Raw genomic sequence first — 144179 nt, forward strand, 5'->3', positions numbered from 1 at the left:
ATTTACAAAATATACAGGCGATTAAAAAATTATTAAAATCATTGACAAAAATTAACTTAACTTGCAAAAATAAAACCACCTCAAACACAGGGCAAAACTTCCATAAACGCACACATCTGAGTAGAGCTATAGTAACAACAAGTATCTCTCCCTGAATGACGAGAACGAGGATCCTAAAAAGGACCTGCTGGCCCTAACCTGGCATAGAACATTCACACCTTTAAACAGGTATTATAAATATTATTATAAAATAAAAATGATTTCCAAAATAAACTGACATTCACAAAACAAAACAACACAAAAACAAAAACATCCACCACACAACACAAACAACAACATGCCCACACTCGCCCACAATCACACACAAAAATATAAGACAGAGCCTCCGAGAACAGCCGTGAACTCCCCTCAAGCACCACACTCCCTGAGATGGTCTACATACGGCCTCCAAACTTTGTCAAAAAGTCAGATATTTGTTTGAATTCATAGTATATAGAATCTAGTGGGATGTAACTAGTTCAGTCCTCCAGATTGTTATTGAGGGTGAATACGACGCATTCCAATTGATGGCTATACTTTTGTTTTGCAGCAATTACACCTGTATTACAAAACTTGATGTTGATCACTAATATTTACCCATCCCAGAAGACATAGTCATGGAGATGCATGGATATCAATTCCTAGACACAATGAAATGTTATCACGTACATTATCACAAAAATGGTGTTAGTTTGTCACAGGACAACAGCATATGTAATATGGGTTCCTTTGTGCTTTTTGCATCTTAAACAGAGATGTGAAATGTCTGGGTACATGACTTTCATTCTGGCAGTAATGTAGTAAGTCCTATGAATTATCTTCAATTGCAGTAGTTTATGTCTTAGGCTGCAGGAGCAGGTGTGAACAATGGTTCTCCTCAATTGCTTCCCATTTATTCTCATCAGGTAATGTTTCAATCAACCTTTGATATAACTTGGCAATCAACTTCTTTGCCTTGGGTTTTTTGTTGGAGAGATTTAATACGTTTTCTGACTTTCTGATCTTAAAGAAATCATCCTTGGATAGTCCAAATCTTTTTCAATGACAGTATAGATCCATCATAGTACACGTTAACAATGCATGATGCCACTTTGGAACTTGTACTTAAAGATGTTGTCAGTGAACACTGGAGGTAAGGTGGGGGTATTTCAAATAGGGGTTCTTGGCGATATTTGTTCTTTCCGCTTCATGAATTGATAACCATTGGATCGCCTTGGACCCAAAGTAGTGAATATATTTGAGATAATATGGTATTACCAATATGCCTTCGATACTCTGCTGTCCATTGTTTAAGTGAACGCAGTTGTGCATTAATATATCTTCATATGAGGTAGTCCAAGACCTCCTTGAGGTCTTTCCATTCCAAATAAAGTTGGAGAGCAGGCAAGGCCTGGAAAAACCTTGGTCATATATTAATTTGGATTATGTTGACCCTACCTAAAGTAACACATCTTTGACAGACCATTGTAGCTGATACACACAGATGATCAGCGATCTGTTTCCTTGGTTAAATCAACGCGTTGGTTTCCTCTCCATTAACCCTTCCTGGCTTAAACAGCTGTCAACAGGGACACTTGTTCAGTCTAGACTGATGGAATTAGACAGTAGAAAGGTGTGTTTGTGTCTCTGTGTTTGTTACAGGATACAAGCTTTACTTTATTATGTCCTATCTGGACCCCTATTAGCCTATATTAATACCAACTAGATACATGCACACACACGTCTTCCTCTGTCTGTCCTCCTTAGGAATGTAAATGTATTCTATTCACACAATACATTTGATGGGCACTAATCTGCACAGCCAAAGATAATTAAAAGTAGATACATGTTGTCCACGATGTGTGTGTGTGTGCGTGTGCCTGCCCGACCGCTCGTGTGCCTGTGAGTGTGTGAGAGAGAAAGGCTGGTAGGATAAAGGCCTACACAGCCAGTCTAGCCAGGCCCTAAGCCTCTTCTGATTAAGAGCTTCTGGCATTATCAACCTTATCATCAGGACAATTACTGCTACTTCCTACTAACCCTCCGCATGGCATTTAGATTCAATACTTAGATTGAAAGTCACTCTCAGCCAGAGAGAGGGAGTGAGACAGAGAGAGAATGAGAGTGGGGACAGAGTGAAAGAGATGAATGGTGTTTAAATTGAAGAGTGTTTTAATGTGCTGGAGTACAATGCTCCATTATTCTCTGTGTTGCTTTAATCTGCATTAATAAAGGAAATGGATGGATTGATTAGTGAGGGGCAAACCTGTGTGTGTGTGTGTGTGTGTGTGTGTGTGTGTGTGCGTGTGTGTGTGTGTGTGTGTGTGTGTGTGTGTGTGTGTGTGAAGGTACTGCAAGTTTAAATAAATATATACACAATTACCCGATTTAGTCATTTTATATATTACTATAATACATTTTATACATACAAATTATACCCATCCACAAAAAAAACATTTTGTGTTGGAGGAAACACCATACACCTGGTGACCGTGTCAGCGTGCATGCGCCTGTAGTCGCTACAGTGTGATGGGACAAGGACATCCCGGCCTGCCTAACTCGGATGACACTGGGCCAATTGTGCATCGCCTCATGAGGCTCCCAGTCTAGGCCGGCACGGGTCTCGAACCAGCCTCTGTAGCAACTCAGTTTGCTCTGCTGCGATGCAGTTTGTTCTGCTGCGGTGCAGTTTGCTCTGCTGCGGTGCAGTTTGCTCTGCTGCGGTGCAGTTTGCTCTGCTGCGGTGCAGTTTGCTCTGCTGCGGTGCAGTTTGCTCTGCTGCGGTGCAGTTTGTTCTGCTGCGGTGCAGTTTGCTCTGCTGCGATGCAGTTTGCTCTGCTGCGGTGCAGTTTGTTCTGCTGCGGTGCAGTTTGCTCTGCTGCGATGCAGTTTGCTCTGCTGCGGTGCAGTTTGTTCTGCTGCGGTGCAGTTTGCTCTGCTGCGGTGCAGTTTGCTCTGCTGCGATGCAGTTTGCTCTGCTGCGGTGCAGTTTGTTCTGCTGCGGTGCAGTTTGCTCTGCTGCGGTGCAGTTTGCTCTGCTGCGATGCAGTTTGCTCTGCTGCGGTGCAGTTTGTTCTGCTGCGGTGCAGTTTGCTCTGATGCGGTGCAGTTTGCTCTGCTGCGGTGCAATTTGCTCTGCTGCGATGCAGTTTGTGCTGCGCCACTCGGGAGGCTCCATCCACAAGGTTTTTAATCAATTGACTTGCACAAAGTATCAAAATACTAAAATACTACGCAGGACTCTTAAAGTATTTCATTTAAATGTTAATTGTATCTTTTGATCACAGAAACAATGAAAAATTACGTCGGCCGAGTCTGACTCTCAACCGAGTGCCCCGACTCTCAGCCGGAATCGGCCCAGATCCACTGTGCTAGCTGGTTAAAGTGCTGCTATTTGATGTTTAAAAGGCTGTACATCTTTACTGGGGCCTCAGTAAAATCACCATCTGGCTGTGTGGCTGCTGCTCAGTGCTCAGAGAGCTGCCAAATACTGAACCACAGAGGACTGGCACAAACAGACAACTGCCCACTCAGAATTAGAATCACCTTTATTAAGTAAATTTACACATACTCAGAATTGTACTTGATTTTATGGTGCTGCTAGTGATGGACAACATTTAGATACAGAATACAGACATAGGAGTCTACAAAAAGATTACAATCATTGTATACAACTAGGTAGACTTAACATAGAGCTAGCTATAAGAGTGAGAAGTGGATATACAAATATACTGTGGATATTTAAGTGATAATGCCCGTGTTTGTTCTATATATTGAAGTAGTGTTGTTATTGCCGTGCCAATATATCCAACAAACACTGACTTCAAGGGCATTATCACTTTTATACAATGGGTTACCAAAATATTAAAATAATAAACAACATATTTTCAATAAAAACTTTATTTGGATGAATTTATTTTTACTGTTTCATCCTTCCACAAGACAAAGTTGAAGTAACAAGTTTACATACACTTAGGTTGGAGTCATTAAAACTCATTTTTCAACCACCCCACAAATTTCTTCTTAATTAACAAACCATAGTTTTGTCAAGTCGGTAAGGACATCTACCTGACGTCACCGATTGAAACGCTATTTAGCGCGCACCACCGCTAACTAGCTAGCTATTTCACATCTGTTACCTGTGCATGACACAAGTAATTTTTCCAACAATTGTTTACAGACCGATTATTTCACTTATAATTCACTGTGTCAGAATTCCAGTGGGTCAAAAGTTTACATACAATAAGTTGACTGTGTCTTTAAACAGCTTAGAAAATTCCAGAAAATGATGTCATGGCTTTAGAAGCTTCTAATAGGCTAATTTACATTATGTGGATATATTTAAGCAACATCTCAAGACATCAGTCAGGAAGTTTAAAGCTTGGTCGCAAATGGGTCTTCCAAATGGACAATGACCCCAAGCATACTTCCAAAGTTGTGACAAAATGGCTTAAAGACAACAAAGTCAAGGTATTGGAGTGGCCATCACAAAGCCCTGACCTCAAGCCTATATAAAATTTGTGGGCAGAACTGAAAATGCCTGACTCAGTTACACCAGCTCTGTCAGGAGGAATGGGACAAAACTTATTGTGGGAAGGTTGTGGAAGGCTACCCAAAACATTTGACCCAAGTTAAACAATTTAAAGGCAATACTACCAAATACTAATTGAGTGTATGTAAACGTCTGACCCGCTGGGAATGTGTTGAAAGAAATAAAACCTGAAATGAATCATTGTCTCTACTATTATTCTGACATTTCACATTCTAAAATATAGTGGTGATCCTAACTGACCTAAGACAAGGAATTTTTACTTGGATTAAATGTCAGGAATTGTGAAAAACTGAGTTTAAATGTATTTGGCTAAGGTAAACTTCCGACTTCAACTGTGTAGTCCCCACTCAAATCTAGGGTTGCCCAGTTGTTCGTTATTTTTGTTCTGTATCTATGGATGCGACCCAGTCCTTTGTTCTAAATGTTCCATTGCTATACTGTGTGGCTGCTGCTCAGTGCTCACAGAGCTGCCATTCTGCTCCGTTTTTATCCCTTGCTTGCTAACTAGCCAACTACGGCTAATTTACAGTCACGTCAAAAAGTGCAGCCAGAATAACAAAGTAGCTACATTTGCATTTGTTTAAGGGGTTTTATAAGATTTATTTTGATACATCCATAACAATGAGCTTATGATGCGCGGCTGTGCCTGGCAGAACAGGACACTGTTCAGACAAAAGAAAGACAATTCATGACATTCATTTGAGCTGATTTTAATAAATTACACCATTCATTCTCTTTGTTATCCACCGCAGCTGACTTAAGTGATATTGCCTGAGAAGCCGGTGTTTGTTGAATATATTGGCAGGGGTGTCTCCCTTGGGTCCAGATGATTCTTTGTGGCCTCGTTATATGCGAGAGTGGCGTATCTGAGAGAGAGAATGCATTGTCATAATATTGTTTCCCAGTCGCCCAACTTAGAAATAACACAACCAGGCTATGAACAACATACCTTAGACTGTTCTAGTCAGTTTTTCTAGGAATGAGTTGGGCTTTAGTTGTCTGTTCCCCTCTTTTCCTCTTCAACTCAGATGTAACTGGAGGTCGAACAACACGTTCTGGACCAGGCCCCTTGGTGTAGGCTGGGAATTTTGGAACTGGGAGGGTGGCTGTTTGTGATATCTTGTGATATCTTTTCCTTGCCTTTGCTGTTTAATGTTGCCCAGAAATACATGATTCGAGGTGGTAAATTCAGTGTCTTTCATAAGGCGCCAGCTGCGACCGATTGGTGGGTCATTTAGAAACCGTTTGAGCCCACCCTGAGTGCCAGGTAGCTACTTATGCGTTACGGCTCCCCCTTCCCGTGTCATTCATTCCCATAAGACTGTCGGAGTAGGATGTTAAACTCTTCCTTAGTGACAGTGTTGAAGTCAACTTTTTCTTCTCTGCTACCCAGCCCTCAAAGCAACGCACAGCCCAGTTTGTATTCTTATCTGTGTGTTTTTCGTTGCTTCTTTTCTCTAGGTCATTCAATGCAGTATCCTCCAAATCTGCATGCCTGGGCATTATTGCCATCTCTTTTTTCCCATTCATCTAAAGCAATGCAGCCAAAACAAATCTAAAGAAATGTTCCACTCATCCGTTTTAGTTTTCGCAACAAAAAATATGTATGTTGCTATGACAACCAGCTCAATATGCTGTCAGTGTCGTTCGGACACATTCACTTTATATGGGAGGGTGGAGATTGCAATTCAATATTGAAACAATATTGAAAAGGTCGGAGAGACCGACAGCAAGGTTTAAACAAATCTCTGCTGTTGAAAACCAAATGCTAGTCTAAAATAAATGGGAGATAATGTTTAGATGTTTTTTATAGTGGAGATCAATTTAATACATTTCCTGGCAGGGCTGATGAGACATTGGATTGCGCAGTGAGATGGAACAGAGTAAATAGGCATTTCAACATCATAGATTTAGCCAGACTAGACACCGGCTGGAACGCGGTTTTAACCAATCAGCATTCAGGATTAGAACCACCCGTTGTAAACAGTTGATGCACAGTGGATGTACAAATGTACAGTTTAAGTATAAATATCTACATGCAGTGAGATGAACAGAGTGCATATGCAGTATAGTGCAGTTATTTTGTGTATAGTCCGGAAATGGCTTGACGCATGTAGAGCATAGAGTGCATAGTCCTTTAAACTCTATGTGCCAGATGGCTGGTTGGTGAGGCCCACAGCATGGGAAAAGAAACTGCTCAGCTGGCAGGAAGTTTTGGTCATGATTGCACTGAACCGCCTGCCAGAGGAGAGTTTTTGGAAAAGGGGGTGACCAGGGTGGGAGGTGTCGGCGATGATCTTGCCCTGGAGTCGTGCAGTACCTCACGGATGGAGGGCAGGTGGCAGCTGATGACCCTCACAGCAGACCGTACAGTTTGCCCTTGGAGCAGGCAGGCGCAGACCCAAGCCAGACGGTTATAGAAGAGGTCAGTATGGACTCTGTGATTGGTGTGTAAACCGGATCCGGTTTGTCTGGGAGATTTAGATATTTTTCAGCTGCCGCAAGTAGTACATGCGTGCCTTCTTAGTGACTGCTGTGTTGTTTTCCTCCCACTTGAGGTTGTGGGAGATGAGGGTCCCCAGGAATTTGAATGGTTCAGCTGCGCTAACAGCTAAGCCATCAATCTCGAGGGGAAGACGTGTTGAGTTCCAGGTTATTACTTATTGCCCTGGCTCCACACGCACGCACACACACACAGTTGGAAATCTTAATATCAACCAGGAGCTTTGGCGTCTCAGTATGCTAATTGTTAAACCTCAGAGGAAGGGATTAGCATTAGCAAAGTAGCATAATGCAGAAAACACGCTCCAACTCCACTGCTAATTGACACACATGGATCTCTTACCTCTCTTTGCTTCTCTTTCTTTCTCTCCCATTCTCTCCAGCTGTGTCATTCTTTACCTCTGTCCCCCCATCCTTACTGTGCACTGCATATGCATGATTTCTCTCTCTCACTACATCCATCTCTCTTTCTCACACACTACATCCCCCTCTCTCTCCCACTACATCCCTCTCTCTCACACACTACATCCCTCTCTCTCACACACACTACATCCCCCTCTCTCTCTCTCTCACTAAATCCATCTCTCTCTCACTAAATCCCTCTCTTTCTCTCTCTCTCTCACACTAAATCTCTCTCACACTACATCCCCCCCTCTCTCTCTCTCCCTCTCGCTCTCTCTCTCTCTCTCATTACATCCCTCTCTCTCTCACTACATCCCCCTCTCTCTCACTAAATCCCTCTCTCTCTCTACATCTCTCTCTCTCTACATCTCTCTCTCTCTCTACATCCCTCTCTCTCTCACACTACATCCCTCTCTCTCTCACACACACTACATCCCTCTCTCTCACTACATCCCCATCTCTCTCTCACTACATCCCTCTCTCCCTCTCACTACATCACTCTCACTACATCCCATTTCCCCCCCCCCTCTCTCTCTCACTACATCCCAATCCCCCCACCCACCCACCCACCCCCCCCCCTCTCTCTCTCTCTCTTCCTTTCTCATTACACCCCTCTCTCTCTCTTTCTCATTACACCCCTCTCTCTCTCTTTCTCATTACACCCCTCTCTCTCTCTTTCTCATTACACCCCTCTCTCTCTCTTTCTCATTACACCCCTCTCTCTCTCTTCTGCTGTTGCTTTGCCAGCCCTCCTCTGGGTTGAATAAATGAGAGTAGAGTTAAAGATTGTTTACATGTTTAACAAAATGCCTCAACACTCATCTCTATGAATGCCAGTGGGAGGGGGGGAGGGGGGTGTAGTACTGTACAAAATCATCTCTCAGAAGATAATTGTGTGATATTTTTGTGATTTGCTAAATGTTGCAAGGGGCTGTTGTGTCTCTCTCCAAGCTGGTTGTAAGGACTCAGCCAAGAGTTGATTTGCCAACCACAGTGTTAGGAATAATAACATGAGTATCAAGACCGAACTGAACAGACCCATGCTATTACATTAGCCAGATTTAGAGTTGTTGTCCTACGTTCAATGATGAAGCCTATACGTCTTGAATAGTGTGACTTCTTCAGGTCAGCAGTCATGTAATAGTCATTGCAATGCAGATCTTTATTTCCACTTAGATATCCTTCTTAACTACATCATACTGCGTAGCTACTTAATCAGAGAGAGATAGGAGAGAGAGATCATGCCGACTTTCTGCACTTAGTCCTCAATGGGGTTCATTTCCAATTTCAACAAGAGAGAGGGGGAGAGGGAGAGAGATGGGGAGGGGCGGTGTGTGAGTTAGGGAAATAGAGCTTGACCCCCCCCCCCCACTTGTTGGAAATGAACCCCTTTGAGGACTAAGTACAGCAACTATCCGTCTTCTTCAGACTAGATGACAGTCCTGTGTTAGCGTTAGCTGCATCACTGCTTTCTGTGTTTAGCCTTCAGAACAGCAGGCCCCCTGCAGGCAAACAGCAGCCAGCTGCTCACAGCAACAGACGACATTACTTTATGTTGTATATATCAGATATTACTACAGCCTCCTTCAGCTTCGTATGATAACCAGTTTAAACCTTCTACACAGTGAAAAGTGATGTAAAGTGCTGACATAAAATGCTTCCTTGATCACTCTAGCTTGGATTCGGACCACTTTTCCACATCATTCCACATGGTGTGTTCAGTGGAGCAGTTCAGAGTCAGAGACTGGACCTGAAGTGGTTCTCAGTGGGAGAGGCTGTGGTTTAGGACTGATGGAAGAACAGAGAGCTGAGGCAGTCCCTGGGCCATAGTGGAAGAGAGGGCCTGTTTTGTGTGTGTGTGTGGGGTGTGTGACGTGTGTGTGTGTGTTGCTCTGTACAGTACCAACGGGAAAAGGTAGTGCAGCTGTTCCTCTGGTAAAAAAGGCACCTTGAAATCCTGTAGAGAGGTAGAGCTGTAGACACGCTCCAGAGCTCACTGTTAAATCAATTAAACAACATTATTCTGCATATTAAAGGCATATTTTTGTGCTCTCTCTCTGTGTGTGTGTTTGTCCCTGGTGTTTGTATAGAGAGGTGAGTGTGATAAGACCTGAGTAATTAAGTAGTACAGGGAATAGACACGTCTGCATGACTGTATCAAAGGTCTGCTCTCCCCCCTAACAACTCTCTTCATTACACTCCACACTCTGATACACCTGGAGCAAGGATTAAGTCTCTCTCAAGTCTCTCTCTCTCTTTGTTGTTCTTTCTCTCTCTCTTACCTCTCTCCCTCATACACACACCTTTTGCACTGTCTAATCTGGGTTTCCATAACAACTCCGCCACCAGTGTGCATGTCTGTATTGAACCACATTATATAAGAGGTGGCAGAGGGGATACAAGTGTGTGGGTGTGTACGTGCATGTGTAAGAGGGTGTGTACTTGTGTGTGTGTGTGTACATGCATGCGTGTCTGGTGTGTGCGCATGGGTGTACGCGCGTGCATGTGTGATGTGTACGTGCGTTTGCGTGCGTTTGTGATTGTGAGGCAGTGGAGATGAGAAGGTCTCAACGTCGGTGTGTTGTACTGCTTCTCCCACTCTCATATCTTACTGACTGACTGGAGCCTTTGAAGATGATCAGAACTCTTGGCATAATGGCTTTTGTATTGGCCTATCATACTGTAAGCCCCCCAAATTTAACTATGGACCTCAAATTGTTTTTTTTTCATTGTTCCCCTCTAATCAGAGACCGATCTAGACCTGGAACACCAGGTGGGTACAATTTATTGTCAGGGACAACAGAAAACCAGCAGGTTCACTGTTCACAGTAATGTGAAATATGTAGTGATCTCTGCCACCATTACTCCTTGCTTCTCTATCCAGATCCCCCTTGTTGATCTCATCCTCTTCCTTGTTTTCGATCTCTCCATGGTTTTTATCTTCTTCCCTCTACATCGTGTTTATGAACAGAAGCAGAGAGAAACGGCCATGCTATTTATTTTTCACACACGCGTGCCGTGCACGTGCCAGGAGCGAGGTACCTCAGCTGCAGCTCGGCCAATCAATAGCCTCTGGAGAAAGTTGGAGGTGAAGTGTTCATTTCTCTAAAGCTGCTATAATGGCCTAATACCTCTGCCTTACGGCCCACTGTGAAATGTGTGTATCTGTCTGTCTGTCTGCCTGTCTGTATCTCCATGAGTGTGAGGATGTAATACTTTCGCCTCATAGCCCTGAGAGAAATGTGTGTGAGTTTATGCTTGCTCGTGTGTTAGTCTTTGTTTTTTGTGTTTGAGTAGTAGTGGCGTCTGGGGAAATGTCATAAATGAATTGAAAGCAGGGAGGAACAGGAAATGAGCAACATGTTTCTGATGGACTACTTACTGTGACAACTTAACTGGGGATTTAGGCTTATGCCTATTTCCACTTGTAGATCTGTGTATGGAGCTGTTCTCTCTCCCACTTCGACACCAGATTATGTTTTGGTCCCTAGTGTGGATTTATATTAGTGTTACATTTCTCTCTCTCTCTCTCTCCATTTTTTTAATATTGGAAGAGATCAGCTTTTAAATGCTTATCCCGTTCCAACCTATTTGTCAAGTAATTTAATAATTGACAAAAAATCTCATATAACCCATTTTTTGATTTAACTCTTGATTTAAAATGGTTCTAGAGGTCTTCTGTATAGATGTTGAGAGTGAGTGGCTTCCAAGGTAAAAGTGAGTGGTCTGAGCTCCCAGTCCAGTTCAATCCACTTCTGAACCATCCTCTCATAGCTGTGAGATTAGGGCATTCTTTACTGCAGGTGCACTTGGATTGACAAATATGTCCTCCCTCTCAGTCTGTCTTGTTGTAATACTGTTGTAATACTGCTATATTCCTCACTATCTCTCCCCTTCTTTCTGTCTCTCTACTCTTTCTCCATTCTCTCCTTATGTCTTCTCCTTCCATCCTCTCACCTCTGTCTGTCTGAGTGTGTATTTGACAAGAAAGTTATTTTTAACTGGTCCTATTGTACCCACCATCATAAACTACACTCTGCTCTAGGCCCAGTGCCAACCCTGTCACTGCAACATAAAAGGCAATACATCAAAGTGTGTGTATGTATTTGCATGTGTGTGTGTCTGCATGTGAGTGTGTGTATGTGAATTGTGATGTTATGTTGTGGATGATGCGAATAGCGGGCAATGTACATAGTGATGACTGGAACAATATAGCCACACAGTCTATGTAGCATAACTTCTCAAATTCCTTTGATATCCATTCATAAAATCTGTCAGGCATTTTTCAATGGAACCTACTTATGAACCTTCAACAGTTGTTCTGGCAAGTTAGTTACGAAAAGCATGACGACCTCCAATGGTGATATATGTGCAGTGTCATAGTATGTTTATGTGTGTGTGTGTGTTTGTGTGTCTTGCAGCCCCACAAAGGCATGACTGATCTGCTGCTCTTCTCTCCCAGGGCTTTAATTTGATGCACATGGCAGACAGTTACGACCTAGCCTGAAGATGGGGGGAGTTAAGAGGGAGAGAGGGGGGGGGCTCTTGGCCCATTGAGCCCTGACACAGATCATGGGACGGATCAGAGATAATCTATGACATCATGGGATATGGGTACTATAGATGTGATCCATCTGAGCCAAAGTCTGGAGGTACTGATACTGATAGACGCCAGCTATAAGGCAAGAGTCAGAGATGCATGCTGACACATTTCTGAAATGTAATGAAATGTATCTGACCCAGATCTGCCGCTGGTAGAGATCAATAGACAAGAAGGCTGTCTGTCAATGAGTATTACTGGACTGTGATTTTATGTACAGTTGAAGTCGTAAGTTTACATACACTTAGGTTGGAGTCATTAAAACTCGTTTTTCAACCACTCCACACATTTCTTGTTAACAAACTATAGTTTTGTCCAGTCGGTCAGGTCATCTACTTTGTTCATGACACAAGTAATTTTTCCAACAATTGTTTACAGACAGATTATTTCACTTATAATTGACTGTATCACAATTCCAGTGTGTCAGAAGTTTGCAAACACTAAGTTGACTGTGCCTTTAATCAGCTTGGAAAATTCCAGAAAATTATGTCATGGCTTTAGAAGCTTCTGTTAGGCTAATTGACATCATTTGAGTCAATTGGAGGTGTACCTGTGGATGTATTTCAAGGCATACCTTCAAACTCAGTGCCTCTTTGCTTGACATCATGGGAAAATCAAAAGAAATCAGCCAATACCTCAGAAAATAATTGTCCTATATCGACATAACCTGAAAGGCCGCTCAGCAAGGAAGAAGCCACTGCTCAAAAACTGCCATAAAAAAAGCCAGACTACGGTTTGCAACTGCACATGGGGACAAAGATCGTACTTTTTGGAGAAATTTCCTCTGGTCTGATGAAACAACAATAGAACTGTTTGGCCATAATGACCATCGTTATGTTAGGAGGAAAAAGGTGGAGGCTTGCAAGCCAAAGAACACCATCCCAACTGTGAAGCACAGGGGTGGCAGCATCATGTTGTGGGGGTGATTTGCTGCAGGAGGGACTGGTGCACTTCACAAAATCTTGATCCCATTGAGGGAGAGGTTGCTGTCCTTGCAAGACACGGTAAAGTCTCTGACCTCCTCCCTATAGGCTGTCTCATCGTTGTCAGTGATCAGGCAGACCTACCACTTTTGTCTCATCAGCAAACTTAATGATGGTGTTGGAGTCGTGCCTGGCTGTGCAGTCATGAGTGCTAAGCCATTACAATTATAACTGGCTATACTTATTTCACCAATTCCCATAATGAGATACAAGTTTCAAATCTATTTATTGTAATATATGTATTTAAATGTACCATTAAAAAGGACCATAGTGATTGAGTGTCCATATACCCGTAGCTGTACCATGATATTTGCATTGCTACTAAGTAACTCTCCAATTGTTCTCCACTATTCCACCTCCTAAAGCCCCTCACCCATCACAAGTTGAGTTGTCATTCCAGTGACCGGCAGGCCACCCCCGTCCCCCCTGATCCCTAAGCCCCCCGAGAGGCCAGGACCCATCCTTCGAAAAGAGCTCACAGTGCCACCCACAGAACAGAAGCAGATCAACCGCTAAAAGCATTTCCAATTCTCTCACCTCAATTTGCTTTATATATAGCTATTAAAAAACTATATATATATATATATATATATACAGAAATCTTGCATATCTTAATTTCCATCATTAATATGCGTAGTAATGTCAACGGTTCATGCAAAGGAGTATTACCTATAACGGGGATTACCATTGCATTACATTTTTGTCCAGCAATTACTATTTTAGCAAACAATTATTGTGATAATTCATCCTATCCTATTCTAACATCATTACCCCCCTACACACACGCACACACACACACACACACACACACACACACACGCACACACTTTTACACACTCAACCACTTTCTCCCACATCAACCATAAGCTCAGATGCTCAAAGTTTGTTATATCCCAGAGCCCAACTCAAAAAATAACTTGATTTTACGAATGCATATACAGTACAGTTACAGCTTGAGAAAGCATGCATGATTGAGAAAAAAATTGCAAAAATGGGGAGATTTTTAACCAAAGTCAAGTCCTAGGTGTTGGAGATCAGATACTCCCCCTTCCCCTGAAACACACACACACTGGTCCCCCATTGTGACCATTTTCCCAAGCATCTCTGTGCAGTCAGACCTTCGATTATTTTGTGCCACCAGGGTCACAATAATATGCCCCCTCTCTGATTGTCCTGGGTGGGGATACCCCACCTGAATCCCCACTGGTGAGGTACAAGGTCGTCAAGGTTCTCATTAGCAGCTCCTTGTATATTATGCTCTCCCATCAAGGGGCTCTGGCTTTGTAGGACCAACACTGCCAAGCAGGCTCAGAATCTTGAGTGGGCTGTGCTGCTCTAGTAGGTCTCTGTGCACATTCCTATTTCTGTTTTGGCTGCATATAGGCAACTTACAGTAAGCCCATAAAACAGAAGGACTTCTCTTTAGTGTATGGGTCGCTCAGGTGGGTGTATAGGGTTGGGGACCGTTAAATAAATAAAATAGATAATATAATATAGTTTATTTTAAAATCTAAACTCAGCAAAAAAAGAAAGGTCCTCTCACTGTCAACTGTGTATATTTTCAGCAAACTTTACATGTGTAAATACTTGTATGAACATAACAAGATTCAACTGAGACATGAACTGAACAAGTTCCACAGACATGTGACTAACAGAAATGGAATAATGTGTCACTGAACAAAGGGGGGGTCAAAATCAAAAGTAACATCTGGTGTGGCCACTAGCTACATTAAGTACTGCAGTGCATCTCCTCCTCATGGACTGCACCAGATTTGCCAGTTCTTGCTGTGAAATGTTACCCCACTCTTTCACCAAAGCACCTGCAAGTTCCCGGACATTTCTGAGGGTAATGGCTGTAGCCCTCACCCGCCGATCCAACAGGTCCCAGACATGCTCAATGGGATTGAGATCCCGGCTCTTCGCTGGCCATGGCAGAACACTGACATTCCTGTCTTGCAGGAAATCACGCACAGAACGAGCAGTATGGCTGGTGGCATTGTCATGCTGGAGGGTCATGTCAGGATGAGCCTGCAGGAAGGGTACCACATGAGGGAGGAGGATGCCTTCCCTGTAACACACAGCGTTGAGATTGCCTGCAATGACAACAAGCTCAGTCCGATGATGCTATGACACACCGCCCCAGACCATGACGGACCCTCTACCTCCAAATCGATCCCGCTCCAGAGTACAAGCCTTGGTGTAACGCTCATTCCTTCGATGATAAAAGTGAATCTGACCATCACCCCTTGTGAGACAAAACCGTGACTCGTCAGTGAAGAACACTTTTTGCCAGTCATGTCTGGTCCTGCAATGGTGGGTTTGTGCCCATAGGCGACGGTGTTGCCGGTGATGTCTGGTGAGGACCTACCTTAAAAACAGGCCTACAAGCCATCAGTCCAGCATCTCTCAGCCTATTGCGGACAGGCTGAGCACTGATGGAGGGATTGTGCATTCCTGGTGTAACTCGGGCAGTTATTGTTGTCATCCTGTACCTGTCCCGCAGGTAGGATGTTCGGATGCACCAATCCTGTGCAGGTATTGTTACACGTCCACTGCGAGGACGATCAGTCCATCCTGTCTCCCTGTTCATGCAGATTAGCAGGGACCTGGGCATCTTTTGGGGTTTTTCAGAGTCAGTAGAAAGGCCTCTTTAGTGTCCTGAGTTTTCATAACTGTGACCTTAATTGACAACCGTCTGTAAGCTGTTAGTGTCTTAACAACCGTTCCACAGGTGCATGTTCATTAATTGTTTATGGTTCATTGAACAAGCATCGGAAACAGTGTTTAAACCCTGTACAATGAAGATCTGTGAAGTTATTTGGATTTTTACAAATTATCTTTGGAAGACAGGGTCCTGAAAAAGGGACGTTTTTTGTTGTTGCTGAGTTTATATCCCTCATCCTCACAAAATTGAAAGCTCTCACTCGCAACCCCTTCTCACAGACACACATTGGTTCTGGGATATGCAACCATTTCCTTTCTCACTCACTTTACGCCACACTTTTCCAAACACAAAAACACACTTCCATCACAATACATCCACACCTACCCACTAACTGTACCTTTTGCGCCTTCTGTTTGCCATGTTTTTATCATCTCCATGTTGAATACCTTTGTGTTCCAATTCGTTATATTTGGAGATGTATTATCCTTTCTTCTAATACCATCTTCTCCATTTATAAAATACTATAAATATTAAGTTAAATAATACTTTTACATCATTCCCTATCGTAAATGGTATAGTGTAGTTGTAGTTATTTAACAATTGTTTCATTTGATTGCTTTTCTGTCCATGTTTTATTATTATTATTACAATCTTTACCATGGCTAGCATTGGGTGTTCCATGATTCGACTCCTGTAGGAGAACTTTGTAATTTTCAGAATAGTTATGGAGTAGTCTTTGTGTCTCAGAACATTTGGTTGTCAATGTATAGTTTATCGACTACGAGAGCCACACACTTCCCTTTAATATATTCTCCTTGAGGATTGGGTACAGAACTTTGTGCCGTTCTGCAATTTCCTTCAGGAACTGATCATTCATGTCTCAGTGAGGCATTCATCCCAGTGAGTCTTTTTCCCAGGCTTTTAACCATTACTTTATACTTAAAGAAAACACATTTGGCAACGATTGGGCGCTCATATCTCTATCCTCTTTGTCCGAAATGGTGTACAGTACACGATGGAGTTGGATTTGATTGACAGCATCGAGTGGGATTTGAAGCGGAGTAAGAAATAATTCCTTCACGACTCTTTCAGGAACTTCTGCTTCTCTTTCTTGAATACCAGTAAGTAACGCTTATCTCAGAAAGATGTTCTCCTTTTTATGTTCATTAATGTCCGTTTCTGTCATATTGACTGTCCCCTTTAGCTTGTTTGTGTCTTTCTCCATTCTCGCAGCTTTTTCATCACTCGTTTCGAGGCTCGCCTTCAACTCCTTTAAATCTTTACTGACTAATTCAAGTATGCCCAGTTTGTCATTTATTGACTTTAACAAGTCACTTTCCACCCTTACCAGTCCCGGTGGTGAAAAGCATAAATCATATGTATCTGTGATTTCTTTTGGAGATTGATTCTCCTTGTTTGCTCTCCGTCATGTTTAAGTGTTGCTTGTTTTCCTAATATTTGTCAATACATTTCTCAAGTCTTATGTTTGTTTTGTGTTGTTATCCAGGTTGAATGTTATTACCCATGAGTATATGCTAATATATAGTCTAACTTACAGATATTGAATATTACGTTTTTATCTTGAGGCAATCTGCACCGCTGTGTTCAGTCCGCCATCTTGGAAGAGGCTTTGTCCTCTGCTGGACTGTGTTAGCCTAGCTCGTATTTCCTTGGTTGACGAAGAGAAAGTGGGTCAATACACTGCTTGTCTGCATACATACACAAACACACACACACATGAATATGTGCGTGCACACATTTTGTGTCTTTCTATTATTTTACAACACACCCTCTTTCCCTCTTATTTTCAGTCCATTTTCTGGCACTTTCTCTCTCCTCTCTTTTTCTCCCCTCTTTCTCCCTCCCTCTCTAGCGTTCCCTCTCTCTCTCTCTTTCTCTCTTGCGCTCTTTCTCTTCATCTTCCTCTCCCTATCCCTCTCTCCCTCTGCTGTGTTGTACTCAGTGATCCAGCTCTAAGGGCTTTGAGGCCAGTGTTGGTGTAAACAAAGTGCAATATTAGTGTGTGTGTGTGTGTGTGTGTGTCTAGCTCTGTCTATGGAGACTTAGTTTTCACTTTGTTTAGGTGGGAAATGTTTGTGGTGCAGAAAGCATGAAATGACCCTGTCTGGGCTGCACACCCTTTACACACACTACACACTACACACTACACAGGCCATGTACTGTACACAAAAACATAAATAGGCCTATAACCAAATTGTGCATTTTTGTGGAACAACTGTAGAAGTTTCTTGCTTGTTCCACACAATGGCATTTGACTTATTTCTCTCTTTATCACACAACACTCTCTCTCGCTCTCTCCCTCTCATAGGGCGAAACACACCTGTATCCTCCAAGGACCAGCTGCTCCTTGGCTTAGAACTAATTGAAACAAGCCTAGTTTTTGTTTGTGATTTTCTGTCCCCCTGCCATTTGTGTGTGTGTGTCCTATTGCAGAAGAAGACTCGTTGCTTGGCATGTCGAAGATAGAGGCATGCCTGTCGTGTGTGTGTGTGTCTCTCTTAGAGCCCTGCAGAGGTATGGCTCATCTGCTGCTCGTCTCTCCCAACGTTTTACTTTTCTGCACTTGGCAGACATTCACGACACATCCTGGTGAAGGGGGAGTTAAGAGGGGAGAAGGGAGGCAGAAAGGTATGTGTGTGTCAGATGACTTAGTCAACTTGGGTAGTTTGTTATTTTAAATGAGTATGTTGCATTAACATATTGTAGCTGACTCTACTTTTCTGTGTGGCCTAAACCTTATCCCTCTGTCCCAGATCTAGCCAGTGGATGTGACTGTTCTGTGCTGCGCATTAGTACAGACCATATCCTGTCAAGTTTAAGTATTGTGGTGGATGGATGGATGGATGGATGGATGGACGGATGGATGGATGGAGGGTAAGAGAGACGGAGAGATGTGGTGTGAAGCAGGGTATTAATTGGCTGGCTGGCTTTGTGAAGGACCCCTCCTGAGAGAGCCATTGATTATTAATAGGCAGCGGGCTTCATCAAAGATGCTGGTACACCAGAAACAGCTACTGCTGCAGCTCCCTACAGCCACACAAAGCAACTGGATACAATGGATCACTAGATCCTCCTGCTCTCTGTGGTCTAGAGAGACAGTCTTCATAGACAACTGCTCTGTGTGGATATATTAGTGTCTTCCTCCTATGCACATTTTAACACTACTCCCTAACAGTAGGACCTGATACACTTGTTACTGTGAGACTTCAGTCTGGGATCAGGGTTAATCACTAATAACTAATGTTTATTTGTAGGAGAACTGTGCACCAAGCTGTCCAACACTAATCTGGACTATGTAAACCTAAATGGTACTGAGCATCTGACTAAATTATGCAAGATTTTAGTTCCGTGTTATCCGAGATTAGTCCAGACCAAGCTGTGTTCCACAGAAACACACTATTCCCTTATCAACTGTGTTTGTTTGCCTGCAGTGTGTGTGTGCACGTGCGCGCGTACGCGTGCATGTGTGTGTGTATCGACTGTGTATTTGCCTGCAGGACAATATGGAGTCAGAACTCTATGGAGTCAGAACAGTCACAATGTGTCATGTCAGCTGTTCTGTACTGGGGATGCGATCGTTAGTTTATCTCACAGTAGCGATACCAGTGTGAAATCTATCTGACAGCGCAGCTAAATCAGCCCATCTTTCTCCCAACTAAAAGGCACTCCCCTCAACACAACTTAAGGACTTGATACATATCATGGGATGCCATTGGTTTCTGACATCAGACAGTATTTGTGTGTGAAGGTGTGTACTTGTTTTCTGTTGTGTGGTGTTTTTTCTGTGTGGGTGTGCATCTATGCGTCTGTCTGTCCATTTTTGAATCCTATCTATCACAGTGTTACTGAATGAGAGGAGATGAGGTGAGGATGCTTGCTAAGCAGACCTACTCTCCTAGCTACGTTAGACCACTATTGATATTCGAATCTCTAACACAGCATGACATTATTATTATTTGTGCAGTCTCCGTGTCTCTCTCTCTCTCTCTCTCTCTCTCTCTCTCTCTCTGTGTTTGTGTGTATGTGCATTTGGCTTAAGAAAGTATTTACTAAATAAAATGAAATAAAAATAAAGTAAAAAAATGTATACATATTTTTTTTTTCTTCTAATATAGAACAATAACAAATACTCTTGCCCTCTTCACGACTCTCTTGGTGTGTTTGGACCATGATAGTTTGTTGGTGATGTGGACACCAAGGAACTTGAAGCTCTCAACCTGCTCCACTACAGCCCAGTCGATGAGAATGGGGACGTGCACTGCCCTTCTTTTCCTGTAGTCCACGATCAGCTCCTTTGTCTTGATCACATAGAAGAAGAGGTTGTTATCCTGGCACCACACTGCCAGGCCTCTGACCTCCTCCCTATAGGCTGTCTCATCGTTTTCGGTGATCGTCGGTAAACTTAATGATGGTGTTGGAGAAGTGCTTGGCCATGCAGTCATGGGTGAACAGGGACTGAAGGAGGGGACTGAGCACACACCCCTGAGGGTCCGCTGTGTTGAGGATCAGTGTGGCATATGTGTTGTTACCTACGCTTACCACCTGGGGGCAGTTCGTCAGGAAGTCTAGGATCCAGCTGCAGAGGGAAGTGTTTAGTCCCAGGTTCCTTAGCTTAGTGAGGAGTTTGAGGGCACTATGGTGTTGAATGGTGAGCTGTAGTCAATGAATAGCATTCTTATGTAGGTTTTCCTTTTGTCCAGGTGGGAAAGGGCAGTGTGGCATGCAAAAGAGATTGCATCCTCTGTGGATCTGTTGGAGCCGTATGCAAATTGGAGTTGTTCTAGGGTTTCTTGGAAAATGGTGTTGATGTGAGCCATGATGAGCCTTTGAAAGCACTTCTTGGCTACAGATGTGAGTGCTACAGGTTTTTTGTCATTTAGGTAGGTTACCTTGGTGTTCTTGGGCACAGATACTATGGTGGTCTGCTTGAAACATGTTGGTAGTACAGACTCGGTCAGGGACAGGTTGAAAATGTCAGCGAAGACACTTTCCAGTTGGTTAGCGCATGCTCGGAGTACACGTCCTGTTGATCCCTCTGGCCCTGTGGCCTTGTGAATGTTGACCTGTTAATTTAAAGGTCTTACTCACATAGGCTACAAAGAACATCATCACACAGTCATCTGGAACAGCTAGTGCTCTCATGCATGCTTCAGTGTTGCTTGCCTCAAGCACGCATAAAAGTAATTTAGACATTGTGAAATGTTTTTGTGTTATTACATACAGCCAGGAATAATTTTTGGATATCAGAGTGACAGTAACTCACCAGAATGAGTCTATTTGGAAATAACAGCTGGTGCATGAAATCTAATATTGACGAAGTCTCAAGGTTTTGCTCGCCTGAGGTAGAGTATCTCGTGATAAGCTGTAGACCACACTATTTACCAACAGAGTTTTCATCTATATTTTAGCTGTTTATTTACCACCACAAACTGATGCTGGCACTAAGACGGCACTCAACGAGCTGTATAAAGCCATACACAAACAAACAAAAATGCTCATCCAGAGGCAGAGCTCGTAGTGGCAGGGGACTTTAATGCAGGGAAACTTAAATCCGTTTGACGTAATTTCTACCAGCATGTCACATGTGCAACCAGAGGGAAAAATACTCTAGACCACCTTTACTCCACAAACAGAGATGTGTACGTCTCCCTCGCCCTCCATTTACCACTGACTCACTTACTATTAGTGGTCAGATGACCTAGATGCTAAGCTATAGGACTGTTTTGCTAGAGCAGACTGGAATATGTTCTGAGATTCTTCCGATGGCATTGAGGAATACACCACATCAGTCACTGACTTCATCAATAAGTGAATCAATGACGTCGTCCCCACAATGACTGTACTTACATACCCCAACCAGAAGCCAGGGATTACAGGCAACATCCGCACTGCTACTGCACAGCGAGCCGTACCGGAGCACCAAGTCTAGGTCCAAAAGGCTTCTTAACAGCTTCTACCGCCAAGCCATGAGACTCCTGGACAGCTAATCAAATGGCTACCCGGACTATTAGTGTTTTTATTTTTTAGTTTGCTGTCATTTAACTAGGCATGTCAATTAAGATTTTTATTTTTTTTACAATGACGGCCTATACCGGCCAAATCCAGACGACGCTGGGACAATTGTGGGACTCCCAATCATATCCGGTTGTGATACAGTCTTCACACAATACCCCATAATGACAAAGCAAAAACAGGTTTTTAGAAATGTTTGCTAATTTATAAAGAAGTGAAAATGTAAATATCACATTTACATAAGTATTCAGACCCTTTACTCAGTAATTTGTTGAAGCACCTTTGGCAGTGATTACAGCATCAAGTCTTCTTTGGTAAGATGCTACAAGCTTGACACACATGTATGTGGAGAGTTTCTCCCATTCTTCTCTGCAGATCCGTCAAGCTCTGTCAGGTTGGTTTGGGTGCATTGCTGCACAGCTATTTTCAGGTCCCTCCAGAGATGTTTGATCGAGTTCAAGTCTGGGCTCTGGCTGGGCTACTGAAGGACATTCAGAGACTTGTCTCAAAGCCACTTCTGTGTTGTCTTGACTGTGTGCTTAGGGTCACTGTCCTGTTGTAAGGTGAACCTTCACCACAGTTTGAAGTCATGAATGCTCTGGAGGAGGTTTTCATCAAGGATCTCTCTCTACTTTTCTCCACTCATCTTTGCCTCGATCCTGACTAGTCTCCCAGTCACTGCCACTGAAAAACATCACCACAGCATAATCCTGCCACGACAATGCTTCACCTTAGGGATGGTGCCAGGTTTACTCCAGACGTGACGCTTGGCATTCCGGACAAATATTACAATCTTGGTTTCATCAGAAAAGAGAATCTAGTTTCTCATGGTCTGATAGTCTTTAGGTGCCTTTTGGCAAACTCCAAGCGGGCTGTCATGTGCCTTTTGCTGAGGAGTAGCTTCTGTCTGGCCACTCTACCATAAAGGCCTGATTGGTGGAGTGCTGCAGAGATGGTTGTCATTCTGGAACGTTCTTCCATCTCCACAGCGGAACTCTAGAGCTCTGTCAGAGTGACCATCGACCCTGACCAAGGCACTTCTCCCCAAATTGCTTAGTTTGGGAGGGCGGCCAGCTCTAGAAAGAGTCTTGGTGGTTCCAAACTTCTGTACCTCGAGACAATTCCTTCGATTTTGTGTTTTGGTTTTTGCTCTGACATGCACTGTCAACTGTGGGACCTTATGTAGACAGGTGTGTGCCTTTCCAAATCATTTCCAAACAATTTAATTTACCACAGTTGGACTTCAATCAAGTTGTAGAAACATCTCAAGGATGATCAATTGAAACAGGATGCACCTGAGCTCAATTTTGATTCTCATAGCAAAGGGTCTGAATAGTTATGTAAATGAGATACTTCTGTGAATTTTTTTTCTCATACATTTGCAAAAATTTCTACAAACCTATTTTCAGTTCGTCATTATGGGGTATTGTGTGTAGATTGATGTAACGGTTGTCTTGGGAAGAAGGTGAGGACCAAAGTGCAGCGTGGTAAGTGTTCATCGCATTTAATGAAAAAACTGAACACTGAATAAGAAACAACCGAAACAGTTCTGTCTGGTGCAGACACACAAAGACTGAAAATAACCACCCATAAAACACAATCTGATTGAGAACCATACCAGGCCAAACACAGAAATAGAAAATCATAGGAAAACTAACATAGACAACCCCACCCAACTCACGCCCTGACCATACTAAAACAAAAAGACAAAACAAAGGAACTAAGGTCAGAACGTGACAATTGATGAAGAAAAAAAACTGTAATCCATTTAGAATAAGGCTGTAACGTAACAAAATGTGGAAAAAGTAAAGGGGTCTGAATACTTTCCAATATGTGTGTGTGTGTGTGTGTCCGAGTTTGCTTAGCTTTCACCATTGACACGGATTACAGAGAGATTGTTTAGTCAATTGGCTGGTCTTACCATCAGACAAGGGTCCCCTCCACAGGCTAACCATGCTCTACAAGACCCAGAATATGTGATATGTGAGTGTGTATGTGCGTGCATTCTATGGGAGTTCTATCTCTCTGTAATCTACTCCGGGTCAAGGGGATAGTGTGATATCCACATACATGGTTTTCAGCATCATCTGTTCTTTCAGTACCATTCCTCTGCCCTGCGGAATAACTAGGGCCGTGATGGTACAAAGTATCGTAATATTTTTTTTCCATGGCAGTTATTTAAACATGGAGCAGACCAAACTCTTTGGACCTTTAAAAACCTGCTGTGTGTAAAATGTTGTGTGCTATAGCATGGACATTACTGTAAATAAATGTGACTCTGGATGACAGCATAATGATGTTTGTTTCCAACATTAGGGCTGGTTTCGTAAAGAAGTTAAGTCTGCTTCGTGTTTTCTTTCCTTTCTACGATACTAACAAGTAACGTGTTACTGGTATCGTCCCGGCCCTAGGAATAACCCTACTTTATTTACTCTTATGTTATGGTAGTATCCACCTTACCTAGAAGGCATTGAAGGAACAGGGATATAGGTCTTACTTTACCCTCACTGTCTTGCGTTTGAATCCAATAATTTTAATGTAATACTCTATCGTTAATACTCTTTCTCCCATCTCTCTCTCTCTCGCTGTCCTGAAGGATCAGTTGAAGTGGAGAATTCAAACCATTTAAGTACTATGTATTAGTTGATCCATATCTCACTGCACTGCAGCACACAGCTTAAAGCACTCGACACGTCATCACTCTGCGCTTGACGCTTTCCAACCATTTACAGCCTTCCCCATAAAAATATCTTGGCTTAAATGAGAATAAAACACAGAGACAAGCATCTTCTTTCAGATTATCTCTGGGGCTCCATGCTTGGTGTTTAGTGTTTAGGCTGGGATGAGGCATGGCCTAAATCACCATGCAGTGCATGGATCCCAGTTTATTGGAACACACTGGTGCAGGATATGGAGGGGGCTGCTATGTCCTTGACATCACTTGACACACTAGATGTTTAACACTGAGAATAAAAATAAGAATGATTTCCTGCAATTTACAATAAATCACCTTATCATTTTATTTATTTTATTTTTTATTTCACCTTTATTTAACCAGGTAGGCTAGTTGAGACCAAGTTATCATTTGCAACTGCAACCTGGCCAAGATAACGCATAGCAGTTCGACACATACAACAACACAGAGTTACACATGGACTAAACAAACACAATCAATAATACAGTAGAAAAAAAAGGAAAACAAAATAAATGTCTATATACAGTGAATGCAAATGCGGTAGGATAAGGGAGTTAAGGCAATAAATAGGCTATGGTGGCGAAGTAATTAAAATATAGCAATTAAACACTGGAATGGTAGATGTGCAGAAGATGAATGTGCAAGTTGAGATACTGGGGTGCAAAGGAGCAAGATAAATAAATAATTACAGTGTGGGGATGAGGTAGTTGGATGGGCTGTTTACAGATTGGCTATGTACAGGTGCAGTGATCTGTGAGCTGCTCTGACAGCTGGTGCTTAAAGCTAGTGATGGAGATATGAGTCTCCAGCTTCAGTGATTTTTGCAGTTCGTTCCAGTCATTGGCAGCAGAGAACTGGAAGGAAAGGCGGCCAAAGGATGATTTGGCTTTGGGGGTGACCAGTGAGATATACCTGCTGGAGCACGTGCTATGGGTGGGTGCTGCTATGGTGACCAGTGAGCTGAGATAAGGCGGGGCCTGAACTAGGAGAGACTTGTAGATGACCTGGAGCCAGTGGGTTTGGCGACGAGAGTGAAGCGAGGGCCAGCCAACGAGAGCGTACAGTTCGCAGTGGTGGGTAGTATATCCGGCTTTGGTGACAAAACGGATGGCACTGTGTAAGACAGCATCCAATTTGTTGAGTAGAGTGTTGAAGGCTATTTTATAAATGACATCGCCGAAGACGAGGATCGGTAGGATGGTCAGTTTTACGAGGGTATGTTTGGCAGCATGAGTGAAGGATGCTTTGTTGCGAAATAGGAAGCTGATTCTAGATTTAATTTTAGACCGTACTGCTACAGGTCAACTAGGGATTATGCATACCAGAATACATACCCCTCTGTAAAATGTCATTGTAATAAAGGCTGTTCTGCTCCTCTTCTTTGTACCTAACTTCCCCTCACATTACCTTTAGTTTCCCTTAAGTCACTTTAGTTTAGCGGCTCAGCCTACCTAAATTATCCCTCACCCATCATAGCCCTGCCATTCCTAACAAATCAGAGTGCTTTGAAATGTGCATCTGGACACTGCATCCACCCATTCCGGTCAGAGTGTTATCTTTGTCCGAAGGGAGAAGACACGTGTGTGTGTGTGTGTGTGTGTGTGTGTGTGTGTGTGTGTGTGTGTGTGTGTGTGTGTGTGTGAGACTATCAAGAGTACAGTTATTGGCCTGAACATCATGTTCTAACCAGACAGCATTATAGTGGGTAGAACCAAACCAATCAGTTATAAGTATATAGTGAGGGCATTCACAAACGACTGCTCAGACGGGTGAGGGCATCCTAGCTAACTGTTTTTACATGGACATTGTAGCCGGATTTAGTAACCAACAGTTTTTTTTACTTGATCCACAATTTCTCCGGATTTACAAACCAATAGTTTTTACATGGTCCTTCGAGCCGGATTCTGATCTGCTATAGTGGAGTTGTTGACATACCTAGAAAAGGAGTTGTTTCCACACCCCAGGATGCAGACTAGTTGTCCTGCATCCCTAAGAGGTTTGAGACACCTGTCACTACCCACCTCAGCCCCCACCACCACATGAATCTCTCATGTACCTGAGGAAGATGAGTAGTGAGGCCCTACACACCTCTCTCATCTAAGAGACTACCAGCCATGCTCCAGGCCAGATGGAGACACAGCCTACAGCTACTGCAGACGTCAAGTACAGCCCAGACATTGGGGTTTCTCTAGTCACGGCCTTGAGTCCCTGAGTCCCTGCTAGCACCATGATAGTTCAGGCCCCGAAGGTCCTCAGGGTACCTGCCAGATATCACCCTGGGTGATACACCAGAAGTCACCCCTGATGTCTCCCCTGACTTAGTTGTCCAGTTCCCTTCCTTTCTGGTAGGGTCAGAGTTCCCTTCATTTCCGGTAGGGTCAGAGTTACAGTTTCTGGCCTACCTGGCAGGTGTAAAGTAACCAGGCTTTGAATGTCCTGCCCCTCAAGTAAGTATAGTGTATCCTGCCTTCATGGTAAGTTTAGCATTCCCTTCCTTCCTGGTAGGGTTACAGTTTCCTTCTTTCCAGGTACAGTCAGAGTTCCCCTTCTTCCCGGTACAGTCAGAGTTCCCCTTCTTCCCAGTAAAGTCAGACTTCCCTTCCTGCCCGGTAGGGTCAGGTTTAGAGTTCCCTGCCTTCCCAGTAGGCCAAGTATGTCCTAACCTTTAAGTATATCTAGGACATCCTGCTCTTCATGGACCGGAGACCCCCTCCTTATTGGGTATGCAATGTCCTAGCCCACCAGGCTTAGAGCCCCGTGCCAAGCTAAGCCATACGTAGACTGCCCTGTCTGCAGGTCTTCCGTCTCCAGCCCTGCTCAGATAGAAGCCCCCTGCCTTATTTGTTAGCCAGTTGCCCATCCTACCAGTTGCCTATCACGCCTCCTGCCTTACTAGGCCCCAAGTTCGCTGTACTAAGCTTGCAGTCTCCAGACATAGCCAGCCCACAGCTCCTTAGCCCACCAGGCTTAGAGGCTCCTACCCTGCTATGCCACAAATGACCTGTGCTAGGTTCTCAGTCCTCAGCCCTTGTCTGCACTCAGTCCCTAGCACTAGGTCATTGGTCTCAAGCTGCAATAGTTCTGTTGTCACCAGAATTTGTCGGCCCTCAGTCCCTAGCCCAGGTGGTTCATCAGGCTCCTGCCCTGCTAGGCTCAAAGGTACCAGTTTCTCTAGTAGGTCCAGAGCTCTACTATTCCCCAAGTCAAGCATCAGTTTCCCTGACAGGTCCAGAGTCAGTTTCCCTGTCAAGTTCAGAGTCATTTTCCTTGTCAGGTTCAGCGTCGTTCTCCCTGTCAGGTTCAGATTCGTTCTCCCTGTCAGGTTCAGAGACAGTTTCCCTGTCAGGTCCAGAGTTGTTGTCCCTGTCAGGTCCAGAGTCGTTATCCCTGTCAGGTCCAGAGTCAGTTTCCCTGTCAGGTCCAGAGATGCTCCCCCTGTCAAGCCTAAAATGATCAGCACTAGGCTCCCAGCCTTCAGCCGTTCTAGTTTCACTGTCTCCAGCTTTAGTCAGCCCCACTAGGTCTGCAGAATCTGCCCTGAATTGATTGTCAGCCCCCAGCCTCAGTTGGCAAGCAGTCAGCTCCCTCAGTGCTACATGGCAAACCACCAGCCCTAGTTCTATGTACTGGGTCTCCCGTCCCGCTAGACTCAGAGTTATTTGCTCTAGGTGTGCAGTTAGGCAGTCCTCAGCCTACACCCATTTGCCTATACTAGCGCAAGACTATATTTTCCCTGTTCAGCTAGGTTTGCAGCCCCCCACCATACCTGGCTTGCGGTCTTCAGATTTAGTAAGGGGTTCCAAGTCCCCTACCCTACTAGGCCCTCAGCTCCCTGCACCCACCCATTCAGGTCAAAGTGCAATCTTTGTCCGAAGGGATAAGACTGATATTTCTGAGGAATTTTTATTGTCGACAGTAAGATGAATGTCTGAATGTTGTGCATGCATCAAAATAACAATAAGATTCCAAGTCATTCAGATTACCAGAGTCTTTTAAATATCTTCAAATGGAAACAGCTGTGTCTGAGGGTGACTATCCAGAGTACAGTGATGGACCTGAACATCATGTTCTTCTAACCGGACAGCTGACCGCTCAGTGAGGGTTTACCAGCCAACTATTTTATCATTGTGCTTCTTTTTTACCCCAACTGGTAGTCACAGTCTTGTCCCATCCCTGCAACTCCCGTACGGACTCAAGAGAGGCGAAGGTCGAGAGCCGTGAGTCCTCCGAAACATGACCCGCCAAGACGCACTGCTTCTTGCCACATTGTTCATTTAACCAGGAAGCCAGCCGTACCAATGTGTCGGTGGAAACACTGTACACCTGGCTACCGTGTCAGCGTGCATGCTCCCGCCCGCCGGAGTCGCTGGGCCAATTGTGAACTGCCTCATGGGTCTCCTGGTCGTGGTCGTCTGCGACACAGCCCGGTATTGAACCAGAATCTGTAGTAACACTGCTAGCACTGCGACGCAACGCCTTAGACCCCTGCGCCACTCGGGAGACCTTAGATGGTCCTTTTAGCAGGATTTTGTGACCAACTTGTTTTACATGGCCCCTCATTTCTCCGGATTTAGCGATCAATGGTTTTTACAGTCATGGTGTACATACAGTACAGTACATACAATAACACAGGACTAGGGATGTAGCTACAAACAACACAATATAATTTCACAGTAAATAGCCTGAAGTGTGTTCAGATTATACTTGTGCTGTGCTCATCCACAGTTAATCTCATTGTGGACATCTTCAGATAGCACTGTATGGTGATAGCATTGCATTAAAACTGCTCTGACATGCATATCATGGTATCCGGGCCTATTAGCCTAGGGATAAGCTAAAGGTGGTCCAGTGGGTTAATGTGACCCTAGGTGACCTGTATGTGTGCCTGAAGTATGTAACTTCTGTTGGAGACCAGCGGAGAGCAGTGTGAAGCAGGCTCTTAGGGGAGGCGTAAACACATTCACTAGTCAGCCCACATGCTAATTGACTGCAAGGGCTGTCAAAAAACAGTCACTGTCACAACTCTTTCTGTCTCTCTCTCTCCCATCTTTCCCTTCCTCACTCATTCCTCCTCTTTATCTCATCTATTCCATCCAACACCCCACCCTCCATACCAAATATAATATCTCCTTGCAAGGCAGGGATAACATAGGACCATGTCAGGGTTGTGTTTGTCTTGGGGCTGTGTTTGGGTTTGTGTTAGGGCTGTGTTATGGTTGTGTTGGGGTTGTGTTCGGTCTGTGTTAGGGCTGTGTTGGTGTTAGGGCTGTATTAGGGTTGTATTGGGGTTGTGTTGGGTCTGTGTTAGGGCTGTGTTGGTGTTGGGGTTGTGTTGGGTCCGTATTGGGGCTGTGTTGGTGTTAGGGCTGCGTCAGGGCTGAGTTGGGGCTGTGTTAGGGTGTGTTGGGGTTGTGTTGGGTCTGTGTTAGGGCTGTGTTTGTGTTGGGTCTGTGTTAGGGCTATGTTGGTGTTGTGGCTGTGTTAGGGTTGTGTTGGGCATGTGTTAGGTCTGTGTAGGGCTGTGTTGTTATTAGGGCTATGTTGAGTCTATGTGAGAGCTATGATGGGGCTGTGTTATGGTGTTTGTGTTAGGGCTGTGTTAGGGTTGTGTTAAGGTTGTGTTATGGCTGTGTTGGGGCTGTGATAAGAATGTGTTGGGGCTCTGTTGGGTGTTAGGGATGTATTGAGGTTGTGTTGGGGCTGTGTTAAGGCTGTGTTAGGGCTGAGTTAAGGGCTATGTTAGGGATATGTTAGGGCTATGTTAAGGATGTGTTAGGGCTGTGTTAGGCACAGGAGGTTGGTGGAACCTTAATTGGTGAGAACGAGCTCGTGGTAATGGCTGGAATGACTCTGCTCCAGACATTATTATGAGTCATCCTCCCTCAGCCAGCCTCCACTGGTGTTAAGGCTTTGTTAAGGGGTGTGTTAGGGCTGTGTTAGGGGTGAGTTAAGGCTGTGCTATTGGTTGTGTTAAGGATGTGTTAAGCCGGGCTGTCTTAAGGCTGTCTTAAGGCTGTGTTGGGGCTGTCGGCAGAGAAGGGCCAGTTGTCATGCTGTGAGTCTCCTCCTATAATCCTTCAGTAGGAAGGCCCTCTGGGGCCAAGGAGACATCTTAGAGTGCATACATTGCGCTGCTTCCTCACCCCACTCCACTCGGCACCGCCATAAATAATTAACTTTGTTTTCACAGGGCTGGAGAGAGAGGGAAGGAGGGAGAGGGGGTGAGAGAGATATAGATAGGGGATGAGAGAAAGAGAGGGGGCAGGAGGTAGGGCTATAGTTCTGGGGGTTGAGGCAGGGTGTGTTTGGTATGTTTAGAATTCCTCATGATGTTGTGGAACATTGGGCTGGGGAGAATGTTGACTGCAGTCAAATGACTCTTACACTTCCAAAAGTCCTTAGCGTAGCCTTAATGTATTTCCGCTACAGCTAACATGTACAGTAGGCTAGTCAATGTACCGTTTCTACAACTCAACACCACCCCATCTTCAATGACTTACTCCAGGGATTTGTTATGCTCCCCAATGCCTCCCCCTGTCCAAGTCATAGTGTATGATCCCACTGTCTACTGCTGACATTTATCTTCTCCTCTCACTATCAAACACACGTGTTGTTCCCCCAATGTTCCTCAAAAAATGCTCTTGGCAGCTACTGCACTAAAGTATAGCATGATGCAAGGAGGGTGAAATCCTTCTGACTAGTCTCTATTGTGTACTGTCTGGACATCCTACTGCTCCAGCCCAAGCACTTTGGAGAACATTCCCCTGCAAATAGGGAAGAAGAGTTAGTCAGATTATTATCCAAATGCAGAAAATAGACAGCATATGGGCAGTATAGCCTGAAAGTCCAGAAATGAAGTGATTATTGCCACTGATTGGCTAGAGAATCCACTCACCTGGTGTCCCTGGTCTGAATCAGTCCCTGATCACGAGGGGAATGATGCGATTCAGCAGAATTTAGGATGTGGATGTGAGAAAAAGCCAAGGGGTTACAGGTTGCACAGAGCCTCTTTCTCTCACCGCCTGAAGTGCACGGCTGACTGATCTGCTAAGTCCCCCGGTGTATTACCTACTGGTAGGCTACCTTCCGTGCTGCCGCCCCACCGTTAACAGCGAAATGTGAGCAGCAGCACCCCGCAGACACATTGTGGGGTCAGGATAACTGAAGCCTGGGGAACAGAGCTGCCTCTGACACTGACTCTACAGACCAACTGTATATCATGTATTATGGTTTCAAAGCTTCGAAGTTCATTGAACTTTAGATACCATCATGTTGTCATGCGCGATAAAACACATGTTATGAGACATGGTGTCCCACTGACAACAGTGCTTCTATCTAAACTAACTAACTTCTTGTCAAGAACATCCCCAAGGCAACATCTGTCATAAGTAGCAATGAATGGTTATGTCCAGAATAAATTATGGAAGGTGAAATTTAGTGTTACCAAGTTAGTGTTTTCTGCTAACACTTCACACATGTACAGTACTTTGCAAAAATCACAGCAAATAAACACCACTGAGGAAAAGTTGCCTTCCTTAACCCACATCATTGTATTTTAACACTAGAACCGCTGGCCCTCAATGGACCCCCTATCAAGCTGAGGAGCAATCATTCTGAATGCAACATTCTAACAGTGTACTTAAAACATTTCACATATGCTATTGCAAAAATACTAATTTGGTTGTGTTTATGAAGGCCTTGGGTAACATCCGAATCCTTATTTTTTCTTCTTGTCATTTTTCAGCACCTTTGTGGAGTACAACTGCTGTGCAGGTGTAATGTTCGTCGTCATCCTCTGATGAGGAGTAAGAGAGGTCAGACCAATTTTCAGCGTGGTAAGTGTCCATTTTGATAAGACAAACTGAACACTACAAAAAATACAAAATGACAAACTGAAACAAATGAACCGGTCTCGTGTGGTAACAAACACTAACACAGAAAATAATCACCCACAACTCAAAAGTGAAACCAGGCTACCTAAATATGGTTCTCAATCAGGCACAACGATAAACATCTGCCTCTGACTGAGAACCATACCAGGCCAAACACAGAAATCCCAAAACATAGAAAAAGGAACAAAGACAATCCACCCAACTCACGCCCTGACCATACTAAAACAAAGACAAAATAAAATAACTAAGGTCAGAACGTGACAGTACCCCCCCCAAAGGTGCGGACTCCGGCCGCAAAACCTAAACCTATAGGGGAGGGTCTGGGTGGGTGTCTGTCCGCGGTGGCGGCTCTGGCGCGGGACGTGGACCCCACTCCACCATAGTCCTTCTCCGCCTCTTTACCCGCCTCCGTGGCCTCTTTAATGCGACCACCACCGCAGAGGGAGGGAGCTCCCATCTAACTTTGTCCATGGTGCCGGCCAGACATTTCTCCTCTTGCCAAACTAAGGTTCCACAAGCCCCATCACTCACCTACTACCTGGTGTGGATATTTACCCAGATAGTGAAAGCATTCAGCTTGAAGAATTACACAAGCTCTCACTGTGTAGCCTGCTCCAAGTAGGCCAGAATAGACTGGTTCGGTGCTGATATAGTGTAGATACCATTTTAAGATTATAATTCAAATGGATCAATACAATAGAATGGTCCTGTTCTTCATACAGAACGGGTGATTACATAACTATGGATCTTTGGCTTCCCCTCACTCAACAGCTCACACATTCTCCCAGTTTTTCCCCATCATACTTAATTTTTAAAATGTAATCTGTTATGTGTGAAATTAGTTTATGTATAGTTTAGGTTCAGTTTTAAGGAAATATTAGGGTGATTATCAACTGGGCACTGCACTTATCAATTGTTGGAAGAAGGAGCGAAGCAGGCCCTACTGTCAGGAGAAGAAGGGGCAACGGGGGAAGACCATTCAAGAGAACCATGCCCTCCTAAAAGTGGTTCTAACTCCAGTTCTGGTTGTGATATTAAGATTCTAATACTGACAGTGTGTTATATAAACTTATTTAGGAAAATTTGAGGACAAAGCGGGGCATGACACCTTTTTCCATTTGTTCCAAAATGAGGTTAGTTTCCATCCTGTAGTTGCCTCTTCAGTGTGACGTCTCCATGGTGCAGCCAGGACCATAGAGCAGCAGCAAGGCTCTCTGTAATCCTCCTCTCTCTGTGAAGCTCTCTGCAGGGCAGGACCATAGAGCAGCAGCAAGGCTCTCTGTAATCCTCCTCTCTCTGTGAAGCTCTCTGCAGGGCAGGACCATAGAGCAGCAGCAAGGCTCTCTGTAATCCTCCTCTCTCTGTGAAGCTCTCTGCAGGGCAGGACCATAGAGCAGCAGCAAGGCTCTCTGTAATCCTCCTCTCTCTGTGAAGCTCTCTGCAGGGCAGGACACTTATGAGAGATAATAAGCTGGTGTTTCAGCTACATATTAACTTCTCATGAAATACAGTGTGATTCCTACAGACTCCTGTACAAAGAGACGATACACAGCTAGAAAACATGCATGCACGCACACACTACACACACTACACACACTTCACTGCAGAGAGGAACCAGAGAGACCTGAAGCAGGAGAAACATCCTTTGATCAGCTAATACCAATAACTTTACAAAGCACACACAGTTAGGAAAGAGCTGATGATAGATATGGATGCTGAATGTTATTTTTTCGTGATGAAGAACATGACTACTGTACGAAGAGAGAAGAGAGAGATATATGTTGTTGATGTGAAGGGGAGGGGCATCAGGAAGCCATGTCGTCATCAGGCTGACACAGACAATATTTACGCTCACACACACAGTCATATACACTGAGTGTACAAAATATTAGGAACGGCTCTTTCCATGACATAGACTGACCAGGTGAAAGCTATGATCCCATTATTGATGTCATTTGTTAAATCCACCTCAATCTGTGTAAATGAAGGGTAGGAGACAGGTTAAAGAAGGATTTTTAAGCCTTGGTACTGAGACATGGATTGTGTATGTGTGCCATTCAGAGGGTGAATGGGTATGACAAAATATTGAAGAGCCTTTAAGTGTGTCAAGAACTGCAACGCTGCTGGGTTTTTCACATTTCCCTCATGTATCAAGAATGGTGCACCATCCAAAGGACATCCAGCCAACTTGACACAATTGTGGAAAGCATTGGCGTCAACATGGACCATCATCCCTGTGGAACACATTCACACTGTAGAGTCCATGCCCGATGAATTGAGGCTGTTCTGAAGGCAAAAGCAACTCAATATTAGGAATGCATGTGTTTGTTTTGTACACTCAGTGTATATAGACATATACTGTTCATGCATTTACACACCGTACATGTACATACTGTACACATTTACATCCAGAGTAAGAGAGAGACAGATAGCTGGAGAGCAAGTGTCAGTCAGATAATGACTAGTGCTACACAATAGGGAATACAGTATTATAATGTTATCTGAGCTGAGCTGAGCTGGGCCAGGGCAGAGCAGAGTGCTTCAACCGAGAGAGAGGCAGAGCAGAGTGCTCCAACCGAGAGATAGGCAGAGCAGAGTGTTCCAACCGAGAGAGCGGCAGAGCAGAGTGTTCCAACCGAGAGAGAGGCAGAGCAGAGTGTTCCAACCGAGAGAGCGGCAGAGCAGAGTGTTCCAACAGAGAGAGGGGCAGAGCAGAGTGTTCAAACGGAGAGAGAGGCAGAGCAGAGTGTTCCAACAGAGAGAGAGAGGCAGTGTAGAGCAGAGAGCTCCAACAGAGAGAGAGAGAGGCAGAGCAGAGTGTTCCAACAGAGAGAGAGAGGCAGAGCAGAGAGCTCCAACAGAGAGAGAGAGAGGCAGAGCAGAGAGCTCCAATAGAGAGAGAGAAAAAGCAGTGTTCCAACAGAGAGAGAGAGAGGCAGAGCAGAGAGCTCCAACAGAGAGAGAGAGGCAGAGCAGAGTGTTCCAACAGAGAGAGAGAGGCAGAGCAGAGTGTTCCAACAGAGAGAGAGGCAGAGCAGAGTGTTCCAACAGAGAGAGAGAGAGGCAGTGTAGAGCAGAGTGCTCCAACAGAGAGAGAGGCAGAGCAGAAAGCTCCAACAGGGAGAGAGAGGCAGAGCAGAGTGTTCCAACAGAGAGAGAGAGAGGCAGAGCAGAGTGTTACAACAGAGAGAGAGAGGCAGAGCAGAGCAGGGGGTTAAAACAGAGAGAGGCCGAGCAGAGTGCTCCAACAGAGAGAGAGGCAGAGCAGAGTGTTGCAACAGAGAGAGAGAGAGGCAGAGCAAAGAGCTCCAACAGAGAGAGAGGCAGAGCAGTGTTCCAACAGAGAGAGAGGCAGAGCAGAGTATTCAAACAGAGAGAGAGGCAGAGCAGAGTGTTCCAACAGAGAGAGAGAGAGGCAGAGCAAAGAGCTCCAACAGAGAGAGAGGCAGAGCAGAGTGTTCCAACAGAGAGAGAGGCAGAGCAGAGTATTCAAACAGAAAGAGAGGCAGAGCAGAGTGTTCCAAGAGAGAGAGAGGCAGAGCAGAGTATTCCAATAGAGAGAGAGAGGCAGTGTAGAGCAGAGTGTTCCAACAGAGAGAGAAGCAGGCCACAGTGCTCCAACAAAGAGACAGAGGAAGAGCAGAGTGTTCCAACAGAGAGAGGCAGAGCAGTGTTCCAACAGAGAGAGAGGCAGATCAGAGTGTTCAAACAGAAAGAGAGGCAGAGCATGGTGTTCCAACAGAGAGAGAGGCAGTGCAAAGAGCTCCAACAGGGATAGAGGCAGAGCAGAGTGTTCCAATAGAGAGAGAGAGGCAGTGTAGAGCAGGGTGCTCCAACTGAGAGAGAGGCAGAGCAGAGGGCTCCAACAGGGAGAGAGAGGCAGAGCAGAGTGTTCCAACAGAGAGAGATAGGCAGAGCAGAGAGCTCCAACAGAGAGGCAGAGCAGAGTGTTCCAACAGAGAGTGAGAGGCAGAGCAGAGTGTTCCAACAGAGAGAGAGGCAGAGCAGAGTGTTCCAACAGAGAGAGAGGCAGAGCAGTGTGTTCCAACAGAGAGTGAGAGGCAGAGCAGAGTGTTCCAACAGAGAGAGAGGCAGAGCAGAGTGCTCCAACACAGAGAGAGAGAGGCATTGTAGAGCAGTGTGCTCCAACAGAGAGAGAGGCAGAGCAGAGTGTTCAAACAGAGAGAGGCAGAGCAGAGTGTTCCAACAGAGAGAGAGAGGCAGAGCAGAGTGTTCCAACAGAGAGAGAGAGGCAGAACAGAGCAGGGTGTTCAAACAGAGAGAGAGGCAGAGAAGAGTGTTCCAACAGATAGAGAGAGAGGCAGAGCAGAGTGTTACAACAGAGAGAGAGGCAGAGCAGAGCAGGGGGTTAAAACAGAGAGAGGCCGAGCAGAGTGCTCCAACAGAGAGAGAGGCATAGCAGAGTGTTCAAACAGAGAGAGAGAGAAGCAGAGCAAAGCGCTCCAATAGAGAGAGAGAAACAGCAGAGTGTTCCAACAGAGAGAGAGAGAGGCAGAGCAGAGAGCTCCAACAGAGAGAGAGAGCGGCAGAGCAGAGTGTTCCAACACAGAGAGAGAGAGAGGTAGAGCAGAGAGCTCCAACCGAGAGAGAGGCAGAGCAGAGTGTTCCAACAGAGAGAGAGGCACAGCAAAGAGCTCCAACAGAGAGAGAGGCAGAGCAGAGTGTTGCAACAGAGAGAGAGAGAGGCAGAGCAAAGAGCTCCAACAGAGAGAGAGGCAGAGCAGAGTGTTCCAACAGAGAGAGAGGCAGAGCAGAGTATTCAAACAGAGAGAGAGGCAGAGCAGAGTGTTCCAAGAGAGAGAGAGGCAGAGCAGAGTATTCCAATAGAGAGAGAGAGGCAGTGTAGAGCAGAGTGCTCCAACAGAGATAGAAGAAGAGCAGAGTGTTCAAAAGGAGAGAGAAGCAGGCCACAGTGCTCCAAGAAAGAGACAGAGGAAGAGCAGAGTGTTCCAACAGAGAGAGGCAGAGCAGTGTTCCAACAGAGAAAGAGGCAGATCAGAGTGTTCAAACAGAAAGAGAGGCAGAGCATGGTGTTCCAACAGAGAGAGAGGCAGTGCAAAGAGCTCCAACAGGGATAGAGGCAGAGCAGAGTGTTCCAATAGAGAGAGAGAGGCAGTGTAGAGCAGGGTGCTCCAACTGAGAGAGAGGCAGAGCAGAGGGCTCCAACAGGGAGAGAGAGGCAGAGCAGAGTGTTCCAACAGAGAGAGATAGGCAGAGCAGAGAGCTCCAACAGAGAGGCAGAGCAGAGTGTTCCAACAGAGAGTGAGAGGCAGAGCAGAGTGTTCCAACAGAGAGAGAGGCAGAGCAGAGTGTTCCAACAGAGAGAGAGGCAGAGCAGTGTGTTCCAACAGAGAGTGAGAGGCAGAGCAGAGTGTTCCAACAGAGAGAGAGAGGCAGAGCAGAGTGTTCCAACAGAGAGAGAGAGGCAGAACAGAGCAGGGTGTTCAAACAGAGAGAGAGGCAGAGAAGAGTGCACCAACAGAGAGAGAGGCAGAGCAGAGTGTTCCAACAGAGAGAGAGAGGCAGAGCAGAGTGTTCCAAAAGAGAGAGAGGCAGAGCAGAGTGATCAAACAGAGAGAGAGGCAGAGCAGAGTGTTCCAACAGAGAGAGAGAGGCAGAGCAGAGTGTTCCAACAGAGAGAGAGGCAGAGCAGAGTTGCAACAGAGAGAGAGAGGCAGAGCAGAGAGCTCCAACAGAGAGAGAGAGAGGCAGAGCAGAGTGTTCCAACAGAGAGAGGGGCATTGTAGAGTAGAGTGCTCCAACAGAGAGAGAGGCAGAGCAGAGAGCTCCAACAGGGAGAGAGAGGCAGAGCAGAGTGTTCCAACAGAGAGAGAGAGGCAGGCCATAGAGCTCCAACCAAGATAGAGGCAGAGTAGAGCAGAGTGTACCAACAGAGAGAGAGGCAGAGCAGAGCAGAGTGTTCAAACAGAGAGAGAGGCAGAGCAGAGTGCTCCAACAGAGAGAGAGGCAGAGCTGAGTGTTCCAACAGAGAGAGAGAGGCAGAGTGTTCCAACAGAGAGAGAGGCAGAGCAGAGAGTTCCAACAGAGAGAGAGAGGCATTGTAGAGCAGAGTGCTCCAACAGAGAGAGAGAGGCAGAGCAGAGTGTTCAAGCAGAGAGAGGTAGAGCAGAGTGTTCCAACATAGAGAGAGAGAGAGGCAGAGCAGAGTGTTCCAACAGAGAGAGAGAGAGGCAGAGCAGAGTGTTCCAACAGAGAGAGAGAGAGGCAGAGCAGAGTTGCAACAGAGAGAGAGAGGCAGAGAGCTCCAACAGAGAGAGAGAGAGAGGCAGAGCAGAGTGTTCCAACAGAGAGAGAGGCATTGTAGAGTAGAGTGCACCAACAGAGAGAGAGGCAGAGCAGATTGTTACAACAGAGAGAGAGGCAGAGCAGAGAGCTCCAACAGAGAGAGAGAGGCAGAGCAGAGTGTTCCAACAGAGAGAGAGAGGCAGAGCAGAGAGCTCCAACAGAGAGAGAGAGGCAGATTAGAGTGTTCCAACAGAGAGAGAGGCAGAGCAGAGCAGAGTGTACCAACAGAGAGAGAGGCAGAGCAGAGCAGAGTGTTCAAACACAGAGAGAGGCAGAGCAGAGTGCTCCAACAGAGAGAGAGAGGCAGATTAGAGTGTTCCAACAGAGAGAGAGAGGCAGAGCAGAGTGTTCCAACAGAGAGAGAGGCAGAGCATAGTGTTCCAACAGATAGATAGGCAGAGCAGAGTGTTCCAACAGAGAGAGAGAGGCAGAGCAGAGTTTTCCAACAGAGAGAGAGAGGCATTGTAGAGCAGAGTGCTCCAACAGAGAGAGAGGCAGAGCAGAGTGTTCAAATAGAGAGAGGCAGAGCAGAGTGTTCCAACAGAGAGAGAGAGGCAGAGCAGAGTGTTCCAACAGAGAGAGAGAGAGGCAGAGCAGAGAGCTCCAACAGAGAGAGAGAGAGAGGCAGAGCAGAGTGTTCCAACAGAGAGAGAGGCATTGTAGAGTAGAGTTCTCCAACAGAGAGAGAGGCAGAGCAGAGTGTTCAAACAGAGAGAGGCAGAGCAGAGTGTTCCAACAGAGAGAGAGGCAGAGCAGAGTGTTCCAACGGAGAGAGAGAGGCAGAGCAGAGTTTTCCAACACAGAGAGAGAGAGAGAGGCAGAGCAGTGTTCCAACAGAGAGAGAGAGGCAGAGCAGAGTGTTCCAACAGAGAGATAGGCAGAGCAGAGTGTTCCAACAGAGAGAGAGACAGAGCAGAGTGTTCCAACAGAGATAGAGACAGAGCATTGTGTTCCAACAGAGAGTGAGAGGCAGAGCAGTGTTCCAACAGAGAGAGAGGCAGAGCAGAGTGTTCCAAAAGAGAGAGAGAGACAATGTAGAGCAGAGTGCTCCAACAGAGAGAGAGGCAGAGCAGAGTGTTCCAACAAAGAGAGAGACAGAGCAGAGTGTTCCAACAGAGATAGAGACAGAGCATTGTGTTCCAACAGAGAGTGAGAGGCAGAGCAGTGTTCCAACAGAGAGAGAGGCAGAGCAGAGTGTTCCAACAGAGAGAGAGAGACAATGTAGAGCAGAGTGCTCCAACAGAGAGAGAGGCAGAGCAGAGTGTTCAAATAGAGAGAGACAGAGCAGTGTATTCCAACAGAGAGTGAGAGGCAGAGCAGTGTTCCAACAGAGAGAGAGGCAGAGCAGAGTGTTCCAACAGAGAGAGAGAGGCATTGTAGAGCAGAGTGCTCCAACAGAGAGAGAGGCAGAGCAGAGTGTTCAAATAGAGCGAGGCAGAGCAGAGTGTTCCAACAGAGAGAGAGAGAGGCAGAGCAGAGAGCTCCAACACACACAGAGAGAGAGGCAGTGCAGAGAGCTCCAACACAGAGAGAGAGGCAGAGCAGAGTGTACCAACAGAGAGAGAGGCAGAGCAGAGCAGAGTGTTCAAACAGAGAGAGAGGCAGAGCAGAGTGCTCCAACAGAGAGAGAGAGGCAGATTAGAGTGTTCCAACAGAGAGAGAGAGGCAGAGCAGAGTGTTCCAACAGAGAGAGAGGCAGAGCATAGTGTTCCAACAGATAGATAGGCAGAGCAGAGTGTTCCAACAGAGAGAGAGAGGCAGAGCAGAGTTTTCCAACAGAGAGAGAGAGGCATTGTAGAGCAGAGTGCTCCAACAGAGAGAGAGGCAGAGCAGAGTGTTCAAATAGAGAGAGGCAGAGCAGAGTGTTCCAACAGAGAGAGAGAGGCAGAGCAGAGTGTTCCAACAGAGAGAGAGAGAGAGGCAGAGCAGAGAGCTCCAACAGAGAGAGAGAGAGAGGCAGAGCAGAGTGTTCCAACAGAGAGAGAGGCATTGTAGAGTAGAGTTCTCCAACAGAGAGAGAGGCAGAGCAGAGTGTTCAAACAGAGAGAGGCAGAGCAGAGTGTTCCAACAGAGAGAGAGGCAGAGCAGAGTGTTCCAACGGAGAGAGAGAGGCAGAGCAGAGTTTTCCAACACAGAGAGAGAGAGAGAGGCAGAGCAGTGTTCCAACAGAGAGAGAGAGGCAGAGCAGAGTGTTCCAACAGAGAGATAGGCAGAGCAGAGTGTTCCAACACAGAGAGGCAGAGCAGAGTGTTCCAACAAAGAGAGAGACAGAGCAGAGTGTTCCAACAGAGATAGAGACAGAGCATTGTGTTCCATCAGAGAGTGAGAGGCAGAGCAGTGTTCCAACAGAGAGAGAGGCAGAGCAGAGTGTTCCAACAGAGAGAGAGAGACAATGTAGAGCAGAGTGCTCCAACAGAGAGAGAGGCAGAGCAGAGTGTTCAAATAGAGAGAGACAGAGCAGTGTATTCCAACAGAGAGTGAGAGGCAGAGCAGTGTTCCAACAGAGAGAGAGGCAGAGCAGAGTGTTCCAACAGAGAGAGAGAGGCATTGTAGAGCAGAGTGCTCCAACAGAGAGAGAGGCAGAGCAGAGTGTTCAAATAGAGCGAGGCAGAGCAGAGTGTTCCAACAGAGAGAGAGAGAGGCAGAGCAGAGAGCTCCAACACAGAGAGAGAGAGAGGCAGTGCAGAGAGCTCCAACACAGAGAGAGAGAGGCAGAGCAGAGTGTTCCAACAGAGAGAGAGGCATTGTAGAGTAGAGGGCTCCAACAGAGAGAGAGGCAGAGCAGAGTGTTCAAACAGAGAGAGGCAGAGCAGAGTGTTCCAACAGAGAGAGAGGCAGAGCAGAGTGTTCCAAAAGAGAGAGAGGCAGAGTAGTGTGTTCCAACAGAGAGTGAGAGGCAGAGCAGTGTTCCAACAGAGAGAGAGGCAGAGCAGAGTGTTCCAACAGAGAGAGAGAGACAATGTAGAGCAGAGTGCTCCAACAGAGAGAGAGGCAGAGCAGAGTGTTCAAACAGAGAGAGGCAGAGCAGAGTGTTCCAACAAAGAGAGAGACAGAGCAGAGTGTTCCAACAGAGATAGAGACAGAGCATTGTGTTCCAACAGAGAGTGAGAGGCAGAGCAGTGTTCCAACAGAGAGAGAGGCAGAGCAGAGTGTTCCAACAGAGAGAGAGAGACAATGTAGAGCAGAGTGCTCCAACAGAGAGAGAGGCAGAGCAGAGTGTTCAAATAGAGAGAGACAGAGCAGTGTATTCCAACAGAGAGTGAGAGGCAGAGCAGTGTTCCAACAGAGAGAGAGGCAGAGCAGAGTGTTCCAACAGAGAGAGAGAGGCATTGTAGAGCAGAGTGCTCCAACAGAGAGAGAGGCAGAGCAGAGTGTTCCAACAGAGAGAGAGGCATTGTAGAGTAGAGTTCTCCAACAGAGAGAGAGGCAGAGCAGAGTGTTCAAACAGAGAGAGGCAGAGCAGAGTGTTCCAACAGAGAGAGAGGCAGAGCAGAGTGTTCCAACGGAGAGAGAGAGGCAGAGCAGAGTTTTCCAACACAGAGAGAGAGAGAGAGGCAGAGCAGTGTTCCAACAGAGAGAGAGAGGCAGAGCAGAGTGTTCCAACAGAGAGATAGGCAGAGCAGAGTGTTCCAACATAGAGAGGCAGAGCAGAGTGTTCCAGCAGAGAGAGACAGAGCAGAGTGTTCCAACAGAGATAGAGACAGAGCATTGTGTTCCAACAGAGAGTGAGAGGCAGAGCAGTGTTCCAACAGAGAGAGAGGCAGAGCAGAGTGTTCCAACAGAGAGAGAGAGACAATGTAGAGCAGAGTGCTCCAACAGAGAGAGAGGCAGAGCAGAGTGTTCAAATAGAGAGAGACAGAGCAGTGTATTCCAACAGAGAGTGAGAGGCAGAGCAGTGTTCCAACAGAGAGAGAGGCAGAGCAGAGTGTTCCAACAGAGAGAGAGAGGCATTGTAGAGCAGAGTGCTCCAACAGAGAGAGAGGCAGAGCAGAGTGTTCAAATAGAGCGAGGCAGAGCAGAGTGTTCCAACAGAGAGAGAGAGAGGCAGAGCAGAGAGCTCCAACACAGAGAGAGAGAGAGGCAGTGCAGAGAGTTCCAACACAGAGAGAGAGAGGCAGAGCAGAGTGTTCCAACAGAGAGAGAGGCATTGTAGAGTAGAGGGCTCCAACAGAGAGAGAGGCAGAGCAGAGTGTTCAAACAGAGAGAGGCAGAGCAGAGTGTTCCAACAGAGAGAGAGGCAGAGCAGAGTGTTCCAAAAGAGAGAGAGGCAGAGTAGTGTGTTCCAACAGAGAGTGAGAGGCAGAGCAGTGTTCCAACAGAGAGAGAGGCAGAGCAGAGTGTTCCAACAGAGAGAGAGAGACAATGTAGAGCAGAGTGCTCCAACAGAGAGAGAGGCAGAGCAGAGTGTTCAAACAGAGAGAGGCAGAGCAGAGTGTTCCAACAAAGAGAGAGACAGAGCAGAGTGTTCCAACAGAGATAGAGACAGAGCATTGTGTTCCAACAGAGAGTGAGAGGCAGAGCAGTGTTCCAACAGAGAGAGAGGCAGAGCAGAGTGTTCCAACAGAGAGAGAGAGACAATGTAGAGCAGAGTGTTCCAACAGAGAGAGAGGCAGAGCAGAGTGTTCAAATAGAGAGAGACAGAGCAGTGTATTCCAACAGAGAGTGAGAGGCAGAGCAGTGTTCCAACAGAGAGAGAGGCAGAGCAGAGTGTTCCAACACAGAGAGGCAGAGCAGAGTGTTCCAACAAAGAGAGAGACAGAGCAGAGTGTTCCAACAGAGATAGAGACAGAGCATTGTGTTCCATCAGAGAGTGAGAGGCAGAGCAGTGTTCCAACAGAGAGAGAGGCAGAGCAGAGTGTTCCAACAGAGAGAGAGAGACAATGTAGAGCAGAGTGCTCCAACAGAGAGAGAGGCAGAGCAGAGTGTTCAAATAGAGAGAGACAGAGCAGTGTATTCCAACAGAGAGTGAGAGGCAGAGCAGTGTTCCAACAGAGAGAGAGGCAGAGCAGAGTGTTCCAACAGAGAGAGAGAGGCATTGTAGAGCAGAGTGCTCCAACAGAGAGAGAGGCAGAGCAGAGTGTTCAAATAGAGCGAGGCAGAGCAGAGTGTTCCAACAGAGAGAGAGAGAGGCAGAGCAGAGAGCTCCAACACAGAGAGAGAGAGAGGCAGTGCAGAGAGCTCCAACACAGAGAGAGAGAGGCAGAGCAGAGTGTTCCAACAGAGAGAGAGGCATTGTAGAGTAGAGGGCTCCAACAGAGAGAGAGGCAGAGCAGAGTGTTCAAACAGAGAGAGGCAGAGCAGAGTGTTCCAACAGAGAGAGAGGCAGAGCAGAGTGTTCCAAAAGAGAGAGAGGCAGAGTAGTGTGTTCCAACAGAGAGTGAGAGGCAGAGCAGTGTTCCAACAGAGAGAGAGGCAGAGCAGAGTGTTCCAACAGAGAGAGAGAGACAATGTAGAGCAGAGTGCTCCAACAGAGAGAGAGGCAGAGCAGAGTGTTCAAACAGAGAGAGGCAGAGCAGAGTGTTCCAACAAAGAGAGAGACAGAGCAGAGTGTTCCAACAGAGATAGAGACAGAGCATTGTGTTCCAACAGAGAGTGAGAGGCAGAGCAGTGTTCCAACAGAGAGAGAGGCAGAGCAGAGTGTTCCAACAGAGAGAGAGAGACAATGTAGAGCAGAGTGCTCCAACAGAGAGAGAGGCAGAGCAGAGTGTTCAAATAGAGAGAGACAGAGCAGTGTATTCCAACAGAGAGTGAGAGGCAGAGCAGTGTTCCAACAGAGAGAGAGGCAGAGCAGAGTGTTCCAACAGAGAGAGAGAGGCATTGTAGAGCAGAGTGCTCCAACAGAGAGAGAGGCAGAGCAGAGTGTTCCAACAGAGAGAGAGGCATTGTAGAGTAGAGTTCTCCAACAGAGAGAGAGGCAGAGCAGAGTGTTCAAACAGAGAGAGGCAGAGCAGAGTGTTCCAACAGAGAGAGAGGCAGAGCAGAGTGTTCCAACGGAGAGAGAGAGGCAGAGCAGAGTTTTCCAACACAGAGAGAGAGAGAGAGGCAGAGCAGTGTTCCAACAGAGAGAGAGAGGCAGAGCAGAGTGTTCCAACAGAGAGATAGGCAGAGCAGAGTGTTCCAACATAGAGAGGCAGAGCAGAGTGTTCCAGCAGAGAGAGACAGAGCAGAGTGTTCCAACAGAGATAGAGACAGAGCATTGTGTTCCAACAGAGAGTGAGAGGCAGAGCAGTGTTCCAACAGAGAGAGAGGCAGAGCAGAGTGTTCCAACAGAGAGAGAGAGACAATGTAGAGCAGAGTGCTCCAACAGAGAGAGAGGCAGAGCAGAGTGTTCAAATAGAGAGAGACAGAGCAGTGTATTCCAACAGAGAGTGAGAGGCAGAGCAGTGTTCCAACAGAGAGAGAGGCAGAGCAGAGTGTTCCAACAGAGAGAGAGAGGCATTGTAGAGCAGAGTGCTCCAACAGAGAGAGAGGCAGAGCAGAGTGTTCAAATAGAGCGAGGCAGAGCAGAGTGTTCCAACAGAGAGAGAGAGAGGCAGAGCAGAGAGCTCCAACACAGAGAGAGAGAGAGGCAGTGCAGAGAGTTCCAACACAGAGAGAGAGAGGCAGAGCAGAGTGTTCCAACAGAGAGAGAGGCATTGTAGAGTAGAGGGCTCCAACAGAGAGAGAGGCAGAGCAGAGTGTTCAAACAGAGAGAGGCAGAGCAGAGTGTTCCAACAGAGAGAGAGGCAGAGCAGAGTGTTCCAAAAGAGAGAGAGGCAGAGTAGTGTGTTCCAACAGAGAGTGAGAGGCAGAGCAGTGTTCCAACAGAGAGAGAGGCAGAGCAGAGTGTTCCAACAGAGAGAGAGAGACAATGTAGAGCAGAGTGCTCCAACAGAGAGAGAGGCAGAGCAGAGTGTTCAAACAGAGAGAGGCAGAGCAGAGTGTTCCAACAAAGAGAGAGACAGAGCAGAGTGTTCCAACAGAGATAGAGACAGAGCATTGTGTTCCAACAGAGAGTGAGAGGCAGAGCAGTGTTCCAACAGAGAGAGAGGCAGAGCAGAGTGTTCCAACAGAGAGAGAGAGACAATGTAGAGCAGAGTGTTCCAACAGAGAGAGAGGCAGAGCAGAGTGTTCAAATAGAGAGAGACAGAGCAGTGTATTCCAACAGAGAGTGAGAGGCAGAGCAGTGTTCCAACAGAGAGAGAGGCAGAGCAGAGTGTTCCAACAGAGAGAGAGAGGCATTGTAGAGCAGAGTGCTCCAACAGAGAGAGAGGCAGAGCAGAGTGTTCAAATAGAGCGAGGCAGAGCAGAGTGTTCCAACAGAGAGAGAGAGAGGCAGAGCAGAGAGCTCCAACACAGAGAGAGAGAGAGGCATTGCAGAGAGCTCCAACACAGAGAGAGAGAGGCAGAGCAGAGTGTTCCAACAGAGAGAGAGGCATTGTAGAGCAGAGTGCTCCAACAGAGAGAGAGGCAGAGCAGAGTGTTCAAACAGAGAGAGGCAGAGCAGAGTGTTCCAACAGAGAGAGAGGCAGAGCAGAGTGTTCCAAAAGAGAGAGAGGCAGAGTAGTGTGTTCCAGCAGAGAGTGAGAGGAGCAGCAGTGTTCCAACAGAGAGAGAGGCAGAGCAGAGTGTTCCAACAGAGAGAGAGAGAGACAATGTAGAGCAGAGTGCTCCAACAGAGAGAGAGAGATGCAGAGCAGAGTGTTCAAATAGAGAGAGGCAGAGCAGAGTGTTCCAACAGAGAGAGAGAGGCAGAGCAGAGTGTTCCAACCAAGATAGAGGCAGAGTAGAGCAGAGTGTACCAACAGAGAGAGAGGCAGAGCAGAGCAGAGTGTTCAAACAGAGAGAGAGGCAAAGCAGAGTGCTCCAACAGAGAGAGAGAGGCAGAGCAGAGTGTTCCAACAGAGAGAGAGAGGCAGAGCAGAATGTTCCAACAGAGAGAGAGGCAGAGCAGAGTGTTCCAACAGAGAGGGAGGCAGAGCAGAGTGTTCCAACAGAGAGAGAGAGAGGCAGAGCAGAGTGTTCCAACAGAGAGAGAGGCAGAGCAGAGTGTTCCAACAGAGAGAGAGAGAGAGGCAGAGCGGAGTAGAGTGTTCAAACAGAGAGAGAGGCAGAGCATAGTGCTCCAACAGAGAGAGAGAGGCAGAGCAGAGTGTTCCAACAGAGAGAGAGAGGCAGAGCAGAGTGTTCCAACAGAGAGAGAGAGACAGAGCAGAGTGTTCCAACAGAGAGAGAGGCAGAGCAGTGTTCCAACAGAGAGAGAGAGAGAGAGCAGTGTTTTCCAACAGAGAGAGAGAGAGGCAGAGCACTGTTCCAACAGAGAGAGAGAGGCAGAGCAGAGTGTTCCAACAGAGAGAGAGAGAGGCATAGCAGAGTAGAGTGTTCAAACAGAGAGAGGCAGAGCAGAGTGCTCCAACAGAGAGAGAGGCAGAGCAGAGTGTTCCAACAGAGAGAGGCAGAGCAGAGTGTTCCAACAGAGAGAGGCAGAGCAGAGTGTTCCAACAGAGAGGCAGAGCAGAGCAGAGTGTTCCAACAGAGAGAGAGGCAGAGCAGAGTGTTCCAACAGAGAGAGAGGCAGAGCAGTGTGTTCCAACAGAGAGTGAGAGGAGGAGCAGTGTTCCAACAGAGAGAGAGGCAGAGCAGAGTGTTCCAACAGAGAGAGAGAGGCAGAGCAGAGTGTTCCAACAGAGAGAGAGAGAGGCAGAGCAGAGTGCTCCAACACAGAGAGAGAGAGAGGCAGAGCAGAGTGTTCCAACAGAGAGAGAGGCATTGTAGAGTAGAGTGCTCCAACAGAGAGAGAGGCAGAGCAGAGTGTTCAAACAGAGAGAGGCAGAGCAGAGTGTTCCAACAGAGAGAGAGGCAGAGCAGAGTGTTCCAACAGAGAGAGAGAGGCAGAGCAGAGTTTTCCAACAGAGAGAGAGAGAGGCAGAGCAGTGTTCCAACAGAGAGAGAGAGGCAGAGCAGAGTCTTCCAACAGAGAGATAGAGGCAGAGCAGAGTGCTCCAACAGAGAGAGAGGCAGAGCAGAGAGCTCCAACAGAGAGAGGCATAGCAGGGGGAGGATTGAAAGTCAACGCCCACAGGGTACCGCCATCGATCTGACACTGAGAGACCCTGTGACTAACATCACGTCATTAACTCAGACCATAGTAGACAATATGCTATGAAGGTCATAAAAACGGACTTATTTGGAAATTTAGAAACGTTGTGCAACATTGTTGGAATGTTCTGTGCAACCTTCATGAATATCACAATAACAGTCTTGCAACACTATAGGAGTGTTCTGTTCAACATAATTTAAACATTGTATGAATGTCATCCCAACTTAGCATATTTTATGTTTTGGGAACCTACCTCTTGTAATGTATCCACACTGTTCCCACAACCTAGTTAAATATTCTGTGAACCTACATAACTCAGAAAGGCTGTTGTATCAACATTCTCGCAACATAAACAGAATGTTTTTTTCACCCAGATACAAACGTTATCTGAATGTCAGCACAACTTGGCAGTTATAGTGTTTTGGGAATATATCTATTGCCCACAATGTTCCCACAACCTAAAAAAAAACACACTCTGGTAAGTTTTTAATAACAGAAAAAAATGTGTTCTGGCCTAAGAACATTCTTGTAACATCAGGTGAAAATAAATATTAGAATCATCCACACAACTGGACAGTTTTTGTGTTTTGGGAATAAATCTTTTGTGATGACCCAACAATGTGCTTGCCAGACTGTTCCCACAACCTAATGAAACATTCTGGGAACCTTTAAAGAAGGTTCTAGGAACATTCTTGCAACATCAGGAGGACGTTTTATACAACATTGTATAATCATCAGCACGACTGGACAGTTTTTGTGATATTAGAACATAGAACCAATTTTGGTTTGCCTGGTCTCTTGCTGGGCCTAAATGTTACTGAAGGATCCACTCAGAAATGCACCTTCTCCTCAAAAATAAGAACTGATTTTAATCTCGATTTCAGAAGTTTGCTTCCTATTTAATGAATGAATATCAAAGTATGTATGCCATTTGTATTATTATGTTTATCTTCTACTAAATCATACAGAGTAAGATTATTTTTACACCATGAAGTCATTTTCTATTCCTTTCTGCAGTTATCGGTTCATCTCATCTCAGTTTCAATCACACATCCTCTCGTTGCTTATCAAAATCTAACATGGTTTCCTCCCCTCTCTCCCTCCCCTTCATCCTCTGATCCTCTGTTGCCCCCCGTTTCCTCCCCTCTCCCCATCTCCCTTTCACTCCCCCTTCCACACCTCTCTCCCTCTGTCTTTCTCTCCCAGGTGAGTGATGTGCGGTGCGAGTGGTGTGTGTGTCTAGCGAGAGCGTGAGCCAGCGAGTGAGAGCAGTGTGTGTGTGTGGACAAAGCGAGCGCAGAGAGAGCCCCTTACACGGAGCATGCCTCTGCGCCCTGCAGCCGGCAAACATGAGCCACCCAACTCTCCACAGCAGGACTAGCACACACACACACACTCACACACCCCCCCCTACACACACACCAACGGCAGCCAGGGGGCCAGCTCTGACAGCGGCAGCTCACAGGAAGAGGACAGCGGCATTCCTGCTTCTGTCGGTGTTTTCTCTTTCCGTCCCGCTCGGGAGCGGAGCCCCAGTGCAGGAGGAGGCATGGAGGAGCCACAGGGCAACACTCTGGTGATCCGCATTGGAATACCAGACCTGGCACAGACGGTGAGTTACAGCGTCACTCATACTGTTGGACTGCTACTGTTACTGAGAGAGAGAGCTCCTGGTGCCTCTCTCTCTATACCTTTCTATCGGATCGCTCTCTCCCTCTATTCCCTTTCTCTGTTCTCCCTATCGTCTCTCTCTTGCAGCCCTTTTTTCTTTCAGTTTTTATCAGTCCTTCCCTCTTTCTCTCTCACCTTCACTGCCTTTCTCTCTCCTGTATATACACTCTCGCCTACTCTATTTGCTCTTTGGATTGCTAGCACCCTCTCTTCCTCTCCATCACTTCCTCTCCATCTCTTCCTCTCCATCTCTTCCTCTCCATCACTTCCTCTCCATCTCTTCCTCTCCATCTCATCCTCTCCATCTCTTCCTCTCCATCTCTCTCTCTCTCTCTCTCTCTCTCTCTCTCTCTCTCTCCCTCTCTCTCTCTCTCTCCTATTCTATCTTTCTCTCTCTTCTGTTCTATCTCTCTTTTTCTCTCTCGCTAATAAATCTCTTCAAATGTCTTCATTAGCTCAGCTGTAGCCGACTTTGACAACTGGGCACTTAGAGATGGAGGAAGGGGGAGGGAAAATGAAGCGTGGGAGAGAGGGAGGGAGAGAAAAGTATAAGGAAACAAGTAAAGGTGGAGAGAAGAGCTGTGAGTGACATTGCTAATTCAAAGAGCAGAGAGAACGACTAATAAGTGTACGACTAATACAACTTGAAACTGAGAAGAGAGTAACATTCTCTCTGAACTGTCAAACGTATATCTTTTGTGTGTGTGTGTGTATTTGTATGAGTGTCGGTCATCTGTGTGTGTGCGTATGTGTGTGTGTGTTTTTCCTGGGGCTTGGGCATAGGGATGTCCCCTGGGATGAAGCTTGACTGTTCCAGGCTTTGAATTGTATCCTAGACCTGTTCTCCCAGACTCTGTCTCTCTACAGTGGCGGTGCGTAGGTAAAATCACTAAGGAAGCCAAGGAAAAGGAAAAGCCATATTACAACCTATGTGTTGTGATAATTGTGTTATTTGCTTTAGTTTGCCACTGTGATATAATAAGGCCGAAACAACAAAAAGATAACAGTCACACAGGGAACAATAAATTCAGCCACACAATTGTTTCATCACAAAACCAAAGCAAATACTACATGTAACAAACAGTCACATGACCTAAAGCATGGTAAAGCAAGTTCATGTTTCAGACATTTTCAGACTACTGAACAACTATTGATCTAGAACCATTGACAATTACCACAAGCAGCATAGAAAACAGGAGCTGCTTCCAATATTCCAGCACAATTTCGACTTCAACATTTCAACATCATCAAATCAACTCTAGAGCCTATGCTTAGTCTAATACAAAGACTTCTTAAAGATACCAAAAACGATTTAGTCCAATCAACGTTAGTTAAATATCATGTGGCGTTCCATGGTAATGATTTGTGTACGTGTGTGTGTGTGCACAAATGCATTGCTCCTGTCTTTCGTGTTGCCAAATCTGTCTGACTGTCATTCAGTACACACTTTTAGTTGTTGTTGTACTAGACTAGGCTACTTGGATTTCTCGTATGGACAATTATGAGCGAGCTAGTTAACGTCAGCTTTCTATATTGAATTTCTATCCTCTCAGGCCAGGGGTACAATGTATGAATTTATGGTTGGATCAGAATCACCGTTATCATATAAAATCCAAACACCCATCTCCATCCATCATTAATTTATGAAAGGGCTGAATTTATCTAGCTAGCCACCAGAGGACAATGACACAAAAACATTTTTTATGTCAGTGACGTTTTGCCTTTGATGTGATTGGTGTGAAGCCAAATCCAAACGGGCTCCCCTTGACACTTTTTTTTTGGTGCACCAGGACCGTTCACAGTTGACCCCAATTTAGTTTAGCTAGGCCTCCCGGGTGGCGCAGTGGTCTAAGGCACTACATCGCAGTGCTAGCTGTGCCACCAGTAGCTGTGCTACTGTGTGTGTGTGTGTGTGTGTGAGTGGGATCTTACATGTGTGCATGTGTGCATGTGTGTACACGTGTGTATGTGCCTGCGTGTGTGTGTGTGTGCGGCAGAAGGTGGCAGGGGACAAAGCAGATGTCCAGATGTCCAGATGATAAGGCTGTGTGTGTTTCAGGCCCATTTTCCATGTCCCCTCTTCTCTCTCTTCTCTCACCAGCCAGACGTACTCAGAGCCTGAGTTGGCAGGCTGACATAGAAGGATATATATAGACAGAGAGACTGAGAGAGAAAAGCGAAAGAGAGAGAGAAAAGAGATTGAGAGAAATGAAGACTGAGGGATGGGTGGAGGGATTGAGAAAAGGACGGGGGGAAAGAAAACATTAAGGACAGGGAATTCCCTCATCGTCATCGCTCTCTCTCTCCACTGCAGGGCTGTTTGGGGCCTTAGAGGTTGGAGAAGGTTGTATTAAAGGTGATTCATGTTTAATGGAATATATTAGCCTTGTGCTACTTTGAACCCCTTTCAAATCAATCTGCTTGGTTGGAAAATATAATTTCTGTTTTTGTGAGAAGTCTATATAGAAACTAGTGTAATAGGTATCCCATGCCATGGGGATATTTTACACAAGAGTAGTTCTATCCCAGGTGTGATTGTTTAACATGAAATGTTACTCCTATGGCATGTTGTGGTATGTCATGTGTAATGGCATGCTTATTAATGGAAGGTGGTGGCCTGGAACTCTATTTAGCGTAAATAGGGCTGAGAATTGCCAAGGACCTCACGATATTATCACTATATTTAAGTATAGATAGAATATGTATTACAATTCTCACAATTCTATATGAATTGCAATTTCAGACTGTGATTTTATTGCGATTCAATGCTCCAAACATATTTCTCACCATATGTCTACTTCAGAGGGACAAGATGAAGCCACGAGAATGAGTTTTGATCAGTCATGGAAATCTAAGTCTAATCTAACTAATTGGCTTCCTATTTAAAAAGAAAATGGAGAACATGCTAAGAAGGAAAAATACTGGGGTTTTGGTACAGGTACAGCCTACTACTGTAGCGCAAAAATGATATTATGGTATCATCGAATGGATTCCATAAGATATATTATCAAAAATAGTATCCCGATATGGAACTGTTAAAATGTTCCCATCATTACTACTACAGAATATACAGTACAGCACTGAAGACCCAATGGTGTTATAACAGTATAGTGTTGTATGAGCCCAAGGCCAAAGTGACTATTACATCTCCCATTCTGGTTGTATGGGCTCCCCATTATCCTAATTGATTTCTTTATCTTAACCGTTAGGAGATTTAGGAATGTCTGACCAGTGGGTCAAGCTGTATCAGTAGTTCAGCAAAGGCAACAAAGCCTAGTAGTGGAAGCACAATTATGGAAATGGTGTTTCCTGCTTTACAGTAGTTTGGGTGAGTGTGTGTGCCTCCCACACACTCACCCATTCACTATGAGGCTGTCTGGTTTTAAAAAGAAGAGATCTAAATGAAGCAAAATGGAATCCTTAGTCACCGCCCCTGCAGATGATCTTAGATGAATCATATGAGTTACTAAAGTGTGTGGTATGAATTCACTGAGAAAGGAACTGACTCTGAGATGTTTTTCTAAGAATGAATAAGCTAGCTGTCCTGGATAAGATTCCTTAGCAGAATCCACTGAATAACGAGCAAGCATTTGTTCCGGTTGCAATGTGGGTATCCTCTTCTGGCTCAAATGTCTGTTCTTTCTTTCCATTTTCCTGCACCATGCATCACTTTGTCTGGTGCTCTGTCTAGCCTCTCCTTTGCAGGCTGCTCATGTAGCGTTCACCTACACACAAGCACACACACACTGAGCTATGCTGGGTCCTCCCTCTCTGGAAAACACTTGACAATTGAGCACAGGGAGGGAGAAAGGGAGAGATGGATGGAGGGATAGTTTGGAGGGAGACAGAGAGAGGGAGATGCAGAAGAGAGCTGGGAGGGAGATGGAAGCTCTGTCTCGTGCCACAAGCTGCTGTGAATGAAGCTAAAAATAGTAACAGGGGACGTGAGGTACCTACTAAAGAGGAGACACACACCGCCAGGAGATTTCTGAGTGTGTGTGTGTCTGTGACAGATTTAACTTCAGTCAAACTGTCTGGGTCGGAAAGGTACACGACATGCACTGTAACATGAGGACCGAAATGGACTGACACTGTTGGTACTGAAACAGCAGCGTTACTTTTGGAAGGTGATGATACTGGCACTCTCACATCGGCTACACTATGGGTTTGGAGTGTAACTGAAATGGTGTAAAGTGTTTGACCTGAAATGGTTTGCATTATCTCTCAGTCAATTATTAAACTCTACTGTGTTATAGATTTGATTTGATTATCGATGGGACTAGACAAAAAGTTCTGTAAGTCTCTCAGGATAAGAGCGTTTGCTAAATCACCTAAATGTCAAATGAAAAAATGTAGAGCTCTCAAGGCAATTACACCTTCAGATCAGTCCATGATCTGCACTACACCACTAGATTTAAACAGCACAGGCATGTTTATGTGCAGTGCATGATGCTAGGATATATCTGCAATAGAATGGGGCCTCTCTCCCAGTCTTCTCCCTTTATGCTGCCCTCCACTTGTCCCCCTCTGCCCCCCCTCCCCTCACCCCAAGTTTCACAATATGTGGCAGTTTGTAACAGAATTCTCTCCCCGTTTCTCTGCGTGTTGTGGGTGACTCCCTAAGGCTGTAGAAGCTCTTCTGACTGATGTAATATTGTTCTTCCCTCTATTGGCTTGATATCTCAACTTACTGCTATAATACGCTACCCTCCTACTGTATCTGCTTCTTATTGGAGTGGAGAGAGCAGGAGACTGGGAATCAGACTGGTGACTGAGACTTTCTCTAAAACAGTGTGTGTGTGCATGCTTGTGTGTGTGTGTGTTTGAATCCCTGTTGACTGACATTAACAGTAGGTCTGTTTGGCGTGTGCTGTCTCGCCTGTCAGTGATTGGAGAAGAGAGGCGGTTTGAAGGATAGAGGATAGGGGTGCGTGTGTGTGTCTGGGTGAGTGCATGTGTGTGTTTGTGAGGGGGGATTGGTTAGAGTGAGAGAGTTTAATGGCTATTTGAACGCTATATAGCGAGATCATGTCCTTCAAATCTGACAGTGTGTGTATTTATGTTTGACTCTGTGTGTGAGTGGGTTGGGGGCGATAATGACATCACTTCTAACTTCCATGTTTCCTTAGCTCCTGGCCTGTTTTGGAGCAGAGATTGCTTTATTACTGTGTCAATCTCTTTGTGTGTGTGTGTGTGTGTGTGTGTGTGTGTGTGTGTGTGTGTGTGTGTGTGTGTGTGTGTGTGAATTGGGCTGTCCACGGTTGTTTATACAGTACTAGTCAAAAGTTTGGACACACCTACTCATTCCTGGGTTTTTCTTTATTTTGACTATTTTCTACATTGTAGAATAAGAGTGAAGACCTCAAAACTATGAAATAATGAAATTACCATGTGAATCGTGATTTGACTTTAACATTAATTTGAAGCCTGCTATTTATCTAATTAACTAACTATGTTTAATTTTACCTGATTAAATGAATCATATAACAATTAACTCATTAGGATCTGGGGCACCACGAGAGCGGTTCTTTAAAGAGTTACCATCTTCCGAATTAAACTCTAAAAGGTCTTAAGCTATCACGTCAATAAACAGTCAACTTATTAATCATGACCTTGTATCATATCATCATTCTGAACAGTCGTAACCTCCTTGCATCTGCAAAAACCTTATTTAGCGGAATGACAAAAACATGGCTGCTTTTTAAAGAAGAGATGAAGAGGGTGAGAGAGAGGGACAGAGACACTTAACATTGGTATATTCAGAAACTACTCTGACCTACAGTAACCATATGTTTTGCACTACCGCCGCCCGCTTTGAGTAAGAAGTCATGAATGTATTTACGTGAAATGCCTGGGTTCGCAGGGAATCTCTCTCGGTGAACAGGGCAGATACCGATATAGCGTTAAAAGGCCAATATTGGCTGATAATATCAGTGAATCGATATATCATCTGTCTCTAGCTAAGATACTCAATACTAGAACCATACCAGAGCCAAAAAAAAGAAGGGCTTATTACCCAAGGTCACTAAATGGCACTTGATCCAGACAGATCTTTTGAATTGAGTATCATTACATTCAACATATTTTATGTACATATTTCAGAGACAGCCATGGAGGCATGAATTAATCAATTTTGCAATCAATTCACGTAGTTTTTTCCAGTCTAACTACACACAGTTGAAGTCGGAAGTTTACATACACCTTAGCCAAATAGATTTAAACTCACTTTTTCACAATTCCTGACATTAAATCCAAGTCAAAATTCCCTGTCTTAGGCCAGTTAGGATCACCACTTTATTTTAAGAATGTGAAATGTCAGAATAATAGTAGAGAGAATGATTTATTTCAGCTTTTATATCTTTCATTACATTCCCAGTGGGTTAGAAGTTTACATACACTCAATTAGTATTTGGTGGCATAGCCTTTACATTGTTTAACTTCAAAAATGTTGGTTAGCCTTCCACAAGCTTCCCACAATAAGTTGGGTGAATTTTGGCCCATTCCTCCTAACAGAGCTGGTGTAACTGAGTCAGGTTTGTAGGCCTCCTTGCTCGCACACACTTTTTCAGTTCTGCCCACAAATAGCTATATGATTGAGTTCAGGGCTTTGTGATGGCCACTTCAATACCTTGACTTTGTTGTCCTTAAGCCATTTTGCCACAACTTTGGAAGTATGCTTGGGGTCATTGTCCTTATGGAAGACCCATTTTCCGAACAAGCTTTAACTTTCTGACTGATGTCCTGAGATGTTGCTTCAATATATCCACATACTTTTCCTCCTCATGACGCCATCTATTTTGTGAAGTGCACCAGTCCCTCCTGCAGCAAAGGAACCCCACAACATGATGCTGCCACCCCCTTGCTTCACGGTTGGGATGGTATTCTTTGGCTTGCAAGCCTCCACCTTTTTCCTCCAAACATGACGATGGCCATTAAGGCCAAACAGTTCCATTGTTGTTTCATCAGACCAGAGGACATTCAAAATAAAAGGAAATGTAGGCTCACCACGCTGCACCTTGGTCCGGTCATTTCCCTGACGACGTTCGTGACATGGATTGAGTATTAGAAGATGCAATCTCTTATTTTATAAATGTGAAGAGAGGGAGACGAAGTGAATGAATAATGTTTTTGCCAGTGACTGTATGGTTTTTGGTGACATCAGCTCAGAAAATACTAAGGTACTAATGGCTCTAAGAGGAGTGGGTGCGGCTCCAGATGGTGAACGGAAGCAGGTATTTGTGTGTCTGCAGGTTTGTTACACTTTCTGTAGCTATTTTGTTCGTAAAATCCTAAGTGTGTCAGTTTTTGTCCAGTTAGATCGTTTTTTTATGAGCTTGTTTGTTTCACTCATTTGGTGGATTATATTGAATCTCATGAACTCCGCCACTCACAAACAAACAGAGAACAATACTCACTCACTCACTGGAGACTTGGCTGACCATCTCAGACAAGGACTCATCTTTGGCGATAAACGGATTTGGGTGTCCGCTTTGACTGGACCTAGTCTGCCTGTAAATCAATTGCTGATGGTGCAATAATGTAAGTGTCAGAGAGAGGCTATGTCTACCTGATATTGAACTGCTGTCAGTGTCAATAAGACATTTCTATCTCACAGGAGAGTTCCCCCAAATATTAATCACAGTCGTTTACGTTCACACTAAAGTGATCATATTTATGCCATGACTCAAAAACTGCAATCCTTATCTCCCCATGCCCCTGCTATTGTTTTAGATTTTAATCTCTGTTATTTAAATAAATCACTGAGTTCCTTAAATGTCACCTCCCCAAGAAACCATAACAAGACCCTTGGGGCCTAGAAGTCCACAGCGAAAACTCCGCTCAGCTCATCTGACCACAATACTGTGCATATCTATAGGACTGTGCTGAAGAGGGAGAATGCACAAAAACGTGATTTGAAGGTTTGGACCAATGACAGCACTCTGGGCTGTCTTTCAAGACTAGTGACGGTATAGATGAACTCACTGATGCGATTTGCAGTTATATCTCCTTCTATGAAGATACAGTAATTTCTAGCAGAAGTGTAACTATCTATCCCAACAACAAGCCTTGAGTTACCAAGTCATTGAAGGGCTTATTGTATAATAATGATACTGCTAAAAGGGAATCTAGAATTGAGGTGAGATCAGAAATCAAGAAGGCCAAACTGAAATAATGATAACTATGATTGGGCTACAAGACAAGAGAATCAAGGTGATTCAGGCTGATGGTTTTAACTCAAACAAATAACTGGCTGATGAGCTAAATGTTTTTTCAATCTCAGATTTGACAATCAACTACTTCAGTGGAGAAATCACTGAGATGTGTATGAAGACAGCTGCTACTCTCGAGATGGAATTTAGCATCTAAAGTGTGTCACCAGCTGATTCAGACAGACCAAAGTTAAAAAGAGCCCAGGAGCAGACAACATTGGTGGACAGGTGCAGAGCAGAGCAACTCAGTGAAACGTTCCATTACATTTTCATGCTGTCACTCAAGCTGCAGATGGTGCCCTAATTCTGGAAGCTTGTATGGCCATAAGCAAATTCCCTAAGGTGCTAAGTCATCAAATCAAATCAAATGTATTTATATAGCCCTTCGTACATCAGCTGATATCTCAAAGTGCTGTACAAAAACCCAGCCTAAAACCCCAAACAGCAAGCAATGCAGGTGTAGAAACACGGTGGCTAGGAAAAACTCTCTAGAAAGGGCAAAACCTAGGAAGAAACCTAGAGAGGAACCAGGCTATGTGGGGTGGCCAGTCATCTTCTGGCTGTGCCGGGTGGAGATTATAACAGAACATGGCCAAGATGTTCAAATGTTCATAAATGACCAGCATGGTCCAATAATAATAAGGCAGAACAGTTGAAACTGGAGCAGCAGCACGGCCAGGTGGACTGGGGACAGCAAGGAGTCATCATGTCAGGTAGTCCTGAGGCATGGTCCTAGGGCTCAGGTCCTCCGAGAGAGAGAGAAAGAAAGAGAGAAAGAGAGAATTAGAGAGAGCGCACTTAAATTCACACAGGACACCGAATAGGACAGGAGAAGTACTCCAGATATAACAAACTGACCCTAGCCCCCCGACACATAAACTACTGCAGCATAAATACTGGAGGCTGAGACAGGAGGGGTCAGGAGACACTGTGGCTCCATCCGAGGACACCCCCGGACAGGGCCAAACAGGAAGGATATAACCCCACCCACTTTGCCAAAGCACAGCCCCCACACCACTAGAGGGATATCTTCAACCACCAACTTACCATCCTGAGACAAGGCCGAAAGTGACTTCAGGACAGTGGCACTGACATCCTTGGTAATTAAATAATTTGAGAAGCTAACAAAGAAGGATGTACAGTCGTGGCCAAAGGTTTGGAGAATGACACAAATATTAATTTCCACAAAGTTTTTTGCTTCAGTATCTTTAGATATTTTTGTCAGATGTTACTATGGAATATTGAAGTATAATTACAAGCAATTCATAAGTGCCAAAGGCTTTTATTGACAATTACATGAAGTTGACGCAGAGTGTCAATATTTGCAGTGTTGACCCTTTTTCAAGACCTCTGCAATCCGCCCTGGCATGCTGTCAATTAACTTCTGGGCCACAGCCTGGCCGCAGTCCAATCCCTGTACCTTTTGCAGAATATCAGTCTGTCCCTGATGTTTTCCTGGAGAGAAGTGGCTTCTTTGCTGCCCTTCATGACACCAGGCCATCCTCCAAAATTCTTTGCCTCACTGTGCGTGCAGATGCACTCACACCTGCCTGCTGCCATTCCTGAGCATACTGCTGGTGCCCCGATCCCGCAGCTGAATCAACTTTAGGAGACGGTCCTGGCACTTGCTGGACTTTCTTGGGCGCCCTGAAGCCTTCTTCACAACAATTGAAGCGCTCTCCTTGAAGTTCTTGATGATCCGATAAATGGTTGATTTAGGTGCAATCTTACTGAAAGCAATATCCTTGCCTGTGAAGCCCTTTTTGTGCAAAGCAATGATGACGGCACGTGTTTCCTTGCATGTAACCATGTTTTACAGAGGAGAACAATGATTCCAAGCACCACCCTCCCTTTGAAGTTTCCAGTCTATTATTCGAACTCAAACAGCATGACAGTGCTTCAGCCTTGTCCTCGTCAACACTCACACCTGTGTTAACGAGAGAATCACTAACATGATATCAGCTGGTCCGTTTGTGGTAGTGGAAATGGATTCAATTTGCATGGCAAAGAGTTTCAATTGCAATTAATTACAATTAATCTGATCACTCTTCATAACATTCTGGAGTATATGCAAATTGCCATCATACAAACTGAGGCAGCAGACTTTGTGAAAATTAATATTTGTGTCATTCTCAACTTTTGGCCACGACTGTACAGTACTTTGTCAGGTTGAGAACTCCCTAGACCACCTGCAGTTTGCTTACAGAGTCAAGAGGCTGGTGGAGGATGCCCCTCATCTTCACCTACAAGCACTTAGAGCGTGCAAACTATGAAGTTAAATGATTGACATAATGATTTGAGCGTGTAGAATAGATTTATAGTTGTAAACACAATTTGCAATTATGTTACTGATGAGTTGTGAACATGAAAGAATAATCTGTAGTTGTCACCACATCTGTAGTTGTAAACACGTTATCAAACGTGTAATTGATGAGTTGTGAACATGAATAAAAAAACACATTTGTAGTTGTAATCGCATTCGTAAACTTGTCATTTACTAGTTGCGAGTAATATTTGCATCTGTACACCTGCACATGTCAATTTCGCAAACTCAAGACTTTTGGCAGAGCTTTAGCACCTTACCCTGACAAAAATATTTGTTGACAAGGTGAGTGATAGAGAAACAGGAACATCTGGCTAGAAATGTAAAGGAAAATGATTAACAGACAAATGTCCTCAACTGTGCTACCTATGGTGTATCCCACAAATAAAATCCCTATACCTTAACGATGACAGCTTCTCCATCCTAGAGGGGGAGATCAACCATATCAGGCCCAGGGACATGTACTAGTCTATGGTGACCTCAGTGCCAGAACTGAACAAGAACCTGACACTCACCACGCAGGGGGACAAACACCTACCTGGAGGTAACAGCATTGCCTCATATATATGCCCCCTTAGACAAAACTAAACAACCAGCAAAAATGGATCACAACTCCTGCAACTCTGTCGCACACTGGGTCTGTGCATAGTCAATGGTAAGCGTCGAGGGGACTTCTATGGTAGGTACACCTACAGCTCATCCTTTAGCAATAGGACCGTAGATTACTTTATCACTGGCCTCAACCCAGAGTCTCTCAGAGCTTTTCCAAGTCATTATTAGATCACAGCAAAATCAGTCTACTTGAACAGAGCATTACTCAAACATGAGGCAAAGGAAGTGTATACTATTAAGAAATGCTATAGATGGAAGGAAAGTAAACAATAGCTAACACATGTTTGTACATCGCGCTGTTCCATACATTTGACCTTATTTTAGTGCCGCAGAAACGTAATAATTCCAGGTCAACTGTAATATGTATACCATTATAAAGCATAATGTCTCCCCTTTCTAGAAAAATCAATGACGAGACTATCAGGAATCAAGGTAAGACCCAAGTACAGACCGTGTGAAGTAATTATTGTAACACCAGGGGCAGGCAAACAACAGGTCAAGGCAGGCAGGTTCAGGGTCAGGGACAGGCAGAGTTCAGTAATCCAGAGGTAGAGCAAAGGTATTGGCCAGTAGTCAGGCTCAGGGTCAGGGTAGGCAGAAGTCAATAATCCAGAGGTGGGACAGAGGTACAGGACGGCAGGAAGGCTCAGGGACAGGCAGAGTGGTCAGGCGGGTGGGTACAAAGTCAGGACAGGCAAGGGTCAAGAACCAGGAGGACGAGAAAAAGAGAAGCAGGGAAAGACAGGAGCTGACAGGATGAACGCTGGTAAGCTTGACAAACAAGACGAACTGGCAACAGTCAAACAGAAAACAGGTACACAGGGGATACACAGGGGATAATTGGATAATAAGTACACAGGGGATAATGGGGAAGATGGCAACACCTGCAGGGGGGTGGCGACAAGCACAAAGACAGGTGAAACAGATTAGGGAGTGACAGAGACCTTCTTGCTGCCTGTCTCTGCATGATTGAAGAAGGCAATGGTGCTCTGCCAGGTCTTTTTAAAAATGGCAGGTGGGGAAGCGAAAGCTTTGTCCAACTTATCACCTCTAAAATGTAAATACAACACTATGAAGAGGTTATACAATGTCTCATTACATACCTATTTGAAGGTTTGTGCCGAATTTCATTAGGGTTTTTTGGGCAGAGCTAAATTTATCTTCACAATTAAACTGCAGATGTCACGGTTTTGAGTCATGATGGCTCGCAGTGATTATTAAAAAAACGAACAATTGATTGAATTAACTATTTCTTAACTCACAAGTAATTAACTGTACAATCACCATTACACAAATGTCTTGGTTTTAATCTGCGAGAGAAGCGCTACACCTGGTGGAAAGAGGCTGTACAGCACAGAATGAGTTTAAATTTACGTCACAATGTAACGTACAGCATCAGAGGGTTCCGTTTCTTCAACTTTTCTCCGCTATTGGTCCATCACCGTGTAAATCAACGCTTTAATAGGAATGTAGTTCACAACCCCGCATATTGATACCAACACAGTCTCTACAGTCCCATGAGTTTTCATTGCAGCCTCGTTCGAATGCTAATGTTGTGCAAATGTGTACGGATCGGGGTTAGTCACCGAGAAGCCTAACAAAAAAACAATTAGGCAACAACAAATTCAATCCCTTTTAGAAAACTTCCTGGACAAAACCTTTCACTGTCATAGTGAAGGTGTAAACTTGGGAGTAGAAAACCTAAACAGTATATTTGACCTTTCCCTATCAAATCTAAAAATCTCAATCAAACAACCTAAGAAAATGAACAAGAATGGTAAATGTGCCTACACCTTCACTATGGTGATTTACTAAAACAATACAGAAACACACTATGAAAAAAGAACGATCAGAATGTCAGAAATCATCTCAATGTCATTGAAGAATCCATAGAATCTAATCACTTCTGGGAAAATTGGAACGAAACCAACTACAACTCGCAGAGTTATCTATCCAAAATGGAGATGAATGAATAAACCACTTCTTCAATCTTTTTGGCTTTATAACAAAGAACAAACAGCAAAAACATATACATGATCTACTACCAGAACCCACTGGATTCTCCAATGACATTGACTGAACTATAGGACAAAATATAAACCACCAAAGAAATCCAAAAAATACGTTGTCTGTGGTACGATGATTTGGCAAAAAGCCAAATTGACATTTGCTCAGTACATTCTCAACTTTCCTAATATTCACCACATTGCTTATCTTTACATCAGGCATATAGCCTACCTCGCTGGCATGAAAATGAACAACAGGAAAAACCTCCTCCATTCGCTATTTAAGTGCGTAGATAACATGTATTTTTTCCCACTGCCCCTATTTTGAGACAGGTGAATGACAATGGTCCATTCTAAATAAAAACACATTTCACACATATATTATTTAGTATATGTAAAGAGAAGATTAAATCAAGTTTAGTCTGATGGGTTACAATATTAGCCTATCACTTGTGAATTATAGATAATCACTTGTGAATGATGCCCAGCATAAGGCAAGAAACATGTTTTTTTGTGCAACTTTTTCAAATCATAGCCCATAGGCATATATGTTTTGATAAGGTTTGTATCACAACAAAGTGGCCAAATAACTTCTTAAAATTAAGCAATTTCATCTGCGTTACAAGGGGCCTAACTGGCATACATAAGCAGCGTGTGAGTTTCAAGTTTGGAGAAGATCATTTTCACCATTTCACCATTTTCACCTTATAATAAAAGCATTACATGCATAATCACATTTGAAGTCACTTTTGATGATGGTGTTTTCCCACTAACGGAACATGTGTGCGTATAGTCTAATGCCATGTATACATTACTGCCCTTATAATGTGAAGATATAGCCTAATAGTTTAACAACATTTTAAGCTAAACGTTCTGATCTGTTGCGTCAGCCACATTGCGTTAAAAGGGTTTGTTGAAACTAGTTGTTGTATTAATTTGGGATCTATCGCAACCCACAACTGTCTCAGACTTTGTTTGGAATATTTCTTTCTCGCACAGAATACTATGGGGTATAGTAGATTGACATAGGCGAGTGCTTCTGCTGTTCGTTAGGCTTACTCATCTTGTTGGCTGTGGACAGTCCTTCCAACATCTTCAATATGCATCTCAAAATTGGATTAGCACGCAAGCAGTTGCCTCCCTGATGTGTCTTGTGTTCACTTGTAGCCTGTGAGAAACTCCGGATCAAGTGATGGAGAGCCATGTGAATGAGAGGTGCTTCTGAGTGCAGCAATGAGGGAGAAGGGCACAATGCAGCACTCAGGGCCAAGGGCACAACGGCCACTGGCCACAAAAGGCATGGATTTTTTTTAGGTTGCATTACATCCACACGAAGGGGATGCCGCCATGAAGTTCGAGGCATTATCAACTGCTTGTCAAATTGTGAATGAGAGACAGCCTGCGCAAGTGTGTACAGCCTGCGTAAAAAAAACTAAGCAGAGCTCATGCCTTTCAAGCAATCATCATTAGAGTTGCATCATACAGCCTTACAATGTAATAAACATCTAAACATATAGCCAACATCTAAAGTTACATTAATAACTCTAAATTAAGCATATAGGAGTGCACTCCCTCAAATTGTTTGGCCAAAATGTCCTTTCTATTTTATTCAGCTTTGTTCAATTGAATTCTTCAAACCAGAAAATGATATAAAATAATGCTACAGAATTCTTGTCTGCTAAATGAACTAGTGAGCCCACAGCCATTTGGCATAGCCAGATCAGGACCTAACATAAGGACAACTCAGAGTATGCTATTCTGTTCTTCTGAAGTAGACTACTTTTGGCTAATATCATGCTTCATTAGACATGTCTAAAATAAGTAATAGATTTATTCTGATGGTTTAGGCTATATTACAAGGATTTATTAGTCTTTTTAAAATGTAGATGTTCCAAAGGTCTGCATCAGTGACTTGTAGGCTATGTGTTAAAGCCAGGAGACGCTAAATGTGTTCATATTAATTAATGGTCAATTACTGTGAGACCGACAGTAATTTTCTTGACAATCACTGGCTAAAGATTTTGGTGACCGCCACAGCCGTAGGATGGACACAATCTTGTTGGCTGTCATGTAGCATCAGTGATATCTGGGAACCTGTCCAAATTGTGTTTTTACACAACTAGTTCAAGCCACTGTCAGCCAAACATTTTGAATTTTCAAATGATATATACCCCTTGATTATGGCTTATAGCTTATTTGGTATAACTGTGATATGATATCAAAATTAGAACAACAAAGAACTTGTCACGCCCTGACCATAGTTTGCTTTGTATGTTTATAGGTTTTGTTTGGTCAGGGTGTGATCTGAGTGGGCATTCTATGTTGTATGTCTAGTTTGTCTGTTTCTGTGTTTGGCCTGATATGGTTCTCAATCAGAGGCAGGTGTTAGTCGTTGTCTCTGATTGGGAACCATATTTAGGTAGCCTGTTTTGTCATTGTGGGTTGTGGGTGATTGTCTATGTGTAGTGTTTGTGTCAGCACGATTGTTCATTAGCTTCACGGTTGTCACTTTGTTGTTTTGTAGTGTTCCATAGCCTGCATAGCCTGGTGCAGTACATTCCAGCTCCTCGTATCGGCCGGGCTAGAGTGGGCATCGAGCCAGGTGCCATGAAGCCGGCTCTACACAATGTCTGCAGCATTGCAGGTCCCCAAGAACACAGTGGCTTCCATTCTTAATTAAAACCTGTTACGGATGTTGCGAATGCACAGGAACCAAATCAGCGGAAATTTCAGAGCGCCACTCGTAGTACTCGATAAAACTCAAACTTTCATTAAAACACACATGCAAGGTACTCAATTAAAGCTACACTCGTTGTGAATCTAGCCAACATGTCAGATTTGTAAAATGCTTTTCGGCGAAAGCATGAGAAGCTATTATCTGATAGCATGCACCCCCCAAAATACCTGAACGAGACCTAAACAAAAGATTTTGCGGTAGCCGGCGCTACCCAAAACGCAGAAATAAAATATAAAACATTCATTACCTTTGACGAGCTTCTTTGTTGGCACTCCTATATGTCCCATAAACATCACAATTGGGTCTTTTTCCCGATTAAATCCGTCAAAGTATGCCCAAAATGTCCATTTAAGAAGGCCGTCTGATCCAAGGAAAATGCACCTTTACACGACGCAACGTCACTTTTTAAAATTAACAAAGTTGCCTATAAACTTTTACAAATCACTTCAAACTACTTTTGTAAACCAACTTTAGGTATTAATAAACGTTAATAATCGATAAAATTGGTCACGGGGCGATCTGTACTCGATAGCAGCAAGTCTTGAAATCATCGTCCATTTTTTTCACTTTCATAATTTCCTGGGTGCACCCCAAGGCAGGAAGTGCCTATACGTCATCCCACCAAGGATAAACGTGCAAAGAAATGCCAGTATTGGCGACATCGTGTGGAAGCTGTAAGCGTTGTAATCATCTATTCATCTAATCATCTCATCTATTTTCTATCGCCTTGGACAATTCAAAGACTGGCGGATGAATATTCTTTTTGTGTTTTTGGTGAACAGTTTTCCCTGGGATTTTTACTCCTGAACACGTTCTGTTATAGCCACAGACATGATTTAACCAGTTTTATAAACTTCAGAGAGTGTTTTCTATACACACATACTTATCATATGCATATACTATATTCCTGGCATGAGTAGCAGGACGTTGAAATGTTGCGCGATTTATAAAAAAAAGTTGCAAAAAGCTGCGAAAATTCGCAGCATCCTTAACAGGTTTTAAAGATTGTAACCGCCAAGACTCTTGCTAGAGCTGGCTGGCTGGCCAAACTGAGCATCGGGGGAGAAAGGCCTTGGTCAGAAAGGTGAAGGTGACCAAGAACCCAATGGTCACTCTGACAGAGCGCCAGAGTTCCTCTGTTTAGATCGGAGAACCTTCCAGAAGGTCAACCATCTCTGCAGAGTGGCCAGTTGGCAGTCACTCCTCAGTAAAAGGCACATGATAGCCAGCTTGGAGTTTGCCAAAAGGCATCTCTAAAACTCTCAAGAGTTTTAAAGATTCTCTAGTCTGATGAAACCAACTCTTTGGCCTGAATTCCAAGTGTCACATCTGGAGGAAACCTGGCACCAGCCCTGCAGTGAAGCATGGTGGTGACAGTATCATGTTGTGAGGATGTTTTCAAAGGCAGGGATTGGGAGACTAGTCAGTATTGAGGGAAGATGAATGTAGCAAGTTATAGAGAGATCCTTGATGAAATCCTGCTCCAGAGCGCTCAGGACCTCAGAATGAGGCGAAGGTTTACCTTCCATCAGTACAATGACCATAAGCACACAGCCAAGCCAACGCAGGAGTGGCTTCGGGACAAGTCTCTGAATGTCCTTCAGTGGCTTAGCAAGAGCCCGGACTGGAACCCGATCGAACTTCTCTGGAGAGATCTGAAAATACCTGTGCAGCAACACTCCCCATTCAATCTGACAGAGCATGAGAGGATCTGCAGAGAAAATTGGGAGAAACTCCCCAAATACAGGTGTGCCAAGCTTGTAGCATTATACCCAAGAAGACTTGAGGCTGTAATTGCTGCCAAAGGTGCGTCACAAAGTACTGAGGAAAGGGTCTGAACACTTATGGAAATGTGATATTTATTAATTTTTTGCTAGAAAATCTCAAAACCAGTTTTTGCGGTATTGTGTGCAGATTGTTGAGGACAAAAAATATTTTCAATCCATTTTAGAATTAGCCTGTAAAGTATCAAAATGTGGAAAAATGCAAGTGGTCAGGAAATGGCTAATGGGAAAGTCCTCATTAAATCCTTTTGGAGACATGGTTCCAACCCGAATATCCAGTACGAATCTCTTTGCAATAGAAGTCTATCGATGTTCCCCCCTTGCCTCGGGACTTTGACATGCTCGATATCCATGAATTTTAATGAGGCAATGTGTCTGGCAGTCATAAAGGGCATAGCAACCGGACTTTTGGGGTCTTGGTTTCTGATGCTACTCCTGTATTCGGATATGCATCTTACACGGCGTCTCTTTCCCACATAGGCCAGGCCACAAGGACATTTCAATAGGTGGACTACGTTCTTTGTAGAGCATGTTACGATACCTTTCATTTTGAAATGTTTTCCTGTCATAGGATGGTTGAATGTGTGGCATTTGTTCATGAAATTGCACTGTGCTTAACACACACACCTGTATTTTCCCTCTTGGACATGGTCATGCAAGATGTTCATTCGTGTGTTTGTGTGGGGGGTGAGGTGGGGGGGGGGGGGGGGGGGTATAGTCTGAGGTCTGTGTTCAGTGCCAGTGTTTTTTGATTATCCCTTCAAACTTAATTTCCAATGGGGAATATTGGAGGAAACAAAGTGTTGAATCGTCTGAGTTCTTTTCCCGCTTCATTTCTAAACACTCGTCTTGGATTACATTCTTGAATTTTTCAGATGCCCTGTCCAGCCAATCCTCTTGGTGGCCCATTTTAAAACAAGTTATACAGGTGATCTGCCTGTTTGTCAAAGTTATCTTGTTTGCAACACAGTCTACATACACAGATATATTGGCTGATTGGGAGGATCCTTAAGATGGTCATACCATGAGTCATTTAGCTTTTGTTATTTACGATTTTAGGACCCATTTAGGTATAAAAAAATTAAGTATAAAAAGATTTGATAAACGATTGAATTTGGCCTTCACTACTATAGCCCATAGTAACATATTTGAATAACACATGCATAAATGGAAAAAGAAGACCGATTTTGGGATGTATTATCGTCTAACATACACCGCTGTAACTTGGCCACCTTTCACCACAGATGTGGAATGCCGCCATAGGCAGATAAGGTGGTTGGATAAATCTACCTTAAATTGACACATTTTTGGGGGATTTTTGATCATGTTTGTTAGATTGAGGCACAGGTACTGTAGGTAAAGGATGGAAACTCTCTCCCCGAAGTAGCTCGTTTCTGTCTGTTGGTTTTCTTTTCAGATCTGCGCCAAATCATTACCCTCTATAATGATAAGAATATCAAGAAAATGTAGATTTTCCATAGCTCATTGTGAATTTCAGGTATTCGTTGCAGCTGTTTAAAAAGTAATAAAAGCTAATTTTCATCTCCACGAAATATAACCATCATATCATCCACATAGCGACGCCATAACTTTATCCAGCTTAAACCTCTCTGAACCACCCATACCGGATCTGGGGTAATTGTAATCAGCAACGCTGAATAGCATAGCGCCACAGTCAAATAATATTACTAGAAAATATTCATATTCATGAAATCACAAGTGCAATATTGCAAAACACAGTTTAGCCTTTTGTTAATCCACTTGTCGTCTCAGATTTTGAAATGATGCTTTACAGTGAAAGCAATACAAACGTTTGTGTAAGTTTATCGATCGCTCGACAAAACATTAAGTATACTTAGCATCAGGTAACTTGGTCACAAAAATCAGAAAAGCAATCAAATTAATCGTTTACCTTTGATGATCTTCGGATGTTTTCACTCATGAGACTCCCAGTTAGACAGTTGATGTCTTGAGATGTTGCTTCAATATATCCACATAATTTCCCTCCTCATGATGCCATCTATTTTGTGAAGTGCACCAGTCCCTCCAACAGCAGAGCACCACCACAACAAGATGCTGCCAACCCCGTGCTTCATGGTTGGGATGGAGTTCTTCAACTTGCAAACTTACCCCTTTTTCCTCCAAACAAAACAATGGTCATTATGGGCAAACAGTTCTGTTTTTGTTTCATAAGACCAGAGGACATTTCTCCAAAAAGTATGATCTTTGTGCCCATGTGCAGTTGCAAACCATAGTCTGGCTATTTTAATGGCAGTTTTGGAGCTGTGGCTTGTTCCTTGTTGAGCGGCCTTTCAGGTTATGTCGATATAGGACTTGTTTTACTGTGGATATAGATAGTCTTGTACCTGTTCTGGGTACAAGTAGGTTAATCTCTAGGAGACAGTACGCGTCTCCTTCCTGAGCGGTATGAGTGCTGCGTGGTCTCATGGTGTTTATACTTGTGTACTGTTGTTTGTACAGATGAACGTTGTACCTTCAGGCATTTGGAAAATGCTCCCAAGGATAAAACAGACTTGTGGAGGTTTGCAATTTTCTTGGTTGATTTCTTTTGATTTTCCCATGATGTCAAGCAAAGAGGCACTGAGTTTGAAGGTAGGCCTTGAAATACTTCCACAGGTACACCTCCAATTGACTCAAAATATGTCAATTAGCCTATCAGAAGCTTCTAGAGCCCTGACATAATTTTCTGGAATTTCCCAAGCTGTTTAAAGGCACAGTCAACTTAGTGTATGTACATTTCTGACCCACTGGAAATTTGATACAGTCATTTATAAGTGAAATAATCTGTCTATAAACAATTATTGGAAAGATTACTTGTGTCATGCACAAAGTAGATGTCCTAACTGACTTGCCAAAACTATAGTTTGTTAACAAGAAATTTGTGGAGTGGTTGAAAACGAGTTTTAATGACTTCAACCTAAGTGTATGTAAACTTCCAACTTCAAATGTATGTTACTCCCTTTGGTTCTTTCTCCAGGCGTCATTGTTTCTGTTTCAGTTTCATGTCTGGGTGCTGTTCAAGTTTCTTGTTTTGTGTTATGTTCCGTTTATTTATTAAAATACTCACTCCCTGAACTTGGTTCCCGACTCTCAGCACACATCGTTACTCTAACCAAAAAGGTGCTAAACAAATTGAAATATGTTTTATATTTTAGATTCTTCAAAGTAGCCACCCTTTGCCTTGATGGCAGCTTTGCACACTCTTGGCATTTTCTCAACCAACTTCATGAGGGAGTCACTTGGAATGCATTTCAATTAACAGGTGTGCCTAGTTAAAAGTTAATTTGGGGAATTTCTTTCCTTCTTAATGTGTTTGAGCCAATCAGTTGTATTGTGACAAGGTAGTGGTTTTATACAGAAGATAGCCATATTTGGTAAAATACCAAGTCCATATTATGGCAAGAATAGCTCAAATAAGCGAAGAGAAAAGACAGTCCATCATTATATTAAGACAGTTACTTCTCCTGCAGAGGATAAGTTCATTCATCTGCACCTCAGATTGCAGCCCAAATTAATGATTCACAGAATTCAAGTAACAGACACATCTCAACATTAACTGTTCAGAGGAGACGGCGTGAATCAAGCCTTCATGGTCTAATTGCTGCAAAGAAAGCACTACTAAAGGACACTAATAAGAATACACTTGTTTGGGCCAAGAAACACAAGTAATGGACATTAGACCGGTGGAAATATGACCTTTGGTCTGATGGGAACTCCTTCAAGACTGTTGGAAAAGCATTCCAGGTGAAGCTGGTTGAGAGAATGCCAAGAGCGTGCAAAGCTGTCATCAAGGCAAAGGGTGGCTGCTTTGAAGATACTAAAATATAAAATACATTTTAATTTAACACTTTTTTGGTTAGTTCTTGATTCCATGTGTTATTTCATAGTTTTGATGTCTTCACTATTATTCTACAATGTGGAATATTGTAAAAAAAATAAAGAAACCCTTGAATGAGCAGGTGTGTCAAAACTTTTGACTTGTAGTGTCTCAACATCAAATGTAGCAAAATGACATATTCCTCACTGGACCCTATAGACTTTAATATGCTTAATATGTCCATGGAATCTCTCAACTTGTAAGGGGGTCACATGTGGTTTAACAACAGTTTTGGGATATCCTCTCAGTCAAGGAACCTATAGAAGAAACTATGGGCCTTCCTGGAGGATGGTCGAGCTTTTTGTGAATCTTAGACAGGGTATAGATCACAGGCGTAATGGGACTATTAACCTTCAGGAAGTCAAACTCCTTATTGGTCATGTCCCCGTTATCTAAAAAAAAGTCTGTCATGAATTTCATTTTTGAAAATCACTGTCGTGTTGGTCTACGCGATTCTGTATTAATTTATTTATTTGGGGAGATTATTGAATGTCTTATACTCCCCTTCTTTTATTAATTATTTGGGTTTCATCTCTTTAAACTAGTCTGCAATAAGTCTCCAAGGATGAATTCCTATTTCTAATGGGGCAGAAAGAGGATTTTTTCTGGTCATATCGTGACTGATTATCTGGATGTCTACAAAAGGAATTTATGTCTCCAAAAGGACTTAATGAGGACTTTCCCAGTAGCCATTTCTTGGGAACGTCATCTGATTAATTTGTTATTATGACAACCACTGTTGGGTGTTGCAACCTATGTTTTGTCTACCTGATACGAATGGTTATGCAATCATAATATTTGAGAACTATATATTATTGTTTTGTGCTAAACCCTTTAAACTTAAATATGTATTAGACCGCCCTAATTGGTGCTTGTCTTATGTCTACAAATATGGGTTTGGTACACTTCCTGTGAAATGACCTGACAAAGATCCTTGCAGCATCCCCAAAAATGTTTTATTTATTAATAAAGGTACATGGTGGAGCGGGGTCTTTTTTCTGCCGTGCACCCCACTAAAGGATGTGAGGTTGATCACGACTGTCTGTACGTAGCCATGTACTGTATATATCAAATGTCCATATATAAACAATCAAAATGTCTAATAAATGCAATTGAAAACAGCGGTGTCACATCACAAATAACTCGACTCTATCTTGATAAAACACATCAAAGGAATATTGTCCAGAAATCAAAACAATAAATAAAACCAACATTTACACAGCTTTACAAAGCAAAATATATACAAAGCCACTACTACAGGCCATCAGGTCACAATAAGGGCGACTTCAAATGCAGACATCGAAACTTTAATGACCATTGCATTAAAACTGCTGAGCACAACTGCATGTCAGACAAATAGACATAATGCAATGGAATAAGAGGCATAACATCAAAGGATTTACTTACAATCATCAAGGACACATGTCAAACAAACGCGACCAAACAGTGGTGAAAATCAGGAAGTACGATACAAAGATTTATAGATGCGTTTTAAAAGGAGCGAAGACCTTGCCCGGATTCAACACTTTGGGCAGCGCATGCGTGCGGCATTGATCATCTGATGCAAGTAGGCCTATAGTGGAGCTGCTTGGTGCTAATGGACAGCACCTCTGTACAGCAAGCTATGGAATTTTTCCATTTGTGGGTAATTAGACATTCAGTAGACAGAATTAGTTGTAATGCACATATGAAAATCATAACTGTTAGAAACGGTAGGACAAATTGTAAATTGGCACTTCACACAAAAATAGTCTGGGTAGCTATTATTTAACTATTTAATTAACTTTTTAGCAATCTTATGTCTTGGGGGTAGAAGCTGTTCAGAGTCCTGTTGGCTCCAATCTTGCATCGGTACCGCTAGCAGTTCGGCAGCAGAGAGAACAGTCTATGACTTGGGTGGCTGGAGTCTTTGAGAATTTATATGGCATTCCTCTGACACCGCCTGGTTTGAAAGTCCTGGATGGCAGGGAGCTCGGCCCCAGTGATGTACCGGGCCAAACTCACCACCCTGTTTATTGCACTTGTGGTCCGGTGTCATACAGTTGTCGTATCAAGCGGAGATGAAGCCAGTCAAGATGCTCTCAATGGTGCAGATGTAGAACTTTTTGAAGATCTGATGGCCCATGCCAAGTCTTTTCAGCCTCTTGAGGGGAAGAGGCACTGTCATGCCTTCCTCACAACTGTGTGGGTGTGTGTGGACCATGTTATTTCCTTAGTGATGTGGACACCGAGGAACTTCAAGCTCTCAACCCACTCCACTACAGCCCCATCAATGTGGATAGTGGTCTGCTTGAAACATGTAGGCATTACAGACTGGGTCAGGGAGAGGTTGAAAATGTCAGTGAATACACTTGCCAGCTGGTTAGCGCATGCTCTGACTAAGCCTCCTTTTAATCTGTCTGGCCCCCCGCCCTTGTGAATGTTAACCTGTTTAAAGGTCTTGCTCACATCGTCTACGGAGATAGACAGTAGACAGATCACACAGATCACACAGACAGTTCAGAACAGCTGGTGCTCTCATGCATGGTTCAGTGTTGCTTGCCTTGAAGTGAGCATTGAAGGAATTCAGCTAATCTGATAGGTCTTGCATCACTGGGCAGCCTACGGCGGGGGTTCTCTTTGTCATCTGTGATAGTTTGCAGGCTTTGCCACATCCGATAAGCATCCGTAGGATTTGATCTTAGTACTGTATTGACATTTTCACTCTTTGATGGCTTGTCGCAGGTCCTAGCGGGATTTCCTATAAGTGTCGGTATAAGTGCCCCGCTCCTTGAAATTGTCAGCTCTAGCCTTTGTACTGTGGGGATGACGTTGTCAATGCACTTATTAATGAAGCCGGTGACTCATGTGGCTAACTCCTCAATGTAATATGATGAATTCTGGAACATATTCTAATCTGTGCTAGCAAAACAGTCCTGTAGATTAGCATCAGCTTCATTGGACCCCTTCCTTATTGAGCACATCACTGGTACCTCCTGGTAGAGTTTTTGCTTGTTAGCAGGTATCAGGAGAATAGAATTATGGTCTGATTTGCCTGATGGATGGCGAGTGAAAGCTCTGAATGTTTTCTGTGTGAAGAGTAAAGGTGATCTAGAGTTTTTTTTTCCTCTAGTTGCACAGGTGACATGCTGGTACAAATGTGGTAAGACAGATTTCAGTTTCAATAACATTACTGGCCACTGAGAGCACCTCCTCTGGATCAAAATGTTCTTGTTTGCTTATGGTTCTATACAGCTTGTTTAGTGCGGTTTATGGTGGAAAATAGTATGATCTGCAGCTTATCATGATGTAAGATTCACGGAATCTCGTGATGTGCCGGCTTTGTCCATACAACCAGCTGGGTTCTCAGTATATCGCACAGACAGGAATAAAGAACTCTCTGGGGAGAAGAAAGGCGGTGGTTTATGTTTCATGATTAACTACTCATGGGGTGATTGTGATAACATACAGAAACTAAAGTCCTTTTGTTCACCCAACCTAGAATACCTCACAATCAATTGGCGATGCTATTACCTCTCAAGAGAATTCTCTTCGGTTATAGTCACAGCCGTGTATATTCCCTCTCAAGCCAATACCACGAAGGCCCTCAAAGGACTACACCGGACTTAATGCAAACTGGAAACCACATATCCTGAGGCCGCATTTATAGTAGCTGGGGATTTTAACAAAGCAAATTTGAGGAAAATGCTACTGAAGATCTATCAACACATTGACTGTAGTACTCGATCTGGAAAAACACTCTTCAACTGTTACTACCCCTTTCAATATGCCTACTAGGCCCTCCCCTGATCTCCTTTCTGCAAATCAGATCATGACTCCATTTTGCTCCTTCCTATAGACAAAAACTCAGACAAGACGTGCCCGTGCTAAGGTCAATTCAACGCTCGTCTGACCAATCTAAATACATGCTTCAAGATTGCTTTGATCACAAGGACTGGGATATGTTCCGGGCAGCCTCTGAGAATAACATTAATGTGTAAAAGAACACGGTGACTGAGTTCATCAGGAAGTGTATAGGGGACAAATTGGAGTCGCAATTCAACGGCTCAGACGTACATATGTGGCAGGGTATACAGACAATCACAGATTATAAAGGGAAAACCAGCCACATCGCAAACACCGACTTCTTGCCCCCTAGGACAAGCTAAACACCTTTGCCTGCTTTGATGATAACACAGTGCCACCGTGACGGCCCACTTCCAAGGACTGTGGAATTTTGTTCTCTGTGGCCGACGTGAGTAAGACATTTAAGGGTGTTAAGCCTTGCAAGGCTGCAGGCCCAGACGGCATCCCTAGCCGCATCCTCAGAGCACGCCCAGACCAGCTGGCTGAAGTGTTTACAGACAAATTCAATATCTACTTATTCCAGTCTACTGTACCTAAGAAAGCAAAGGTAACTGAAGTAAATGACTGTCGCCCAGAAGTAAATGACTATCGCCCTGTAGCACTCACCTCTGCGATCATGAAGTGCTTTGAGAGACTAGTCAAGGATCATATCACCTCTACCTTACCTGACACCCTAGACCCAATTCAATTTGCTTACCGCCCCCAAAAATCCACATACGATGCAATCACCATCGCACTACACACTGCCCTATCCCATCTGGACAAGACGAATACCTATGTAAGAATGCTGTTCATTGACTATAGCTCAGCCTTCAACACAATAGTATTCTCCAAGCTCATCATTAAGCTCGGGGCCCTGAGTCTGAACCCCGCCCTGTGTAACTGGATCCTGGACTTCCTGATGGGCTGCCCACAGGTGGTGAAGGTAGGAAATAATACCTCCACTTCGCTGATCCCCAACACAGGGGCCACACAAGGGTACATGTTCAGCCCACTCGTGCACTCCCTGTTCACCCATGACTGTGTGGCCATGCACGCCTCCAACTCAGCCATCAAATTTGCAGACGACACAACAGTAGTAGGCCTGATTACCAACAATAACGAGCCAGCCTACAGGGAGGAGGTGAGGACCCTGGCGGAGTCATGCCAAGAAAATAACCTCTCCCTCAACGTCAACAAAATGAAGGAGCTGATCGTGGACCTCAGGAAACAGCCCCTAAGGTGGAAAGCTTCAAGTTCCTCAGCGTACATCACTAACAATCTGAAATGGTCCACACACACAGACAGTGTGGTGAAGAAGGGGCAACAGCACCTCTTCAACCTCAGGAGGCTGAAGAAATTCGGCTTGGCCCCTAGGACCCTCACAAAAGTTTACAGATGCACAATTGAGAGCATCCTGTCGGGCTGTATCAAAGCCTGGTAAGGCAACTACAACTAAACTTTAATAATGTTTACATACTGCTTTACTCATCTCATATGTACAGTATATACTGTATTCTATTCAACTGTATTTTAATCAATGCCACTCCGACATTGCTCGTCCTAATAGTTATATATTTCTTAATTCCATTATTTTACTTTTAGATTTTTGTGTATTGTTGTGAGTTGTTAGATACTACAACACTTTTGGAGCTAGGAACACAAGCATTTATGCTACACCCACAATACAATCTGCTGAATATGTGTATGTGACCAATAACATTTCATTTGATTTGATTTATTCTAACAGGCAAGATTTCGAGACTTCCTTAACATTGGAGATCACGCATCAACTGGTGTTAACAAAGAGGCACACCAGTGTGTGTCAAGACAGGGTAATTAAGGATACAGAGGTAGTCTTGTGTGTTGTGTCTGCCTTGTCCTGAAGAATCGAAAGATAAGGTCCTACTTGAGAATTCAGGGGAAGTCATTGTGTTTGTGTAGTCCCTCCCTCCCTCCCTCCCTCCCTCCCTCCCTCCCTCCCTCCCTCCCTCCCTCCCTCCCTCTTCTCCTCTCTCTATCTCTCCCTCCGTATTTTTCTTCCCCTCTCTCTCTCTGTGCTTCTCTGTCCATCTCGCCCTCTCTCTCTCTCTCACCCTCTCTCTCTCTCTGTGTGTTTCTCTCTCTGTATATCTCGCCCTCTCTCTCTCTCTCTGTGTGCTTCTCTCTCTGTCCATCTCGCCCTCTCTCTCTCTCTCTGTGTGCTTCTCTCTCTGTCCATCTTCCCCTCTCTCTCTCTCTCTCTCTCTCTCTCTCTGTGTTTCTCTCTCTGTCCATCTTGCCCTCTCTCTCTCTCTGTGCTTCTCTCTCTGTCCATCTTGCCCTCTCTCTCCCTCTCTCTCTGTGCTTCTCTCTCTGTCCATCTCGCCCTCTCTCTCTCTCTCTCTCTGTGCTTCTCTCTCTGCCCATCTTGCCCTCTCTCTCTCTCTCTCTCTGTGCTTCTCTCTCTGTCCATCTTACCCTCTCTCTCTCTCTGTCTCTGTGCTTCTCCCTCTGTCCATCTCGCCCTCTCTCTCTCTCTCTTTCTCTCTCTCAGTGCTTCTCTCTCTGTCCATCTCGCCCTCTCTCTCTCTGTGCTTCTCTCTCTGTCCATCGCGCCTTCTCTCTCTCTCTCTGTGCTTCTCTCTCTCTCTCTCTCTCTCTCTCTCTCTCTCTCTCTCTCTCTCTCTCTGTCCATCTCACCCTCTCTCTCTCTCTCTCTCTCTCTCTCTCTCTCTCTCTCTCTGTGCTTCTCTCTCTGTGCTTCTCTATCTCTCTCTCGCTCTCTGTGCTTCGCTCTCTGTCCATCTCGCTCTCTCTCTCTCTCTCTCTCTCTCTCTCTCTCTCTCTCTCTGTGCTTCTCTCTGTGCTTCTCTCTCTCTCGCTCTGTGCTTCTCTCTCTGTCCATCTCGCCCTCTCTGTTTCTCTCTCTCTGTTTCTCTCTCTGTGCTTCTCTCTCTGTGCTTCTCTCTCTCTCTCTCTCTCTCTCTCTCTCTCTCTCTCTCTCTCTCTCTCTCTCTCTCTCTCTCTCTCTCTCTCTCTCTCTCTGTGCTTCTCTCTCTGTCCATCTCGCCCCCTCTCTCTCTCTCTGTCTGTGCTTCACTCTCAATTCAATTTCAACTCAAAAGGCTTAATCGGCATTGGAAACATACTGTATGTTTATATTGCCAAAGCAATTGAAATAGACAGGAAATAAACAAGGGAAATAAACAATCAAAAATGAACAGTAAACATTACACTCACAAACATTTTATATTATTGACTATATACAGTGTTGTAACAATGTGCAAATTGTTGAAGTATGAAAGGGAAAATAAATAAAAAGAGACATATAGGTTGTATTTACAATGGTGTATGTGCTCCACTGGTTACGGTTTTCTTGTGGCAACAGGTCAAAAATATTGCTTCTCTGGTGGCATACTGTGTTATTTAACCTAACACATACGGGAGTTCATCAACATTCTTTGTGGGTCTGTTTAATTTGAGGTAAATATGTGTCTCTGATATGGTCATACAGTTGGAAGGAGGTTAGGAAGTCCAGCTAGGTTTCCTCCTCATTTTGTGGGCAATGGGCACATTGCCTCTCTTCTCTTGAGAGCCAGGTCTGCCAATGGTGGTCTCTCTCAATAGCAAGGCTATGCTCACTAAGTCTGTACATAGTCAAGGATTTTCTTAATTTTGGGTCAGTCACAGTGGTCAGTTATTCTGCTACTGTGTACTCTCTGTTTAATTTGAGGTAAATATGTGTCTCTGATATGGTCATACAGTTGGAAGGAGGTTAGGAAGTCCAGCTAGGTTTCCTCCTCATTTTGTGGGCAATGGGCACATTGCCTCTCTTCTCTTGAGAGCCAGGTCTGCCAATGGTGGTCTCTCTCAATAGCAAGGCTATGCTCACTAAGTCTGTACATAGTCAAGGATTTTCTTAATTTTGGGTCAGTCACAGTGGTCAGGTATTCTGCTACTGTGTACTCTCTGTTTAGGGTCAAATAACTTTCCAGTTTGCTCAGTTTTTAATTGTTGATTCTTTCCAATTAATTATCTTTTTGTTTTCTCATGATTTGGTTGGGTCTAATTGTGTTGCTGTCCTGAGGCCACGTCGGGTCTGTTTGTGTGTGTGAACAGAGTCCCCATACCAGCTGGCAGAGGGGACGCTTCTCCAGGTTAATCTTTCTGTAGGTGAGGGCTTTGTTATGTAAGGTTTGAGAATCACTTATTTTTTGTTTGTTGTATGGCCTCCTAATTGCTCTTTCTGGATTTTGATAATTAGCGGGATCTTCCTAAATCTGCTTTGCATGCATTGTTTGGGATTTTACGTTGTACATGGAGGATGTTTTTGCTGAATTCTGCAAGCAGGGTCTCAATTTGGTGTTTGTTCCATTTTGTGAATTTTTGGTTGGTGAGTGGACCCCAGACCTCACAACCATGGGTTCTATAACTAATTAAAGTATTTTAAGCCAGATCCAAATTGGGATGTCAAATGATATGTTCACTTTGATGCCATAGAAGGCCCTTCTTGCCTTGTCTGTCAGGAATGTATATTTATGGTCCTGGCAACCACCATTATTTTTATCTTACTGAGATTAACTGTCAGGGTCCATGTCTGACAGAATCTGTGCATAAGATCTAGGTTTTGCTGTAGGCCCTCCTTGGTTGGGAACAGATCTAGGTTTTGCTGTAGGCCCTCCTTGGTTGGGAACAGATCTAGGTTTTGCTGTAGGCCCTCCTTGGTTGGGAACAGATCTAGGTTTTGCTGTAGGCCCTCCTTGGTTGGGAACAGATCTAGGTTTTGCTGTAGGCCCTCCTTGGTTGGGAACAGATCTAGGTTTTGCTGTAGGCCCTCCTTGGGAACAGATCTAGGTTTTGCTGTAGGCCCTCCTTGGTTGGGAACAGATCTAGGTTTTGCTGTAGGCCCTCCTTGGTTGGGAACAGATCTAGGTTTTGCTGTAGGCCCTCCTTGGTTGGGAACAGATCTAGGTTTTGCTGTAGGCCTTCCTTGGTTGGGAACAGATCTAGGTTTTGCTGTAGGCCCTCCTTGGTTGGGAACAGATCTAGGTTTTGCTGTAGGCCCTCCTTGGTTGGGAACAGATCTAGGTGCTGCTGTAGGCCCTCCTTGGTTGGGAACAGATCTAGGTTTTGCTGTAGGCCCTCCTTGGTTGGGAACAGATCTAGGTTTTGCTGTAGGCCTCCTTGGTTGGGAACAGATCTAGGTTTTGCTGTAGGCCCTCCTTGGTTGGGAACAGATCTAGGTGCTGCTGTAGGCCCTCCTTGGTTGGGGACAGAAGCACCAGATCATCTGCAAACAGTAGACATTTTACTTCAGAGTCTAGTTGGGTGAGGCCAGGTGCTGCGGACTGCTCTAGTGCCCTCACCAATTCATTGATATATATTTTGAAGAGGGTAGGGCTCAAGCTGCCACCCTGTCTCACTTCCCAGCCCTGAGGAAAGAAACGTGTGTGTTTTTTGCACATAGATTTTTATAATGTTGTATGTTTTCCCCCAAAACAGCTTTCCAGACCGTCATGCCAAATTGAGTCAAAACCTTTTTAGAAATCAACAAGGCATGAGAAGACTTTGCATTTGGTGAATACGTGGTCTGTCATATGGTAAAAAGCCAATTTGACATTTACTCAGGACATTGTTTTCACTGAGGAAATGTTGGAGTTTGTCTCCACTCTTTCTTCCTCTCTATCTGATGTGTGCGTGTGTGTGTGTGTGTGTGTGTGTGTGTGTGTCAGGTCTTTATGGATGCAGGTCCAGGGTTCTCTGCAGATAAGAAATAAGGCAGCCTTTTAAGATGTTTCCCATTTAGTTTTCTGATTGAATCTCTAGTCCTTTATCTCTCTTTCTCTTTCAGGCTGAAGTTACACACACTGAAGGAATTTTCATGATATGAAAAAAGTACCCTGGTGGTGCGAGACTTCCATATTCTGCTGTATTCTTGTTTTGTTTTTGTTATCATTTGAAGATATTCAGATTAAAGCACAGTACCGACCGTGTCCATCATGATAGTGTCATGTTAGATGAGCATCAGACAGTTAATATTTCCAATGTTAATTACATTTAGAGCGGTACGCTTGAGATTATTATCTCTCCTGTTTTAACAGCCCCCCAATCAGGCCACCACACACACACACACACACACACACACACACACACACACACACACACACACACATGGAAAATGCTTAGGCTGGAATTTTCCTAATTAACGTCAACGAAGCGTGATTTATATTGTCCATTTGATACGATTAGTTGGCTTTAATTTGTGTCAAAGTGGCTTGGCGACAAGGTAAGGAGTGTGTGTGTGTTTGTGTGTGTTGTAAGGTGTCTGAGCCTTGTAGCCCATTAACCTGTTTTAATTCAATCAGGGGTCATACTGTCACTCTCGCTGTGTCTCGGGGGTATAGATATTTTAACAGTCTGCGGCCCCCAGGGTGTGTGTTTATGGAATGGTTTTTGGAAAGTCTTCAGTAAGACTCCATAGTGTAAACCTCCCAGGCGGATTTAATATATGCAAAGGCATACACACACACACACACACACACACACACACACACACACACACACACACACACACACACACACACACACACACACACACACACACACACACACACACACACACACACACACACACACAAGACAGGTTAAAGAAGGATTTGTAAGCCTTGAGACAATTGACACATGGATTTCTATGTGTACCATTCAGAGGGTGAATTGGCGAAACAAAATATTTAGTGCCTTTGAACAGGGTATGGTAGTAGGTGCCAGGCACACACCTGTTTGTGTTAAGGACTACAATGCGGAGGGGTGCAACTATATTTTAGGAAGGTTTCGTTAATGTTTTGTACACAGTGTATATTAAAAGTCATTTAAATGTAACAAGCTTTTAAAATTCAATATTGGTGCACAACAATTTCTATGTAAAATACTGTATCAAAGGGATGCAAAAGGCACTGCTTTTGTGGAAGGACCCTTATAAATGTATAAGTGGAGAGGTGTCTATCTATACTGAACAAAAATATAAATGTAACATACTACAATTTCAACGAATTTACTGAGTTACAGTTCATATAAGGAAATTAATCAAATTAAACAAATAAATGAGGCCCTAATCTATGGATTACACATGACTGCACAGGGGTGCAGCAATGGGTGGGAGCCAGGCCCAGCCAATCAGAATTTGTTTTTTGCCACAAAAGGGTTTTATTAAATACTCCTCAGTTTCATCAGCTGTCCGGGTGGCTGTTGTCAGACGATCCCACAGGCGAAGAAGCCGGATGTGGAGGTCCTGGGCTGGCATGGTCACACGTGGTCTGCGGTTGTGAGGCCAGTTGAGCGTACTGCCCTATTCTCTAAAACAACATTGGAGTCGGCTTATGGTAGAGAAAGTATCATTAAATTATCTGGCAACAGCTCTGGTGGACATTCCTGCAGTCAGCATATCAATTGCGTGTTCCCTCAAAACTTGAGACATCTGTGGCATTATGTTGTGTGGCAAAACTACACATTTTAGAGTGGTCTTTTATTGTCCCCAGCTCAAGGTGCGCTTGTGTATTGATTCATGCTGTCTAATCAGCTTCTTGATATCCCACACCTGTCAGGTGGATGGATTATCTTGGAAAAGGGGAAATGCTCATGAACATGGTTGTAAACACATTTGTGCACAACATTTGAGAGAAAATGCTTTTTGTGCGTATGGAAAATGTCTGGGATCTTTTATTTCATGAAACATGGGACCAACACTTTACACATGTTGCGTTTATATTTGTTTTCAGTATATATTACCATCTGGTCACATGTGTACTCCAGATCTCTACTGAATGAATGGTGCTTTATAACTATCCAGGGGACATGTGATGAAATGGAATCAATGGGAAATACAGATAGAGGTTGTTTTGTGGTGGATGGCCAGATGTGTCTAGATGTGGTTCCATGACAGACATGCATTAGGATAAACCTGAATGCCCCAATCAGAAATTAACAAGAATATTGGTATCATAGAATCGGTGACAGGCAATGGGGCTATGTTTTCCCCCAAAACACCACTGTTTGTTGTGTGTGTGTCTGTGTGAATAAGTGCCTGTGTGTGCGGTGTGTTGGGGGCAGGCGTTCTGTGCTGTGTTTTCGTGCATGTGTATGTGTGCGCTCTCCACACCCTAGCAAACTTCTCCGTAGCAGTAACTTTTAATTACAGGCCCCAACCGTTACTGATTCTCTGCAGCCTCATTTGTCACTCAGCATGAATAAGTTAGGTAGCGAGACGCTGATTGTTTTCTACTCACACACTCTTATCGTGAAAATGTCATTAGCATATCTGTAAAGGTTGAAGGAATGCTTGGATGCTACTCAACTAAATACAGTAAACTGTATATCTTCTCACTGGATACATTTTAGTTATTGTGTGCTCTGTTGAGATGATCAGATTAAATGATTATAGATAGCTATTGGAATATTTATGTTGCCAATTGTATAGCGATCCTGGGTCAAGTACATATCCTTTGAAATACTAAAATAGTTTTAAAATTAGGAGCTGTATTTAGCTTGCCAGGTAACCTACAAACAAAGCAATAAAATAGTCCACTAATGCAAATTCCACTGCCATTGTTGTACAATTCAAGCTGTTTATAAAAAGATGTGATGTATTGAGTGACTTTATCATTCAACAATGGACGTCACTTCAATAGAAAGATAGAGAAGAGGGTCTGTGGGTCTGTACCCATCTGTACTCGGAAATTATGTATTTACTCTGAATGATGCTGAAGAATGAAATATCTTGTGCAAGGCTTGCTTTGAGTGTATGTGTGTGTGTGTGTGTGTGTGTGTGTGTGTGTGTGTGTGTGTGTGTGTGTGTGTGTGTGTGTGTGTGTGTGTATTTTTGATGTATAACTGATTGTAGATCAAGCTTTCTTTCCTATGTGTGAAATTGCATGTCCAGGGTCTCTTGTTACTGCAAGTCTAACGCTGTAATGGCACTGATGTGATGTTGAATATCACATGCTGGCTATGTGTGTGTGTGTGTGTGTGTGTGTGTGTGTGTGTGTGTGTGTGTGTGTGTGTGTGTGTGTGTGTGGGTGTGTGTGGGTGTGGGTGTGTGGGTGTGGGTGTGTGGGTGTGTGTGTACCGTGCTGTGTAGTGCCACTGATGTCATGTTGAATATAACAGTGTTTATCTTCCGTTATGCTCTCTTACACCGGTGACAAGACAAGCCTTCAGAATGTGATGTGGTTAACAAGTACAGAAACAAACAAATGCATTTCTGTGATTATTCCATTGGTTCCAATAATCAAGTATATTAGTGGATAGAAAATGTGTGTTATTTTGAGCCAGGAGTGTTGTGGTACTGATACTAAATGTCTTCCCCACCCTTAGTCATCTCTAGTCTGGCAGCCAGAGCTGTTAATTGGTGTATATGTCATCTGATTCCTGACTGTGGGTAGTCTAGGGAGATACAGACAGGGTTTCACCTCTTTCTTCTCTTCTCTCTCTTCTCTACACCAGTGTCAATTCTGCCACTCTTTTTTAGATTTAGTCTAGTCTTTGACATTTTGACAAAAATATAATTAAGTCTTAGTCACATTTTTGTCATTTGAATAATGATTTGGTCAAATTATTGTCTAAATGACTAAAACAGTGGGACATTTTAGTTAACTAAATGCCCTTCCGTTTTAGTCACATCACATTTGTATTGACTCATTCATCTTTAGTAAACATAAATCATGGAATTCCATGTGCTCAAACATACATAGCCTTGTCCTACCAACATAGTTTTCTGCATCACATCCTATTCTCTTCCCAACAGCAGAAATATAATGAGAATATTATGGAATAATTTTCTGGCAAGATAAATTCCTAATTCAGTCTATATAGATATTGCACATTACATACAAAACAAACCACAGGATGTTTGTTGCACTTTAATTGGGGAGACCAATTTTGTGGTAATGGCTGGAGCAGAATCAGTGGAATGGTATCAAATCTATCAAACACATGGTTTCCATGTGAGAGGCACAATCACCAGATGATGCTGCAAAGTATTGGCAAAGTAGTATGGGTTGCACCTCCATCACTCGGTCACGTCATTGCCATTGTTATTAAAGTTCCACAGATGCCACATTGATGTCCAAAAGTAGAATTGGAGCTAATGACTGTTTCGCCCAGTGATATGTAGTCGAGTCACATAACCTAGAGTCCGAATATAGTCCCAAGTGTCCTCTGCTCTATTCCATGTCCGAGTCACCAATGGTCGAGTCTCGAGGTGAGTCACAAGTACCTATGGCTGAAGTCTGATTTTCCTGAAGTTGTCCAAGTGCTGAAGTCTGAGTCACTTAGTCCATATTAACTCAAAATAAAGTTATTTACCCAGTCAGATATAGTGTAGTGGCAAGAGGAATTTAGTCAATTAATTGTTTGCTATCTATTTTCCTTTCTTTCTGTGCCACCAAATGTTTGCATATAAGAGAGAAATTGAGATAGAGGGAGTCTGTAGAGATTCCTAAAATGTGTTTTAAATCCCAATAAAAGAGTTTCAAATCACTGGCAGGACACGTCGATAGGGAAAATGGGTCCTTTCACTTTGATGTATTCTGGAGCCATCAGTTATACCTGGTGGTGGTGATTACCATGGGCCTGCTGGGCTGTGACCACACCCCAATCCCATCAACACAATTGAATTTCAGGGCCCAATCTGTATTTCTCCACGTGCCAGCCACGCAATCCTGCAGAGTGAGGGGAAAAATAATGTCCATGTGAACTGCCTGCTTAGAATTCAAATGAAGTGGACATTTGTTTACTTGCTACCAACATAAAGCCTCCTCCTCCCCTCATGGTGTAGGTAGATGGCTATAGTCACTGTTATCCACTCTTCTGTGGATGTTGTTGGTTAATTTCTTTAACAAATGATCAGGTCTATATAATTATCAAACATACGTTAGTAACGGAAAGGAAACACAGACTCTTTGTTAAAGTATTCAAATTCTCTTTTGGTAATACAATTTTAGGCAGAGGTTGGTACAGAGTACAGTATATGATAGCTCTCCCCAGGTTCTGCAAATGTCTAAGACATCCTGTAACTCACATAACCTCTCCCAGTCCTCCTTGCGTGAGTTTCCCTGGCAACAACATTTTAATACATCTAACCTCCCCCTGACAGCAGCAACCATCTTATCAGCAATTAAAAGCTCAGAAGTAGGTTTGACCCGAAACTTGACCTTTCATCACAAGTATAGGTTCATAACAAGGTGAACGAGTCTAAGCATCTTCTGACAGGTGACTGTTTTCATCAGGCCTGCGGCCGCCGTGTGTTCTCGGTCATCCAGTCGTATTCTCTTCAATGTTACTGTATTGCCGCTGCTGTATCATCAAATGAATTATCTATAGGAGTCTCAGCGATGGTAGATTAGCGGAGATAGAAATAACAAACAGTCCGCGTTCAACCACGTTGTGAGCTGTGATCAAGCATTCACAAAACCTTGCTAGCTTGATAGTTAGTTAGCATCTAGGCCAGCTGCTGTGACAAGCAGCTTTTCAGACTTTTGGTTGTCAGGATACCTGGACATACAGTACAAGCACAACAGGTGTCACATCCGCTCTGACATCAACAATATGAGGACAGCCCCACAACATGTCGCAGAACCTGCATTAACTCAAGCACACTCTTCCAGTCCCTGCCTCATTTAGTTTACTTTTCACGTACACCTTTTAAAAAGAGAGATAGAGAGAGGATAAAATATAGTGTGAGAGAGATAAATATTACCAGGGTCACGTTCAATTGGAAAACGTTCTTGAATGTTGCAGATAGACATTCTGTGAATAGAGCCAATGTTATTTCTGTTGAAGAAGCATGTTTCTCTACACCGCATATTTCTATCTGAACATTCCAAAACGTTGCGACCTGCTGAACGTTCCCCAGATTGCTAGCTGGAGCTAGCTAATGATGTAATATGACCAGTGGTGGAAAAAGTACCAAATTGTCATACTTGAGTAAAAGTAAAGATACCTTAATAGAAAACAAGTCAAAGTAAAAGTAACCCAGTAAAATATGCATTGAGTTAAGTCTAAAAGTATTTGATTTTAAATATACTGGACTTAACTATTAAAAATATATGTAATTACTAAAATATACATACAGTAAGTGTCACACCCTGACCATAGTTTACTTTGTATATTTCTATGTTTTGGTTGGTCAGGGTGTGAGCTGAGTGGGCATTCTATGTTTCATGTCTAGTTTGTCTAGTTCTATATTTGGCCTGATATGGTTCTCAATCAGAGGCAGGTGTTCGTCATTGTCTCTGATTGGGAACCATATTTAGGTAGCCTGTTTGGTGTTGGGTTTTATGGGTGATTGTCCTTAGTGTCCTGATGTCCTTGTTCTGTGTTAGTTTACACAAGTATAGGCTGTTTCGGTTTTCGTTACGTTTATTGTTTTTGTAGTGTTTGTGTTTAGTGTGTTTTTTCATTAAACATGAATCGCAATCGACACGCTGCATTTTGGTCCGACTCTCCTTCTCATACAGAAAATCGTTACAGAATCACCCACCACAACTGGACCAAGCGGCGTGTCAACAGGCAGCAGCAGCAGGAGAAGGAACAGAGGCAGGTGCAGCAGCAGCAGTGGGAGAGGCTGCATTACTTGGAGAAATGGACTTGGGAGGACGATTTGGACGGTAAAGGACCCTGGGCACAGCCTGGAGAATATCGCCGCCCAAAGAGGAACTGGAGGCGGATAAAGCAGAGAGGCGCTGGTATGAGGAGGCAGCACGGCGACGCGGATGGAAGCCTGAGAGGCAGCCCCAAAAATGTATTGGGGGGGGGGGGGGCTAACAGGGAGTATGGCTACGCCAGGTAGGAGACCTGCGCAAACTCCCTGTGCTTACCGGGGGGCTAGAGAGACCGGACAGGCACCGTGTTCTGCAGTGGTGCGCACGGTGTCTCCGGTTCGCCTGCATAGCCCAGTGCGGGCTATTTCACCTCGCCGCACTGGCAGGGCGACCGTGAGCATTCAACCAGGTAAGGTTGGGCAGGCTCGGTGCTCAAGAGCTCCAGTGCGCCTGCACGGTCCGGTCTTTCCAGTACCACCTCCACACCCCAGCCCTCCGGTAGCAGCTCCCCGCACCAGGCTTCCTGTGTGTGTCCTCTGCCCAGTACCACCAGTGCCAGCACCACGCATCAGGCCTACAGTGCGCCTCGCCTGTCCAGCGCTGCCGGAGCCTTCCTCCTCTCCAGCGCTGCCGGAGTCTCCCGCCTGTCTAGCGCTGTTAGAGCCTTCCTCCTCTACAGCGCTGCCGGAGTCTCCCGCCTGTTCAGAACTGCCAGTCTGCAAGGAGCTGCCAGTCTGCAAGGATCTGCCAGTCTGCATAGAGCTGCCAGTCTGCAAGGAGCTGCCAGTTTGCATAGAGCTGCCAGAGCTGCCAGTCTGCAGGATGCCGCCAGAGCTGCCAGTCTGCAAGGAGCCGCCAGAGCTGCCAGTCTGCAAGGAGCCGCCAGAGCTGCCAGTCTGCAAGGAGCCGCCAGAGCTGCCAGTCTGCAAGGAGCCGCCAGAGCTGCCAGTCTGCAAGGAGCCGCCAGAGCTGCCAGTCTGCAAGGAGCCGCCAGAGCTGCCAGTCTGCAAGGAGCCGCCAGAGCTGCCAGTCTGCAAGGAGCCGCCAGAGCTGCCAGTCTGCAAGGAGCCGCCAGAGCTGCCAGTCTGCAAGGAGCCGCCAGAGCTGCCAGTCAGCATGGAGCAGCCAGGGCCGCCAGTCAGCATGGAGCAGCCAGGGCCGCCAGTCAGCATGGAGCAGCCAGGGCCGCCAGTCAGCATGGAGCAGCCAGGGCCGCCAGTCAGCATGGAGCAGCCAGAGCAGCCAGTCGACCAGACTCTTCCAGATCTGCCAGTCAGCCAGGGGTCGCCAGTCAGCCAGGAGCTGCCGCCCCTCTGTCCAGAGCTTCCGCCCCTCTGTCCCGAGCTGCCGTCCCTCTGTCCATTAAGAAGAGTTGCCATGGTGAGGAGGCCACGGAAGAGGATAAGGTGGGGGAAGACTAAGGTGAAGTGGGGGCCACGTCCAGCACCAGAGCCGCCACCACGGACAGATGCCCCACCCAGACCCTCCCCTATAGGTTCAGGTTTTGCGGCCGGAGTCCGCACCTTAGGGGGGGGGGGGGTACTGTCACACCCTGACCATAGTTTACTTTGTATATTTCTATGTTTTGGTTGGTCAGGGTGTGAGCTGAGTGGGCATTCTATGTTTCATGTCTAGTTTGTCTAGTTTGTCTAGTTCTATGTTTGGCCTGATATGGTTCTCAATCAGAGGCAGGTGTTCGTCATTGTCTCTGATTGGGAACCATATTGAGGTAGCCTGTTTGGTGTTGGGTTTTGTGGGTGATTGTCCTTAGTGTCCTGATGTCCTTTGTCTGTGTTAGTTTACACAAGTATAGGCTGTTTCGGTTTTCGTTACGTTTATTGTTTTTGTAGTGTTTGTGTTTAGTGTGTTTTTTCATTAAACATGAATCGCAATCGACACGCTGCATTTTGGTCCGACTCTCCTTCTCACCAAGAATACCGTTACAGTAAGTATCAAAAGTATAAATCATTTCAGATTCCTTATATTAAATGTACGGATAGCCAGGGGCAAACTCCAACACTCAGCACTCCAACACTCAGCACTCCAACACTCAGCACTCCAACACTCAGCACTCCAACACTCAGCACTCCAACACTCAGCACTCCAACACTCAGCACTCCAACACTCAGCACTCCAACACTCAGCACTCCAACACTCAGCACTCCAACACTCAGCACTCCAACACTCAGCACTCCAACACTCAGCACTCCAACACTCAGCACTCCAACACTCAGCACTCCAACACTCAGCACTCCAACACTCAGCACTCCAACACTCAGCACTCCAACACTCAGCACTCCAACACTCAGCACTCCAGCACTCAGCACTCCAGCACTCAGCACTCCAGCACTCAGCACTCCAGCACTCAGCACTCCAGCACTCAGCACTCCAGCACTCCAACACTCAGCACTCCAACACTCAGCACTCCAACACTCAAACAAGATTTACAAAGCATATGTGTTAGTGAGTCCACCAGATCAGAGGCAGTAGGGATGACCAGGGATGTTCTCTGTTTAGTGAGTCCACCAGATCAGAGGCAGTAGGGATAACCAGGGATGTTCTCTGTTTAGTGAGTCCACCAGATCAGAGGCAGTAGGGATAACCAGGGATGTTCTCTTGATGAGTGACCTGCTAAGCATTCAAAATATATAATTACTTTTGGGTGTCAGGGAAAATGTATAGAGTAAAGTACATGATTTTCTTTAGGAATGTAGTGAGGTAAAAGCAGCAGCTTCTCTTCCTGGGGTCCATACAAACCACGAAACATAATACACAACATTTAAACAAGAACAGCTCAAGGACAGAGAAACTATTTTAAGACACACATCCTACATATCAATACATGCACACAAACTCTCTTTGTCAAATAGGGGGAGAAGTTTTGTTCCATGAGGTGTTGCTTTGTCTGTTTTCTGAAACCAGGTTTTCTGCTCATTTGAGCAATATGAGATGGAAATGAGTTCCATGCAATACTGTACGCTGGATTTGGGGACTGTGGAAAAACCCCTGGTGGCATGTGGGGCAAGTGTGTGTGTCAGAGCTCTGTGTCAGTTGACCATATAGAAAGAAAAGGTGCTGCAGTCAGTCTCTCCTCAACTCAATGCACATGACTGAACAAGGTGTAGCCTAAACAAATAGTCCAGAGGTAGCCTACTTTAAAAATGGACCATTTAGTCTTAGGAAAAGAGGGAGACTTGGCTACATTGGATACAGAACCTGTATATGAAATACAGTTGGATAAGTGGGAGGGTTGAGCGAGACTACAAATTCATAGACATCCTACTTTTCTATCGCCTCTCAAGGGAGAGAAAAACATAGCTAGACTGTTGTTTTACTATTTAACTCAGTGCTGCTATTGTTTTAAATATCATTAAGCAGCTTGTGTTTTGTAACAAGGAAAAGGTGAACTAACTAAAAGACGGGTGGTGACTGGTTAGAGTCGCCTGTGTGATGTGTATAATTGTAGGCGGAGCTGGAGCAGAGCCTGTCTGCCCACACTAATTGCTTGCTCCCCCGCAGCTCACCAGCTGATGTAGGCTGTGTTTGCCGGGTGTGACGCCTCCTTCCCACTGCTGAACAGAACTGCGCTGCACATCTGTTCTGCGAATATTAGTTGTCACTTAAAAGCTCTCAATCTCTCCAAAAACTCATGTCCAGACCACTTAGTGGTCAGATTTTAGTCACAGAGATAATTTTGTAATTTTTGTTTAGTTCTAGTTTTTTATGGGTCTATTTAGTCAGTTATAGTCTCGTCAATTGCCACTGAAAAATAGGTGTTTGGCGAATATTTTTGTCAGTTTTTGTTGTTGACGAAATTAACATTGTTCTACCACATCACATCTCTCCTTTCTCCTTTCTTCTGCATCCCTCAATTACTTCTCTCCTCGCTTCTCTCATCCCTCTCCTCACATCACTATCACCTCTTCTCTTTTCTTCCCCAAATTTCCTCCATCCCTCCATCACCTCACTCCATCATGCCCTGTATAAAAGTCTGGGTGGTGCTGTGCCTATTGAGATAAGCTCATCAAAATGTCTCTGTTTCATGATGTCCTACTGCATGGATCACTCATCTGAGGCTTTCAAAGGCTGTTTGGGCAGTTTATTGGTTTCATTGTGCATAATATCTATTTTCTCTCCACATATATTGTCTCTCTCTCTCTCTCTCTCTCTCTCTCTCTCTCTCTCTCTCTCTCTCTCTCTCTTACTCCCTCTCATGCTCTCACTCTCTCTGTTGTATCCAATCAGGCGGGCGCTGCATTGCAGTTCAGAAAGGGAGGAGGGAGATATTCTATAGGGAGAGAGGAGGGAGGGAAAGCAAAAGAGTGAATGGAAGGAGGGAGGGGGAGACAAGCCATACGGGGAGAGAATAGGCTAATGGGAGATGAGGGAGAGATGGGTGAAGAGAGAAAAAGGAGTGCTAGCTGCACAATAGAGCAGACAGATTACACTGGATACAAAAGAGAGAGGGAACAGAAAAGAGAGACGGGAAAGCAATTTGGATGAAAAGGAAACTGTTAGAGGAGAAATGGAGCTGGAAGTCTGTACAAGTCTTACCCTCAGTGTGGAACAACAATGGTACTGAGCATATTACGATGTTTCACACCAGACAGTGGGGAGCATTTTGACTCTACATATCTCTATTTGTTGATACCTCTGTGATACCTTTGCACCACAACTTGGTCATTGCTTCCACAGAGAGGTTCATATACCCTGTTGCAGGATTTCAGCTCTAGGGATGCTCCTCAAGACCTTGATTAGCTGAATCAGGTATTAGAATACAGCTGGAGCGGGCCTTCCGTGTAACTCAGCAGTCTAAGGCACTGCATCGCAGTGTTGCGGCATTACTACTTGGTCACCTTTTATTATCTATACATAGTCACTTTACCCTTAGCTACATGTAGAAATGACCTTGACTAAACTGTACCCCCGCACATTGACTCAGTAGCGGTACCCTCTGTGATGGCCTTATTATTGTTGTTTTATTGTGTTACTTTTTATTTTATTGTGAAATACATTTTATTCAGTAAATATTTTCAGAACTATATTACTTGAACTGCATTGTTAGTTAAGGGCTTGTAAGTAAGCATTTCATGGTAAGGTCTATCTATACCTGTTGTATTCGGCACATGTGGGGCGGCAGGGTAGCCTAGTGGTTAGAGCGTTGGACTAGTAACCGGAAAGCTGCAAGTTCAAATCCCCGATCTGATAAGGTACAAATCTGTAAGAATCTGTCGTTCTGCCCCTGAACAGGCAGTTAACCCACTGTTCCTAGGCTGTCATTGAAAATAAGAATTTGTTCTTAACTGACTTGCCAAGTTAAATAAAGGTAAAAAAAAAAAAAAAATACAAATTTGATTTGACTACCAGCCATGCCAAGAGTCCCATAGGGCGGCGCACAATTGGCCCAGCGTCGTCTGGGTTTACTTGGCTCATCGCGCTCTAGCGACTCCTTGTGGTGGGCTGACGACAGTCGTCAGTTGAATGGTGCACATTGGTGCAGCTGGCTTCCAGGTTAAGCGGGCGGGTGGTAACCTCTAGTGTCGAGCAATCCCGTATCCGGGAGCGTAATCATAGCTCAAAAGCTCATTACCATAACGCAAAGTTAACTATTCATGAAAATCGCAAATGAAATGAAATAAATATATTGGCTCACAAACTTAGCCTTTTGTTAACCTCTTAGAGCTCTAGGGGCGCTATTTCATTTTTTGATAAAAAACGTTCCCGTTTTAAGCGCAATATTTTGTCACGAAAAGATGCTCGACTATGCATATTCTTGACAGTTTTGGAAAGAAAACACTCTGAAGTTTCAGAATCTGCAAAGATTTTGTCTGTAAGTGCCCCAGAACTCATTCTACAGGCGAAACCAAGATGATGCATCACCCAGGAATTAGCAGAATTTCTGAAGCTCTGTTTTCCATTGTCTCCTTATATGGCTGTGATTGCGCAAGGAATGAGCCTACACTTTCTGTCGTTCGCCCAAGGTCTTAGCAGCATTGTGACGTATTTGTAGGCATATCATTGGAAGATTGACCATAAGAGACTACATTTTCCAAGTGTCCGCCTGGTGTCCTGCGTCGAATTCGGTGCGCAATTGCCAGCTGCTTCCACTTTACCATTTGATTCAGGGGAGAAAGCATGTGTCCAAGAACGATGTATCAATGAAGAGATATGTGAAAAACACCTTGATGATTGATTCTAAACAACGTTTGCCATGTTTTCAGTCGATATTATGGAGTTAATTTGGAAAAAAGTTTGCGTTTTGAGGACTGAATTTATGGATTTTTTTTGGTAGCCAAATGTGATGTATAAAACGGAGCTATTTCTAATACACAAGGAATCTTTTTGGAAGAACTGAGCATCTGCTATCTAACTGAGAGTATCCTCATTGAAAACATCAGAAGTTCTTCAAAGGTAAATGATTTTATTTGAAGGCTTTTATGTTTTTGTTAATGTTGCGTGCTGGATGCTAACGCTAATGCTAACGCTAAATGCTAACGCGAAATGCTAACTCTAGCTAGCTACTTTTACACAAATTATTGTTTTCCTATGGTTGAGAAGCATATTTTGAAAATCTGAGATGACAGTGTTGTTTACAAAAGGCTAAGCTTGAGAGATGGCATATTTATTTCATTTCATTTGCGATTTTCATAAATAGTTAACGTTGTGTTATGCTAATGAGCTTGCTGATAGATTTACACAATCCTGGATACAGGGTTTTTTTCATAGCTAAACGTGACGCAGAAAACGGAGCGATTTGTCCTAAACAAATAATCTTTCAGGAAAAACTGAACATTTGCTATCTGAGAGTCTCCTCATTGAAAACATCTGAAGTTCTTCAAAGGTAAATGATTTTTTTGAATGCTTTTCTGTTTTTTTGTGTAAATGTTGCCAGCTGAATGCTATTGCTAAATGCTACGTTAGCCATCAATACTGTTACACAAATGCTTGTTTTGCAATGGTTGAGAAGCATATTTTGAAAATCTGAGATGACAGTGTTGTTAACAAAAGGCTAAGCTTGAGAGCTAGCATATTTATTTCATTTCATTTGCGATTTTCATGAATAGTTAACGTTGCGTTATGGTAATGAGCTTGAGTCTGTATTCACGAACCCGGATCCGGGATGGGGAGATCAGAAAGGTTAACAACACTGTCATCTCAGATTTTGAAAATATGCGCCCCCTATATCGAAGAAGTGCGGCTTGGCTGGTCATGTTTCGGAAGAAGCATGACTCAACCTTCGCCTCTCATTGTGTTGTTGCAGCGTTGAGACAAGATCGTAATCACGAAATTGGAGAGAAAAAAAGTAGATAAAAAAAAAATAAAGAATACTGCTGGAGCAAAAACCTGCACATTTGCTCTCCAGGAGGAGGGTTTGCAAGCCAACACTTCTTTGGGGCTTTAGAGCCTAGATTTTCCAATATCCGAGATGGGACATAGAAGTAAACGGTTTGGTATTTTCTGCTAAAGTCTCTGTTACTGTATGAACAAGAACTGGAGAAAGTGGGAAAGGAGGGTGAGAGAGAGAGGGAGATGGCTGGGGAAAGTGGGAAAGGAGGGTGAGAGAGAGGGAGATTGCTGGGGAAAGTGGGAAAGGAGGGTGAGAGAGAGGGAGATGGCTGGGGAAAGTGGGAAAGGAGGGTGAGAGAGAGAGGGAGATGGCTGGGGAAAGTGGGAAAGGAGGGTGAGAGAGAGGGAGATGGCTGGAGAAAGTGGGAAAGGAGGGTGAAAGAGAGGGAGATGGCTGGGGAAAGTGGGAAAGGAGGGTGAGAGAGAGAGGGAGATGGCTGGGGAAAGTGGGAAAGGAGGGTGAGAGAGAGAGGGAGATGGCTGGGGAAAGTGTGAAAGGAGGGTGAGAGAGAGGGAGATGGCTGGGGAAAGTGGGAAAGAAGGGTGAGAGAGAGGGAGATGGCTGGGGAAAGTGGGAAAGGAGGGTGAGAGAGAGGGAGATGGCTGGGGAAAATGGGAAAGGAGGGTGAGAGAGAGAGGGAGATGGCTGGGGAAAGTGGGAAAGGAGGGTGAGAGAGAGGGAGATGGCTGGGGAAAGTGGGAAAGGAGGGTGAGAGAGAGGGAGATGGCTGGGGAAAGTGGGAAAGGAGGGTGAGAGAGAGGGAGATGGCTGGGGAAAGTGGGAAAGGATGGTGAGAGAGAGGGAGATGGCTGGGGAAAGTGGGAAAGGAGGGTGAGAGAGAGGGAGATGGCTGGGGAAAGTGGGAAAGGAGGGTGAGAGAGAGAGGGAGATGGCTGGGGAAAGTAAAGAGAGAGAGGTTCTGGAGGGCATACTGAATTGGCAATAATTTGTACACAGGTGATGGAAAAAGAAAGCTAAGAATAAAAAGAGATGGAGAGATATGTATGGCATATGGACAGAGAGAAGGTATGTTTCAGAGTAGTGAGTAGAGAAATAACTGCAGAGATAAAAGCAGACAGTGACAGAACGTTAAAAAAATGGAGAGCAAGAAAAATGTAAAGAAAATTGTGAAAACAGTGAGAGAGAGAGTGAAAGAAAGAGAGAGGGAGGAGGGTGGAGTGTATGGATGGGTGAGGTTGCCTCATTACAGAGTAAACACTGGAACAGAAGCCCATCCACTGGAGGATATTGTATTTTACACACACACACACACACACACACACACACAGACACACACACACACACACACACACACACACACACACACACACACACACACACACACACAGACACACACACACACACACACACACACACACACACACTTTCTCTCACTTTCCTTTCTCTAACCCGAAAACCAAAACAAAGGTCAGTTGAGTGAGCAAAGAAAACAGATAGTGTCTGATGAGAGAAAGTGAAAGTCACCTGGGTTGTGCCATCAGAGAAAACACATGCTGCCCTCTCTAGTTCTCTCTCTCACACATACATGTACATTTCCCTTTGGAAATACCTGGATTTCTGCATAAATGGTCATAAAATGTGATCTGATCTTCTTCTAGGTCACAAAAATAGACAAACACTGTCTGCTTAAACTAATAACACACAAACAATTATACGTTTTCATGTCTTTATTGAACACAGTGTAGACCTTAACAGTTCAGGGTGGGAAAAGTATGTGAACCCTTGGATTTATTAACTGGTTGACCCTCCTTTGGCAGCAATAACCTCAACCAAACGTTTTCTGTAGTTGCGGAACAGACCTGCATAACGGTCAGGAGGAATTTTGGGACCATTCCTCTTTACAAAACTGTTTCAGTTCAGCAGTATTCTTGGGATGTCTGGTGTGAACTGCTCTCTTGAGGTCATGCCACAGCATCTCAATTGGGTTGAGGTCAGGACTCTGACTGGGCCACTCCAGAAGGTGTATTTTCTTGTGTTGAAGCCATTCTGTTGTTGATTAACTTCTTTATTTTGGGTCGAAGTCTTGTTGTATCACCCAACTTCTGTTGAGCTTAAATTGGCAGACAGATAGCCTAACATTCTCCTGCAAAATATCTTGATAAACTTGGAAATTCATTTTTCTGTCAATGATAGCAAGCTGTCAAGGCCCTGAGGGAGCAAAGCAGCCCCAAACCATGATGCTCCCGCCACCATACTTTACAGTTGGGATGAGGTTTTGATGTTGGTGTGCTGTGCCTTTTTCTCCACACATAGTGTTGTGTGTTCCTTCCAAACAACTCAACAGTAGTTTCTTCTGTTCACAGAATGTTTTGCCGGTAGCGCTGTGGAACTTCCAGGTGCTCTTTTGAAAACTTCAGACGTGCAACAATGTTTTTTTTCAACAGCAGTGGCTTCTTTCCGTGGTGTCTCCATTTATAGACAATTTGTCTTACCGTGGACTGATGAACGTCAAGGCTTTTAGAGATACTTTTGTAACCCTTTCCAGCTTTATGCAAGTCGACAATTCTTAATCTTAGTTCTTCTGAGATCTCTTTTGTTCGAGGCATGGTTCACATCAGTCAATCCTTCTTGTGAATAGCAAACTCAAATGTTGTGAGTGTTTTTTATAGGGAAAGGCAGCTCTAACCTTCATCTCCAATCTCGTCTCATTGATTGGACTCCAGGTTAGCTGACTCCTGACTCCAATTAGCTTTTGAAAAAGTCATTAGCCCAGGGGTTCACATACCTTTCCCCCACCCTACATGGTGAATGTTTAAATGATGTATTCAATATAGACAAGAAAAATACAATAATTTGTGTGTTATTAGTTTAAGCACACTATGTTTGTCTATTGTTGTGATCAGATCAAATTTGATTACCTATTTATACAGAAATCCAGATAATTACAAAGGGTTCACATACTTTCTTGCCACTGTACCTGTTTAATGAAGTAGAGACATTCTGTCTGAGAGAAAGAGAAGAGTAATCTCGGTTAACCCAGAACTAAAGTCTCACGTTATTGGTCAGCTGGTTCACAGTTTGTAGGAACCATGTTTCCCATCAATGTCTTCTCGCGCTCTCTCGCTCTCTCGCTCTCTCGCTCTCCCGCTCTCCCACTCTCTGTGTCTCGCTCTCTGTCTGTATCTCGCTCTCTGTCTGTATCCCGCTCTCTGTCTGTATCTCGCTCTGTCTGTATCTCGCTCTCTGTCTGTATCTCGCTCTCTGTCTGTATCTCGCTCTCTGTCTGTATCTCGCTCTCTGTCTGTATCTCGCTCTCTGTCTGTATCTCGCTCTCTCTCTGTATCTCGCTCTCTCTCTGTATCTCGCTCACTCTCTGTATCTCGCTATCTGTCTGTATCTCGCTCTCTGTCTGTATCTCGCTCTCTGTCTGTATCTCGCTCTCTGTCTGTATCTCGCTCTCTGTCTGTATCTCGCTCTCTGTCTGTATCTCACTCTCTGTCTGTATCTCGCTCTCTCTCTGTATCTGGCTCTCTCTCTGTATCTCGCTCTCTGTCTGTATCTCGCTCTCTGTCTGTATCTCGCTCTCTGTCTGTGAACTAGCCCATAAGAAGCTTCTAAAGCCATGACATCTTTTTCTGGAATTTTCCAAGCTGTTAAAAGGATGGACGTACTTTGGTGCGAAAAGTGCAAATCAATACCAGAACAGCAGCAAAGGACCTTGTGAAGATGCTGGAGGAAACAGGTACAATAGTATCTATATCCACAGAAAAACTAGTCCTATATTGACATAACCTGAATGGCCGCGCAGGAAGGAAGAAGCCACTGCTCCAAAACCACCATAAAAAAAGCCATACTAGAGTTTGCAACTGCACATGGGGACAAAGATCGTACCTTTTGGAGAAATGTCCTCGGGTATGATGAAACAAAAATAGAACTGTTTGGCCATAATGACCATTGTTATATTTGGAGGAAAAAGGGGGAGGCTTGCAAGCCGAAGAACACCATTCCAACCGTGAAGAACAAGGGTGGCAGCATAATGTTGTGGGGGTGCTTTGCTGCAGGAGGGACTGATGCATTTCACAAAATAGATGGTATCATGAGGAGGAAAATTACGTGGATATATTGAAGCAATATCTCAAGACATCAGTCAGGAAGTTAAAGCTTGGTCGCAAATGGGTCTTCCAAATGGTCAATGACCCCAAGCATACTTCCAATGTTGTGGCAAAATGGCTTAAAGACAACAAAGTCAAGGTATTGGAGTGGCCATCACAAAGCCCTAACCTTAATCCTATAGAAAATGTGTGGGCAGAACTGAAAAAGCATGTGCGAACAAGGAGGCCTACAAACCTGACTCAGTTACACCCGAAATGTTGGAACCTTTTTAAACAATTGAAAGACAAAGCTACTATATACTAATTGAGTGTATGTAAACTTCTGACACACTGGGAATGTGATGAAAAAAATAAAAGCTGAAATAAATCATTCTCTCTACTATTATTCTGACATTTCACATTTTTTTATTAAATAAAGTGGTGATCCTAACTGACCTAAAACCGGGACATTTTACTTGGATTAAATGTCAGGATTTGTGATAAACACATTTTAAATGTATTTGGCTAAGATGTATGTAAAATCCCGACTTCAACTTTATAATTTTGACCATATATTAAAACAGTGATTTAATTTAAGCCCAAATACAATGTCATTGGTGGAATATTACAAACATTAATTTGAATTAATCTTATGAAAAATCTGACAAAATATCTTTCTTGTGAACTTGCTCCAAGATCACCTTCACTCTCCTCTCTCCTTCATTCTCCGCTCTTCCTCACTCTTCCTCCCTCTTCTCTCTCTTCTTCCACTCCATTGCTCTGATGCCCCAGGAGTAAAGCAGGACTGCACAGCTTCCTCTCCCACTGAGTGAGAAAAATCTGTGTGAGGTTCCACATAAGGTATGAACATATGGCTAAGCAATGCTCTCCCTTCCGTAGTAAGAACACAGGTCATATTTGGTCAAGTTGGTGGTGCAGAGAAATAATCTATTCTCAGTCAACTTCAGCTTGGTACATGAAGGACTGTCAAACTGGAACCATTTAACTCTCATGTTGTCACCACCTCTTGCTCCCGGACATGGCAGGTCTACTGTCTCTCCTATGAAAAACTCCTTGTCAACCGGATGAAACTGCCTATAGAAAGATGGTCAGTGACCTGACAGTGTGGTGTCAGGACAACAACATCTCCCTCAACGTCAGCAAGACAAAGGAGGTGTCCATGGACTACAGGAAACAGAGAGCAGAACACGCCCCCATCCATATTGACGGGGCTGTAGTGGAGCCGGTCGAGAACTTCAAGTTCCTTGTTGTCCACATCACTAAGGAATTAACACGTTCCACACACACACCAACATAGTCATGAGAAAGGAACAACAATGCCTCTTCCCCCAGGAGGCTGAAACGATTTGGCATGGGCAGCTACACCATTGAGAGCATCTTGACTGGCTGCATCACCGTTTGACATGGCAACTGCTTGGCATCCGACGGCAAGGCGCTACAGAGGGTAGAGGGCACATGGCCCAATACATCACTGGGGCCAAGCTTTCTGCCATCCAGTACCTCTATACCAGATGGTGTCAGAGGAAGGCCCTAACACTTGTCAAAGACTCCAGCCACCTGAGCCATAGACTGTTCTCTCTCTGCTATTACACGGCAAGCGGTACCGATGCACCAAGTCAGGATCAATAGGCCCTGAACAGCTTCTCCCCCCCAAGCCAAAAGACTACTAAATGTTTAACCAATAGCCACCAAGACTACTCTACCTATATTTACATATCTACCTCAATTACGTCGTACCCCTGCAAATCAACTCTGTATTGGTATCCCGTCTATACAGCCAAGTTGTTGTTAGTCATTGTGTATTTATTCCTTGTGTTATAAATGTTTTCTATATATTTTTCCCAGAAACCAAAAACTGTCCAGCCGTGCAGATTATTATAGGACGTTTGTATAATGTTGATGTTGCAAGAAAGTTCCTAAGACACATTTAATCTGTTCTTTAAATGCTTATGTGAAAACGCTGTTCTTTAATAACCTGTCTGGGATAGGGGGCAGCATTTTCCTGTTTGGATGAAAAGTGTGTCCAGAGTAAACTTCCTGCTACTCAGGCCCAGAAGCTAATATATGCATATTATTTGTAGTATTGGATAGAAAACACTCCGAAGTTTCTGAAACTGTTTGAATGACGTCTGTGAGTATAACACAACTCATATGGCAGGCAAAAACCTGAGAAAAATCCAACCTGGAAGTGGGAAATCTAAGGTTTGTAGTTTTTCAACTCATTGCCTATCGAATATACAGTGTCTGTGGGGTCATATTGCACTTCCCATGGCTTCCACTGGATGTCAACAGTCTTTAGAAGGTTGTTTGAGGCTTCTACTGTGAAGGAGAGGGGAATGCGAGCTGATTCAACCAGAGGTCTGCCAGAGTGGCATGAGCTGATCACTTGTGTACACGTGAGAGTGACCTGTGTTCCATTGCAATTCTAAAGACAAAGGAATTCTCCGGTTGGAACATTATTGAAGATTTATGTTATAAACATCCTAAAGATTGATTCTGTACTTCGTTTGACATGTTTCTACTTGTATCTGTTATCAAAGTTTATTATGAGTATTTCTGTAAATTAATGTGGCTCTCTGAAAATTCTCAGGATGTTTTTGAGGCACAACATTACTGACCATAAAGCGCAAATGTAAACTGGGATTTTTGGATATAAACATGAACTTTATCAAAGAAAACATACATGTATTGTGTAACATGAAGTTCTATGAGTGCCATCTGATGAAGATCATCAAAGGTTAGTGATGAATTTTATCTCTATTTCTGCTTTTTGTGACTCCTCTCTTTGACTGGAAAATGGCTGTGTGTGTTTTTGTGACTATGATCTGACCTAACATAATCATATGGTGTGCTTTTGCTGTAAAGCCTTTTTGAAATCGGACACAATGGGTAGTTTTAATTTGGTGTATTGCACTTGTGAATGTATGAAAGTTACATATTTCAAAAAATAATCTTAATTTTGCGCTCTGCCTTTTCAGCGGAATGTTGTTGAGGGGTTCCCCTTAAGAAGTTTTAAACTCTCTAGGGTATGTGGGATGCTAGCGTCCCATCTGGCCAACATCCAGTGAGATTGCAGAGCACCAAATTCAAATACAGAAATGCTCATTATAAAAATTCTGAAAACAAAACATAGTTTACATAGGTTTAAAGATTATCTTCTTGTAAATTAATCCAACCACGGTGTCAGATTTATAAAATGCTTTTCGGGGAAAGCTTACCTAGCCCAGAAAATACCTAGCCGACAAATTATTACAAACAATAACCAGCCAAGCAGAAGCATTACAAAACTCAAAAACAGAGATAAAATTAATCCCTTACCTTTGATGATCTTCATATGGTGGTACTCAGAAGACATTAATTTACTTAGTAAATGCTCCTTTTGTTCGATAAAGTGTCTTTATATCCAAAAACCTCTGTTTTGTTCGCATGTTTTCTTCAGTAATCCACAGGCTCAAACGCAGTCAAAACAGGCAGACAAAAAAATCCTAATTGTATCCGTAAAATTCATAGAAACATGTCAAACGATGTTTATATTCAATCCTCAGGTTGTTTTTAGCCTAAATGATCTATAATATTTCAACCGGACAATAACGTCATCAATATAAGAGGTAAACAAGAAATGCACTCTCTCGGGATTGAGCATGAAAAAGCTCTGTGACACGTCAGGCTCCACTCATTCAGACTGGTCTTACTCCCTCATTTATAAGAATACAAGCCTGAAACAATTTCTAAAGACTGTTGACATCTAGTGGAAGGCATAGGAACTGCAAATTGAGTCGTAAGTCAATGGATACTGTAATGGCATTGAATAGAAAACTACAAAAAAATATATATATATACTTCTCGAATGGATTTTTCTCAGGTTTTCTCCTGCCAGGTTTTCGCCTCAACACTATTGTCCCCTCCAAGCTTGTCACCAAGCTTAGGACTCTGGGTCTGAACACCTCCTTCTGCAACTGGATCCTGGACTTCCTGACGGGCCAACCTCAGGTGGTGAGGGTTGGCAACATCCCCTCAGCCACGCTGACACTTAACACAGGGGCCCAACAGGGGTGTGTACTTAGTCCCCTCCTGTACTCCCTGTTTACCCACAACTGTGTGGCCATGCACAACTCCGAAACCATTATCAAGTTCGCTGTCGACACAATGGTGGTAGGCCTGATTACCGGCGACGATGAGTCAGCCTACAGGGAGGAGGTCAGGGACCTGGCAGTGTGGTGCCGGAGCAACAACCTCTCTCAACGTCAGCAAGGGCAAGGAGCTGATGTGGACTACAGGAAATGGGGGTGAGCATGCCCCCATCCACATAGATGGGGCGACAGTGGAGCAGGTAGACAGCTTCAAGATCCTCGATGTCCAGGTCACTAAAAAACTTTAAATAATCCAAGCACACATGCACAGTAGTGAAGAAGGTGCGACAGTGCCTCTTAACCCTCAGGATGTTGAAAGAGTGCGGCATGGGCCTTCAAATCGTACTGGCTGGTTGCATCACTGCTTGGTATGGCAATAGCACCGCCCTGGATCGCATGGCGACAGGCTCTTGAACAGCTTCTATCCCCAAGCAAACAACTGTTAAAAAGCTAACAAAATAGCTACACAGACTATCTGAGTTAACCTTTTATCTTTATAGACCTTTTATTTCAATCTTGCTCTGTCTCTATGGACAATCACAGGGCCCTACGTACTCACACACACTGTCACTCCAATACACACACAAACACTCACTGCATCATTTGCTCAGTCACACATAATATGCACATACATTTATACTGACTCTACACACCCACACACACACTCACATGCAAGCTGCTGCTACTCTGTTTATCTTGTATCCTGTTGCCTGGTTGTCAACATATGAAGTGTAAAAAAATATGGTTGCGTTTGTATAATTAAAGGTAGAACCATTTCCCTTACAAAAAACCCTTGTCTTCCAAAAAGGGTTATTCAAATCAAGACAACGAACCCTTTTGGAAATCTTTTTTCTCAGAGTGTAGCACAGTGCTCCACAGTGGGGAGCACTGAGAAGGAATACTAGAAGGAATGCTTTACCAACACATACACTATGTAGGTCTCCTTTGACAAACAGGTTTTACGTTATACCTAACTAATACGTATTTTTTTACATTGAAGTATGACTATGAATTAAACCTATGAAAGAAAATGCTGATCAGATGGTCACTGATATCCTAAATACTGTATGGCACAGCTGGCTTCAGACCTGCTCTTGAGCCAGACACTTCAATACCTCCAGTTAACTTTGAGACCATGCATAATGTATCGAGATAGGGGCCTGAGGTGGGAGTTCGTGAGTCTGTTGCTGCAACCTCTTCTCTGGTCAAGGGTTTCTAACACCATCCTTGTGATTTGTTCTCTATGGCAGGAAATAATTGATCAATGATTACATGATTTGATAACTGTGAATTATTTAGTTCATTATAAGGTGTGCATGTTCTCTCTCCCTCTCTCCTCTTTCCTTTCCTTTGCTCTGCACTGTGGTCTGTGCAGAGTGAGGTGTTAAGCTGTGTTTTCATTTGTTTGGGTATACACACACATACAGTATTACAAGCCACACCTAACTTTCCCCTGCTCTCTCCTCTCTCCCTCCAGAAATGTATGAAGTTCGATGCGGACGCTCCTATCTGGTTGTCTAAGCAGCGTATCCTGTGTACTTTGAATCACAGCCTGAAGGATGTGCTGAACTATGGCCTCTTCCAGCCAGCTTACAATGGAAAGGCTGGCAAGTTCCTGGACGAGGAAAGGCAGCTGAAGGAATACCCACTGCCTTCTGCTACACCTGTACCATACCTGGAGGTAGGCCTGCCCCCTCTCTCATTAACATACTTTTTCTATGTGTGTCTTATGGTGCGTATCAGTATGTGTTGTCTGTGAATGTTTGTTTGTTTGTGCGTGTGTGCTTGAGTGTGTGTGTTGGAGTGTATGTTCTCTCTCCTATTGCTGTCATGGTATTGCTATCATATGCCTTCTCCCAGGAGAGACGAAACATTAGGAGCCGGATGTCACCTGTCAATCATTCAATTATCTACTCTGTTCTGTGAGTTAGATATGTGTGCATATGTGTGTGTGAGACTCAGCAGAGATAGTCACACTCTGACAGCAGTGTTCTCAGCTCCCAGATGTCATCTCTAACAGTCCAATGTAGTCGTTCATGGTTCATGATTATATAAAAACACAGCCAATGTGAAGATGTGGTGTTTTTACAGTGAGTAAACGTCATTAGATCTCTCTCTGACAGGATTGTAGATATAGAGAGAGTTCACTGGAGTGCACTCCAACCTTCTCCAGTGAATTGATTATATAATCCATTACTGGATTTATTAAAAGTCAGCCTACATTGTTTGAATACAAATGTTTAATTCCTGTGGGTTTTGAAAATGTAATATTTTTTTTATATCTGTTTCTCATGAGCAAAGTGCAATGTTTCTCCCTATAAATACAGATTCAGTGTTTTCTTCAGATGTCAAGGATGCAGCAACAGTAGGGTAGATGCTGTTGTTGCAGGTAGTTGTATCTTGATCAGGTAGCAGAATGTCTGCTGCTAAATCTTGGCTGCCGGTAGAATTGGTCTGAAGTCAGGGGGATGATGGAGCTGAAGTCAGGGGGATATTGGTCTGAAGTCAGGGGGATATTGGTCTGAAGTCAGGGGGATATTGGTCTGAAGTCAGGGGGATATTGGTCTGAAGTCAGGAGGATATTGGTCTGAAGTCAGGGGGATATTGGTCTGAAGTCAGGGGGATATTGGTCTGAAGTCAGGGTGATGATGGAGCTGAAGTCAGGGGGATATTGGTCTGAAGTCAGGGGGATATTGGTCTGAAGTCAGGGGGATGATGGAGCTGAAGTCAGGGGGATATTGGTCTGAAGTCAGGGGGATATTGGTCTGAAGTCAGGGGGATATTGGTCTGAAGTCAGGGGAATGATGGAGCTGAAGTCAGGGGGATATTGGTCTGAAGTCAGGGGGATATTGGTCTGAAGTCAGGGGGATTTTGGTCTGAAGTCAGGGGGATATTGGTCTGAAGTCAGGGGGATGATGGAGATGGATTAAGCCTAAGGGTTTTACTGTGGCATGATGAAATCATGTTGTACAATTCCACCCTGGTGATAAAGGACAACTTCCTTATGTCTAATTTAATTCCTCATACTACAATGGGCACTATATTATTCCTAGCTTCCAAGGGCGCTGTGCCTGGTTAATAAGAGAGTTTTGTGGTATTTACAGGTAACTGACAAAATAATAAAGTATATTGAAAGCAGATGCTTCCACACAGGTGTGCTTCCTGAGTTAAATAAGCAATTAACGTCCCCTCATGCTTAGGGTCATGTGGTGGGCACGCCATTACTTTGGCTACCATGGCTATGCCCCCATAGGATGACAATGCCCCACATCCACAGGGCACGAGTATTCACTGCCATGGCAGTCTCAGTAGCCAGATCTCAACCCAATTGAACACTTATGGGAGTTTCTGGAGTGGTGCCTGAGACAGTGTTTTTCCGCCACCATCAACAAAACACCAAATGATGGAATTTCTCATGGAAGAATGGTGTCGTATCTCTCCAATAGAGTTCCAGACACCTGTAGAATCTATGCCAAGGTACATTGAGGCTGTTCTGGCTTCTGGTTGGCTGTGCGTTTTTATAGTATGGTATGTAGCTGTGTGTCTGTGTGTACTGTATGTCAGGCAGTCATAACTGACTGCTGTTTTATTTAACTCTATCTGAGAGGCTCTGCACATTGAGAAATATCTAACTACCCAGGGTTATGCTGTGTGTATGTGCGTATGATGGGTGTATGCTCCCGTGTTTGTCTGTGTGTATGTCTGTGTGTGTACAGTCAGCCAAGGGCCATGGTTTAGATCCATCCCTGATGAAAAAAACAGCATAGACCAGCATAGGCTTGAATCCAGGCTTGTATTTTTGCTGGTGACCAAACTTCATTGTGTTTTCACTAGTGACCAGCATTCGTTGTGTTTTTTTTTCTGGTGACCATCCGTTGTTGTGTTTTTGCTGGTGATCAGCCTTCGCAGTATTTTGGACTTTGGTCACCCGCTAAACCAGCAGCAAGTCACATTATGCTGGCTTGCAAAGTGATGTCTAACAATCCAACAGCTGTATCTTTCATTCAGCCGCAATTTGCATTCCGAATGACTGCCAGGGTTAGGAAGATTATTTGGTACACCCATCTAGTACCGGGTTGGACCCACCTTTGCCTCCAGAACAGCCTGAATTCTTCAGGACATGGATTCCACATGGTGTCAGAAATGTTCTACAGGGATGTTGGTCCATGCTGAAGGGATAGCATCACGCAGTTGCTACAGATTGGAAGGCGGTACATTTACCGGCTCAATTTGGTCTTATGTAGCAAACTTGAAATTGTGTTTTTTACATTAGATGAAAGTGTCACGCCTGCTCCCCCTCTCAAACTCTGGCTCGAGAGCGCCTGACTGCCTATCATTATGCACAACCGACCCCTTCATTACGTACACCTGCATCTCATTGGACCCACCTGAACTCCATCATTATTTGAATGCCTCCCCTTTCTGTTTCATCTGTTTGATCCCCGTGTCTGCATTGATGTCGTTACTTTGTCCCCAGCACAGACGCTGTCCCTGTCCTGTTTCATGTCCATAATTTATTACATGTTTTCCCTGTACTTGCTTCCTGTCTCCAGCGTCGATCCTCACAAAAAGTAGAGACTCGGAGCTAGAAAATGATATCTCATACACTACAGTTGAGGAACAATGAGAAAGTAATTCTGCTTTGAATGTTGATAAACCACTTTTGAGAAAATGTCCCTTGAATGTTTTGACACACCTACGGGAGAGCTCTTCTTTGTCTACACCCATTCAGCATCGTTCACAGCCTCTAAAGCCTTAGCTCCACCCATCTCTTTATGGATTCACATGTGAGGCCATGTACTAAACAACCAAAGATTTCAGGACTAAAGGCTGGATTATACTACAGGTGTGTTCATAAATTTAATCTGGAGTGCCAGAGTGTGCTCCGAGTGCACTCTGGGCATTCGTAAACTCAGAGCTTGTCAGATTGTCCATTGGCAAATTTGAGCGTTCAGAGCGCACTCTGGCCGTGGAGTAGGGTTGATCCAAGCGTTCTGACCTAACAACAGCACTCAAGCACCCAAGCTAACTAGGTAATGTTGGCTAGCTTGCTAACTACTTCCAGACACAAATGAGAGAACAGCTCACTCTGACCATTTTACTCGCCCTAGCAGAGCTGGTTAGGCTGTTTTTATGTTATAAAGAGCGTTGGTGACTGCAACTGTGTAACTGGAAACAATTTAGTTGCACTTTTTTGCCTACGTTTACTGACACTGGCCATATTCAACGGGTGTTGAGCGTTTATAAATGTGCCAGTTATTCTGCCCTCTGGCACACTCAGACAAGAGTGATCTGAAATCAGAGTAGATAGCCAGAGCTAATTTACTTGCTATGATTATGACAGTAGTCATAGTGACGTCATGAACATTCTATTGAAATGGTTACTTGCATAGTGGTGTCTTTTATTTAGACATGTAGCTAGCTAAACAATGAACCACAATCTGCAGGTTTGCTAACCAACCAGGTTTAATGTTAGCTAGCTAACATTAGGCTATAACTAGCAATACAAATAGCTATGAGATACAAATAATATTACTACACAGATCATACATGTAACTTTAGCTAGCGAGACCGCCAGCTAACATTAGCTAGCTAGCTAAGAGTACACTTTAACTTGAAATTAAAATGACTTTCTGACTAAATTTGAAATGTGGTATAAATAAACACAAAATTCTATGATGGATTTCTACACTTGAATTGAACATGCGACCCTCGGAGCCAGAACTCGCGGCATAGACTCATCCCCCATCCCCAACCACAACTCCTTAGCAAGTTGTAAGCCTACTTAATGGTAATAGCACTCACCGTTGCCCCAAGTGGCCAGCTTTGAAGGCATCTCCCAACATCCTGGGGACCTGGTTGAATGCTGAGTAATGCCTTGGATCTCGAGTGGCCTGGCTAATAAGGGAGCACACATGATGGAAGCATGGAAATAAGCAAAAAAGTGAATGCATTTTATTGTGCGTGTGTGTGTGCACTTTAGGAGTGTAATCTATGGGAGGGTAAAGGGCACTTTCACATGAGAGTAAGTATGTGCTGTAGTTGTATGAGAGTGGTCTTTACAGCAATCTCTGAAATAAAATTGATCAGTCACCAGACACACACACACAAACACACACACACACACACAACCACCTCTCAACCCCAAGGTTTACAGTTTTTTAACTACAGTCTGACAGTGTTCAATGAGACCTGTTTATAAAATCTGTGTTTGTAACCAAACTAATAAACGTCCGGGCTGTGACAAGTTGAGAATGGAAGGCAGAAGATAACTTACTTTTCTATAAATATGTTGTATTTACTTAATAATGAACTAGCAGACTAACTAACTAATTAACTAACTAATAAAGGTTTATTCCAGTAAACCTGTATGGTCTCTGTGTGTTCCTCTCCCAGTTCCGCTATAAGAGACGTGTCTACACACAGACGCACCTGGATGACAAGCAGCTCTCCAAACTACACACCAAGGTAAGAACACACACACACACACACACACACACACACACACACACACACACACACACACACACACACACACACACACACACACACACACACATACACACACACACAAGCAAGGTAAGACTGCACACCTGTGTTCCACACCGAGAACACCTAATCTTTCCATGACATAGACTGACCAGATGAAACCAGGTGAAAGCTATGATCCCTTATTGATGTTACCTGTTAAATCCACTTCAATCAGTGTATATGAAGGGGAGGAGACAGGTTAAACCCCTTAGAGTCAATTGACAAACCAGGGCTTCAATCTAAGTAACATAATAAAAAAATCCTCATCAGAATTGGTCAGTTTAAGAGAGATCCATTTTATTGCTTTGGACGCGTCTCAATCTACCGCATCTGCTTCCCGGTTCTCGCACTTCCACATCTGCAGTGAGAGATGGCAGAGCTAGAGTGGTGTTTGTCAGACCATGAGACATCCCGACAATTGGTCTTCACACAAAAAAAGATATAATATATACACTGCTCAAAAAAATAAAGGGAACACTTAAACAACACAATGTAACTCCAAGTCAATCACACTTCTGTGAAATCAAACTGTCCGCTTAGGAAGCAACACTGATTGACAATACATTTCACATGCTGTTGTGCAAATTAAATAGACAACAGGTGGAAATTATAGGCAATTAGCAAGATACCCCCAATAAAGGAGTGGTTCTGCAGGTGGGGACCACAGACCACTTCTCAGTTCCTATGCTTCCTGGCTGATGTTTTGGTCACTTTTGAATGCTGGTGGTGCTTTCACTCTAGTGGTAGCATGAGACGGAGTCTACAACCTCTACAAGTGGCTCAGGTAGTGCAGCTCATCCAGGATGGGACATCAATGCGAGCTGTGGCAAGAAGGTTTGCTGTGTCTGTCAGTGTAGTGTCCAGAGAATGGAGGCGCTACCAAGAGACAGGCCAGTACATCAGGAGACGTGGAAGAGGCCGTAGGAGGGCAACAACCCAGCAGCAGGACCGCTACCTCCGCCTTTGTGCAAGGAGGAGCAGGAGGAGCACTGCCAGAGCCCTGAAAAATGACCTCCAGGCCACAAATGTGCATGTGTCTGCTCAAACGGTCAGAAACAGACTCCATGAGGGTGGTATGAGTGCCCGGCGTCCACAGGTGGGGGTGGTGCTTACAGCCCAACACCGTGCAGGACTTTTGGCATTTGCCAGAGAACACCAAGATTGGCAAATTCGCCACAAATCCCCCACTTTGGGGGGCCGCCAGAGGTAGCCTGACTGCCATTAGGTACCGAGATGAGATCCTCAGACCCCTTGTGAGACCATATAATGGTGCAGTTGGCCCTGGGTTCCTCCTAATGCAAGACAATGCTAGACCTCATGTGGCTGGAGTGTGTCAGCAGTTCCTGCAAGAGGAAGGCATTGATGCTATGGACTGGCCCGCCCATTCCCCAGAACTGAATCCAATTGAGCAGATCTGGGACATCATGTCTCGCTCCATCCACCAACGCCACGTTGCACCACAGACTGTCCAGGAGTTGGCGGATGCTTTAGTCCAGGTCTGGGAGGAGATCCCTCAGGAGACCATCCGCCAACTCATCAGGAGCATGCCCAGGCATTGTAGAGAGGTCATACAGGCACATGGAGGCCGCACACACCACTGAGCCTCATTTTGACTTGTTTAAAGTCAAATCAAATCAAATTGATTTATATAGCCCTTCGTACATCAGCTGATATCTCAAAGTGCTGTACAGAAACCCAGCCTAAAACCCCAAACAGCAAGCAATACAGGTGTAGAAGCACGAAAGGACAAAGGACATTACATCAAAGTTGGATCAGCCTGTAGTGTGGTTTTTCACTTTAATTTTGAGTGTGACTCCAAATCCAGACCTCTATGGGTTGATAAATTTGATTTCCATTGATCATTTTTGTGTGATTTTGTTGTCAGCACATTCAACTATGTCAAGAAAAAAGTATTTAATAAGAATATTTCATTCATTCAGATCTAGGATGTGTGTATATACAGTATAACCTCAGCAAAAAAAGAAACGTCCCTTTCTTCCAAAGATAATTCATAAAAATCAAAACCAATCTTAGTCAAACTATCGCAAACTTTTTGTCTTGAAAAAATAGAGAACAGCCGTTTGGGAGCCAAACGAGCCGGCTCACTGAAAAGAGCCGGAATGCCCATCACTATCAGGTGTATACAGCCCAGTACATCACTGGAAACATTCTTCCTGTCATCCTGGCGTGATTTGTTTGGCATACACTGACTTGACACTAGCTAAGTTAACGTTGTTTTGTTCTTTTTTGTTTTACTGTGCCTGCAAACAAGCTGGAAGATTCAGAATCCATTGAGGAGCTTGAACGATTCACTGACGAGTGATACTTACGAACTCAAAGAAACATGTCGCTGGTTTCGGAGGATTCAAGCATTGTTAAGGACAACAAACCCAATTCTACAAAACAATCCAAAACCAGGTTGAATCCATAAATGAAAGGCTTGCCAAACTTGATGGATACATTATGAGAGGATATCAATGCATTATGTTCCAGTCTAGAATTCAGCCAATTTCAGATTGATGATCTAAGGAAAGAGAACACAGAGCCAAAGGTACTGTAGACTCTATTCATGGCAAGGTGGTTGTGGTGCAAAGGGAGAGAAACAACTTAAAGAAGCCTTGCTTGATGTACAGTGTCGATCAACGCGGGACAATCTAATATTTTCAGGGATGCCAGAGAATGACAGCAGCAGATGCTGTGAGGACACAGTCCGAGACTTTATGTCAAATCAACTGAAACTGCCCACTGATGTTGTGCGTAATGTCACTTTCTCCAGTGTCCATGGGAAATAGGCCTGGAAACAGGCCACGGGCTATTATTGCATGTTTTGGCAAATTTTAGCGAAAATAAATGACGAAGAACAGGGGCAGAGAACTCAGAAACACTGATTTTGGAATAAATTATCACTTCCCGACCAAGATCAATGAACGTAGAAAAAAATGTATCCCATCATGAAGGAAAAGCGTTGCCTGAATCAACAAGTCTACATGGTGATGAATAAACTTTACATCAATGGGAAATTGTATCGGAACTCTAGAGTAACTCCCTGACTATTTTAATTCAATGTTCAAATCTGAGTTTGTGTGTTGTAGTCTATCATGACAACTTCATCTATAACGAATACATGCTCTGTAGATCTCCACTTGACAAAGAAAGGGTTGCATATATTAGCTCAGGTTAATGTATGCAGCCTTCCTAGGTTTTTAACTTGGTCAACATAAATAACATTCGTATTTTGGCTTTGACCGAAATGCATTTAGATGCATCTGTAAATGATGGGCAAATAAAAATTAATGGATATAGTCTACTTAGAAGGGACAGGAATAGGAATGGTGGGGGTGTAGCACTGTATATTCAGAATCATATACCTTTTAAGAGGAGGTATGACCTTAATGTATGTCAAATAGAGGCACTATGGGCTCAAGTACATCTGCCTCACCAGGCAGCCATATTGGTAGGATGTGTGTATAGACCTCCTATCTCTAAGGTGTCCTATCTGGATGACTTATGCACTGGGTACCAACAGAGATGTTTTTATCTTGTGTGATTTTAATATACATTTGAACGATCATAATAATACAAATATAACTACATTGATGTGATATGCAGAGAACTGTGGTTAATGATACTACTAGATCATCAACTAAGTTGAGTCATCGTTCAGACACATGCATTGATCTGATCTTCTGTAATATACATTGCAATGCTTAGAAGCTAGATCAATGCCAGTGGGCTGGACAGACCATAATATTGTGACCATAACCATGAACACCAAGGTTCCAAAGAAACCCCCAAGGATTGTGGTCAAGAGAAATGTTTAAACATTTAATTATGAGCTATTTCAAAATGATTTGGCTGCTGTACCCTGGGAGCTGATTTATCTAGAGGATGATTTAAATCATGCTACAGAATGTTTTATTGATTTGCTCACTGAGTTAATAGACCATCATGCACCAGTAAGAAAGAGTACAGTTGGGGCTCATCCATCTCCATGGATTGATGAGGAGGCTTTTTCTCAAAGAAATATGGCAAAAGTCTTAGCAGCCAAATCTGAACTAGAAATTGATGAACTGAATTATAGAACATTACGTAATAATACAGTTAAATTGAATCGTGAGAAAAAAACATTATTTTACAACAATGCTTTTATTGAATGTAAAAATGATTCTAAAAAGGTATGGAATACAGTTAAGCGCTTACTTAGTACATCTATCTCATCATGCCCATCGAGTGTGGAGGTTGGCGGGAGAACAAAACCAGCTGATATTGCCAATAATTTAGCAGATTTTTTTTACAAAGACAATTAATTTATTGAGCAGTAATGTAAACAGACATTCTTCCAAAAAGCTATTGTCCAATGGATTGATGATCATATTATGAGGAACAAGACTGCTCTTTCAGTCTACAAATGGTGTCAGTAAAGGAGTTCTAAGCCACCTATTGAAGTCATTACCCAATGGTAAATCTACAGGTGGACTATCTATCTTATGGACAATTTTTACATCGCTATGCTGCTCCCCAGATTGCAGCTCCACTGAAACACATACTTAATTGGTCACTGGAAAAGGGGATGTTTGCAAATGTCTGGAAGCATGCTAATCTTTGTCCTATTCCAAAAGACAGCAAAGAACCCATTACTCCTGGCAATAGTTGACCAATTTGTCTACTCCCTTCACTCAGTAAGATATTGGAGGGTATTGTGAGTAGACAAATATGGGAGTACATGGAAAATAATGATCTGATTACAGCCAATCAGCATGCTTATCTCAAAAACCATTCCACTACCACTGCGTTGGTTGACATGACTGACAAGTGGCTCAATGCTATGGATAATGGCAGGTTTGTGGATGTACTATTCTTAGATTTTAGTGCAGCATTTAATTTGGTGGATCATGAAATAATTTTGACAACATTAATGCATTCTGGTTTAATAAGGAGGTAGCATTGAATTGAATTGGGTACAGGCATATCTAACTGACAGGAAACAGTCCACCTATATCAATGGTTTATTTTCTTCCCATCATGCTTTAAACTGTGGAATACCGCAGGGCAGCTGCCTTGGGCCACTTAATATACACCAACGACCTTCCCTATGCCTTATCTGAAACTCAAGCTACTATATTTGCAGATTATACTACAATTTATACAGCAAGACAATCGGTTCAACAAGTACAGCAAGCTTGATTTGGAGAATATCAGGGAGTGGGTTTGCTGGAACAAACTTATTTTAAACAAAGTTTAACCAAAGTTTTGTTGGTCTGTTCCACTAGGAAAAGGCCAACACAGCATGGGATACAATTTAAATATGGCGGGAGTACAAATTGAGGAAGTGGCAGAAACCAAACTACTGGGAGCGCAGCTAGACAACTGCTTATCATCGTCATCTCAAATAACTCATCTATGTAAAAAAAAATATTAAAACAGCATGCATGATCAGAAGGACAGCTAAATACTTACCAGGAAAGATTCTTAAGCAAGTAACACAAGCATTAATTGAGAGTCAGGTGAAAATTTTATCAGCATATCGATTGCGCAACCAGGGGTGGAAAAACCTTGGATCATTGTTACTCTAACTTCCGCGACGCATATTAGGCCCTGCCCCGCCCTCCTTTCGGAAAAGCTGACCATGACTCCATTTTGTTGATCCCTGCCTACAGACAGAAACTAAAACAAGAGGCTCCCACGCTGAGGTCTGTCCAACGCTGGTCCGACCAAGCTGACTCCACACTCCAAGACTGCTTCCATCACGTGGACTGGGACATGTTTCGTATTGCGTCAGATAACAATATTGACCAATACGCTGATTCGGTGTGCGAGTTCATTAGAACGTGCGTTGAAGATGTCGTTCCCATAGCAACGATTAAAACATTCCCTAACCAGAAACCGTGGATTGATGGCAGCATTCGCGTGAAACTGAAAGCGCGAATCACTGCTTTTAATCAGGGCAAGGTGACTGGTAACATGACCGAATACAAACAGTGCAGCCATTCCATCCGCAAGGCTATCAAACAAGCTAAGCATCAGTACAGAGACAAAGTAGAATCTCAATTCAACGGCTCAGACACAAGAGGCATGTGGCAGGGTCTACAGTCAATCACGGACTACAAGAAGAAATCCAGCCCAGTCACGGACCAGGATGTCCTGCTCCCAGGCAGACTAAATAACTTTTTTGCCCGCTTTGAGGACAATACAGTGCCACTGACACGGCCTGCAACGAAAACATGCGGACTCTCCTTCACTGCAGCCGAGGTGAGTAAGACATTTAAACGTGTTAACCCTCGCAAAGCTGCAGGCCCAGACAGCATCCCCAGCCGCGCCCTCAGAGCATGCGCAGACCAGCTGGCCGGTGTGTTTACAGACATATTCAATCAATCCCTATACCAGTCTGCTGTTCCCACATGCTTCAAGAGGGCCACCATTGTTCCTGTTCCCAAGAAAGCTAAGGTAACTGAGCTAAATGACTACCGCCCCGTAGCACTCACTTCCGTCATCATGAAGTGCTTTGAGAGACTAGTCAAGGACCATATCACCTCCACCCTACCCGACACCCTAGACCCACTCCAATTTGCTTACCGCTCAAGTAGGTCCACAGACGATGCAATCTCAACCACACTGCACACTGCCCTAACCCATCTGGACAAGAGGAATAACTATGTGAGAATGCTGTTCATCGACTACAGCTCGGCATTCAACACCATAGTACCCTCCAAGCTCGTCATCAAGCTCGAGACCCTGGGTCTCGACCCCTCCCTGTGCAACTGGGTACTGGACTTCCTGACGGGCCGCCCCCAGGTGGTGAGGGTAGGCAACAACATCTCCACCCCGCTGATCCTCAACACTGGGGCCCCACAAGGGTGCGTTCTGAGCCCTCTCCTGTACTCCCTGTTCACCCACGACTGCGTGGCCACGCACGCCTCCAACTCAATCATCAAGTTTGCGGACGACACAACTGTGGTAGGCTTGATTACCAACAACGACGAGGCGGCCTACAGGGAGGAGGTGAGGGCCCTCGGAGTGTGGTTTCAGGAAAATAACCTCACACTCAACGTCAACAAAACTAAGGAGATGATTGTGGACTTCAGGAAACAGCAGAGGGAACACCCCCCTATCCACATCAATGGAACAGTAGTGGAGAGGGTAGCAAGTTTTAAGTTCCTCGGCATACACATCACAGACAAACTGAATTGGTCCACTCACACAGACAGCATCGTGAAGAAGGCGCAGCAGCGCCTCTTCAACCTCAGGAGGCTGAAGAAATTTGGTTTGTCACCAAAAGCACTCACAAACTTCTACAGATGCACAATCGAGAGCATCCTGGCGGGCTGTATCACCGCCTGGTACGGCAACTTCTCCGCCCACAACCGCAAGGCTCTCCAGAGGGTAGTGAGGTCTGCACAACGCATCACCGGGGGCAAACTACCTGCCCTCCAGGACACCTACACCACCCGATGTTACAGGAAGGCCATAAAGATCATCAAGGACATCAACCACCCGAGCCACTGCCTGTTCACCCCGCTATCATCCAGAAGGCGAGGTCAGTACAGGTGCATCAAAGCTGGGACCGAGAGACTGAAAAACAGCTTCTATCTGAAGGCCATCAGACTGTTAAGCAGCCACCACTAACATTGAGTGGCTGCTGCCAACACACTGACACTGACACTGACACTGACTCAACTCCAGCCACTTTAATAATGTGAATTGATGGGAAATGATGTAAATATATCACTAGCCACTTTAAACAATGCTACCTTATATAATGTTACTTACCCTACATTATTCATCTCATATGCATACGTATATACTGTACTCTATATCATCGACTGCATCCTTATGTAATACATGTATCACTAGCCACTTTAACTATGCCACTTTGTTTACATACTCACCTCATGTATATACTGTACTCGATACCATCTACTGTATCCTGCCTATGCTGCTCTGTACCATCACTCATTCATATATCCTTATGTACATATTCTTTATCCCCTTACACTGTGTATAAGACAGTAGTTTTGGTATTGTTAGTTAGATTACTTGTTGGTTATTACTGCATTGTCGGAACTAGAAGCACAAGCATTTCGCTACACTCACATTAACATCTGCTAACCATGTGTATGTGACAAATTAAATTTGATTTGATTTGATTTGATTTGACGAACTACTGTTCTGTGGTCTGGGGAAATGCATCAGCAAGTGAAATTAAGAGGCTGCAGATTGCACAGAAGCAAGGATTGTTTTAAGGTGGAGATATGGTTATTATGTTGTAGTCATGCGCAATGCTCTTGGTTAGTCATCAATCAACAAGATAATTGAAAAAAACATGCTTATTTTATTTCATAAAATACACCATGTAAAATGGCCAAAATCTATTCACAACAGTATTCAGTTGGTAAGAGACAAACATTCAGTAAATACTAGGAATAGATTGTCCAGACAGAAAAGAGTAATAGGCAAAATAACATTTCGGTTTATAGCAATAAAGAAATTGACTAATTTAACTGAGCAAACCAGAAACCTTTCAATATATACATTTTAACAATAGTTTCAAACCATTTAAATATAATACATAGGAAAGTTGTGCTGGACGATGGTAGATGAAGAATCAATGTATCTTTAAGGCTGAGTATTTATCGGGTCAATATGTCAGTGTATTATGTTTGTTTGTAACATTGTGTTATATGTGAACATGTGTTCATATTATACATTGTATTTGAATGTTTAATGACTGTTGGAAGATTAGTCCAAATGAGGACTGAAATCAAATAAATCCAGGATGTCTCGGAAAAATGTTAAAGACTCCAGCCACCCAAGCCATAGACTGTTCTCTCTGCTTCCGCACAGTAAGCAGTACCGGTGCATCAAGTTTGACATCAACAGGCTCCTGGACAGCTTGTATCCCCAAGCTATAAAACTGCTAAACAGCCAACAGAATGGCTACATCGACCATCTGAGTTGACCCTGGTATTTTATTTTTTATTTTTGCACTGTCTCTACGCACACTCACATGACTCTACACACACACACACTGACAGTCCAACACACACATAACATGCACACACATTTATACCGACTCCACGCATACACACTCACATACAATCATCACTTACGCTGCTGCTACTCTGTTTATCATATATCCTGCTGCCTAGTATTCTTATTCCTGTACATATCTACCTATATCACTCCAGTATCCCTGCACATTGTAAATATGGTATTGGAACTGACCCTGTATATAACTTCTTACTTTCTCTTGTTCTTCGTATTTCTTCTTTTTATTTCTTGTATGTTTTTGTTCTACATTATGCTCTTTTTTTGTGCTACATTGATATTGATTACTGCGTTGTTGTGTTGGAGCTTGCAAGAAAAGCATATCGTTGTACTTGTGCATGTGACATTTAAACTTGAAACCTTAAAGCAAATCAGGCTGCTCTGCTGATTGATTGACTTAATGGTACAATTTGTAATTTTTTGATTAACTTAACAAAAAAGAAGAAATTATATTACCAAACAAAGATAAATGACATAAAACACACCAGAAAAATACTTTAGAGTACCTTAAATGATATCATGGGCAAAAAATCTCCATCATTCATTGAAGGTGATGGGTTATTTTTAACAACACCTTTTGATATTGCCAATCATTCCAATGACTGTTTCAACTAGGTTAGTCAGTTGAGAACAATTTATCATTTACAATGACGGCCTACCCCGGCCAAACCCTTCCCTAACCCAGACGACTCTGGGCCAATTGTGCGCCGCCCTATGGGACTCCCGATCACGGCCAGTTGTGATACAGCCTGGGATCAAACCAGGGTCTGTAGTGATGCCTCTAGCACTGTGATGCACTCGGGAGTATTTCACTAGTAAAAGCGGAAAAACTCTGAAGTAAAATTACATAGAACAGAGAACCATCATATTTTTTTACAAATAAATATAATGAAAGAAAAGGATTGCTGTTTTGAATTAGTGTGGGAGAGGTGTGGGAGAGGTGGAAAAATTAAAGTTATCCATCAATAATGATAAGCCACCAGATATACACAACCCAGGACAACCCCAATTATTCAAGCAAACAACCAATTACCTTTTAAAAAACAGATTAAACAACAACTCATGGAATGGCAAGAACTGGGAGGACACACACAAACACACTAACATACATATCATTTTTTTGTTGGATTGCTTGTATTATTTTTGGGTTGTATATGATTGTATTTAAAATGTTGTGTGACTGTCCTTGGCTATCAGTGTATCTATCTGTAATTGTTTCGTGTTTTTTGTGGACCCCACAAAGAGTAGCTTCTTCTGCTGCAAAAGCTAATGGTGATCCAATAAACAAATAAACAAATAAACACACAGAGAGAGAGAGAAAGAGATAGACCTGTAGGGTCACACAAGGAGCCACGCAACACTGTCTCAGTGATTGACAACCACAAGAGGTGTGAATGTGTACAGGTTGAATCAAAAGGAGCATGAACAGTGTCTGTGTATCTGGGTTACATAAGATATACTGTACATGTGTTTGTACTGTTGTAATCTACTATATTCAGATGGAATATGATATTTTCTGGAGTTGCACTTCGATACAGGTAACTGGCAAAATAGTGGAAACACTTGAATAAATGAGGGATACAAAGTATATTGAAAGCAAGTGTGGTTCCTGAGTTAATTAAGCAAAGCTTGCTTAGGGTCATGTATAAAAATGCTGGGCAGGCATTATTTTGCCTACCATGGCTATGCCCCAATAGGATAACAATGCCCCCATCCACAGGGCACGAGTGGTCAGTGAATGGTTTGATGAGCATAAAAACGATGTAAACCTTTTGCCATGGCCGTGGCCGTCACAGTCACCAGATCTCAACCAAATTTAACACTTGGGATATTCTGTAGTGGTGCCAGAGACAGCGTTTTCAACCACCGTCAACAAAACACCATAAAGGAATTTCTAGTGGAAGAATGGTGTCAACGCTCTCCAATAGTGTTCCAGACACTTGTAGAATCTATGCCAAGGTGCATTGAAGCTGTTCTGGGTCGTGGTGGCCCAATGCCCTATTAAGACAGTTCATGTTGGTGTTTCCTTTATTTTGTCAGTTAAAACTGCTTGCGGATCAGTGGGATGCCCCATTTTAAAAACATCCGGTGAAATTGCAGAGCGCCAAATTAAAATGAAACTACTAAAAATATTTAACTTTCATGAAACCACAAGTGCAAACAAACCTTGCGATTATCTGAGGACAGCGCCCAGCACACAAATGCATAACAAATAATTTTCAACCAGGGAGTTGCGACACAAAAGTCAGAAATAATGATATAACATATGCCTTACCTTTGAAGATCTTCTTCTGTTGGCACTCCAAAAGGTTCCAGTTACATTACAAATGGTCCTTTTGTTCAATAATGTCCTTCTTTATATCCATAAAAACTCAGTTTAGCTGGCGCGCTTCAGTCAATAATCCACTCGGTTTCCCTCCTTCAAAATGCATACAAAATGAATCCCAAACGTTACTAATAAACTCAATCAACGTTTATAATCAAACCTTATATACCCTAATACGCAAATAAACGATACAATTTAAGACGGAGAATCGTTATTGTCTTTCCCGGTAGAAAAATACCAAAGAACGCGCTCTCATTCACGCGCTTGGAAACACTACAGCCAAAATGGGAAACAAAAATTTCTGGCTAATTTTTCCAGCCTGAAACTCTTTTCCAGACTGTTGACATCTAGTAGAAGCCCTAGGAACTGCAATCGGGCACGATTTCGCCCTATTATAAAAGTGCCAGACATTGAAATCAGTAGGATTTTTTTTTAAATTGGGGGGGGTGGTTTGTCCTCTGGGATTCGCCTGCCATTTCAGTTCTGTTATACTCACAGACATAATTTTAACAGTTTATGAAACTTTAGAGTGTTTTATATCCAAATCTACCAATTGTCCTAGCTTCTGGGCCTGAGTAGCAGGCGGTTTACTTGTGCACGCTTTTCATCCGGACGTCAAAATACCGCCCCCTATCCAAGAGAAGTTAATGAACTGTATAATTCTACAGATGATCCAAAAAGTGGTCATTTGAGTGTTGTTTGGTCTGCTGTTGACTTTAGCCTGCAGATCTCCACCACAAGACAACCCTGAGAGGGGGCGGGTGGTTTCATGCTCTCAACTCAATGGTCTAAGTTAAACTAATCCCCTTTTCTCCGTGCTAGGGGAGTTCTTATATGTATTGACGGGCTCTACTGGGGAGAAAGAGAGTTAAGTGGTGTAAGCTACACCCCACGCCTAACACACACAAATACAAGTGCACGCATACACACGTTTAAACACGGGGAATGAAACAAACACACTGAGGTCAGACATTAGCCTACATCAGAACAGAGAAACTTGTTTCTCATGGTCTGAGAGTCCTTTGGGTGCCTTTTGGCAAAATACAAGCGGACTGTCATGTGCCTTTTATTGAGGAGTGTCTTCCATCTGGTCACTACCATAAAGGCCTGATTGGTGGAGTGCTACAGAGATTGTTGTCTCCCATCTCCACAGAGGAACTTTGGAGGTCTGTCAGAGTAACCATCGGGTTCTTGGTCACCTCCTGGACCAAGGCCCTTTTCCTCTGATTGCTCAGTTTGGCCAGGCGGCCAGCTCTAGGAAGAGTCTGGTGGTTACAATGTGTTCGTGGGGACCTTCAATGCTGCAGAAATGTTTTGGTACCCTTCCACAGATCTGTGCCTCAACACAATCCTGTTTCTATGGACAATTCCTTCGACCTCATGGCTTGGTTTTTGCTCTGACATGCACTGTCAACTGTGGGACCTTATATAGACAGTTGTGTGCCTTTCCAAATCATGTCCAATCAATTGAATTTAACACCGGTGGACTCCAATCAAGTCGTAGAAACCTTTCAAGGATGTTAAATGCAAACATGATGCACCTGAGCTCAATTTCAAGTCTCATAGCAAAGAGTCTAAATACTTTAGTAAATAAGGTATTTCTGGATTGTTTTTTATATACATTTGCTAAAATTGAGAAAAAACTGTTTTTGCTTTGTCATTATGGGGTATTATGTGCAGATTGATGAGTAAAACAATGTATTTAAATAATTTTAGAATAAGGCTGTAACATAACAAATGTGGAAAAAGTCAAGGGGTTTGAATACTTTCCGAATGCACTGTATATAGCTAATTAAGCAGCCCATATTATAGTGCAGCACTTCTAGACTAGAACTGCCGCAGATGATCAAATCAGAGTTTATTAGTCACATGCACAGGGTCCGTAGGGGGATCATGGGGAGGGAGAGGTAGGAAGTCTGGGGGGCAAGAGGGTGACAAGGGGATCAGAAGGTTGATTGGTGGTGGCTATTCAGCAGCCTGATGGTCTGGGGGCAGGAGCAATTGGCCTGTCAGTTTTTTGCCATGATGGTCCTATATTGCCTGTGTCTGAGTGATGAAAGCGGGGAGAACAGGCCGTGGCTCAGGTGGCTGAAGTCCCTGATGACTTTCATGGCCTTTCTGTGACACCTGGTGTTGTAGGTGTCCTGGAGGACAGGCAGTGTGCACCTGATGGTGCGTTCCGCTGGTCATACCACCCTCTGTAGAGCCTTGCAGTCAGCGGTGGTGGAAAATAGTATTGTTGTAAAGTAAAGCATTACTTTTGTTAAGTTTAACGACTAAATGTTTCAGGTAACTAATCCCAACACTGCTTGTGTGTGTGTGTGTGTGTGTGGGGGGGGGGGGGGGGGGGGGGGGGGGGGTCTCAGGGTGATGGACAGGGCAGTATAATGATGCTCTTTCTTCTAGTAGGACAAAAAGAAGCCAGTGTGAACATCATCTTTTGCTAATGTGGAAATCACCTGGACTTCTGTTCTTCTGACTGACTGCTTATACTGTATGAGACATGGGTTAGTGTGCTACTGACTGACGGATTATATGAGACAATAGTTAGTGTGCTACTGACTGACTGGTTATACGAGACAATAGTTGGTGTGCTACTGACTGACTGGTTATACAGGGAGCCCTACTGAAGCATGCTGGCCAGACCCCTACACAAACACACACATGAGAGTGCAGTGCATACATACAGTGCCTTCAGAAGGTATTCATATACCTTGACTTAGTGTGCATTTTGTTGTGTCACAGCCTGAATTCAAAATGGATTTGTATCGCCCATCTACACACAACAACCCATAGTGATGAAGTGAAAACGTGTTTTTAGACATTTTTTCACATTTATTGAAAATAAATTACAGAAATATCCTATTTACATAATTATTCACACCCCTGAGTCAATACTTTGTAGAAGCACCTTTGGCAGTGAAAGTCTTCTGTGTAAGTCTCTAAAAGCTTTCTACACCTGGATTGTGCAACATTTGCCCATTATCATTTTCAAAATTCGTTAAGCTCTGTCAAATTGGTTGTTGATCATTGCTAGACAACTGTTTTCAGGTCTTGCCATACATTTTCAAGTAGATTTAAGTCAAGACTGTAACTCGGTCACTCAGGAACATTCACTGTGTTCTTGGTAAGCAACTCTAGTGTAGATTTGGCATTGTGTTTTAGGCTATTTTCTTGCTAAAAGGTAAATTAATCTCTCAGTGTCTGGTGGAAAGCAGACTGAACCAGGTTTTCCTCTAGGATTTTACCTCTGCTTAGCTCCATTACATTTATTTTTTTATCCTGAAAAACTTCCCTGTCTTTAACTATTACAGTACAAGCATACTCATAACATGATGCAGCCACCACTATGCTTGAAAATATGGAGAGTGATACTCGGTAATGTGTTGTATTGGATTTGCCCCAAACATGACACTTTTTTTATTCAGGACAAAAATGTAACTGCTTTGCTACATTTTTTGCAGTATTTCTTTAGTGCCGTATCGCAAACAGGATGCATGTTTTGGAATATTTGTTAGGCTTCTTTCAGGCTTCTTTATTTTCACTCTGTCAATTAGGTTTGTATTGTGGAGTAACTACAATGTTTTTGAACCGGGAACCACCCTTAGTTTTCTCCTATCACAGCCATTATGCTTAGTAACTGTTTTAAAGTCACCATTGGGCCTCATAGTGAAATCCCTATAGTGAAATACCATAGTGAAATCCCTGAGCGGTTTCCTTCCGCCTGCATTTTTGTAGTGACTGGGTGAATTGGTTCACCATCCAAAGGGATATTTAATGTCTGTTTTTTTATAAACAAATAGGAGCCCTTCATTGTGAGGCATTGGAAAACCTCCCTGGTCTTTGTAGCTGACTCTCGAATTAGGAACCTTACAGATCATTTGTGTGTAAGGTACGGAGATGAGGTAGTCATTCAAAAATCATTTTAAACTCTATTTATTGCACACAGAGTGAGTCCATGCAAATGACTATGTGACTTGTTAAGCAAATATTTACTTCTAAACTTATTTCAGCTTGCAATAACAAAGGGGTTGAATACTTGTTGACTTTATTTTACATTTATTTGTTTGAATTTCAAAAAACATGATTCCACTTAGACATTATGGGGTATTGTGTGTAGGCCAATGACAAAATAATCTAAATGTCATCCATGTTAAATTCAGGCTGTAACATAACAACATGTGGTCCAGATCTATGAATACTTTCTGAAGGCACTGTACATATGCTCACGTCTACACATGCACACACACACACAGTACCCCAGGGCAGTTGAGTTGGAGAGACAGACAGGGAACAGAGGCAGAGAGGAGAGGGCACTTATTAACGCACTAGTTGGCAATGTGGTTGCTGACATCACTGAGACCACACACACACATACACATAGACACACATGGCTGTGTGTTTGTTTGTTTCCAGCCAAACACACCCTGCTAACTCATGATTAAAGCACTAATTACTATACTCCATTATCATACAACACAGCCCTTCAGCTAGTAGCCTACTATATACAGAGTTTTATCTTCCATTGACAGTGAAAGGCTATTGTAGGTGTGCTGCTCAGAGAGCCAGAGACTGTGTGTGAGTGCATTGTATTGTGAGCCCTCTTTTCATGGCAGTGTTTCTGTGTAGATACAGTGCCTTGCGAAAGTATTCGGCCCCCTTGAACTTTGCGACCTTTTGCCACATTTCAGGCTTCAAACATAAAGATATAAAACTGTATTTTTTTGTGAAGAATCAACAACAAGTGGGACAGACTCATGAAGTGGAACGACATTTATTGGATATTTCAAACTTTTTAACAAATCAAAAACTGAAAAATTGGGCGTGCAAAATTATTCAGCCCCCTTAAGTTAATACTTTGTAGCGCCACCTTTTGCTGCGATTACAGCTGTAAGTCGCTTGGGGTATGTCTCTATCAGTTTTGCACATCGAGAGACTGACATTTTTTCCCATTCCTCCTTGCAAAACAGCTCGAGCTCAGTGAGGTTGGATGGAAAGCATTTGTGAACAGCAGTTTTCAGTTCTTTCCACAGATTCTCGATTGGATTCAGGTCTGGACTTTGACTTGGCCATTCTAACACCTGGATATACCGTTCCATTGTAGATTTTGCTTTATGTTTTGGATCATTGTCTTGTTGGAAGACAAATCTCCGTCACAGTCTCAGGTCTTTTGCAGACTCCATCAGGTTTTCTTCCAGAATGGTCCTGTATTTGGCTCCATCCATCTTCCCATCAATTTTAACCATCTTCCCTGTCCCTGCTGAAGAAAAGCAGGCCCAAACCATGATGCTGCCACCACCATGTTTGACAGTGGGGATGGTGTGTTCAGCTGTGTTGCTTTTACGCCAAACATAACGTTTTGCATTGTTGCCAAAAAGTTCAATTTTGGTTTCATCTGACCAGAGCACCTTCTTCCACATGTTTGGTGTGTCTCCCAGGTGGCTTGTGGCAAACTTTAAACGACACTTTTTATGGATATCTTTAAGAAATGGCTTTCTTCTTGCCACTCTTCCATAATGGCCAGATTTGTGCAATATACGACTGATTGTTGTCCTATGGACAGAGTCTCCCACCTCAGCTGTAGATCTCTGCAGTTCATCCAGAGTGATCATGGGCCTCTTGGCTGCATCTCTGATCAGTCTTCTCCTTGTATGAGCTGAAAGTTTAGAGGGACGGCCAGGTCTTGGTAGATTTGCAGTGGTCTGATACTCCTTCCATTTCAATATTATCGCTTGCACAGTGCTCCTTGGGATGTTTAAAGCTTGGGAAATCTTTTTGTATCCAAATCCGGCTTTAAACTTCTTCACAACAGTATCTCGGACCTGCCTGGTGTGTTCCTTGTTCTTCATGATGCTCTCTGCGCTTTTAACGGACCTCTGAGACTATCACAGTGCAGGTGCATTTATACGGAGACTTGATTACACACAGGTGGATTGTATTTATCATCATTAGTCATTTAGGTCAACATTGGATCATTCAGAGATCCTCACTGAACTTCTGGAGAGAGTTTGCTGCACTGAAAGTAAAGGGGCTGAATAATTTTGCACGCCCAATTTTTCAGTTTTTGATTTGTTAAAAAAGTTTGAAATATCCAATAAATGTCGTTCCACTTCATGATTGTGTCCCACTTGTTGTTGATTCTTCACAAAAAAATACAGTTTTATATCTTTATGTTTGAAGCCTGAAATGTGGCAAAAGGTCGCAAAGTTCAAGGGGGCCGAATACTTTCGCAAGGCACTGTATATGTAGGTGGGATTTTTGTATGGTAGAGAGTATATGATACACAGGCAGGAAGGGATACAAGGCAGAGGATATCATCAGAGGGGAATTATTTTCCCACCATGCTCCCCCTTTTATTTAAACTTTATTTAACTAGGCAAGTCAGTTCAGAACAAATTCCAGGGGCAGAACGACAGATTTTTACCTTGTCAGCTCAGGGATTCAATCTAGAAACCTTTGGGTTACTGGCCCAATGCTCTAACCACTAGGATACCTGCCGCCCCTGGCAGGTGGGGAGGCAGGTAGAAGCTGTTTAGAAGCCTCTTGGACCTAGACTTGGCACTCCGGTACCGCTTGCCGTGCGGTAGCAGAGAACAGTTTATGATTAGGGTGGCTGCAGTCTGACGATTTGTAGGGCCTTCCTCTGACACCACCTGGAATAGAGGTTCTGGATGGCAGAAAGCTTGGTCCCGGCGCTGTACTGGGCCGTACGCACAACCCTCTGTAGTGCCTTGCGGTCGGAGGCCGAGCAGTTGCCATACTAGGCAGTGATGCAACCCGTCAGAATGCTCTCAATGGTGAAGCTGTAAAACATTTTGAGGATCTGAGGACCCATGCCAAATCTTTTCAGTCTCCTTAGGGGGAATAGGTTTTGTTGTGCCCTCTTCACGACTGTCTCGGTTTGCTTGGACCGTGTTAGTTTGTTGGTGATTTGGACGCAAAGGCAGTTGAAGCTCTCAACCTGCTCCACTGCAGCCCCATCTATGAGAATGGGGGCATGCTCAGTCCTCCTTTTCATGTAGTCCACAAGAATCTCCTTTGTCTTGATCACGTTGAGGGAGAGATTGTTGTCCTTCCACCACGCTGCCAGGTCTCTGACCTCCTCTATAGGCTGTCTCATAGTGTTGTTTACTATGGGTTGTATAGAGACTGAGAGAGTCTAGTGTTGTTTACTATGGGTTGTAGAGAGACTGAAGAGAGTCTAGTGTTGTCTGCTATGGGTTGTAGAGAGACTGAAGAGAGTCTAGTGTTGTTTACTATGGGTTGTAGAAAGACTGAATAGAGTCTACTGTTGTTTACTATGGGTTGTAGAGAGACTGAAGAGAGTCTAGTGTTGTTTACTATGGGTTGTAGGGAGATGGAGAGAGTCTAGTGTTGTTTACTATGGGTTGTAGAGAGACTGGAGAGAGTCTAGTGCTGTTTGCAATGGGTTGTAGAGAGACTGAAGAGAGTCTAGTGTTGTCTGCTATGGGTTGTGGGAAAGTATCATCAACTTTCTGTGACACTTGGACTGGAGGGAAGAGCACATAGTCACCCTAAGGAGAAGAGTAGATGAGAGGATGAAAATGGAGCATGTTGGGCAAGGGCCCTGCACAAGCACACACATGAGCATGCAGTGCAAACACACACACACACACACACACACACACACACACACACACACACACACACACACACACACACACACACACACACACACACACACACAGTACCCCAGGGCAGATGAGTTGGAGAGACAGACAGGGAACAGAGGCAGAGAGGAGAGGGCACTTAGTAACGCACTAGTTGGCAATGTGGTCGCTGAGAACACACACACACACACACACACACACACACACACACACACACACACACACACACACACACACACACACAGGGTTGCTAGAGCAACGCCACACTAACCAATAACCAGATAAAACAACTGCCTGCCTAAAATGGTTGTGTGTTTGTTTCCCCCTAAATCCACCCTGCAGACCGTTGAAAAGTCGATGTCCGCACAGTCGCGAAAAATCGAATTAGCATAATAATATAAAATACCACATTTCTATACTTGAGTAAAAGTAAAGTTACATTAAAAGAAAATGACTCAAGTAAAAGTGAAAGTCACCCAGTAATATACTACTCGAGTAAAACCCTAAAAGTATTGTTGTTTTAAATATACTTAAGTATCAAAAGTAAATGTAATTTCTAAAATATACTTAAGTATCAAAAGTAAAATTATTAATTATTTCAAATTCCTTATATGAAGCAAACCAGACAGCATGATTTTCCTGTTTTTAAAAAGAGCCAGGGGAGCCAGGGGCACACTCCAACACTCAGACATCATTTTCAAATTAAGCATTTGTGTTTAGTGAGTCTGCCAGATAAGATGCAGCAGGGATGACCAGGGATTTTCTTTTGATAAGTGTGTAAATTAGATAATTTTTCTCTCCTGCTAAGCAATAAAAACGTAACTTTTGGGTGTCAAGTAATATGTGTGGAGTAAAAAGTATATTATTTGTTTTAGAGATGTAGTGGAGTAAAAGTAAAAGTTGTCCAAAATGTAAATAGTAATGTAAAGTACAGATACCCCCAAAAACGACTTAAGTAGTACTTTAAAGTATTTTTACACCACTGACTGCATCTGCCTATGTAACTCTTCTGCATCTGCTGTGAAAGGTGACCGAGCTAGAGCGGTGTTGGTCAGACCATGAGGCAACCCAAAAATCTGTGTAGTTTCTGAATGGTTTGGCCTACTATGGAAAGATGAGACTCTCACAAACACCCCCACAAGTGTCTTGGGACTCATCTGAAGTCGGTACAGCCGATCTGCCAACCTCTGTCTGTAGTGTCTGAACAGTTTGGGATACACACTAATAGGACCCCTCTGCGTAAAGGTGAGACTCTCACAAACACTTACATGTCGGTTTTGCTCGAGGACACCCACAAGCCTCACAAGACTCGTCTGAAGGTCACCAGGTACCATTCGAAAAAATGTATAGTACCGTACCAGTTAAAAGTTTTTATTTTTACTATTTTCTACATTGTAGATAATAGTGAAGACATCAAAACTATGAAATAACACATATCGAATCATGTAGTAACCAAAAAAAGTGTTAAACAAATCAAAATATATTTTAGATTTTAGATTCTTCAAAGTAGCCACCCTTTGTCTTGATGACAGCTTTGCACACTCTTGGCCTTATCTCAACCAGCTTCACTTGGAATGCTTTTCCAACAGTCTTTAAGGAGTTCCCACATATGCTGAGCACTTGTTGGCCTCTTTTCCTTCACTCTGCGTTTCAATTCATCCCAAACCATCTCAATTGGGTTGAGGTCGGGTGATTGTGGAGGCCAGGTCATCTGATACAGCCCTCCATCACTCTCCTTCTTGGTCAAATAGCCCTTAGACAGCCTGGAGGTGTGCTGGGTCATTGTACTTTTGAAAATCAAATGATAGTCCCATTCAGAGCAAACCAGATGGGATGGCGTATTGCTACAGAATGTTGAGATAGCCATGTTGGTTAAGTGTGCCTTGAATTCTAAATAAATCAGTGTCAGCAGCAAAGCACCATCGAACAACCTCCTCCATGATTCACGATGGGAACCACACACATGAAGGCCTGATTCACCCAGTCTCCTCTAAACAGTTGATGTTGAGATGTGTCTGTTACTTGAACTCTGTGAAGCATTTATTTGGGCTGCAATTTCTGAGTCTGGTAACTCTAATGAACTTATCGTCTTTAGCAGAGGTATCTCTGGGTCTTCCTTTCCAGTGGCGGTCCTCATGAGAGCCAGTTTCATAGCGCTTGATGGTTTTTGCAATTGCACTTGAAGAACCTTTAAAAGTTCTTGACATTTTCTGCATTGACTGACCTTCATGTCTTAAAGTAATGATTGGCTGTCATTTTTCTTTGCATATTTGAGCTGTTCTTGCCATAATATGGATTTGGTCTTTTATCAAATAGGGCTTCTGTATACCACCCATACCTTGTCACAACACAACTGATTGGCTCAAACAGATTAAGAAGGAAAGAAATTGGACAAATTAACTTTTAACATGGCACACCTGTTAATTTAAATGCATTCCAGGTGACTCCCTCATGAAGCTGGTTGAGAGGATGCCAAGAGTGTGCAAATCTGCCATCAAAGGAAAGGGTAGCTACTTTGAAAAATTCTACAATGTAGAAAATAGTAAAAATAAAGAAAAACCAGAATGGAATGAATTGGTCCAAACTTTCGACAGGCACTGTATACTGTGTATTGAGACTAAACATAAAAATGTTTCCTGACACTTCAGAACAAACTTATTTTAGATTTTTTTGGGGGGCACTGTCTGTTGTTCCATGTACTGAATTTGTTATTCAATGCGTTTGTATGGACTAATAGCATTAAGCCTAAAAATGTTTTTTTTTTGCCATAGCATTTTTTTTATATATTCTTTTTAATATTTCAAGGGGTCTTACAATTCTAAATTAAATAGCAAAAATAGTATTTGGTATGACCTTAAAACAATTCCATATAGTTTAGGGTTAAGGCATTAATTGCAATACTCCTTTATAATACAACACAGCCCATCAGCTAGTAGCTTATTATATACAGAGTTTTATCTTCCATTGACAGTGAAAGGCTATTGTAGGTGTGCTGCTCAGAGAGCCAGAGACTGTGTGTGAGTGCATTGTATTGTGAGCCCTCTTTTCATGGCAGTGTTTCTGTGTTGAAATATGTAGGTGGGATTTGTATATAATAGAGAGTATATGATACACACGCGAGCACACACACACATAAATATACACAGATGTATGGCAGAGGATGAGAGGATTTCACCAGTGGGGAATTACTTTCACGCAAATCTCCCCTTATAGATAATCCTGTTAAAAAAAAATTGAGAGCAACACACACACACACACACACACACACACACACACACACACACACACCAAATTGTTTGCATAGTCAACTTACACACAGCTCTGACACACACTCACTTACCTCACCAGAAACGCCACCAGGGGTCTTTTCACAGTCCCTAAATCCAGAACAAATAAAATAAAGAGTACAGTATTATATAGAGCCATTATTGCATGGATCTCCCTTCCATCTCATATTGCTCAAATGAACAGCAACCTAGTTTCAAAATACAGATAAAGCAACAACTAACGGCACAACGCATCTCCCCTATTTGACCGAGACATTTTGTGTGTATGCATTGATATGTAGGCTATGTGTGCCAGTTTAAATTGATGGATACTGAATAAAAATACAACATTCAACAATTTCAAATATTTTACTGAGTTACAGTTCATATAAATAAATCAGTCAATTGAAATAAATAAATTTGGCCCTGATCATGGAACACACATAACTGGGAATACAGATCTGCATCTGTTGGTCACAGATACCTTGCCTCACGCAGCGCCACACACCTCCATATAGAGTTGATCAGGCTGTTGATTGTGGCCTGTGGAATGTTGTCCCACTCCTCTTCAATGACTATGCGAAGTTGCTCGATATTGGAGGGAACTGGAACACGTTGTTGTACACGTCGATCCATAGCATCACAAACATGTCTGGTGAGTATGCAGGACATGGAAGAACTGGGACATTTTCAGTTTGCAGGAATTGTGTACAGATCCTTGCCACATGGGGCAGTGCGTTATCATGCTAAAACATGAGATGATGTCAGCAGATGAATGGCACGACAATGGGCGTCAGGATCTCGTCACTGAATCTCTGTGCATTCAAATTGCATCGATAAAATGCAATTGTGTTCGTTGTCCTTAGATTATGCTTGCCCATACCATAACCCCACTGCCACCATGGGGCTACCCTGTTCACAATGTTGACATCAGCAGACCGCTCGCCCACACAACGCGTACACATGATCTGTAGTTGTGAGGGTGCTTGGACGTACTTCCAAATTCTATAAAACAACATTGGAAGTGGCTTATGGTAGAGAAATTAACATTCAATTATCTAGCAACAGCTCTGGTGGACATTCCTGCAGTCCGGATGCTCCCTCTAACCTCGAGACATCTGTGGCATTGTGTTGTGTGACAAAACTGCACATTTTAGAGTGGCCTTTTATTGTCTCCAGCACTAGATGAACCTGTGTAATGATTATGCTGTTTAATCAGCTTCTTGATATTCCACACCTGTCAGGTCGATGGATTATCTTGGCAAAGGAGAAATTCTCACTAACAGGGATGTAAACAAACCCTGTACTCAAAATTTGAGAGAAATAAGCTTCTTGTGCATATGGAACATTTTGGGGATCTTAAAATGTCAGCTCATGAAACATGGGACCAACACTTTGCATGTTGCATTCATATTTTTGTTCAGTGTAGTTCTGTCCTTGAGCTGTTCTTGTCTATCAATGTTCTGTATTATGTAATGTTTCATGTTTTGTGTGGACCACTGGAAGAGAAGCTGCTGCTTTCGCAACAGCTAATGGGGATCCTGATAAAATACCAAATACACACACACTGTACTGCAAACATGCTGCAGCAGAAGTCCCTGTTTCTCATTCATGCAGCGTGGGATCGTATTTACTCCTACAGCCAGATACATGCTGCAGCAGAGATGAGATCCATTCATACTCTGACCATTAGTGTGTGTGTCTGCATGTGTGGGCACTCCCACAGACAGACAGTTCACAATACCTGCTAATAACCAGTTATTTTGTACACGATTATAGTATCAGTAGTGAATGACCTACTGATGCTGAGGACAGCTAACCTGATCCTGCTCTCATCATTATATGAGGGCCAAATACATAGTTGTTTAGAATTACTGTGACAACTCTAAGTTTTCTTTCCATGCATATACCTGACTCTCTTAAAGGAAAACTCATCCCCAAAAACTATATTTTGGTGTTTGTTTCATTAGTCCATTGTTGACATAGTCCCAAAATGATTTGACGCAAAATGCATCGTACGGGATGTCTGCAGATGATTTCTGTATTTTGAAAGTTACATATATTGAAAACTTGATTGCGGCAAAGCAAAACATTTTGGGACTATGTCAACAATGTACTAATGAAACATACCAAAAGATTGTTTTTGCGTGGATTTTTCTTAAACACAGTCGCACAAACCACACACACAACAAGCATACACACACACACCCAGATATAACCATACAACCCCATCACACACTACCATTGCCTTGCCAGCACAGTGTGTACATCGCGGGTGGATACAGTATAGTAAGGGTTTTACTGCACCTAGTGCTTTACATACATCAGCTCCATGTAACAGAAAATACAACATTACTACTGCTGCTACTGGTACTATCCATTTACCCCCTCCCCTCCCTCTCTCTTCTCCCCTCCTCTTTTTCCCTCTTTTCTTCCTTTCCACCTATCTCAATATCTCTCCTCATTTCCTCTCTCTCTCTTGCTCTCTCTCTCCTTCTCCCTTTTCCCTCCCTCCCTCTCTCTGTCCGCATCAGCATCCTGTGAAATCCCTCCTCCATTTCTCGTTTGGTCTGTGTAAGCGCGTGAGTGAGAGTGTGGGTGAGCGTGTGTGTGAGCGTGTGAGTGAGAGTGTGTGCATGTGTGTGTGCCTCTACTACTCTGACAGGATATGAGCGGACGAGTGAGGGAGTGTGAGAGAGGAGGGAAGCCACGGAGAGAAGAGGAAAGAGAGGAGGAAAGGAGAAGAGAGGAGGAGAGGAGAAGAGAAAGGGGGACTGGATATGGCCATGTGCAGGATGTTTTGACGTTGGGACTGTAGTTGATCTTTGGCGGTGTGTGAGTGAGGGTGTGAGCCAGAGTTTGTGTAAGTGTGAGTGTGCGTGTGTGTGTGTGAGATGGGGTCTGCTCTGGGCAGAAGAGAGGAAGCTGAAAGAAAGGAGAGGAAGGCAAGAGAAGCCAGGAAAGCCAAACTCAATAGTAAGGTATCCCACTCGCTCTATCCATCTACACATTTCTCTGTCTGTCCCCCTCTCTATATCTCCTTCTATGTCTGTCAGTGGCTTTTACTCTTTCTCTGTCACTCGCTCATTTTCTCACTCTATGTATCTCTCTCTCTCTCATCTTCCTGTCTCTTATCTTCTCTCTCTGTCTCTCCTCTGTCGTTCAGCTCTGCTGCATGTTAGCAGTGTCAGGAATACGAGTGCTGCAGTTATGTGTGATAGCTACTCTTTCAGCATGCTAATGTTTCTCTCTCTGCACTGTTTCTGCCTGTGTTTGTGTGTACCCACACGTGTGTGTGTGTGTGTGTGTGTGTGTGTGTGTGTGTGTATATATGTATGCACATGAGGGTGTATCAGTGTGCATGTGTGGAGTGGGACTCCCAGGGACAATAGTGGAATTGTATTTTGTTTCTGTTTCTATTATCATACTTCTCTGCTTCTGTCACATTCTTGTCATAACCCTGGAGTGATGCTCTGAGCGCCTGAAGAAGGACAGAGCTAAGTGTGTGTGTGTGTGTGTGTGTGTGTGTGTGTGTGTGTGTGTGTGTGTGTGTGTGTGTGTGTGTGTGTGTGTGTGTGTGTGTGTGTGTGTGTGTGTGTGTGTGTGCGTGTGTGCGTGTGTGTGTGTGTGTGTGTGCGTGTGTGCGTGTGTGTGTGTGTGTGTGTGTGGCCATATAGTACAAAAATACAGCATACACTACACCACTACAGCACAGTCTACAGCGCAGACTACGGCACAGTCTACAGCACAGTCTATAGCTGAGTCCACAGCACAGACTACATCACAGTCTACAGCACAGACTACAGCACAGTCTACAGCACCGACTACAGCACAGTCTACAGCGCAGACTACGGCACAGTCTACAGCACAGTCTATAGCTGAGTCCACAGCACAGACTACATCACAGTCTACAGCACAGACTACAGCACAGTCTATAGCTGAGTCTACAGCACAGACTACAGCACAGTCTACAGCACAGACTACAGCACAGACTACAGCACAGTCTACAGCACAGAATACAGCAGCGACTATAGCACTGACTACAGCACTGACTACAGCACCGACTACAGCACTGACTACAGCACAGTCTACAGCACAGACTACAGCACAGTCTACAGCACTGACTACAGCACCGACTACAGCACTGACTACAGCACTGTCTACAGCACAGTCTACAGCACAGACTACAGCACAGTCTACAGCACAGTCTACAGCACAGACTACAGAGCTTACTATGGCACAGTCTACAGCACAGACTACAGCACAGTCTACAGCACAGACTACAGCAGATCAACTCAAATACAGTGAGAAGCAAAAGAAGAGGGAAAAGATAGTGTGTGTAAGGAGATGGGAGGAGACAAAGCTGACCGAGAGGACACAGAAAGAAAGAGAGGTAGTGAGGGGGAATGAAGAGAAGATGGAAAAAGCAAGAGGGTGAAGTAGAGGGTGATAGGGGGAGAAAGAAATAAGTAAAGAGCATAGATTGATTGTGGTAGGGTCAGGGTAATGTTCTGAAACCAGGTCACGTAGACCATACAGCCTGGGGCACTGCACTAGACCACTCTGCACTGCACACTACACTAGACCACTCTGTACTGCACACTACACTAGACCACTCTGCACTACACTAGTCCACTCTGCACTACACTAGACCACTCTGCACTGCACACTACACTAGACCACTCTGTACTGCACACTACACTAGACCACTCTGCACTACACTAGTCCACTCTGCACTACACTAGACCACTCTGCACTACACTAGACCACTCAACACTGCACACTACACTAGACCACTCTGCACTACACACTACACTAGACCACTCTGCACTACACTAGACCACTTTGCACTACACTAGACCACTCTGCACTACACTACACCACTCAACACTGCACACTACACTAGACCACTCTGCACTACACACTACACTAGACCACTCTGCACTACACTACACCACTTTGCAAGACAATAGACCACTCTGCACTACACAACTACACTAGACCACTCTGCACTACACTAGACCACTCTGCTCTACACTAGACCACTCTGCACTACACACTACACTAGACCACTCTGCACTACACCAGACCACTCTGCACTATACTAGACCACTCTGCACTACACTAGACCACTCTGCACTACACTAGAACACTCTGCACTACACACTACACTAGACCACTCTGCACTACACCAGACCACTCTGCACTATTCTAGACCACTCTGCACTACACTAGACAAATCTGCACGACACCAGACAGCTCTGCACTACACTATACCACTCTGCACTACACACTACACTAGACCACTCTGCACTACACTAGACATCTCTGCACTACACCAGACCACTCTGCACTACACACTACACTAGACCACTATGCACTACACTAGACCACTCTGCACTCCATTCGACCACTCTGCAATACACTAGACCACCCTGCACTACACCACTCTGCAAGACTCTAGACCACTCTGCACTGCACACTACACTAGACCACTCTGCAATACACTAGAAGACTCTGCACTACACACTACACTAGACAAATCTGCACGACACCAGACAGCTCTGCACTACACTATACCACTCTGCACTACACACTACACTAGACCACTCTGCACTACACCAGACCACTCTGCACTACACTAGACCACTCTGCACTACACCAGACCACTCTGCAAGACTCTAGACCACTCTACACTACACACTATACTAGACCAAGCTGCACTACACACTACACTAGACCACTGTACACTACACTAGACCACTCTGCACAACACTAGACCACTCTGCACTACACTATACCACTCCTCACTACACTAGACCACTCTGCACTACACCAGACCACTCTGCACTACACACTACACTAGACCACTCTGCACTACAGTAGACCACTTTGCACTACACACTACACTAGACCACTCTGCACTACACTAGACCACTCTGCACAACACTAGACCTCTCTGCACTACACACTACACTAGACCTCTCTGCACTAGATTAGACCACTCTGCACTACACTCGACCATTCTGGACTACACTAGACCACTCTGCACTACACTAGACCACTCTGCACTACACTAGACAACTCTGCAATACACACTACACTAGACCACTCTGCACTACACACTACACTAGACCACTCTGCACTACACTAGACCACTCTGCACTACACCAGACCACTCTGCACTACACACTACACTAGACCACTCTGCACTACACCAGAACACTCTGCACAACACTAGACAATTCCTCACTACACTCGTCCACTCTGCACTACACTAGACCACTCTGCACTACACACTACACTAGACCACTCTGCACTACACTAGACCACTCTGCACTACACCAGACCACTCTGCACTACACACTACACTAGACCACTCTGCACTACACCAGAACACTCTGCACAACACTAGACAATTCCTCACTACACTCGTCCACTCTGCACTACACTAGACCACTCTGCACTACATATTACACTAGACCACTCTGCCCTACACTAGACCACTCTGCACTACGCACTACACTAGACCTCTCCGCACTACACTAGACCACTCTGCACTACACTAGACAACTCTGCACTACACTAGACCACTCTGCACTACACTAGACCACTCTGCACTACACTAGACAACACTGCACTACACTCGTCCACTCTGCACTACACTAGACCACTCAACACTACACACTACCCTAGACTACTCTGCACTACACTTGACCACTCTGCACTACACACTACACTAGACCTCTCTGCACTTCACACTACACTAGACTACTCTGCACTACACAAGACCACTCTGCACGACACACTACACTAGACCACTTTGTACAACACACACTAGACCACTCTGCACAACACATGACCCCCCCCCCCTCTCTCTATGCATGTCCCTCTTTACATCTTCTCCCCCCCCTCTTCCTCTTCCTCTTTCTCAATTTGTCACTCCATTTTTCTCACGTTCAGCACCCATTGCAGTGTACAGGTGGGTTCAATGCTGTAGAAGACATGTAGATGTATTTAGCTGTAGTATAATAGATGACTGAGGGGGGTGTAGAAGATTGCCCACGGCAGGCAGAGGATAATAGAGCACTAATGACCCATCGCCTGAATAACTGCACTACCCACGTGTCCCGGATCCCATTTCTACTATTGCTACTCTACCTTACCCTTTGTGTCTCTCTTTATAATGTTCTCTATAAACAAATATATATATCAGTGTGAAAACATGTTGTATAGACTCCTAATTTCACAGTAACACTAAGCAGCTCAAGGCAGCAGTTGACTTTAGATCTCCAGGCCAACATGGTTTAGACTAATTGTCAGCTCTGTGGAGTGGCAGGCTGTCTGGCTGATTGACTAAATGACTGACTGGAGTGAGACTCCGGACAGGAGCCAGGGTTAGCCTATGAGTCAGAGACTTTGTGGACAGATTCAAAGTGAGGTTAGGTAGCTGGGTAGGTAGCTACTGTAAGAACCACTACACATCCTCCTTTGATGCTTCTGAGGCCAAAACCTCAGAAGATCCATAGAATGGGATGGTCATTTGGCACATTGGGGCTGAATTCAGTCCACTTTGTTTTCTTTAGTCAGTTTCTTGTCTGGTTTTCAGCTAATGTTGGTTTTGGACTTGTTGACTCTAGTCTTGTTTTAGTCTGTGTTTAGTCTGGTTGTTTGTAACTGGGTCTGTTCGAGTATTTGCTGGGCCCCTTCCTGTTTGTCCATTTGCCTGTCCGTCCTTCGGTCCTTCCGTCAGTCAGTCAGTCTGTGAGCACATGACTGTTCCTGATTCAGCTCTTCTTTTCTCTGGCCTGTTTGATGACTCCATGCATTCCTCACATTTTCCCTGCACACCCCTGCAACCCCCCCCCCCCCCCCCCCTCCACCCTCCACCCCACTGACATACACACTGGCAATGGAGTACACACCATTTTGAAGTTGTTGTCCTGGTTTCACTGATGATGTTGGACAATGCTGAAATGCTACCTTACTTTGCCATTTGGGAGGGCTGGGGGTGGATGGGGGCAGGGGAGAGGGGAGAGGAAGGCAAGTTAGGGACCTCAGTGATGCACAAAGTCCTTTCTCTGCATGTGTGTTTGTGTGTTGGTCAGTGGGGCTGATGGTTTGGCACGTTAGCTGCATTTGTATGTCAGTGAGCCAGCCAGTCCAGCCCTAGCCAGCCGTGCTCTAACCTAACCTGTCTACAGTCGAGGACTTACAGAGTCTAGCCACCATGCTGCTACGCACTGAGAGAACCAACAGGAGCCAAGCAACAGAGGTGAGACACCACATACATTTACTGAGAGGGTCATATGCCATTTCAGGGGTTAAGAGAGTTTGTGGACAAAGAGATAGTTCTAGAATTCAATGGATGGTCAGATTCCAGTAGGCATATGCACTTCAGCCAGACATTCTACTGGGTGTCGGCTGTGAGAGTTCTAGAATGTATTCCTTCCGTAAGCTCTGCAGGGTCTTGATTGTGGACGTTCTAGGTCTAGAATGCATTTTGTCCATAATAGTTTTGCTTACTCCTTGCATGTGTTCAGTTTTTTCCTGTCAAGCTGTGATGGCAGCCAGCTTTACTGGTTTTGCTGTGAATAAAGTATCGCTTGTGTGTAAAACTGGGAAGATTCCTAGAACGCTGAAGGATACTACCAGTTACAATACAGCAGAAGCCCTACAATCAGCGGATTGAAACTTTAAGTAACTGAACTTGTCAAACCAGGAGTTGTTATTTTAAACCAGGAGTTGTTATGTTATACCAGGAATAGTTGTGTCAAACCAGTAATTGTTGCGTCAAACCAGTGTTTTTTGTCCAGATTGACATAGAACCAGGTGTTTGTTCCCCAGCTCTGCCCTGCCCTGCCTGGCTGTGTGAGGTGACTGCTTATGTCATTGGATGGGACCTGCTCACATATTTCATGTGAAAGAGGGGTGGGAGGTGAGGGGTAGGGGGGTGTCATTGATGTCTGAGGTTGCAGTTGCAATACTATGTTGTTTTGGGACATAGCATGATGTCTGCCCTAGAATTGAGCAAAAACGTCTGTCACAATAGAACATATATTAATGTGTACTACAATTATCATCAGCTTTGTTTATCACTTCTATTACTACTACTACGACTCTACTACTACTACTACCACCACTGATTGTAGGCACATTACTGTTTGGGGCACTACTGCTCTGTCTCTCCTCCCTCTCTCTTTTCCCTGTTCTCTCTCCTCTCTCTTTTTCTTCCATCTCTTCTTTCTCCCAGAAAGAGGGTAGCTATGTCATCAGTCCAGAGGAGTACATTTTGATCAATGTTTAATTGTTTATGTGAGTGGTAGTGGGCACTAAGAGACCACAGTCTGTTGTATATGAGGGAAAGAGAGACATGGTGGAAACCAGCCAAGCATGGAAACACAGTGAATAATGCGTTCCCTGTTGTTGCTATGGTAGCAGGACTCTTCTCAGGTCTGGGAGAATGAGTGTGTGTGAGTGTAATGGGTTGAATTGTTGTCATGAATCAGTAAGAGTATGTCTGTGTACATGTGTGCACACAACATGTGTTTATGTGCGAAGTTACCAGTATTCATTCACATATTTACGAGGCATTAGAAGAAGACAAAAATGTATTTGACCAATTGAATGACATGTATTGCAGGATACATCTATCTTAGAGTTGTACATAGCTGGCCATAAATTAATGTTGCATTTTACTTTATGGGTTATTTAGGCTTCTTCTAACCCATTGCTTTTCTACTTTCTACTGCCTGCAGCGAGACACTTTGTAGCGGGGCAGGGGAAAAAGAGGGAGGAGCATCGAGGATGGTCACAGTCAAATAGGAATCCTGACTTAATGAAGTGGTATTAAAATGCTCAGCCATGTGCTTCTTGTCAGTAACAACCACATCATCAACAATAAGGGACATGGACAGCTGTGAGGAGGAGGGTTATTCTCCAGGTCTTTAACCATTTTCAAGAACTTCTTGGGGTTAGACCCACAGAGATAGAACTGCTCCTTAAAGTAACTCAGGATAGCCTGAGGGCACTTATTTCTAATTTGCCTGAACGAGAGCCAGTCAGTCTGTGTATGCGTGTGCCGGTGGTGAATGGAATTCACCACCGGAAGAATGGAATTCTTGGGGTGGAATAACTCAGATCATGGTCTAACCAGGGGCTGAACCTGTTAACATCAAAGAGAGTAGCCTTTTCTGGGTGTTTGGAGTCATACCTTGTGGGATTGGTGATAATCTGAGAAAGATTTAGGGAGTCCCATTGCTTTAGGACTTTGTCAGGTGGCATGTCCCAGTTTAGGTCACCTAGGAGGACAAATTCAGACTTGGTGTAAGAGGCTAGGAGAGAGCTTAGAGCATTTAGGGTACAGGCCGGTGCTGATGGTGGCCGATAACACCCAGCAACAGTAAACAAAGAGTTATTTGAAAGTGTAATGCATAAAACCAGCAAATCAAATTGTTTGGGGACAGACTTGGTGGACACAACCGACCACTGAAGGTGTTCCTTGGTAAAGATTTTCACTCCACCGCTTTTGGAAGATCTGTCTTGCCAATAAAGACTGTAACCAGAAAGGTTTAATTTTGATGTATTTTATTTCACCTTTATTTAACCAGGTAGGCTAGTTGAGAACAAGTTCTCATTTACAACCCCGACCTGGCCAGGATAAAGCATAGCAGTTCGACACATACAACAACACAGAGTTACACATGGAATAAACAAACATACAATCAATAATACAGTAGAAAAGTCTATATACAGCATGTGCAAATGAATTAGGATAAGAGAGGTACGGTAATATATAGGCCATGGTGGCAAAGTAATTACAATATAGGAATTAAATACTGGAATGGTAGGATGTGCAGAAGATGAATGTGCAATTTGAGATACCGGGGTGCAAAGGAGCAAAATAAATAAATAAATGAATACAGTATGGGGATTAGGTAGATTGGATGGGCTATTTACAGATGAGCTATGTACAGGTGCAGTGATCTGTGAGCTGCTCTGACAGCTGGTGCTTAATTAATGCTAGTGAGGGAGGTAAGAGTCTCCAGCTTCCAAGATTTTTGCAGTTCGTTCCAGTCATTGGCAGCAGAGAACTGGAAGGAAAGGTGGCCAAAGGAAAAATTGGCTTTGTGGGTGACCAGTGAGATATACCTGCTGGAGAGCGTGCTACGGGTGGATACTGCTATGGTAACCAGTGAGCTGAGATAAGGCGGGGATTTACCTTGCAGAGACTTGTAGATGACCTGGAGCAAGTGGGTTTGGCGATGAGTATGAAGCGAGGGCCAGCCAACGAGAGCATACAGGTCACAGTGGTGGGTAGTATATGAAGCTTTGATGACAAAATGGATGGCACTGTAATAGACTGCATCCAATTTGTTGAGTAGAGTGTTGGAGGCTATTTTGTAACTGACATCGCCGAAGTCGTGGATCTGTAGGACGGTCAGTTTTACGAGGGTATGTTTGGCAGCATGAATGGAGGATGCTTCGTTGCTAAATGGGAAGCCAATTCTTGATTTAATTTTGGATTGGAGATACTTAATGTGAGTCTGGAAGGAGAGTTTACAGTCTAAACAGGCACCTAGGTATTTGTAGTTGTCCACATATTCTAAGTCAGAACCGTCCAGAGTAGTGATGCTGGTGGAGGCAGGTGCGGGCAGCGATGGGTTGAAGATTAAGCATGTAGTTTTTCTTGCATTTAAGAGCAGTTGGAGGCCACAGAAGGAGAGTTGTATGGCATTGAAGCTCATCTGGAGGTTATTTAACACAGTGTCCAACGAAGGGCCAGAGGTATACAGAATGGTGTCGTCTGGGTAGAGGTGGATCAAAGAATCACTAGCAGCGAGAGCAACATCATTGATGTATTCAGAGAAGAGAGTCGGCCCGAGATTTGAACCCTGTGGCACCCCCTTAGAGACTGCCAGAGGTCTGGACAACAGGCCCTCTAATTTGACATACTGAACTCTATCGGAGAAGTAGTTGGTGAACCAAGCGAGGCAATCATTTGAGAAACCAAGGCTGTTGAGTCTGCCAATAAGAATGTTGTGAATGACAGAGTTGAACGCCTTAGCCACGTCGATGAATACGGCTGCGCAGTAATGTCTCTTATCGATGGCGGTTATGATACCATTTAGGACCTTGAGCGTGGCTGAGGTGCACCCATGACCAGCTCGGAAACCAGATTGCATAGTGGAGAAGGTATGGTGAGATTCGAAATGGTTGGTAATCTGTTTGTTAACTTGGCTTTCAAAGACCTTAGAAAGGCAAATTATGATAGATATAGGTCTGTAGCAGTTTGGGTCTAGAGTGTCTCCCCCTTTTTTTATTTTTTTATTTATTTATCCGTTATTTTACCAGGTAAGTTGACTGAGAACACATTCTCATTTGCAGCAACGACCTGGGGAATAGTTACAGGGGAGAGGAGGGGGATGAATGAGCCA

General features: G+C 43.9%; 1 protein-coding gene across 1 annotated transcript; it reads left to right on the plus strand.

Moving 5' to 3' along the window:
• Window positions 1–49159: 49159 nt before the first annotated feature.
• Window positions 49160–104793, plus strand: LOC149985485 (SH3 and multiple ankyrin repeat domains protein 3-like). The gene is made up of 2 exons (XM_090230123.1): window positions 49160–49360; window positions 104421–104793. The coding sequence occupies exons 1-2, from the start codon at window positions 49298–49300 to the stop codon at window positions 104700–104702; spliced, it is 345 nt and encodes a 114-aa protein (XP_090086249.1). The 5' UTR covers window positions 49160–49297; the 3' UTR covers window positions 104703–104793.
• The last annotated feature ends 39386 nt before the right edge of the window (window positions 104794–144179 follow it).

Source organism: Oncorhynchus mykiss, chromosome 1 (genome assembly GCF_057628025.1).
Source record: "Oncorhynchus mykiss isolate SJ-2025 chromosome 1, ASM5762802v1, whole genome shotgun sequence".
NCBI classification, from domain to species: Eukaryota; Metazoa; Chordata; class Actinopteri; order Salmoniformes; family Salmonidae; genus Oncorhynchus; species Oncorhynchus mykiss.

Excerpts from the sequence above, each read along its gene's own strand:
- LOC149985485 (XM_090230123.1), top strand. The coding sequence starts at position 49,298 with ATGGAGGAGCCACAGGGCAACACTCTGGTGATCCGCATTGGAATACCA. Across the intron at positions 49,361-104,420 it reads TACCAGACCTGGCACAGACG|AAATGTATGAAGTTCGATGC; the intron begins GTGAGTTACAGC and ends CTCTCCCTCCAG.